At 39.4% G+C, this 144,179-nt stretch overlaps 1 protein-coding gene and 1 long non-coding RNA gene across 6 annotated transcripts; one reads left to right on the forward strand and one right to left on the reverse strand.

Annotated features, from left to right (window-relative positions):
* Positions 1-2,121: 2,121 nt before the first annotated feature.
* RASGRP3 (RAS guanyl releasing protein 3) lies at positions 2,122-106,242 on the reverse strand. Of its 5 annotated transcripts, XR_005022485.1 has the most exons (19): positions 106,005-106,242; positions 45,691-45,823; positions 42,703-42,894; positions 41,588-41,690; positions 39,698-39,760; positions 39,019-39,150; positions 37,440-37,587; positions 35,809-35,982; positions 35,308-35,424; positions 33,061-33,336; positions 25,972-26,049; positions 22,456-22,572; positions 16,262-16,377; positions 13,099-13,246; positions 8,320-8,356; positions 5,947-6,072; positions 5,234-5,598; positions 3,666-3,886; positions 2,122-2,546 (listed from the first exon to the last, which is right to left on the reverse strand). XR_005022485.1 is itself a non-coding variant. In XM_036873973.1 (18 exons), exons 3-18 carry the CDS (start codon positions 42,770-42,772, stop codon positions 3,878-3,880), a joined length of 2,079 nt encoding a protein of 692 aa, XP_036729868.1. In that variant the 5' UTR covers positions 42,773-42,894; positions 45,695-45,823; positions 106,005-106,242; the 3' UTR covers positions 2,122-3,877. The 5 variants fall into 5 exon arrangements, 4 of the variants coding, with proteins under 4 accessions (XP_036729868.1, XP_036729869.1, XP_036729866.1 ...); XM_036873973.1 differs by having other exon boundaries at positions 2,122-3,886; positions 45,695-45,823; XM_036873974.1 differs by having other exon boundaries at positions 2,122-3,886; positions 22,456-22,569.
* On the forward strand, positions 97,414-121,053 carry LOC118906430. Its single transcript, XR_005022486.1, has 4 exons — positions 97,414-97,557; positions 98,771-99,054; positions 119,538-119,898; positions 120,058-121,053. It is a non-coding gene; the product is annotated as an uncharacterized LOC118906430 (long non-coding RNA).
* The last annotated feature ends 23,126 nt before the right edge of the window (positions 121,054-144,179 follow it).

Raw genomic sequence — 144,179 nt, forward strand, 5'->3', positions numbered from 1 at the left:
CCAAAAATGTCTGCTTTATTTATTTTTTGGTTCAGAATCCAATCAAGGTTTACAATGCTGCATTGTGTTGTGTTTTGTTTGATCCATAACTGCTCCTTTCATCCTTTTTCCTTTTTTTTTTTTTTTAAGACATTTTATTTTTGAAGCATTCAGGTCAACTGTCTTATAGAATGCCCCATGTGATGCTTTCCTTATGCTATTATGTATAAACTGCAAGTCACTTAGATTCTGAATAGATGTGAATTCCAAAGTGCTTGCCATTAACATTTTAAAAAGAGAATAAATATTGTTGTTTGAGGTCTGAGTACTCTCTAAACTTCAGCAAGCAAGTTTTGGATGAAGCATGGAGGAAGATATTTCCTGAATGAGCCTTAAATTCCAAGTAGTTTCCTATCATTACCACCTTCAATAGCTATAAAATACATTCTAGTTGTCAAATAAATGGAATCCTTTCTATTTGAAAAGTTAATTTCTATTTTCCTTTTGTCTCCCTGTAGTAAAATAAATTCTTCCAAGAGTCAGCCTCTTAAGCACATTTATACTTTGACCTATTTTTCTCTAAGCTTATTTATATTTTACCCATTTGGTTTCTTAATCTTGTCTACCTATTTTCAAACAGAGTGAGAATAGCTAATGTTAGAAAACAGAGCAGAACTGACCCTATACACACACAGTGCCAGGCGTAAGAAAAACCCCTGTGAATACTTCTTTTTTTAATTGTTCTTTGACACAAAATTTAGTTAAATGTTGGATTTAGAGCCTCCAAAGAACACAGCCATGTAAACATGTAGTCTGAAGACAATTTTAGGGAAGAACCATGTTTAACTGTAAAATAATATTAATTTATAAGGTCTTTACAAAGTACTTCTACATGTACTATTAGACTTGATCCTTACAACAACTCTATAAGGTAGTTGAAGAAGGTGGTAAAATCTCTCCATCTCAAATGTGAAAATTGAGGCTCAAATAGATGTACATGACTTGCCCAGGATCTCATGACTACAACTGGCAGAGATGGGATTTAAATCTGGCTGTGGATTGCATGCCAAAGGTGTGCTGTGGAAATCTCATTTGACTGAATTTACCTCCTCATTTAAAAATCAAGGTGTTTATCTTAGGAATGCTTAAGCTTCTTGCCATCAGTAACAGTTTGGCACTTCCTTCTGTAGGAGTCCGGTCTTCACTGTTAAGCAGCAAACCTCTCTGTCTTTTGGAGAGGCTGTTTTACCATGGAAATCTGGGGACATTATTGCTTCAGGAAATAGCCACTCAACATAAAGTGTTCAAATACTGGTTAGGATCACTCTCTGGTTTAGGCAGATCTCAAAAAGCATCAATACAATTTGCACATCCTTCAATGAAGACTCAGTTGCAGTATCTAACATTTCCTCTCTTAGTATCTAATAATATTAACTTTTTTTTTTTTGGCTGTGCCGTTCAGCTTGCAGGATCTCAGTTCCCCGACCATGGATTGAACCCGGGCCATGGTAGTGAAAGCCCAGAATCCTAACCACTAGAGCACCAGGCAACTCCCAATATTCACTGCTAAGAGTTTGGTTTTGTTTTTGCTTTGACAGTGATCATCAAACCTACAAAAGGAAGGTCTGGAGGAACCAACTATCATAATTCTTTTTGCTCCACCATGGGTTTGCCTAATTTACTTATTTTATTGATTATAGGAAATTGACATATTGGAAACATCAGAGTCACCATTGGTTATGAGTAAATGATCTTATCAAAATTATAAAGCAGCTTTATTATGGACTCAAATTCCTCTTCAGCAAAGTAATAATAGTAGTGTGTGTGTGTGTGTGTGTGTATGTGTGTGTGTTTGTGTGCCTGTGTATACATATAAACACATATATACACACATATACAAAATAGTTCACATACATATATACACATAATATGTTAGTTTTATTATTTTTTTTGGTTTGTTTTTACTCGAGGTTCATTTAGTATCTTTGTAACAGGAAGGCTGATCCTAGAAAACTCTTCTTATATGTGAAAACTCAAAAATAACCCAAACTAAGTGGCAAGTGAAATAACTGCTTTGAGAAGAAAAAGAATAGTCTTAACATTCATTAACAAAAACAACAAAAAACACACACACAAGAAGGGTTTCTTGTACTTAAATTGCCATTTTCTCTTTTTAATTTTGTTAACATGTATTTCATTGCATTTGTGAATAGGAATAGAGAGTATATATACATGGAACCAACACTGGGGATGGCTATTTGCTTTCTGAGGTGCTCGCAAATGGTGAGTTCTTATATTTTCGAGCTTAATCACAACTCCCTCACCTAATAACTTCATTTAACTTGCAATATCTCTGAAGATTGATCTCTGAATCTGTTTGGCATGATTAAGTCAGTTCTAGTGAATTTGAAACTCTATTTTAAGGAGTCATCTTGCCTTAAATGCCCATGGGCTCTCAGCTCCCAAGGGCAGAGACGAAGAGTTGTTCCTCTTTGTGCATCTAACACAGGACCTGCCCAGAGCAGGTACTCAACAAGTGTCTGCTGAACAGAACTGTCTTCATTTACCTAATGGAAAATGAGAAGAAAGGCATTTTTTTATTGAAGAGACTGCCCTAAAAGAAACAAATTCAGTCTTACGTGGATTATACACACTTAAACTCCCAAATGCAGACCAGTGCACCCCTGTGGGTCCAGTTTCTGACTGGGCACTTGGTAGCAGGTCATTCTCCTCACCCATAGGCTCAAACCCATCTCTATTTTTGAACATCTTCAACCAAGTTCTTTCTCCTCTCATCATGTAAGAAACAGACCCACGTCTAGTAATGTTGGGTCAAAGGAAGATATTCAAAATATTGATACTTTAAAAGTTTAAATGAAATGTTAATCAAAGGTGGTTTGTGATGATTTGCTTTCTATGACTCTTCTTAATCATGATGGCAATTTCTTAGGAAGAGCATGAGAGCTCTCTTTCACAACCAAAAAGTTTTCTTTTATAACAAACAAAATTCTTAAAACTATTTTGAGGTTTTAATAATTGCTGGTTGAATTTTAAAAATTGCATTTCAGTAAGGGGTTTGAGGGATGGTTTGTTTTTCTTCTGAATTTTATTCCCAAAAACTTGAATTGATTTTTTAAATTGTTATTCCTACTTGTTAATAGCAGTCTTATGAAAGATGGCTAAACCTAGTGAGATGGGACATGTATTTAGTTAATTTTCCCCCATGGCAATGATAAATATTAGGATAGTTTTCATGGCTGTGTCATAGCTACCTAGTGATGCAGAATTGGCAAGACTTATATGATTACAGAAGTGTGACTTGTTACACATTATAATAGCAACTGTACGGTAAGAACAATGTAAACAGCTTCTCCTTGCAGCAGATCATCGTTAGAAGAACCACTGCCTTCCAAGTCTGGAAGAGCTTCCTTGTCCCTCAAAAAAATAAGTCCTGGTCCCATCCAAAAAGCACACAAAAAGACCCCTAAATCGACTCCTCGTTAAACACCCCCCTCAAAAGTTTATAAAAATACTGAAATAACATTCTCACAGAAAAAGCAAAGTCTGAGTTTAGAGAATGAATATCAAGTACATGCACAAAAGCTTTCATTTCACCCGTATATAAATGGCTCTAGAGAAAGATAGGAGAGAAAACTACCAACTACATAACACAGTCTTTGTGGCACCTCACTAGAAGCAGGGAAGGAGGAAATAAATAGTTCATAGGGTAAATCCTCTGTCCCATAGTTCAATCAGGGAGATCCCACAGTGTCACAAGGCAGTAAATGTCCAGATATCTTTTCAGATAACTTCCTGAGTTTTGGAGTGTTCTTCAGAGTGTCTCATCTTGCTCCTTCCAAATGCCAACACAATTGCCTTCAGTGTCCTCAGCCTGAAGTCAGCCTTCCTGCAATACGAATCAGAACCTGTTGTATGGCTGGATCTCATTTAAAAAAATAAGACTACTCCTAAAAAGCAGTTTATCAGATAATTTCAAGGGAACATCTCAAATGATCAGTGCCTTGTATACTCGAGATTTAGAGGGAATTAAAAGATCATGTAGTCCACCCAGCACATGATGTAAATGTTCTGAAATTAGATTGTAGTGGTGGTTGTGCAACTCAGTGAATATACTAAAAACCATTGAATTATACACTTTAAGTGGGTAAATTTTATAGTACATAAATTATATCTCAATAAAGCTGTTTTAAAAGTTGGTGTTAAAAGAAAGGAAACAATGGCTCAGCAGGAACTTACAATAAACTTCATACTACTGAAGATCATGTGCGGCATCCTTACTAATTGTCTTCGATGAGGAAGGAGCTAGAGGAATTTTGGTTAAAGGTCATTGGCGATTTTCTCATCATAGGAAACTATGGAGATTGTGTGCTTAGATCTCCTGAGGACAGGTGGAATGTGGAGGACCAGTCATAAGAGAAAAGAGCACTGGCTTGATCCAGTAGGATCTCTACCTAACCTAATACTCTGTTTATGAAAATGATTCAGTAGGGAGGCAATGGCTGCCCTCCATGACATTACTTTTAGGTTAGGAATGTGACACCAATTTCCCCAAATCCTTTTTCTTAATACACTATGGACTGTTGACTAATAAATTTATCTAAGTCCATCTTGAATCAATTTATATTTTCAGCTTGTTCTAACAAATTCCATATGTTTCCCAATTTGCTTTGGATGATTTGAACATACTTTTTGTGTGGAGGCAAAGCCTGACGTATAGAACCCTGAGGTCCCCATGTCTCTGATATTCACCACCCTCTCCTCCATGATGCTGTCAAAAGCCTTTTTTTTTTTTTTTTTTTTAAGTAGGGGCAAGAGTTTACAGCTCTCCTTCTCTATCTACATGTCTTTTGCCTCCACTGCCTCCTCTGAGTTTGGACCCTGATTCTAGCTTGGAAAACTAAGCTGATGGGTATAGCATACTGTTATATTGGATACAAGCAACAGTCAAGGGTCCCTGGACATCACGTCAGTATACAGACACGGAAATCTTCACTGAGTTTTAGAACCCATTCGGTTCAGTTTTGTACATCATAAAACTGATGTCCAAGGAGAAGAGACCATTTGTCCAGAGTCACATAACTAGCCAAAGACAAGACTAAAAGTGATATGTCTTGATTCCCAACCATTCTGCCTTCAAAACTACCAGGCTGCCTTGTGGACTCACTGTAACGCTCATCTCAGCCACTTTCAGCCTCCCTCTTCTGATTTTATTTGTGGTTTGACCAGCACTGACCTCACCGTCCTGTCTGGTCTCAACCATGTCAGCTTCATCCTGATCTGGTTCGAACGCAGTGCCTCGGTCAACAACATCCACACCAGCCTGCACCCTGGGCTTCTCATTTTCCCACTTGGCAAAGCCTTTGTCCTTTGCGGCTTTGTCATGGAACTTGGACTTCATTTTGGGGAAGGTGTGGGACCCTGAGTCCCCCCAGCCAGCCTCTGACCACACAGGCTCGGTCTGGGTGGCCTGGCTCGTGGTGGCCCGCTGCAGCCGCACGGAGATCTTGCGCGAGGAGCCTGTGACCAGCGTGATGGCTCTGCTGTCCAGGTCTCGGTGTCCAGCTGCGACGCCAGGGAACTCGAACACTTCATCCTGCACTGGAAGGGGAAAGATGACTGTGATTATTGTGATTCATCATACATCCGACTGCTTCACAGCAAACCGTCAAAGTGGGTGCAAACAACAGGAGTCCGATGGGCAAGGACCTAGAGGAACAGACCAGAGGCGGAATGAAATTGGCCTCAGGTGAACTGCATGTTATTGAGACCCGAAAGCCGAAAGGAGCATGTAGGGTTCAAGGGTCTTTAGCCACTGCTGCTTACCCTGAAAACCTTTATGTATATAATGGCTCTGGCTAGCTTTAGATCCAGAACCCAACCGAAGTGCAGGCATGGAAGGCATGAGCAGAGAGAAATCGCAGTAGGAAAGAAAGTCAAGGACATTACCTGGAGGCAACGAGGGACTTCCAGGCAGTGACCCATGACCGCTGCCCAAGGAGGGCGCCCGGGCAAATCTCCGGCAGGCCAGAACCAGGAGGTCTTTGCACTGTTTATGACAGTTGGCTCCACAGTCTGAAACAACCCAGAGTATCACAGGTGATTAGTGTGAACCGCATGTCAGGTGCTGACCAGGCTTCCAGGTTGGCGTTTGGGCTCTCACGCCTCCCCTCCCCCACCCTTGTTTCTGTGTTTAATCTCAGGTCCACAGGGTGTGTCTAGGGCTAGTAAAAGGGCCAGTGGGACTCTCTTCCCTTCCTGGGGTTCCTAAAGTTCTCTCTTATATTTGTTCAGCTGCTTCTTCTACACAGTTCACTGAAGTGCTGGGGAGCAACAAGCAGGGGCAGCCTGAATGGGGAGTTGCCTTTGCCCAAAACTAAATGCAAATTACATGGGACTGGGGTTCTTCTCCAGACCAAGATGGATTCCCCACAAAGAGGCTCCCTGAGCCAGAATGAGGGTGAGAAGCCTCAGCATCTAGTCTCTCCCAGGACCTACAGTTGCCTCTAAATATTTACAGCAAGGTGTCCCTCTATTCAGTATTTGTCTACATTTTCTATTCTTCTTCATTTCCCAAAACCTTTTCCAGAGCAAGCGATTATATCTTTTGTTTCCTTTCTTGGCATAGAAACAGAAGACAAGGTGAGCATATGCTCAATAAACATGTCTCAGATTTGACTATGGCTTGGAAGTGGCATGCGGCAGATTCTGTGGCCTTCCCATTAGATGCTTTAGTTAAGAAAGTAGATGTTAATTGCTACTTGGGGTACAAAATTTTGGCCACTTTGGAAGATAGCAACACAATTACTTCATACGATGAGGGTCCTACATTTCTCTTAGAATCACTGAACAGATATGATCATTTTATAGGGTATATTTCTCTCACCATCAAAGAGGAATTTTCTCATTATTTCCAATACCCATTTTCCCCTAAATGGTCTTGTTTCAAATAGTTTTGTAATAACATCAGGGAAAGATCAAATTGCAATGACATGTCTGGTCTATTTTAATTAGACTTTTCACTCTGTGTGTCTTTAAGAGAAAATACCATCTGAACAGAGATCCTAGGGTTTAATTGATTTTCATCTTCACTTGTGTGTGTGTGTGTTTGTATGTGTCTGTGTGTGTCTAGGGGATAAGGGGCAGAAGCCAGTATCTCTGCTGCTTGAAAGTAAAAATTCAAGTTAGACTAAGTCAACTGATTCAGAGAACAAAAGGGAAGGTTTTGTTTGTTTGTTTGTTTTTTGAGCACTAAAAGGTGGCTCCCATAGAGGTTCAAGGAAGTTCCCTGTTCATGTAAAATGACAGCTAGAGAAAAAAGGCATCACAAGGGAACATTATTGATCTGAAGGCTTTCTGTGATTAAGATATTTCATTTTGTGGCTTTATTATATTTTTCAAGAGCATTATCAGATTCTTAAAAGAACCAGTATAAACAGTCTGTATAAAATATCCAGCAGTTTTCTGAACACCAATGTGTAATAATCATATATCTACAAGTAGCCAAACATTCCTATTGCATTTATCAAATATATATTTATTCAATTGCTATAAATTTCAATTAAATGGGGGAAGTATATGAACAAATTCATTGAAAGGGGCAAATGTATCTCCTCTTTTCTCATCATCATCTGTGATTTAGTAGAGGAAGGAATAGCTATGTGAGAGTAGAAAGAAATGCATATGTTTAACAGAAATGAGCATGGGTTTTTTTTTTTCCCTTGAAGGACAAAGTTCTTATATACAGTATTTCCATTAGGCTTGCCCTCCTCAGAATTCCCACCTTAAATGTGTGCTGATGATGGGCAAGACATCTTAGAGATGGGGGTTAGATGTGTGTGGTATAATAAGTGTGGTTTCCTTGCTCTTTGTAACAAGCGATAAAATTCCAGCCTGGGATCTCCAAAACTTCAGGGAGTCCTTTACTGGACCATTAACTCTTCAGTTGCCGGTAGCCCCAAAGCCCCAATTTCTCCATGATGCCAAGAGCTTTAAAGTTTCCCTCAGACAAATACGATTCGTGGCCCAAAAGTCACATTTAAAAATTTTAACAATGGGAGATTGGGATCGACATATATACACTACTATGTATAAAATAGATAACTAATGAGAACCTACTGTATAGCACAGGGAACTCTACTCAGTGCTCTGTGGTGACCTAAATGGGAAGGGAATCTAAAAAAGAGGGGATATATGTATACGTATAACTGATTCACATTGCTGCACAGCAGAAACTAACACAACATTGTAAAGCAACTATACTCCAATACAAATTAATTAAACAAATAAAATAAAATAAAATTTTAACAAAGTAACATTTACCTTTGCATTTGTATCCTTGCTTGATTATGCCCCAGAGCTGTAACAAAAGACAAAGGAATGTCAGGGAATCTGGAGAGAAATCTGGAAAGAAAACAAGGCCACAGAGAAGGAAGTCCTGGGAAGCGTGATGCCTGGTAGAGCACAAACAGGATGTAGCTGCTCCTGACACCCTTCCTGTCAGATAGAAGAACCCTCTCCCAGCCCACCCCAGCTGGGGCAATAACAGGAGTTTTGCTTCCTTTTTCTTTCTGGGAGCCAAACGGCAGCTGGGATGGGAAACTGACGTTGGTGCATTTATTGGACTTTGGCATAATGCACTCTCAGCAAAACTCACAGGGAGACTCGGTCACTCTGCCTTTGATAGCCCCTGGCTCCCTCTGCTTTTTTTAAAATCACACTAGCTGCTCTTGGCGCCCCCTACGGGAAATTAAGCGACCCAAGCAATGCATCCCACTAAAGCATGTGGATTTTGCTTGATTCTTTTCTGAGACGCGTTTCTACCTTGAAAGAATACAGAAGAGGAAAAGATTTTGCATTTGTTCATGTATTTATTCTCTGCATTTGCTGCATGTTTGGCCTGTGCTGGGGTTGTGGGAGATGCAGAAAAGGCTCAGATGCTGCCAACCAAGTAAGGAGTAGGATGTAGGAAGTGACGAGAGTCTCAGGAGGGATGTGAGGGCCTACGGTTCAACAAGGGAGTGTTTGCCCAGGCGGTTCAGGGGCATCATCCTGGTGGTGGTGTCTTCACAAACCTCTGCCACACTGTAATCTCCGTGAAGAAGGGGACTTCCCACATTCTTTCCCAGGCCTCCTGCAGCACTCGCATATGGGAACCAGGGGCATCAGGAACATACAGTGCTGATGAATTAAACGGGCTTAGCTCAAGTTGGAGAAGCGCCATTTCTACACTTTGAGTGGTTAGGCTAAGTGGCTGATATCTACCTAATAAAATAATTTTGAAAGAAACAGGGCTGGTGGGCTACTGGCATTGACAGGAGTGTTGTTCACAATGTGTTATAGGGGAACAATGCCCTGAGTGGGGGCATCGTGGCCCTAGGAGAGTAGCTGCTGATGTGAAGGGATTCAAGGCTTTGGGAAAGTTGCTCCTTACTCTCTTTCTGACAAGGAAATTCCACCAGTGGAGAGTGATTCCTTTGAGCCTTAAAAGTTATTTGGTCCTTCAGAAAACACTATTAAGATGCAAATGTCTCTTGGGACAGGGCAACACTTTGCCTTGGAGACAGGAAGGATTATTAAGACAACTAACTGGAAGCGAGGCCTCAGGTGCCTAGGATGACTGGAAAAGGGATGGGGAGGTGTCAGTACAGAAAAGGGAAGTGGGTGGGTAGGCCAATCACATCTGTCAGAGCTATAAGGATCTTAACGATAATCCAGTTTGCTTCCCTTTTATAAAAGATGAGTGTGATGATGCAGGAAGTTAAATAATTTGCAAGGTCCCACATCTGGGAAACTTTGTAGCGATGAGAAATCGTTTCCTCACAGAGCCCTTGGTAATAGTAATAACAAAAATAACAATGATAGCTAACATTTAATGAACTCTTGCTATGTGAAAGGCACAGTTTTAAGCTATGTGTAGCAATTCATTTTTTAAATTAATTAATTAATTTATTTGTTTTTGGCTGCATTGGGTCCTCGTTGCTGCGCGCGGCTTTCTCTAGTTGTGGCGAGCGGGGGCTACTCTTCGTTGCGGTGCGCGGGCTTCTCATTGCGGCAGCTTCTCTTGTTGCAGAGCACAGGCTCTAGGTGCGTGGGCTTCAGTAGTTGTGGCACGTTGGCTCAGTAGTTGTGGCTCGCGTGCTCCAGAGCGCAGGGTCAGTATTTGTGGCGCACGGGCTTAGTTGCTCCGCGGCATGTGGGATCTTCCCAGACCAGGGCTCAAACCCGTGTCCCTTGCATTGGCAGGTGGATTCTTAACCACTGCACCACCAGGGAAGTCCCAAGTAGCAGTTCATTTAATGTTCACAATATCCTTATGAGATAGGTAATAATAATTTTCTCATTTTTACAGATGAGGAGACTAAGCTACAGAGAGGTGAAGTCATTTGGCAAGATCTCATAGCTAGTAAGTAGGAAAAGAAGAATGTGAAGCGTGTGTCACTTCAGGGAAAGAGAGGAAGCCATTGCTCCTGGGAGTTTTGTGAGTGATCAGAACAAAAGCCGCTGATCTAGGACAAGAAAGGATAAGGTTTAAGAAGCATCCGAATCTCTGGCTATGGCACGTTATTAGCATAGCTGCAGAAACTGCTTTAAAAGATAAAGTCAAGCATGAGTCCCATGAGGCGGGCAAGTCAGGGCGTTGCTTGCTAATGCTTACTTAAGAAGCAGGAGACAACACGAGGCACGAAGAGGCTCTGGGTCAGCGTGCCAGCCAAGGACAGGAGAGGGTACTTCCCACAGTCTTTGACTTAGAGACCTCAGGCTGCTGTAAGACTTGGCGTGACTGTGGTGGAAGGAGCACTGGCCTGGGAGTAAGGAGAACTGAATATGAGTCATGGCTCTGCTGCTAGTGACCCATGTGACCTTAGGGAAGTCACTTAACTTCTCCAGAGCTCAAAATAAGGGAATTAGCAAAATTCTTTCAGCTCTGGAATTCTAATTCTAAAATCAATGTATCTCAAGCAGTGTCTATTTGTCTTCCTTACCCTTAAAATGGAATTTATTTCAAAAGCAGGTGGTCCAAGCACTAAAAAATAGTTCCTTCTATTCCCCCACAGTTCCTTTCAATGACCCAGCTAGAGCATGGTATTTATAAATCCCTCTGAAAACCAAAGAGCTTTTTAAAAAAGGTGTGTGAGTAAAGATCAACTCAAATTATAGCAAGGAAATTAAGTATATTTTGAAAAATAAAAAGGGTTATTAAAACTCTGAATGAGTTAATTTCGATAAAACTCCAAAAGCATAAAGGAACACTAAAAAAAGAGAAAGATTTACTCTGAGCTCTGTGGTATGCAACATGTCTGATATCATTTAATCACCACAGCAACATGGCAGGTAAGTCTTAACCCCCTCTTAGAGATAGGAAAACAGAGACTCAAAGATGATCAATAATTTGGTCAAGGACATAGATTAATAAGGGTCAGAATTGAGATTCAAAGTCAGAGTTCCGGACTCCAAGTCCAGAGCTTTCGACCTGATCACAGCTGCATCAGAAACCTAGCACCAGCAAATCCGCTCTGATGAGTTGGGGAGGGAAGTGTGTGGAAGCTCCCAAGAAAGCCTACCTTGCTGCTTCTATAGAACCAGAGCCTCCATGGAAGGGAGAGACATCCAGAAGGACTGGAGAGCAGAGACAAGACCTTGAGATTTGATAAGGACCTACCAACTCTCACACCACACCATGGGTCAGATGTCTCAGCCTGACTTTTGGCTGTGCCAGGCCAGGGCCAAACAGATTCCCTAGGCCCCACTCTGCAGGAGAGAGTTACACATGGCTCCGTACCACTTGAGCATTTTTCAGGTCTAGATACAGGCAAAAATTCCCATCAGAAGAGAGATACATGAAAAAGGAAAAGTATTTGTTTGATGATAAAATGGTCAGGTGATGCCATCCCAGTGGTGTAGCTGGTAGGAGAACCTCTCCTTCCCTGGGGTGGGCTAAGAGAGCTGGTTAGGCTGCCTTGCCCCTTGATCACAGCAGCTTCTATGATCACGGGGGGCCACCTTTGAGGTAACCACTGCCTCTAATTTACCCATTCTCAGAGGGGTGTGTGCTTGAATTCAGACTCCTGCCCTTTGGCTCCCCAAAGCCAGTTATTCAAGACTGAAAGCGAAAAATGTAATTTCATGGGAGCGTATATGATATGAGCTACGAATTCCATACGGGTCCACAGGGGGACATGACTGCTGAAAGAAGCTACCAAAACTGAGCCGGCATCTGGACAAATGCCACTCACCTGGCTGCTGGGCTACCCTTGTGTAGAGTACTACATTTTCCATCTTACAGTACTTGGTTATCACCTAGAAGAGGTTCAGAGCTCGAGGGTCTTTGTTTAACACCAGGGCCAAACCTGACCTTAGTTGCTAAAGAATCATCAGATGTGGGGAAGTGAGGTGTACAGCCTTTGTTTGTTGCAGTGGTGTAGGTGAAGCCGGAACACTTGAGTTTGTGTCCCGGCTCTAGTCATTACTGGCTGTGGAATCCTGGGAAACTTGCGTTATCCTCTCTGGACCTCTCTACCTTCATATGCAAATGGGGAGAGTAAAATCCCCACCTCATGGGCTAGTTATGAGGATTAATTACACTAATGCCTCAGGAAATATTTTATTACTGTCAAATGCCGAGTAAATGTTATTTATTATTATAACCATCTTCTCTTCGAAAAGATTTTTTTTCCTTTCTGAGTTAGGAATTATGGAGCCATATCATGATAGATTTCTAGTGACTGAGACCATATGAAACAAGAACTGAGAGGAACTGGCTACAATAAATACACCACTTAATTGCACTCAGTGATGAATGCCAGGGCTCATTGGGCAGAACTTTTCCCTGGCAGGTATTAACAGACAAACTGCTCTCCTGAGTTAATATGCCTCACCAGCCTTCCCTGTCTTCTCCAGCCCTGCATTCCTAGAAAGAACATAGCTAAATCTGCAGATCTTGCTTTTGTTTTTAATTGAATGTTGAATTTCAGGGCGCCATCATGTTTTACTTTGGATCTAAGGCAGACAATGGACTCTGTTCATGTATCATTTTCCCACATTGTCAGAATACTGCACAAATCACTACAAACAAGAGAAAGCAATGGAAAACAGACTTACAAATCCTGCACAGTGTTCACAGAAGGTTGGCTTGAGATAGGTCATCTCCTGAAAATTATGGACAAATCCCGGTCCCATTTTACAGTGTAGTTGGGACTTAGCTCTCAGGAAGTAAGCCATCATTTCATCTTTACTAATTAGACCATCCCTGTGAAGAAAATCAAAGAAGAGAGGGATCTTTGAATACCATGTTGCTAAGTAGTTGCCACACTTAAATCACTCACCTCCCAAACCTTTCCGGCCAAAAGCAGGGGGGGAATGTTCACTTTCCTGTCACATCTGAAAAGAGAGGACCTCAAAGGACAGCTTTCAGTGTCAAAGGCTTTCTTAGCAAGCAGAAGATATGTGTGCGTGTGTGTGTGTGTGTGTGTGTGTGTGTGTGGGTTGTGCACTGCAGCACAGAAAGTCTTCTTCGTTACCAAATAGTAGCTTCCAGAAAGACACCCCCTTTCTAGCCTTTGGCTCACAATAGAGTTTGCAAGAATCAGGTTGCTGGAGAAAGGCAGAAAACTGTGATAACTGGACCTACCATTCTCAAATTCATTCTGCCTGATGTCATCCGGGCCACTACCATTGGTAATCTTTTCATTCATATCTTACTGGCTCACAGACCATTCACTAGAGTGATTCTCCCAGATCTTCTCCACATAGAACCTCTGGTTGCATCTACCACCACACACCCTGACTTCTTGTTTACCAAAAAAGATCAAATCCATTGGCATAAGGGAGCTGCATATTGCCTTCTCTCCACACCCTTCCGTGCCAGTTCAGAATCCCTTTATATCTCAGCGGTCCTCTCTTGGGGTCATCCTCCCATCCCCCACTCTCCAGCCTCTCCAGGACCATGCTCCTCCTGCCGCATCTTGTCACCCACTCTTTCCTCTGTTTACAAATACACTCAGGACTTCCCCTCCTTAAAAATGTCTTTCCTCAATCCTGCCTCCACTTCCAACATTTGTCTTTTCCCTCTTTCTTCTCTTACTCCTGAAGTTTTCAAGAAGAGTACTCGTTAGACATTTTTTCCATTTCTTTCAATTACTCTTTCCTCCATATAATCAGGTTTCTAACCCACCATTCTACTGAAACTGTCACAGTGACATCCTCAGCGGCCTTTTCTCATTCCTTGAACTTGACCTCCTGGCAGCATGTGACATGGGACAGGTTTCCTCCTTTTTGACACTCCCTCCTCCACGGTCCCCTGTGATTCCATGTAGCCCTGGTTTCTCTCTTGCCTCCTATGCTCCTCCTTTGCCAGCTCTTCTGCAGGATCCACGTCTTCCTTTCAGCTTCTGCACGTGGGGAGAGGAGTCCCTGAAGCTGCATTCCTCAGGCCCCCGTGCTCATGTTCCTCTAAACTTTCCCATCAGAATGTGCTCACACTCCTGGAACTCCAGCTTACGCCGCTGGGCTGAAGACCTAACAATCTACATCTCTTGCCCTAACTGTTCTCCTGAATCTTGGCGCCATATCTTTGACAACTTGTTAGAATCTTCTCCTGGATGGTCCACTCTCCTCTCAAAATCAACATATCTAAGCCTGTCTGACAAAAGAAATCATGTAAACTATGAATACTTTAAACCTTCATTTTTAGGGGAAAAAAGTTTTTTTAGGAAAAAAAATATATCTGCTGGGACAGTCTCTGTTCCAAACAAGAACCGGCAGAGAAACAAAATGAAGACTGGGAAGTGATTTTAAGTTCATGTTCTACGAACATGTCACTGACAGAAACAAACTGAGGGAAGAAGTGGGTAGTTAGTGGGTGACGTAAATTTTATTTTATAAAGGAAGTGTATGTTTCTAATAACTTAAGTTTATTTTAAAAGTATTCTCTGTTATACAATGAAGATGGATTAAGGTTTTAAGACATTTATGATAAAGTACCAAGGCTTTAATTTTCGTTTGATTCTCACACCAACAAAAATATTAGAGAATTTTAATGTGATATAACTTGGACATTTAACCAATATAAAATCCAGCATTTCATTACAGATGATTTTTTAACTAGGAACTAATCTCACATAATTAAAAATGAAGTGATAAAATTATTAATGCCAGGGTTTCTTGGCAAATTTTTTTAAAAATCATTATTTTTTTTTAATGATCCAGGTTTTAGCCTCTGAAGTTATTTAATCTCTCATGAATCATTTGAAGCTAAAGAGAAATATATTTTTCCTTTGTTTCTCAAGACAACCTTTGAACTAGCAAAGGAAAAAACAAAGCATAAACACTTCTTGGCTCTCTGCAGACATCACCTGCTCTCCTGAAGATCGTAAGTAATCTAAAAAAAGATCTTACTTACTTGATGACTTTTAAGATTGCCCCCGGGTGCACTGATGCTGAGGACTCCACCATGTTAGATCTAACTATATTTAGTCTCTATTCTTTTTTTTTTTAAATTAATTAATTAATTTTTGGCTGTGTTGGGTCTTCGTTTCTGTGCGAGGGCTTTCTCTAGTTGTGGCGAGCGGGGGCCACTCTTCATCGCGGTGCGCGGGCCTCTCATTATCGCGGCCTCTCTTTTTTTTTTTTTTTCCTTTATTTTTATTATTTATTTATTTATTTATTTATTTATTTTTGGCTGTGTTGGGTCTTCGTTTCTGTGCGAGGGCTTTCTCTAGTTGCGGCAAGCGGGGGCCACTCTTCATCGCGGTGCACGGGCCTCTCACTATCGCGGCCTCTCTTGTTGCGGAGCACAGGCTCCAGACGCGCAGGCTCAGTAGTTGTGGCTCACGGGCCTAGCCGCTCCGCGGCATGTGGGATCTTCCCAGACCAGGGCCCGAACCCGTGTTCTCCGCATTGGCAGGCAGATTCTCAACCACTGCGCCACCAGGGAAGCCCTCTATTCTTTTTTGATGGAGGTTTTGGGGTTGATGAACTAGCTAAGTTGCAGCAGTAATATCGGAAACGGAGAGCTGGGCTAATTTGCAAGTGAGCACTTGTACTTAATTAACACTGATGATGTGGTCTGCCCTGTGATTCCATCCAGCCAGTCATGTTTGTGGACACCAAGAAAAAAATCAGTGAAAAGACACCTTAGACACCTTTCATCAATACACTAGGATCAACTCTGTCAAGACATAAATTAAAGGTTTCCCTGCTCTCCTTTCATAGTAATTTTCTGCTTCGGGACAGTTGCATTACAATATAACAAAATTAAACTTACTGATCTTTGTCCAGCACACAAAAGGAATCCAAGAAGGGAAAATTGGCAGCTATACTTTCAAAGTCCTCTTGGGAGATGTACCCGTCCTGGTCATGGTCATAGTTTCTAAACACAGACTGCAAAGGAAAGGCAAATATTTATTGAATGACCATTTATGAATCAGCCTCTGAATTGTTATTGGGAAAGCAATGATAACTCGCATATTATTCTTTCTATCAAGGAGCTTGGAATCTAGTGGGAGATAACAAAATAGAGGCGCCTTTATGGTATAATGAGATAAGTGCAACGCGGAGGATAAAGACAGAGTGCTGGGGGAGAGGGGGAAGGGAGATTTTAAAATGTTTCCTGGAGAAAGCAAGGTCTAAACTGAGACCTCAGGGTTGAGTAGGAGTAAGGCTTGGTGAATTCACAAATGCCAATACCATGACAATAGAAAATGAAACTTTAAAATGTTAAATTATCTCAAAAATCAAAGTATACATTTAATGCAATTGCAGTCAAAATCCCAGTGGGAATTTTGTTTGAAATGAACAAATTGATTCTAAAGTTCCTATAGAAGTGAACATGTTGAGAATAGCCTAAAATTGTTTAAGATGAGGAGTAATGATCTCAGGCAAGGGAAACAAATGCAAAAACAAACAACTGGAACTATATCAAACTAAAAAGCTTTTGCACAGGGAAGGAAACTATCAACAAAATGAAAAGGCCACCTACTGAATAGGAGAAGATACTTGCAAATGATATCTCTGATAAGGGGATAATATTCAAAATATACAAAGAACTCATACAACTCAATATCAAAAAAACAAACAACCCAATTAAAAAATAGGTAGAGGACCTGAATAAACATTTTTCCAAAGAAGACTTACAGATGGCCAACAGACACATGAAAAGATGTTCAACATCACTTATCACTCATCTCAGGGAAATGCAAATCAAAACCACACAGAGATACCACCTCACACCTGTCAGAATGGCTATGATCAAAAAGACAACAAATAACAAGTGTTGGTGAGGGTGTGGAGAAAAGGGAACCCTCATGTACTGTTGTTGGGATTACAAATTGGTGCTGCTACTATGGAAAACAGTATAGAAGTTCCTAAAAAAATTAAAAACAGAGCTATCATACAATCCAGCAATTCCACTTCTGGGTATTTTTTCCAAAGAAAACAAAAACACTGATTTGAAAGATATATACATCCCTGTGTTCATTCCAGCATTATTTACAGTAGCCAAGATATGGAAGCAACCTAAGTGTTCATCAATAGATGAATAGAGAAAGAAGATGTGGTATATAAATAAAATGGAATATGACTCAGCCATAAAAAATAATGAAATCTTGCCATTTTTTGACAACATAGATAGACCTTAGGGTATTACACTAAGTGAAATAAGTCAGGTGGAGAAAGACAAATATCATAGCATTTCACTTGTATGTGGGATCTAAAAAACAAATGAACAAACAAAAAAAAAACCAGAAACAGACTCATAGATACAGAGAACAAACAGGTGGTTGCCAGAGGTGAGAGGAGTGGGAGGATGAATGAATAGGTGAGGGAAATTAAGAGGTGCAGACTTCCAGTTATAAAATAAATGAGTCATGGTATGGAAAGTACAGCATGGGGAATATAGTCAGTAATATTTTAATATCATTGTATGGTGACAGATGGTAACTAGACTTATTGTGGTGATCATTTTGTAATGTGTAGAAATATTGAATCACTATGTTGTGCACCTAGAACACCTAGAAGGTCAATTACATTTCAACTAAAACAATGACGGGTAATGAGGGGCAATGTGCCCTATCAGAAATCAAAGCTACATTAGTCAAAACAACATGGTATTGTAACTTACTGCAGAGAGTACAGTCCAGAAACAGATCCATATGTATGTAAGAATTCAGACTATCAATAAGTATCTATTCAAATCCACAGGGAAATTATGGGTTATCTAATAATTGCTGTTGAGTTAAATGGCTGATAATTTTATAAAATAAATTGCCCCCAAACTAAATTCCAGATGCCTTAAATATTTTAATGTAAAAATAAAGTTATAAAAAACCAAAGATAAATAGACAAAAATATTTTTCATGTTTTATTATCTTTGAGTAGGAAAGACCTTTCTTAGGATGACATCCAAGTCAGAGGTCATAAACAAAAGTATTTCATTACAATAAAATGCAAAATATCTGAATCAAAAAAGCTCAATTAACAAATTTAAATATAAATGACAGAGAAAATCATTTGCAACACATAGGAGAGGAAAGACACAAAAGGAAAACAGATGATCACCAAAGTAAAAATACAAATGGACAATACATTCGGGGAAAGACATTCAATTCTGCTAGTAATTATGGAAATACTAATGAAACTTTTTTTTTAACCTCTCAAATTGGAAAGCATTAAAACAATTGATAATTTCCTAGGGTTATGAGAAAATAGGCACTCTCTTATCAAGTTGGTAAAGCAAATAGCCACAATCTTTCTGGAGGACAATCAGTGCTTACTCTGACACAGCAATTCCACTTCTAGGAATTGTTCTAAGGAAATAACTGAACAAGCTTGCTCAAAGATATACATGTATATATGCGTGTGTGTGTATGGGGGGGAGAATAAAATCATACCAGATGATCTACAAATTATCAGTGATTAACCCTAGACAGAAGAAACATCAAATACTGAAAGTAAAACTTACTATTTTCTGTTTTATGAAATGTTTTAATATTCAGCTTTTTAATTTTTAAATTTTTTATTTTTTTTGCTGCACCATGTGGCTTGCAGGATCTTAATTCCTCAACCAGGGATTGAACCTGGGGCCATGTCAGTGAAAGTGCTGAGTCCTAACCAGTGGACCGCCCTGGCTTTCTTTTTTTTTTTTTTTTTTAGAAATTCACGTTCTTTTATTTATTTATTTATTTATTTATTTATTTATTTATGACTGTGTTGAGTCTTCGTTTCTGTGCGAGGGCTTTCTCTAGTTGCGGCAAGTGGGGACCACTCCTCATCGCGGTGCGCGGGCCTCTCACCATCGCGGCCTCTCTTGTTGCAGAGCACAGGCTCCAGACGCGCAGGCTCAGCAATTGTGGCTCACGGGCCCAGCCGCTCCGTGGCATGTGGGATCCTCCCAGACCAGGGCTCGAACCCGTGTCCCCTGCATTGGCAGGCAGACTCTCAACCACTGCGCCACCAGGGAAGCCCCCCTGGCTTTCTTTATAATCAGAGAAAAATAAAAAAATTTTCCATTGCCCTCTGCTAAATTTTTCCATTGCCCTCTGCTAAATTGGATTTTCAAAAAGTTTGTAAGTTCTCCCTGCAAACACATGTATGCAAACATTTGACTTAGAGTCCAGTTATAATGAAGCAATCTCTCTTTCCCCTGTGATTTCTTTTTTTTTAAACATCTTTATTGGAGTATAATTACTTTACAATGGTGTGTTAGCTTCTGCTTTATAACAAAGTGAATCAGCTATACATACACATATATCCCCAAATCTCCTACCTCTTGCGTCTCCCTCCCACCCTCCCTATCCCACCCCTCTTGGTGGGCACAGAGCACCGAGCTGATCTCCCTGTGCTATGCGGCTGCTTCCCACTAGCTATCTATTTTACACTTGGTAGTGTATATATGTCCATGCCACTCTCTCACTTTGTCCCACCTTACCCTTCCCCCTCCCCGTGTCCTCAAGTCCATTCTCTATGTCTGTGTCTTTATTCCTGTCCTGCCCCTAGGTTCTTCAGAACCGTTTTTTTTTGTTTTTGTTTTTTTTTTAGATTCCATATATATGTGTTAGCATATGGTATTTGTTTTTATCTTTCTGACTTACTTCACTCCATATGACAGACGCTAGGTCCATCCACCTCACTACAAATAACTCAATATCGTTTCTTTTTATGGCAGAGTAATATTCCATTGTACACATGTGCCACATCTTCTTTATCCATTCATCTGTCGATGGACACTCAGGTTGCTTCCATGTCCTGGCTTTTGTAAATAGAGCTGCAATGAACATTGTGGTACATGACTCTTTTTGAATTATAGTTTTCTCAGGGTATTTGCCCAGTAGTGGGATTGCTGGGTCGTATGGTAGTTCTATTTTTAGTTTTTTAAGGAAACTTCATACTGTTCTCCATAGTGGCTGTATCAATTTACATTCCCACCAACAGTGCAAGAGGGTTCCCTTTTCTCCACACCCTCTCCAGCATTTATTGTTTGTAGATATTTTGATGATGGCCATTCTGACTGGTGTGAGGTGATACCTCACTGTAGTTTTGATTTGCATTTCTCTAATGATTAGTGATGTTGAGCATTCTTTCATGTGTTTCTTGGCAATTCCCCTGTGGTTTCTATTATATAATCACCTGTATTGCCTTAGGGCACAACTGCTTCAGGAGTATTTTGGGAAGTAGGCAAAGTATAAATGAACAAATTACTTAATTAAAAATATGATTGTTTAGCACCCATTGCAAATTTATCCATAGATAACTGAATTTTTTTGCAAGTCTCACTATCAATGCTTATCCATAATCAAAATTGCTTAAAAATGAACTATTATGGAGTGCTTACAATTTATAGTTTAATACCCATATTTATACTGAGAGTACAAGATTTTTTATGGAATAAAATTCATTATGGAAATTCAAATGAAACCCAGCCATTTATTCAATTAAATCAATAGTACTCAATCTAACCAAACTGGGCCAACCTTCCCGCATGAAACTGGAATTGGAGAAAAGAGATAAGGTACAAAGGGGTGGGGGAGAAAGAGGCTCCTCGTGTGGAGCAAGGAAAGTCTGTCTGCAGAGAATGGAGTGAGCGTTCAGAGTAAAGCAGAGGAGACAGTAGGAGAGAAAATACTTCTTTCATTTCCTGATTCTAGACCTTCCTGAGCTGCAACTCCATGCACCCAGATCCTTTGCCCACCTTCCCTGGCTCCAAGCTGGGTCTGTCACTACCACATCATCACATGGTCTCCACTGGACCTTATGGCTGTCTCATCCCCTTCCCTCACCCTTTCTAATCTCCCCTTCCTGACTCCCATGCCCCATGCAACTTTTCTTTCAGCACCTCATAGTTCCATGGATGATCCAAGATATAGAACATTCTTTTTCTGTAAACATCCTTTCCCAGCAAAGAGCACATAATATCCCAAAGACTTGTTCCTATTGCATCTGAGGATGTACCAATCCATGAAGGGAGATGTTTAATCAATAATCACAGTTTCTAGTGCCTGAGATATTTCCATCCTTCCCACATTGGTGCATCTACTCTTTTTTTTGTTTTTAATATGGAAAACTCTGACACAATCTTGCCCTTCATTAAGTGATGTTTCTGACCTAAATGCTGTTGCGCTGCGGTGTCACAGACCCCCAAATACATACAGCTGGAGAAACACTCAACTTACAGCATTTTTTCCTACCCTCAGGTAACCAATTTATCCAGCATTTTATTATGACCCATGTGGGTTTTTTTTTTTTTTTCTAAACGTATTTATTTATTTACTTATTCTTGGCTCCGTTGTTTCTTCATTGCTGCCTGGGGGCTTTCTCTAGTTGCGGTGAGTGAGGGCTACTCTTTGTTGCGGTGCACGGGCTTCTCATTGGGTGGCTTCTCTTGTTGTGGAGCATGGACTCTAGGTGCGTGGGCCTCAGTAGTTATGGCATGTGGGCTTCAGTAGTTGTGGCACGCAGGCTCAGTAGTTGTGGCTTGTGGGCTCTAGAGCGCAGGCTCAGTAGTTGTGGCGCACGGGCTTAGTTACTCAGCGGCATGTGGGATCTTCCTGGACCAGGGCTCAAACCCGTGTCCCCTGCATTGGCAGGGGGATTCTTAACCACTGCACCACCAGGCAAGCCCCCCATATGGGTTTTAATGAGTAGATTCTAATCCTCAAACAGTCCCTTGGGTTGCAGGGGCAATGACAGAGTGTCAAATGCCTGGGGAAGTGAGGGGTTCTAAGTAGCTGAGAGTATTTGGGCAAGTGAGAACTGACAGACAGGAAGGGGAAAGGGGGCCTTCCTGGGAGGTTCTTCCCTAGAAGCCAGTGTCCGGTAGAGCTAAGTGTCTGCTGAATTGCTCTTACTTGCCAGAGGGCTGTTTTCATGAACTCCATCTGATTCCTGGGCAACCAGAGAATATTCTGGAAAGAGAAAGGGGCCTCCTTTTAACTGCTCACTTTTAACTGTCCCTCAACCACTTACCTCAACTAATTTCCTTATGTGCTTGTTGATGACTGTAGGATCTGGCTTTGGCATCACGCCTGAGGCCCACTCCAGGGGCACCACGGGCTTGGTGGGCGTCGTAGGGGAGGTAGGCTGCTGACAGAAAACACACACATTTTTCAGCTTTATCTGGGGCCTCGAGCAATTTGGACCAGGGACACTGAGAAAGCCATATAAGTTTTGCATATTAATATCAGTAAAAACTTCTGTTTATGTAGTACTTAAATATTTTGAAAACATCAATGAAAATTTTGTTAATGGAATATTTTGTCAGTAGAATCTAATCTGGAACTAAATACATATTTTGTTTAACAGCAGCCTAGATTGTATTATTTTAGGTGGAAAAATATATTGCTCTCTCAGCTCATCCAAAAATCCTATCCAAGTTCCCCAGATACTACTAAAACACCCTTAAACATCTCTATAACAATCCATACAGTTTTTTGCCTTTATAGTACAAAGCATATAAAACACCAGTTATCTAATTCTTTAATAGTCAGTGCTACTGATAAATTAGGTGTGTGCAGTAAGTGGGCAGCAGTGCACAGCCAAGTTTATGTCATCTTACCAGCATCTCTCTTAATATGCTTAATCAGTTCTTGACGGTTTGGCTAATCATTAACTCTCTCGAGCCCCGCTTTGGTGAACTTGTTTTCTCCACAGTTCTTCCACGTTCTTGCAAGACATTTTCACTTAATAATGTGGAGAAGATGGTGGCAATAATGTATAACTTGTTTACACAACACAAGTGTGAAACACAATCCTATCGGGAGCCAAGAGTGCTGTGCACTTCGTATCCTCTCCCTAGGGATCTCATACGATGAAATATTTTTGCTGGTGCATGCATACAAACCTGTATTAGCAGGTTGTTTTTAAATTTGATACCGAGTTGGGGATAACCATTTTTGCAAGAGGAGTTGAGGCGTAAGTATATGGATTTAAGCCTCTACCAATGTTGTGAGGTGGGTGCTGCTGTGAGCTACAAACAGGACAAAAAATTATCTGCCATCTGAATATGGTCACTCCCACACACAGTTTCTCTCTCTCTCTCACACACACACACGCACACATGCACACGTGCTCACACATCTCGGCTCTTTCAGTAAAGCCTTTCATCTTGTTGATATAATAAAGGATTAAACCCTTGGTTCCCAAACTATACAGCAAGGCACACCCCTCCTCTGGAGCACTGCGACGAACTCAGCGGGTTACCAAAAGATATTTCAAACTTCCGAGGGAAATACAGCAAAACTCAATATTTGTCGATAGCACACAAACTACCAGCTTGAAGTAGTTCACAATTCACCCATCAGCTCATGCCACATTTCTATCGATGATATCATGTCTTTGTGAAGCAAAAAAATCAATGTGGGACAAGCAATAAGGGGGACAGTATCCAATCTGATTCCAAGATTTAAGAAATTGTACCGGGCCCAACAGGCACACATATCCATTAGTAATTGTGGTTATTTAAGAATGAAATAAAAATATCATTTTTTTCAATGTGTGTGTATTATTTTTTCAAGCAGGTACTAAGCCATTAGAACATCAATGTTTATACATATTTAGTTGCTTAGACCTAACTATTCTATAAGTGGAACTGTTAGGTATTTCTTTTGACCTAGAGGTAGCATGAAAAAACTGAGACATGAATTAAAACATGAAAAATTATGAGGCACTAAGGGTGCCATGAACAGAATAAGGTTGAGAAGCTCTGGGACTAAGTAGGTGAGGTTGGCCAGTGCTAACTGTAAACACATTAAAGCTACAGGCTCTCAGTAATATAATCCTGACGGGAAATTGTTCTTAGTTACCAGTATGCATCGAACACTAAATACAAAATAAGGTGACATTCCACTTAGAGAAGAGACAGAAAGGGATTGGTAAATGTGTTTTCATAGATTCATGGGATTTTAGCACTTGGAAGGGGCTTTGAAAGCTTCTGCTTTTACAAGAGATAAAAAGACTTTTTTATGCTGGATGGAAATGTCTCCTAAAATTGGTAAAACTTGATCCTGAAAATAAAGTAAAGTAAATCTAAAAGGCGCAAATCAGGCATATGTGCTAAAATGGTTTCTGAACAAGGGGTGGTGGGAAAATAATGGGCAGCATCACGCTGTAGAAAAAGCACAGGTGGTGAAGGCAGACAGTCCTGAGACCAATCCAAACTCTCCTACTGACTGGCTCTGTGGTCTGTGTAAGACACCTATGCTCACCAGACTCTGTTTCCTTAACAGAGTTAATGAGATAACATAGATATTATGACCTGCCAGGCATCCAACAACCAACAGGTGGCAGTTAAGGTGCCTAGTTATAGGTAAAGGAAGGTGCCAGGAGGCGGCAATGCTGTGTGTGCACGTACGGGACAGCTTCATCACACCAAAGCTATGGAATGAGGGAGGAGCTTAGGAGTTCCTTTTTTTTCAGTAACATTACTTTTCTTTCTAGCTCTCTCTTCATCACGCTAACTTTGAAGAGTCTGGTCCTAACCCCTCCCTTTGCCTGTGCTGTATCTTCCCACATGGCTGCCTTCTGCAGTGTCCCCAGGAGATGGGATTCTTGGGGCTGGCAGGGAGGGGAACATGGTGATGGAACCACCACAGACATTATTTTAAGAACAGATGTTACCAGGTCAACTGACTCAGACTCAAGTTCATACTCTCCCACCTGGCCTTCACTGTGAACAGCATTCACAGTCATTCTGCCTCTTTCAGTTCGATGGTTCAGAATGGTAGTAGGTATTAATAGATGGACAGACTTAGGCCCTAGTGTTGCTGGCAACGTGCCACAGAACTCAACTGGTACAGAGGTAACGAATGAGACCTTCATAAGAAAACGGATCTCAGGATATGAGAAGCAGACAGAAATTTCTTTTTCAACATGCAAACCTCATCCTCATTGTAAAGTTCATATTCACCCAGATATTTTTTTTTTACTAGTGCAAAGCATATCTGAGCTACTGTCCACTTGCTAAGAGTAATGAGCAGTGTACATTCAGTAATGCAGTTTCTTCAACTCATTATATAATGTTTCTTTACTAAGAGTCAGCTATCAATTAAGTGAGACTCTATCCAATGTGATACTGAAATTCTGAGCTGGATGAATCATTAGTAGAGAAATTTGTGAATTATGATTAGGGTATTTAAAATTTATTAAATCTAATTTTATGTAGAATCAGTTTTTTAAAAAAAAAGCCTAGAATGGTCATTCAAATTATTGTTTCTTCTTTTTGGGGGGCAGGGCAGGTTCTCAGAAGGAACATGGAAGATCAACAATAAAACAGAGTAACTGGAAATGATGTTCTTCTTTGTTAGCTTCTAATGTGAAGAAATAATTATCTGTCAGGGCTAAGCTGTTCCACTGGTAAAATGGGAAGAATATAGATTTTTTAATTCTTCAATCTTTAGATCACAAAGCACTACTGTAATGGCCAATTATTGTAAATAAAAAATAATGGTGTTTGTCACTGAACCTGAGAGAGAAAACAATACTCACCGATTTAGAATTTCTAGGCTCCAGCACCAGTGATAGTTTGTAAATATCATCTTCTGTGTGATAGAGGTCCAGAGAAAGCTACAACAAATTAGAAGGGATAAATAAGAATGTGAATCATTTATTTACTTATTTACATTACTGAAATTTTTCCAAACTGAATGCTTAAGCTCAATGTCTAGTAACTTGAGTGAATGTAGAACATTAAAAAGATAGCATGCATAGGTGGAAAATGAAATTTTTTTTCAAAGAAGTTTTAATATTTTATTTTTTGGCCACGCAGGATGTGGGATCTTAGTTCCCCAACCAGGGATCAAACCCACACCCCCTGCATTGGAAGTGCGGAGTCTTAACTACCGGACCGCCAGGGAAGTCCCGGAAAATGAAATTTTGAAAAGAAAAAAGTTAAACCTAGTGTGGTCATCAGCATCAACAAGAACCATTGACTCAATTGTTCTCGATAATTATTGAGTAGCTCCTAAGCACCAAGCACTGAGCTGGAGATAAGGGATCCTTGATGTTACAGGCTAGGACCAGGGACAGGTGTATAAAATAAGACTTGGAAATGGAATAAATGGTGTCTTGGAGGTTTGACTAAAGAACTGCAGAAATAAAGGAGCAATTAATAGGTTTCTATTATTTCAGGGCACTGTGCTAAGTTCTGGTGATATAAAATGGTATAAAATCATTCCTGCCCTCAAGGGCTAGACACTTTATTTGACTAAATAGGACCTGAACACAAAAAGATATATTCACATCAACAAAAGGCAACACATGCTAAATGTGAAGGAAGTTGCCCCGCTCTAAGTGCTATAGGAATTTTTCAGGCAGGCAGCGTGTAAAGCATGAGGGAGAGGTTTTGGAGACCGGTGGGTTTGAGTTCAAATTCTGAGCCTGCCACTGGTTAGCTCTGTGGCCTTGAGCCAGTTATTTCCTCTCTGATACTCAGTTTCCACTTCTGTAAAATGGAAATGATCACAAAAGTCCCTATCTAATTGGATTTTTATCAGGATCAAATGAAATAATGCATGTAAAGTACTTCACACAGGACCTAGTACACAGTGAAATCTCAGGAAATGTAGTCTGGTGTTGTTGATGTTATTGTTATTATTATAGCTGTTACAACTACTTTTATTATTATGTGTGGGGGCCACTGAGGACAGAAATGATCAGGATGGATTCACAGAGGAACTTGTGAACTGGGACCTAACTGGGAGGACTTGGAGAAATAAAGACAGAGAGAAAGATCAGGGTAGGCAAGGATAAGGATGTAAACAAAGGTTGAACTGCGTGGACAAAATCTGCAAAACCTTAAAATGCATGGTCCCATTTACCTAAAAACAGAAAGTCATAAGACTTAAAATAAGCCTGGATAATTCCACATGTGCCCTTCAATGTTAAGAACCTGATGAATCATACCATTTTATCAGCAGGGAAGAGAACCAGGTGCCCTGTCCTTTCTCTGACCATTTAAGCATGAAAATTTTCCTTTAACATATTTTGTCTAAAGATAAAGGCTTAATGTGAAAGGCTTTATTCCATTTCCAAGTCTTATTTTATACACCTGTCCCTGGTCCTAGCCTGTAACATCAAGGATCCCTTGTCTCCAGCTCAGTACCTGGTGCTTAGGAGCAAGAAAAAACTCAGAGGCACAGGATGTCTTTCAAGGATTTATCTTTCTGTTCTATCTCATTTTTTTAAAAAAGAAACTGGCATTATAAACTGTCATTTTTGCATCATTCATTCAACAAATATTTATTGGTCACCTAATATGTGGCGGGGACCATTGTAGTCACTATTCTAGCTACTAAATACAGCAGTTAAATTAAGGATTTCATATATCTGGTCATGTATTGCATTATCTAGACTTTGTCATCTAAAGGTTTTCTTAAGCATAATAAAATTGACTTTACTATAAAATTGCCCCAGTATCATTTCAGATCATGAAAATCCTGCTCACAAAGAATGCACACTGTATCCACCTTCCTCTGAACAGCAGTCACTTCTACCTCCAGGGGCCCTGCCTCTTTGCAGGAGAGGAACTGTCCCCATGTCACAAACGAATGCTTTGAGGAACCAGCCCACCATATAAAAGAGTGAAGGGAGATGCATGAAAGGGGTATTGTGAGAGAGACATTGGTATAACAATGTATTTGGTAAAAGAGTTTTGCAGATATGATTAACTTGGGGATCTCTCCTCTTAGCTCAACAACAAGAAAAATTTGTGCTGATAAGTGGAATTTGACACTGGATCTCTGGGTTAGGGAAGCAATAGGGGAAGGTGTGATCACTGATGAATGGGAGATAGCCACTACTCATCTAAGGCAAATTGTTGTCAGTTTGATGACAATTGCCACATCTCGTTTGTCAAGAGAAGTCAGAAATCTAGAGTTTTATATGAAATATCCTCATTTTTAAGCACTGGCAACTAATAACAAAATTTTTTTTTATGATTCCATGTGGGCCAAATAAAACACATCTGCCATGGGCAGTTGCCCACTGTTTTGTAAATTCCACAACAGAAGACTCTACTGGTCTCTAAGCTTCATGAAAGGAGACAGTGCATTTGTAATTCCACCTCTATAATCCCAGTCCTAGTTTGCTACCTTGCATTGTGAATGCTATATAGACAGAAAACTGACTGACTTCTTCCTTTTGACTTCCTTGTTGTCAGGAGTTAATCCGGGCTTTGCTGAGTAGGTTCCTGTCCTCCTGGCTCTTCCTCTGATGACAGCACTGGCATCTGCTGGAAAGGAGATGCCAGCAGTGCAAGAACATCCAACCAGAAACCCAAATAAGCCACACACTAAATAGGGGAGATGCTCTTTCAAAAGACACAGAACATCCCTGAGTATTTTCATATGTCAGATGGACAGATATCTGACTCTATGATGGAAATATTTTTGTCTTCTCCCAGTGTTTGCTCTCCATTTATTAGTGGTCGTATGAACCTAGGCAAGTCATTAACCTTCTTGAGTCTGTCTCTTGATCTGTAAAATGGGAATCATCAATAATAGCTCCCTCCCAGGACTGTTGTGAAGATTAAATGAGCTAATGGTGTCCAATGGGATTTGTTTAGGGGGCCACACAGATGGGAACTGCAGAGTTTGGCTCCCAATCGGTGCAGCAGCCAAATGCTACTGTGCTCATCCATGAGTGCAGAGCTGCCTTCTGGGTTACTCTAGCCATCTCTCTGTTTTCCCAGCCGCGATCCTACTTGCTTTCTCGGATCTCCTCTGGGCCTTACAGCCCTGCACAAAGTGATCTGTTCTACTTCCTATGCACATTTTAAATAATACAGGCAGCTTGTCAATGGGGTTTCACAACTATTTCTTTGTGTCTAACATATTTTAAGGTTGTTTGTTTCTCATAAATGTCTGAGTCACTGCTCAGGTTGTTACTTTTACATCCAAGCCTATCAGCAAAGATGGCTGTGGATTTAGTCTGCACCTTAGGACCGACATTGTCTTGACTGGAGAATTGTAAAATAACACACACTTGGTCATCAAACTATCTCCATTCACCACTTTTGCAATTCTTCCTCTTCCTCCTCCTCCTCTCTCTCCTCCTCCTCTTCTTCTTTCTTCTTTCTTCTTCTTCTTCTTCGATTGTAAAAATACAGGGGCTTTCCAGTAATTTGCATATACTCAGAATGGTAAATGTAACTGATAGATCTAAAAATACTATGAAAAAATTCAGACTATTTCGTATACCATGAAACAAGAAGCATCAGTTTAAAAGCTCCTGGTTACATGAATTGGGATCACAATGGATAATGTCTTCTCCAGATCTTCCCTAAAAAGGGGAACAATCCAAATCTCAACAGTTTGGTGGTGTGGTCCTCTTTCCTTCATGTGCCCAGTACTGTTCAGGGGGCTAAGATTACAATGATAAAAATGGCAAACATAGTCCCTGCTCGCATAGATTTTATTTTGTAATTAACTCTTTCTTTACACACCCATGAAGAGGGAGAGAGATTATTTAATTTTCACAGATGCAAAATAAAGTAAATGTCAGCAATATTCCCACATTACAGAGTAAATGTCCATCAGAGAGAGAGAGAGAGAGAGAGAGAGAGAGAGAGACGCAAACTGGGATTCAGAAGTTGGCTATTTGCAAGCCTTTTGTCCGTTATGAATTGCAGCTTCTTCATTTCTAAAATAGGAAGGGGCAGGGGTGATGTTACACCCTCAGACCTGCCCAGGCTACATCACATGGTGTGTGTGAGAATCTACTGAGGAAATGTATGTGAAAAGTGCTGTGAAAACTGTAATCAACTATTACAGAAAGTTCAAGCATTGCTATACAGCCTACCGCACAGAGCAGGCATTTAGTAATTGTTCATTAACCTAAGAGTTCTCATTTTCTTTCTTCCAGGGCTCTCAATCATATATCAGCTTCCTCACCTGGGACCATGTTTAGAAGCCGTCACTTCAGGCAGAAACTTGACCTAGAGTCTTGGAGCAAAAAGAATCACCCATTCAATGCTGTGCTTAAGAATGACCTCACATGCATTTGGGCAGCTGCAGTCAATGTATGGTTCTAATCCCAACATGTATGTGGTTCATGAAATGCTCACTGGGCTCCAGTGAACACCTCCTGGGAGTCTCCTCCATCCTCATTCTGAGGAGATTAATCTGCCTATGGCCAGGAAGAATGAATGCACTGAACTTTCTCCTTGGTTGTGGGGAGAGAGGAAGGCTTTTGGCTTTAAATAGAAACTGGCTTGACAATCGTGCTCATCTGCGGAACTGTGCTATCCTGATGAACCACTGGGCTGGAACCGCAGAATCAGGTTGACACTTGGTTCCTTAGTCCCAAGGCTCCACCATTCCTTACATCTAGCACCACAGAAGTTTAGAGCTGGATGAGATCTTACAAATGAGCACAAAACCCTTTAGGAAAAATCCAAAGTCAAGACTAGTTAGCAAGGAGACAAAGCTACGTAACTGCAGAGGCAGGGCCAAAAGCTATGTCTCCCGTCTGAGATTCTTGCCACTATATTACACTATACTATACAACACTGCTGTGACTAAATATGGTGCTTGGTGGCTTCTAAATTTTCCTTCAATTCCTGAGAGAGAGAGAGAGAGACAGAGAGAGAGAGATACACAGAGAGACTGAGAGATTGAGTCATTCTTTTTTCTTTCCTTTCCAGCAAAAAGGAATTATTTCTTAGCTTTTACTTCTGGAGTTCAGATTTTCCACCTGCAGCCCCACAATTTCATTCAAAATCCTTTAGTATTTCTCAAATATCTGTCCTAATGTTGCCTGCTGCATTTACAATTCAAATTTCTTTTCCCTACTCCATCATTATCTTTTATCCGGATGAGGAATTGCCCAGCATAGGCAGCTGCTCGTGAAGTTCTCCCCCAGCTCGTGGAGGGAGCCTGAGCACAGACACTTGGAGCCTAGGCTACCCCCCGAGACTGGTCTGCAGACATCACCTGTGGCTGTGGGGTTACAGTCTGATTGGGGCTTACAACTCTGGTCACTTATTCATGGAAACAGATTTACATGGCAAATGGTTAATAAAGGCAGCTGCCTGGATTATTGTGAGGTTCCCCCACCCTAATAGAGAATGTCTGTGTGTTTACTATTTGTTACACAAACTCAACCCCAAGAGATTTGTGTTTCTGTGTGTTGGCCACTTCTGCTTTATACTAAGAACGCAGCTGCCATTATTGCCTACACCTAGGGGTTCTCTTCTTTGGTAAACAATTCTGTGTTCTAGGAACAGTTTGTGAGAAGGTCTAGGAACTGCACTCTTATCCCAATGCAGCAGTCCTAGAGGATTTAGCCCTTCGGAGCCCCAGAGGGGTTCTTGTTTTCATTCCCCATGGCCACTGGAGGAAAGAAGTCAATTTGGTGTTGCAGCCAAGTTTCAGATGCTACAGTGTCATAAACCCAAACAAGGAAGTTGCTCCTCCACTTGTTTAAGCAAGGGTGAGAGAATTTGCTTATGCCTCTTTCCCCCTGACAAAGAAGCAGCCAATGGGAAATGTTCTCTACTGCACACCTGTGTGTCTAAAAGTGCTAGGACCTAGAGACCAGCTAATGGTGTGTGCCGCCAAAGCCAAAAAAGTATGAGCAGTAGGTGAATTTCTTCCAACCCACTCCTAAATACAGCACCCAGTTCATCTGCTGAGCTCCTAAATATGCCAGGTATTGGGTGGGCCAAAAAGTTCTTTCAGGTTTTTCTGTTAAGATGTTATGCAATGCTATGAGATGTGCTGGGGACGTGCGATGTATAAGGCAGGTAAACAGAAAAAAAATCTAATGTCAAGTGATACCTCCTATAGATAAGAAAGTACAAAGTACAAGGGCAACACATGTGACAGATGCCTTACTGCTTTGGAAGGAAACAGAGAATGCTCCAGAAAGATAGAGGCTTTTGAATTTAAGCTAGTCATGGTGGGGCTGGGGGGTGGGTAAGGAAGGAATTTTCCAAGAAAATGCAAAGCCAGAAAGTAGAAGGCAGCAATTTGTGGTGGAAGGTATAAGTCCCACATTCCTCAAAGGCAGGTGTGATGCGGGATCGGGTGATGACAAACGAGGAGAGACTGATAGTCAGAAAACAAGTCGTGAAGGGCTCCAATGGCAGACTGGGACCTGCATCTGGTGGTTTGGGGAGGTTGGTGGGGGTTACGGGGAGGGAGATCTCAGAGGAGGTCCCCGCATTACTCCAGGCTTCAACTACAGCAGTGCAGTGAGGATCAAGAGAAGCCGATGAGTTGAGGGCATATAGAAGGAGGTGATGAATTAGATGAGTGTGATGCATGATCATGAGGCGCTGAGGACGGGGCTGGAGGGCCTCTCTAAGAACTGCAGAAACCAGAGCTGTGGCGGCAGAGACTGGGACCCTCAAAGCAAAGGGAACTTTCTTTGCTCGGAGATTGGTGTCTCAAGTTGCTCGGGTTACAGGTGTGAGTTTCCCTCCCTTCATCCTTCGAGATTTCTTCCCATCTACTGACCCTGAATTCAACCCCTCCCCCACCCCCATTGTGAATTGCTGGCATGGATCTTCCTGCATACCCTGGCAAGTGAGGTGCAGGAGAGTTATTAGCACAAACTCCAGTCCGTTGGACTCACCGTGAGCAAGTTGATCAAATCCAGGTTGGGTTCCAAGTGGTGAGAGGCATTCTGTAGGGAGACCAGTTCACTCAAGGTAACGGAGAGCTGGTGCATTTTCACAATGTTCACTTTGTTCTCCTCCATCCAGTCTGGGAAAATGACATGGACTGCTATCAAGTCTTTCAAGTGGACGCCAAGGATTGGGATTTTGAAGCCATCACAGTCGGCAAAGGCCTTGCGGTAATTACAGTAATTGCCGTTGGAGGAGACCAGCTCCGTCATTTCATTCCAGTTCTGGGAACAGATGGAAAAGTAGTATTTTCAAACAGCCTTCCCTTCTGCCCACCCTCAGGCCCAACAGTGTGTGGCTAGGAAATTCCTTGCCTACTGAAAGAAGTATCAATTGCACCAAAGTTGATGCAGGGAAATATTAACCAGGGAGAGGAAAGTTAGAAAAACGTACTAGGCTTGGCTATGAGTTGGACAGCCTGTTCCATTCTGCGGCAAAAGAGAAATAGCCCACACCTCTGCCTACCTACTAGGGGTGTTGAGATGTTAAATAGCATCATGTATATATAAGTATTTTGTAATTCATGGAAATATTACAATCCACAAATACAAGCATGTATTGTATTGAAGTATGTAGTATATTAAAATTTCCTAGTTGTTCCAAGAAAGTTGCACTCAAGATACAACTTGAAGGGGCCAGTATGGGGTAGGAACAGTCATACTGATGTGTGAGATAGCTGTGGTTTTGGACTCTGCCACTAACTAGGAGGGTGACCTTAAGCAAGTCGCTTCACTTTTAGGGACCTCAGTTTTCTTTTCTGTAAGAAAGAGGAGTTCATTTTTTGAAGACATACTGGTGGTTCCAAGCGTCTATGAGCCTCCACTGAATTCTTATTCTTTACAACATTTAAAATATGTTTTGCTCTTTACTGGAAATTCAGTACTAATCTAAAGGAAAATGAAACACATAATGAGCCCCATTATACTTGGAAAGGGTGCAATGTTTGAGGTCACTCAGCAGTGCTTCTGTGGCTTATATTCTCCTGTTTATATGCACAAGCTATTGTTGGTTGCCTAACGGCAGCCATACCTTCCTAATAGACCCATGTGTCTACTTTTGATCAGTCTACTCTTTCCCATGTGACTCGGATGAAGCTGTTTCCGTGCCCAGATCCAAGGATGGGTTCTGATCTACCATCTTCATAATTCCATTCCTCTGGTTTGCGATTGGTTCAGGAACACAGAGTTAAGCCAATCAGTACACTGTATTCCTCTGGATACTGTTATTGGCCCAGGGGTGGGCATGTGATTTGAGCTGGTCCAATCTGTCTAAAAAAGAAGGTCTTTTATTCCATGCGTGCAGAGCTGAAGAGAGGTTTTCCCTATCTCCAACTTTCATAAACAAGAAAGCATAATTTTCCCGTTGCTGCAGACAGCCCAGTCAGGAGGGCAACCAATCCGATGAAAAACAAAAACTAAAACAAAAACCTCATACTCAGAGGACTACAGAGCAACTGAGCCAGAGCTCTGATCACACCATGCCTGGACTTGGCCCTGCCTCTGGACTTTCAGGTATGTGAGACGATCCATTTCCTTATTGTTTAAGCAATTCCAAGATTTTTTTTTAAACTTACAGCTGAAAGTGTCCTTACTGATATAGCAAAGTACACGCTTACAAGGAAATCTTTTCATAAGGATGAAATGTTCTTTTTTGCTCAATAAGGAAAAATATTATTGTGGTCTGGAAATAAATATGGCAGAAAAAGTTCAGTTTGGGAAACAATCATTGCTTAAAATTTTTTTTTTATCCCTGAAAAACTGAGCTATAAATCTGAGGGCTTTCTATACAAAAGATTTCTTTCTGTCCCCCTTTCCTTTGTGTCTTGCACTGTGTTGAACACAGTGCTATGAAGAGTGCAGGTGTTCAATGACTTCATTTGAGGACGGGATGGTAGGAATGATTTCTGTCATATTTGCCTTGTAACCCCCATGTATTTCACAATGCCTATCACATAGTAAGCACCAAACACATATTTTTTGAATATTTACAACTACAGTATGTTAATGGTGTTCAAAGCATTCCTATTAGGACACTTGCTGCCACCTCTAATCTGTTTTTCCAGGTGGTATGGCTGTAACCTCCTATTGTCTAAGAAGAAAACTTTCCCCTTCTGAGTGACATTTGTTAGGATCATCCTACCCCCAAACAATCTACAAACGAATTTTTTACTTGGGTTATGATCTGATCCACTGTACCTTTGTAACTTCTGAAGAAAGATGAGAATGGGTCTCTTTGAGCCGGGAAATGGAACTATGACTAAGGCCTCCTACCACTGCCATCAGGGTGTTAAAATTTTTGAGCTGAAGGAGCTTCTGCAATAAAAAAGGTTAACTTCAATACTTTGTAACAATTTTTGAATTATTCTGACCTTTTTGAGGTACAGATGAAGTCGTACAATTTAACAACAAGGATGTAGGGCAAATAGTATCAATTCAAAATGAAGAACAAATGAAATCCACTAGAAAAATATATCAATCATTACACAGAAAAATAGCTACATTAAATGCTTCCAAATATGGCCAATTAAAAGCAATCTTCTTGCATGAGAGAAGTATATTTGCTCATTAGACATTTATGGGTAGTTTAATTGGCTTTTATATTGTGAACCCCCAATTTTTTCAATGACTTTTCTCAATAGAGTGAATGAATATCTAGAATCCTTTGAGAATCCCAGTCTAATTAACAGACATACATACCTTGGCAACATTGATAAACTTTGTGATGACTTCTGCCCTTTGCTGAGGGGTTGGTTTGCTAAGAACCATCAACTGGACCCACTTAGAGATTCCATTAAATAAAGCAATAGATCTCTCCAAGGTTGGGTTATTCTCCAGGCAGCCATGGATGACATAACTTTGGTAATCAGTGAACTAGCAAAGGAAGATTCAGAGACTCTGAATTATAATGGAGTCTTTGAAAAAATTATAAATTAGAATGTTGCATGGAAGAGGTGAGATAATGTTTCACAACAGCATAACGATTTCTTTCATTTCACATTTTTAACGGCATCTTACAAGTTTGAATATATCTGTATCTTTAACACGTTATTTTGCTGCGTTTCACTCTTCCACACCCAGATGCACACTTATTACACACCACAGTGTTGATGGGAGGAGGAAGGGACAAGCCTCAAAGTCATATTCCAGTGAGTCCAAAATTTGCTGGGTCATAAGATCCACCTGGGGCATTTGCTAAAATACTGGTTTTGGGGAACATGTCAGACCTAAAGGATCACTGTTCCAGAGGAATAACCTAAGAATCTCCATTTTTCACCCACTACTGGTGATTCCAATGGTCAGGCAAGTTCGAGATACAACGGCATACATTAAAGAAGAGGAAATGAATATAAATATCATAATTTCAAGTCAGAATAAGTTTGCAACGTGTTTTCAAGAAGAAAAGAGAAAAAATAGAAATTGAGTAAGGCTGCTCTTTGGCAAAACTGACGCATTTTCAGGAAGTCAGCATGGGTGTCATCAGATACATATGAGCCTCCTACCATATAAACAGAGCAGGGGATTCCCTCTCATGGCCTGCCTGTGGGGAATCAAAAGGTCCTCTCCAAGTAGGGTTACTTAGTGAAAAGAATCAGTCTTTCAGAAATCCATACTTCTAACCTCATGTTCTTCTTTGCAAGCAATAGCATAATACATTCTTAGCCATCTTGGAAAAGAAGGAGTGACTTCCCCAGAGCTTGGTTAGACAAAGACAAAGGCTGTTTGTAAACCATTGTGGAAATATCATAACAAATGGATAGTGAGTAGGTGGCTAGGAAGAGATCACAGTCAGGAGGAAGAAAAGGGATGCAGAGGAGGAACTCTATCAAGACAGAGTAGGAAAGAAAAATTTAATCCAGGATATCCATCCCTGAGAAAGAAACAACCTGATGTTGAGATTCTCCTCAAAGCTTACAATTCCTATTTTCAACCTATATCCATAATCAGGCGTTTATACATATCCCAACCTAAATAAATATTTCTTCTCCCAAAGTGAAGGGCCCAGCTAAACATGTTCACTTGGGAGAAGTCAACGGAGCTAAATAAACTTTGAATGGTTAAATCTCCACTGAATATTTAGAAAATCATGCTTTAATCCTATGAAAGGAGACATTGAAAATAGCAACAGAAATATAGCTCCTGAGCCATAAAGTAAAGACAGGATAATATTTATCTTTGGTTAAAAGGGATTGTTCCTGTGAGTTAAGGGCACTTTTCCAGTGGAGCACAGTGACAGAGGCTGCCAACCCTTCAGAGTATGAAAATGCAGCTCTTGGTAAAGTTGGCATGGTGGTTGTTATCCTTGGAAGAATAAATGTCCAGTTTCTTACTGAGATCCTTCTAAAAGATTTATGCTCCAGAAAAGTGAGGTGCTCAGCCAATTCAATGGGCTCCAGATGGTCAAAGAGCAGACAGGCTTTTCCCTTCTTGGATACTTTTTTCCTCTGTGTGACTCTTCTCATCCAGTCATAGGAAGGACTATAAAAGAAGAGTGAGTCTGGTCAATGTGCTGAAAGCTCATTTCACTCAATGGAAGTTATTAACCTACTGACTGTGTAACTCTTGGCCTGCTTCCAGGGGCTTGTGCAAAATACACGCCCAGTCCTTCGTATTTGAAGAGAAAACCACTGACCCATTGCCAATAGAATACAAACTTCGAGTTGTTTTTCCATACAGGGTGGGTTTGCACTGATTCATCCAGAATCCCTTACTTGGTCTTTCCTGTGACCAGTAAGGTTTGGATCATGAGGGAGAGGTTAGGGCTAGGTATATAAATTTTGGAGTTATCAATATATAGGTGGTGATGGAAACCATCAAAAGCTGGTTCTCTCACTTCAGCAACATATGGATTATTTGAAAAGCTTGTTATAAAGACAGAGACCTAGACCTCACTACCAGAGATTCTGACTTACTAGGAATGAATAATCTGAATAATCTGTATTTTTTAGTATAAACATTTATCAAACTCTTAGATGTCCCAGGCACCACTATAATCACAAGTATTAACTCATTAAATCTTCACAACAACTCTACCAGGTAATACTACTATTACTCCCATTTTATAGATGAGAAAATATAGGCACAGAGAGATTAAAATTTTACCCAAGATCACACAGCTAGTAAGTAGAGGAGTCAGGATGAATAATCCTTATTTTTAACAACATCCCTAATAACTCCTGGATCACTCACCATTGATCACTCTTGAAGAAGTATTCTAAGAAAAGAGACTAGAGTATGAATGCCTAGGACACAAGAGCACATATTTGTAATATGGATAACCATACTCACAGGCCTAAAATAGTTTTGTCTACAAAGTTAGCTAGTCAATATAAAATGCTAGCCTAATTAGCACCAAGTTCCTAATCACTGAGCTAACACGTTCATGGCACAACTATGGTCAACATTTGTACAGCCTCAGGCTGACCTCAGAGCATCTCAAACTTGAATGAGCATATGAATCAGCTGGGGATCTTATTAAAATGCAGTTTCCAGTTCAGCAGGTTTAGGGTGGGGCATGAGATTCTGCATTTCTGTTGAGCTCCCAGGTGATGCCAATGCTGTTGATCCACAGACCACACTATGAGTGGCAAGGGTATAGGAGACTAGATTCAGTAACCAAGCACCAAGCATCTATTATGTGCCAAATGCTTTCACATATTATCTCAGGTATTCATTGGATGCTCATAATACCTCATGAGAAAGGACAACCCCCATTTTACAAATACAGAAATTGAAGCTTGGAGAGAGAAACTATGTCCGATGGGACTGTGCTCATTGCATCAAAGCTTTCCTTAGAGAAGCACACCTTGATTCTGAAATAGTATGGATGGAGGTCAAGTGGGGTCATCACTACTCCCTCCCTCAAACAGTGGACTCATCATGTTTAAAAGAAGCTTGTGCCACTCTTACATGCTGGATATGTCGATGAGGCTGACGTGTTTCTCATATCCTAGTTGACTAACTACTTCCCGGAATTCCTCAGTCATACGGATCAAACCAAGGTCCAAATTAAACTCTGCGGGAAACTTCAGAATCCAGTACCTGAAAGGCATCAAGTATTTTTGACAACTGGAAGATTTCAAGCTAGACCTCTATGGAAACCATGGTATCATTTTGCAGATTACATTTAACAATGCATCAAGACCACACGCCAAATTAGCAATCTCCCATCCCTCATCCATCACATTGAGTCTCCCTCTTCCCTCCTTTAATCAAGGACTCAAATCCACCACTCCCACCCTGAGCCTTTCTTTCTCTCTCTTCAGAACCACTGCTGAGAAGAAACCCTTATCCCAATTCATGGCAAGTAGGTGGGAATGTGTATGGTGAGGGAGTAGAAAATAATGAATGTACTCTTTCTAAGAGCTGCTTTCATTCCCTAATCACATTGACCACTGCTTGATTTACAGTCCAAAAGAAAGATGAATTCTACTCCCAGGAACAGAGAAGGGCCAGTTTTAATAAAATCAATAAAAGGGGGACTTGAGTCGATTCTATTGTCAGACTAGGTCTGTTGTATGGTGAAAAGGAAACTGTCAACAATTGCAGAACTAGAAACTACAAGACAATTAAATTCGTTAATATTTACCTCATGAAGTAACAGATCTTTAATCGAAATTCATCACAGCTTTCTCCACTGGCATTTCGATACGTACACTAGTTAAAGAAAAATCCTTGCACGTTGTTTCCTTTGCACAGACCTGCAGCTGTTTGATCAATTTAGATGAATTCCTAATAAGAGGGCCATACTAGGAATATTAGGGTTATGTGAACGTTCAAATGGAGAGAAAAGTGTGCTCTGATGACATCGGCGCTAAATAATTGACACAATGTATTATTGCTCTGGGATGTATTTTTTTGGTCTGGAAGAGAAGCCATTTATAAAATTAGTTTTACCTTCCTGAGCACTTACCAAGTGATGACTGTCAACTGTAATTACAAATATACTACCAACTATAGATGATTTAAAATCAATAGTACATAAAAGCACCATTTTAGCCAAAAAGATTTTATATATAGGATTAATGCTTTATATAAGTACTCTAATTTCTTTAGTATTTGAAAATGTCATTTTTGGGTATATTAATACACGTGTTGTGATTTAGTTTCAAGTCTATTTAGTCATACTCTTTTTAACTAACATATATTGAGCTCCTGCTATATGCCAGGCACCATGGATATGCAGTGAGCAAGGAATCCAAAGGGAGGAAAATCTAAAGAAATGTTAATTCATAGGCAGTTTCAACTTTCATACAATCTGTACTTTCAGCTATTAAACTTTACTGTGCCTAAATATCCCTTTCTATTTGTGCTTCATATAGCAGCAGACATACTAATGGTGAGAGTGTTGTTTGTGGGCACATTTTTGGACAGTGTTTGGATCCTGAGGAGGGATGGACCAGACTGAGTCAGTTCCCTCCATCCTTCTCTATGTACTGCCCTTCAATAGTGGGACCTGTGGAATCCTTGGACCACTGGGTACTCGTATCTTGCTCACTTCCAGGGACCTCTGTTCAGGGTGAATGTCCCCTTATCTTCTCTAACATCCCCTTCTGACCCAAGGCTGGGGGCATGTTGGAAGAAAGAAGTAGAAAGTGGAGGAAGCTTGAAGTAAGCAGATGGAAGCCACGCTGGCCCTAATAGTACTCAATGGACCCTCTCCCTCTGAGGCTCCCCTTGTTCTGCAAGGCTTCTCACTCATCTGCAGGACCCCTGGGCTTGCAGCAGGCAAAGACTGTAGGAACCAACATTAGTGGTTATATAATAAACATTAGATCTCAGGGAATAAAACCTCCGTATAAATGTGTGACTGTTTTGTAGCCATTTTCAGCCATTTGGCTTTTAACTACCTTTTAGGACTGTACCGTGTACAAAAGTGGTGGACTGCTAAAAGCCCTTATTATAGAATGGGGTTTCTAACTATGGATGGTTTTTTTTGCTTTTATATCAGAAGAAAATTTAAGATTAATATCAATTAACAAATTGTAATAAACCTGCTAGAATATTCCTTGTGTCTTGCCAGCAAGGGAAGATGTGAAAATTTAGGTGGTGTTTATGCCTGAGCCAGGTCATATTATTTTGGCTGGCATTTCCATATGTCTAAACTGTATCCTCTATGTCCACCATTCTGCGTTCCTAAAAGGAGTAAATTAGCTCTTGAATCAGTGTTAAATATTCTTTCATTACACTAACAGCAGAAATATTTAAGACAAGTTAGAAACATTCAGTCTACAACTCCTGTTTCATTTTATATCTAGTGATTATTTCCAAGCAGAGCCAAAACATCCAGATGGAGAGTTAACTATTTGGTCATTCATCCAGATGTTTTGTCTAGACATCTATATATATTCACAAAAGAGCTGGATAACTGACTGAAGACTGTTTATTCATCTTAATTTACTGGCTGTGGTTAGACACTCTATCTAAATACAGAACTTGATTTATGATTGTAAAAATTACACAGTAGTTGAAAAGATATATGCAGAGAAGTTTTTCTGCCAACTCAGTGGAAGATAAATACCATCGGTGCATAAGTAGAACTATTCTTGGCAAATAACTATTATTCAGCTCTCCATTGTCATCTGTTAAAAAATAAAATAAAATGAGAGGTGAGGAGACAACAGTACATACTACTTTTCTCTATTTCTAATATCAGTAGAGAAACATCAGTGTCAAAATTTTCTTGTAGACCCAATTATCATTTTCCTCCTACTTCTGCTGGTATTTCCTTGCAAATTAAGTGGGTAGGTCTCACCCTTCCTCTGATGTAAGGTTGCCAAATTTCACAAATTTAAATACATGACACAGTTAAATTTGAATTAAGTAAACCACAAATAATTTTTTAGTATACGTATGTCCCATGCACTATTTAGGACATACTTATACTAAAAATGTGGCTCATCTGCAATTCAAATTTAACTGAGCATCCTGTATTTTATCTGGCAACCCTTCTCTGTCTGGTTTAACTCTTCCTATAACAATCAGTTCAACAAACAACTCCTTTGTGACTCTGTTTGTGCAAGGAATAATCCAAAATGCTGAGGTAGATGAACAACATAAAAGGCATATAGCTGTAAAGTCTACAACCTAGTAGGAGATATAAAACATATACACAAAGACAGAATTCAGGAGCTTGGGCAACTCACTCTTGTCTAAGCCAAAAGACCAAAAATTATCACAGCAGCATATACCACGTACCATAAGAAAGTCATAAAGGGCTGTGGGAGAGTGGAGGAAGCAATCAGCATTCCTGACAGGGGAGATTAGGAATGATATTACGAACATCTAGGGTGACATCTGAAATGAGCCCTGAAGTAGAATTTCAATGAAGTAATATGATAAAGGCATGGAGGTAGAAAGATGCAGGGAATGTTCCGGAAACATTAAGTGAACAGTATGGCTGGGGAATCAGCTGTGGGCAGTAAAGGGAAGGAAATGCAGAGGGCAGTGATACTGGGGAGACAGATTGGGGTCAATCAAAAAGGCCTTGAATACCAAGGTATGGAGATTGAATTCTGTTCCATAGCAACACCTACATCTGAACAGGGGGAAGTAAGAGTAACAAGATGTACAGAAGGGAGAAAAGGCTCATACCAAACATCTCAATGCAAGTGCTCAGCAGTTCATCTAACGTTGCCGCTTTCCCAAGTCCACTTGACCCCATGGTTATTTAGCCGTTGTCAAAAAACTAGGGACATTTTCAACATCATGTAGACCATCTCCATAATCATGCAAGCAGGTGATGCTTGTGCCTAGTGGTGGTCTCTGATCTAGATTCTCAAGACTCTAAAGAAACAAGAAGAAAAAAATATCAGACTAGAGTTCTGCTATCTGTTAAAGCATGACTTTCCTACCTGAAAAGATAATGACTTCCACTGACTATATTTCTGCAAGAAAAGCATCAAAGTGACAGAGATTGTGTGAACCACCATGATGGCGAAATGCCTGCTAATCTGTTCCTTAGCATGTATGATGCTCTAAAACCACGGAAACGTTCCCTATTAAATACCATCCCATTTAGCAGTTGAAAAATTTTTTTGATACAACATGTTACACTTCATATTCTTAAGTGATAAAGACATTCAAGAGTACATTGTTATAAACGTTACTTGGTTTAATATTATTACAAGTATATAGGAGGAGATAACTTTAAGAGCAAATATATTGATGAGTGTTACCTCAGGGATCATGTTAAACGTTAAAAACTGGTAAAAAAACTTATTTGCATAACTTCTCTAATAGTAACAGTATTATTAATAGTACTAAAATATTAACAATAATCTATTGAACATCCACATTATGTACCAGGCACTACACCAAATGCTTTGCATATATTATACAACTTGATCTTCGTAACGATACTGTAAGGTAGATTATTATTTCCAGTTTACAGACAAGGTCATGGGATTCACACAGATTTAGCAACTGGTCCAAAACCATACAATTATTATGGCCTTGAATCAGGACTCCATTATAAAATAAAGTTTTTGGTTTCCCTTTTTCCCTTTTATTGCTCTCCCAAGTGGGGATATCATAAGGCTGTCATAATTTTGCCCCCTAATCTAGTGTGAAAAATAGCACTCCACACCATCTCAGAAAAAGGATATAAACCAGATTATCTGTCACAGAGGTAGTAGAAAAATGTGGGCATGACAGCTGTCCCATTTTATAGCACTGTCATGGGGAAAGTGGGATTAGAAACCTCTAAGAGATGCTTATACCGAAAGTATCCCTGTTGGAAACATACCATCATTTTATTTTACAGAGCAAGTCCTTGATGCCAGCTCCATGTAAGGCTTAGAGAAATTGAGAGGTCATCATGATGTAAGACAGTTACCCACTTTGGATAGTTTAGGAGGTAAACGTGGCCATTGGGATTTCACTCTTGAACTGTTTAAAGCCAATGTCGATTTTACTCTCAAAGTTTATTTGTTCAACTGGTAGTCATGGAGCACCTGATAATTGCTAGGCACTAGGCAAGGCATTGAGGCTGCCAAGATGAACACATCATTGTCTCATACCTGCCTCCAATGGGCCCATAGTCAACTTCAGAAGGCAAACACGTGAATGAATAGAAAAATAAACTAAGGTCCATATGTGTGGCTGTATTAGTTTAGTGGTACCACTGAAGAGTGACATCTGAATGAGTCTGTTCACCAGCTGTATAAATCAGGTGGAAACATACTCTTGTGCTAAAGGTACTACTCTTAGAGCATCAAAAGAAGGATTATTTCATGTGTCATAAAAATAACGGAAACATTGGGTCAATGCTGTCCCACTTCTGGAAGGGGAATATTAAAGCTGTCTAGAACCAACTCTTACGTCTCTTAACCAAGTCACCTTATCGGGAAGGCCTTTCCCGACCACCATAATTTAAAACAACACTCTCCCTCCAAGCCCACCTCCCAATTGGCATGCCCTACCTCTCTTACTGGATTTATTTTTCCTCATAACACATATCCCCATCTGACATACTCTATATTTTACTTGTTTATTTACTTTTTAATCTTTCTAGCACTATAAACGTAAACTCCATGAATGCAGGAATTTTTGTGTTAGTTCTCTGGTATGCTGCCCAACTGCTAAGATTTTTGCCTCTCATATAGAAGATACCCAAAAAAGAATGTGCTAAACTCATGAATGAGTGGATGGATGGATAAAGAAAGAATAAAATAAAAATGGTAAAAAGTTTGTCTTTGAATATGTATATATTTGTATGAGTGGATACTATAAAATTTTAAAGGATTGTTTTGTAGTTTGTTTTACTTATTTAAACTAGCTTTTAGTAAACATCACTGGGACAGAAGTTTTCTAGACTTTCTGCTAACCTAGATGTGATAGGATCTGCCTATACTCTATTCATAATAAGAACTTGATACCTCTTCCAGGACATTTTGGGGCAGCATTTCTCTGATTTCCTTAACGTAAATTCTGTCAATCCCAAGAAAAGTCAACAATGGACAATTGACAGGTTTGATTACCTTCCTGTATAACAGGCATTTTTTTTATCTTGTTAATTCTGTTACTGAATAGTAAATGTATGACTTAGAACCAAACAACCTAGATTAACTAAACTAATTCTCAGGTCAAAATTATTCCCAAAATTATCAGCTAATTTGTTGGGGAAGATACTGACTTTCACAAGAGGTTAGAAATAACCTGGCACCAAAGACCTGTCACCATGTTTGGAGTTATATTTGTGATCTGCAAAGAAGCCAGTACCTGAGAGCCAGGTGGGCCTCTCCAGTTACAATCTGTTTCTGCAATCAGTAGATGTGTCTGTGTCTCTGCTTAGCATTTTGTCAGCTGCATATGTACCTGAATCTCATTTCATATGTGTGGATATATATTGTATCTACAACTGCTTTTTCAGAGAGTAAAGCTTCTTTATTGCAAAGGCAAGATACATTCCTCATTTTAAAATACGACAGTAGTGAAAAAGGAAAGAAAAAAAAATCAGCCCACAATCTCATCATCCAAAGGACTCTTGTTAATACCATGACATGTTTCTTTTAGTTTTTCTGGCATAATTATTTTGGTGAGTTTCTTACATAATCTAAAATAGTTTAAAGAAATACTTACTTACTGGTCTCACACAGGTAGATATCCAGGTCTGAAAGAATTTTAAGGGCAGTTATCATCATTGGAAAATGCATTGGGGACTCAGTCTGCTGAACTGGTTTACCCAACTCGAATAATAAGTACTTCGGAGAACCTGATAAAAGAACAGAAAGAAATCCCCAGAGTTAAGTAATAGAAACACTGAATAATCCACATTGTGTTAAAGCATTTCCCAAACCCTTCAATTATAAGTGGTTTTTGTCTAAACGTCACCCACAAAATTAGTTAAAAAGAGAATACATTTGAAGTAGTGATTTGGTGCCATGACATTTTTAAGATCAAATTGTTTTTAAAACATTCAGCTTATTAAAAATGACGTGTGACCAAACTAAAATTTATACACATAGTGTAAATACTATTTTAGTCCAATATACTTCTATGGGTGGATTACTCATTAAGAATTTCCAAACACTGACTTTGGAATGTTAGGAAATCTCTAAAACAATTGTTGTGGTGATCATCAAACTCTGACTCTAAATCACTCCTGACTGTCTCAACAAGAATGTCAATGTTATTTAGTCCAGGCTGTTAGTCCTCTTGATGGCTTAGGAGTTGCTTTTGTGTTGATAGGTACGCTCTGGCTGCACTGAAAATTATTGCTCCTCAGCATAAACATTTTCTCACAAATCTGAAAAGGACACAATAAGCCAAAATTCCCCAGGGCTTGAATTAATTTCTAAGAGAGCAGGTCTCACTTCAAAAGGGCAATAGGGTTCTGTTGGGTGTGATTTCCAAAGGCCATGATGTCTTCATGCAGCAAAAAGACCATTAACGTGACTGGTGAAGACTCAAAAAAATTGTGAGGTTGCCTAGGACAATAAGAACTATGCTTTCAATGTTAGAAATAGTGAAAAGGAGCCAATTCCATGCAACTATACACGAACAGATCTTAATTAGCATCCCAGGCTCTTGACTCAGAACATTTAGAAGTTTTTAAAAATTGGATTTCAACATTAGATAGACAAATGGGGAGAGTTTTACTACTTTGAGTAAAACCGCCGTTAAGCTACTTACTTTTACTAGATTTGTTTAAGAAGTTAGTGAGGTAACATAAATGTACCCCCTGTCAATCCTGCAAAACACTGGGTGCTCGGGAAGGTGTCTCCCTTTGTCCACACTTCCTCTTCCCTTACAGTATTTAAAGGCTTTTAAGTTGAGGACTTAAGGTGAAGTAGAAGATCAACATTTAGAAGTGACAGAAAGAGAGATGTTAGTTTAGAGAAGGGAGAAGGAAATAGGAGAAAAACTACCGTGACACTAGGGCATCTAGTAGTGGGGCAGGTGGCCTCATCAGCAATGGAATCCCATTCCCGAAAGTGCTCAAGTCAAAGTAAGGTAATGACTGTCAGAGATGTTGTAGACTAAATTCCCAGACAGTGTCTAGGAAACACACCAAAATAACAGCGAGGTTTGCTCCTGGCTCTAGGATTGCAAAATTTATAAGGTGAAACATTATATCTATTCAAGAAATAGTTTTGAAATTATATTGGCCATATTAGAACTTCCAAAGATAGTCTTGTCTATAGCACTGTCTCTATTGTAAGAAAAATCAAACAAAAACTCTTGGAGACTCTTCCCTCCTAATGGCAGATATTGTCTTTAGAGATAAATAACCATGTGTATGTTCTTACACTCATATGACCTTCATATAGAGACACAGGGTTTCTCCAGATGCCTAAATCCTTTGTTAAAATGAGTGGTAATTATTACAAACCTTTACGCTTTAAGGATTAACAACTAGGGTGTCATAGCATTTGTTATTCTGGCAACACTCAAGCTTAATCTTCCTTTCTTACCACAGACATGAGATTTTAAAAGTGCTGTCATTATATTCTCTGAGACTCCACAGGAGAATCAAGATTATTGAGTTCAGTAAGAGAAATGACAAAACTATGAAAGACAGTTAATTTATTTGGTAAATACTTACTGAGGATCTATTAGACACCAGATACCAAGCAAGCTACTAGAGTGACTGGTAGAGGAAGTTGCAGACAAGCAAAGAGAAGGATAAATTGGTGAGCAGGACAAACACAATTCTTGCTCTTATACTCCAGCAAAGAATAAAACAAGTAATTACCATAAAGTATCCTATGAAGGTGCAGGGCACTAATACATTCTAGGAGCCAGAGGAGTTTTAGCTAGGCCAAGTGTGGGTGGGAAGATGGTAATTAAGAAAAGTTAAAAGACATTTAGAATGACTGAAGTATTGAATGAGACAAGAGATGAGACCAAAAGGTCGGTAGGAATAGCTCATGAACAGTATTGTAAGCTATATTAAGGAGTATGGACTTTATCTGAAGGGCAATGAGAAACCATTGTTTTAAAGGTGAGTAGGAGAATGGCATGATCATATTTTGATTTTTTAAAGATCTTTCCATCTACAGTATGGAAGAGAGATTAGTAAAGACCTACACTGATATGGGGAAATCAGTTGGTGGTCAATTATAACCATCCATGCAAGAGAAACCAATGTGTGGAAATGGAGATGGAGAGAAGTGGTTGGTCACAGAATATATTTTGAAGATAGGTCCAATGAGATTTGTTGATCTATTGGCTATGGGGAATCAGAAGAAAGGAGGAATCAGGGATAATTTCCAGATTTCCAGCTAGACATTTGGTTGGGTTATGGAGCCATTTCCCTGAGATTGAGAAACTGAGGGATGGGGGTAGGGGTAGTTAAGTTCATGGAGGGGGCAGCAAAGGATGAATTCACTTTTGGATGTGTTTAGTTAGAGATGTCTGAGACCTCTTAAGGGGAATGTTGAGTTAGCTTCTGGATATCTGTTACATGATCATGTTTAAGTGTTAAGAATCAGTGGAAAGGGAAAGTTAAGGGGCAGGAGAAAGAGAATTTATATAACAAGGTCTCTGGGAGGACAGGAGTGATAGACCATGCACAGGTGGAGGGATTTACCTTGGATAAAGCAGAGGGTCACCTCTTTCAATGTAACAGCATGAAAGAGGAAAAAAATGGGTATAGATACAGGTATATTCATCCTTTTGATAGCAGGAAGTCAAGGAAGTTCCTGTCTGGTGACTTCTATTTACTCTAAAAAGAAGGAGACAAGGTCATCCACTGGAAGGTCTGATGGAAACAGATCTGAGATTTATCCAGAGGAGAAAATAAACAAAAGATGTTGTGAAGAGCAGAAGAAAGAAACCAGAAGTATTGGGGTTATTTCCATCCAGAGTAGAAGGCTGATGTTTCTCTTCTTCTGGAGTTTGTTTTGAGAGGAAGTTTAGTGTTTCTTGTTCCTAGGGTGACATCACTCACTTGTGTCATGTTTCTGAAATTATTTAAGGTAACTTTTCTGGAACAAGTCACATGGCAAGTTTCTTCTGTATGGACCAGGCAATTCTGAGTTTCTGTTGTTAGAGTCTAGTCATATAAGTTTCTGTAAGTATGAACCTCAGAGCTGAAGCATGGTTGGCATTTTCTAGGTGATTTCCAAATGAGCGCATGAGTCCCTGCTCCAGTCTCACTTAGCTTTGCTTGATATGGGGAAGAAGAAGATACTATTGGAAGGGAAATTATAATAAAGAAATAATTTACCTCCCATCCTTTGACTTGCTCCAGAATATTTCATTCTGGCAACTTCAACCTCAGCCACTATTCCCATGTTCTCTACCCTCCCAGCCAATATTTCTGTATCTCTGCCTCACCATGCACAGTCTCCAATGCCCTAATTATCTGTTACTTTTTAAAAGGTCATAAATCACAAGATACATTACTGTTGTTCACTCTTCACGCATTCTTTGGGTACTTCTATATTGGTCTTGTTTTAATCTTCTTTCTCATTTCTTTCAGCTTCACCTCTCAGTTCTTTGAATTTATCTTTCTACTTTATTTCCTCCAATCAGTTACTTTTCCTAGCGTGTTCTGTCATAATCTCATTGCCAACACTATCAAGGTTGATTCTATCACAAAGCAACTGGGACAGTATGAACTTAGAAAATGAGCCCAGTGCTTACAGCAAAGTTAAAACATTCTAAATGGGCCATAATGGTGACCCATAGAAGAAAGTATCCCACGTTTATGGATAGTGGAGCAATATCCCTGAAGTTTATTTAAGGCTGACAGGAGGGAATAGCCATGGGTAACACTGAATTTCTCAAATCTTAAAGTAATTTTTTCATTCTTGCCTTAGATGGGTGTAATTAATGTAACAATGAGGTTTTTCTGGGTTTTAAATTGTTAGTTATTGTTGTTTATTTATTTTTTCCTACAAAAAGCTTTTACTAAATTAATGGAGCATTAATAATCAACATTGTCTTGGATTTTAGAAAACAATAATTTCTACAAATATTACTTGTCAGTGGCATATAATGTGACAGACATAATTTTGGGAAAATTACCTATATTATGTTTAAATCTTATAACACCCTGAAAGCTAAGTGCTAGTCTCACCATTTCATACAGGAGGAAATTGAGACCTAGAGAGGTTAAATTATTTGTCCATATCATATTACCAGTTAAGTTGCAAAGCTAGGCCCATCTGACTCCAAAAATTTATATTTTTTTCCACTACTCAGACAAATGTTAGCTGTTGTTAGGGCTGCCTATTAGATCAATTTCTAGGCATTGTCTAGAACAAATGTTTACTATTCCCTTTGCTTAGCTTCTAAGCATTCTATCACTGGCCCTATTGTCTGCAAATGAATAATCATCATTATTACAGCAAGCTTGACAATTCAGGGACTAACTGGTACCAGACACTGAACAGAAGTCAATAACCAGCTCAGAGCTCATCTCATAAGGCCTCATTGCATTTTTTGGTAACAAGGTTAAACTGCATTTTATTTATTTTTTTCTTGGTTAACAGTATTTAGTATTGGCAACCAAACTAACACATTTACAGCCGCCTGACATGAGTTGAATGAGAAATTAAAGTCTTGAAGAAGCTCTAATAATAAATACAATGGAATTCTAAAGTCCAGCCAAGGAGGTGTTTCCCTAGCATTTGGCTGTAGCTGGACATGGAAGAGAACCGACATATACACATATTAGGCATTTGCAATCAGATGGCTTCCAGATGGACACATTCAACCACACGGAAGGGTTATGGCTACTACGGCAACGCCAGTGTTCAAATTGTAAATACTATCCCCCAAATAAGGCCCATAACTAGGAAATGCTTAGCTCAGAAGTTAACATTTTAAACTTTGGGAAAATAGGTTTATTTGTTTTTTTCAGATCAATATTTTCTTCTCCTGAAGATGCCAATATTATATTCATAACAATCCTGTTTGTGGCACTAACACTTTGGAGGACCTGGTTCCAAACGCCTTGAAATAAAGTCACATTCCCTTATCATTTGATTATTCGTTTACTTCAGAGTGAGTTTGACGATGATGACGATGATGATGATGATGATGACGACGATGACGATGATGATGATGATGATGATGATGATGATGATGATGATGATGATGAAGGAGAAGGAGAAGGAGGAAGTCATCTTACTGAGTGCTGCTATCTAGTCACCGTGCTGAGCACTGTACCCAATGAACTTTGGAAGGCTAGGCCCCACCCCAGAAATCCAGTGATAAATAAAATGCAGCTAAACTTTGCTATTTAATTGTTACCAAAAAAAAAAATTCAAGGAGGCCTTGTGAGATGAGCTCTGAGCTAGTTATTGACTTCCATTTAGTACTTAGTATCAGCACTAACATCCTCATGCCTATGTGCCCACCATGAGCAGGAGGGCATTCTCAGTACCTGGCATGGGTTAAGTAAAACTCGGGATCCTCCCGCTGGGACCAGATGACAATCTCAGGGGACAGAATCTACACAAAGGAGGCTCCAAGGGAATGAAGACACTACACAGAAAACCTCTAAGAAGCAAGAGAATGTGAACAGAAGACACAGCCTGGAGGACAAAATCTCTCTCTCACCTACCACCACTTGGAGCTGGGAGTGGAAGCTGCCTGTCTCTGAAGATACCGAGAAAGGATTTTAAAACCTGAGTTCTAAGTTGCTACACAGGAATGCAGCAAGAAGCACTAACATAATGAAAGATTGTTTTCAAAAAGTATCATCTCCATGCTCTCAGAGAAAGGCATTTGTTTGATTGAGCTAAAAGGCCAATGATTATTGAATACCTATTAAATGTTCAGCACTGTGTTATGAGCTGAAGACGTAAAGAGCTATTCACAAGGACCCAAATCCCTGTGTGGGAAACACATTATAAACTGGTTATTATAAAACAATGAGCCTGTTAAGTCCAGTGTCACAGACACATGCCCAAGATGTTGTAGGAGCATAGGAATTGGACCAAATTCAACCAAACAGATCTAGGAAGACTTCCTCAAAGAGGAGACACCTGAGAGGGTTAAGTTTTATGGGTCACAAAACTAAAACAGAAAATACCAGCTAAATTCACTGGTGTCAGACAGCAAAGTGGCTAGAAATATCTGAGCATGATTTTAGAATTGGGCATAGGATAGATATTACGAACCTGCTATCAAAACTTATCATCATGTAAAAAAAGAATAAGAACACACATAAGACAATATTAGAATAAGAGCTGGTGAGAGTAACATGATTGGGATTGGGTAGGTATGAGTTGAGTTCTGAACTGTTTTTGGCTTAAAAAAAAGCATAAGTAAATGAATGCACCACAAAAAGATAGAGACTGTACAATGCTTTATTATCACCATCATTATTATTTATTTTATCCAATTTTACTACTGACACTGATAGGCTTTAAAAACTAGATTTCTTATGCCATTTTGATGCTAATTTCTGTATACATAGATACAGACCTACTTGAAGATGTAATATTAATTTCTCCTTATCCAGTGAAACCGTACAGTGTTATCATCTAAGTGAAAACATTTTGCTCTTGTTCAGAAACTAGTATGTTTATAGCATTCTTTTATGGTACAGTAAATTCTTAGTTTGAAATTACTTCTGAAGGATTTGGAGCTACTCTTTTTTTTTTTTAAATTTATTTATTTTATTTATTTATTTTTGGCTGTGTTGGATCTTCGTTGCTGTGTGTGGGCTTTCTCTAGTTGCGGCGAGCGGGGGCTACTCTTCGTTGTGGTGGGCGGACTTCTCACTGCAGTGACTTCTCTTGCTGCAGAGCACGGGCTCTAGGCACTCGGGCTTCAGTAGTTGTGGCTCGCAGGCTCTAGAATGCAGGCTCAGTAGTTGCGGTGCACGGGCTTAGTTGCTCCGTGGCATGTGGGATCTTCCCAGACCAGGGCTCGAACCGGTGTCCCCTGCATTGGCAGGAGGATTCTTAACCACTGCGCCACCAGGGAAGTCCTGGAGCTACACTTTTTATTGGAACCAATTAAAAGTAAAATATAGTAACCCCCCCAAAATGCTTTTTAAATTATTTCTGTATTCTCAATTAAATTTACACAGCTTGAAGCCCATAATTAGAAGGTGCCACTTAACGACTCTGTCATTCTCTTTTATTTCAGATATTTCTCCTACAGCAAATGTTTCTTCCTTTCTCTAAAAGAAAAACAAATCTCAAGAGATGGTGATATCTCTCTTCCTCCCATCTAGGACATTAACTAATTTCACCTTACTTTCTCTAAGGTTCACTCTCATCATCCCTAACACGAGAGAAATAACATTACTCTGCCTTCCACATAAGAATGGAAAAAAAAACTTCATTTGAAAAGGTTTTAAGGGCATTTAACACAACAAAAAAAAGGAAGCCCTAAAATTACGAAATGTCCCAAACTATAGTTGAAAAGTCATTATTCAGAATTTAGAATGTATTTCCCCATTAGAACAATATTATAAATGGATTACTAGTAGATTTACACACGGAGGACAAGGAGGTCGGTGGGGACCTGTCAAAAATACTAAAAAGAACTTTTGGAATTCCCAAGAAGTTCAGAGGTTGACAGCACTGGTTCCCTATATGCCAAATTACCCTTCAGAAATTGTGTAACTCCTAGAAACATGAAACTAATGGGTATTTTTAGATCTAGAGAGGCAAAGGAGGAGAAAAAAAGATAGAGGGAGAGGAAAGTAGCTTTTCACAAAGTCACTGTTAAAGAGTTAGAGGGGGCAAAGAAATGGGAATAAGGATTTTGTTGGCACAGTTGTCAAACAAGGGAGGAACTGATGAACTGGAACTAAATTGTTAGCAGTTTAAGTAAACAGGAGGTGTCTTTCCTGGCCTCAAGCAAAAACAAAGAACACAAGCTCTCCACTGGCCATCTCTCCTGTCTTCCCATTCTTCACAGCCAAATAGAATTGGCTTATTTCATCCCCTCTCCGGACCACCAAAATCAATTCTCCCTCCACTCCGCACCTGCACACCTCTCCAAAAAGACTCTGGTAGAGGTCACTGCATTTTGTCAGAAGTTAGGTTAAGCCTCAGCAGCCATGTGTTACCTCTTGACCACACCCTCCCTAAAATTCTCCCCTTGGATGGTTTTCCTGGCATCTTCTCTTCCCTGATTTTCCTCCTGTGTCTCAGGTCACACGTCTCCAGTCTGATATGCCGACATTCCTCCTACTGCTGAGGGCTCGCAGGTCTCTACGCCTTTTCCTTTTGCCTCAGACTCTCCATGTAAACTCATCCACAATCACAGATCCAACCACCACCTCTGTGCTGGACTCCAGCTGTGTGGTGTGCTGTAGAGGACAGAGTGGGCTCTGGAGAGAGGCATGTTTGAGCTCTGCTCTTTACTAATGCGTGACTTTGGATGAGTTTTACTTAACTTTTGGGTAAGTTTTCATATCTTACCATCATGCATTGCTAGTGGAAATGTAAAATGAGGCAGCCACTTTGGGAAACAGTTTGGCAGTTCCTCAAATCTTAAACGTAGTGTTACTATATGGTCAAGCAAATTCACTCCTAGGTATATACCCAAGAGAATTGAAAACTTATGTCCACAAAAAACTTGTACGCAAATATTCATAGCATTGATATTCATAATAGCCCAAAAGTAGAAACAACCCAAATGTCCATGAACTGATCAATGGAAAAACAAAATGAAGCGTATCTATACAATGGAATATTATTTAGCCATAGAAAGAAATGAAGTACTGACACATGTTTTAATAAGGATAAACCTTCTAAAAGTTATGCTAAGAAAGTCAGACACAAAAGGCCATACACTGTAAATTCCATTTATATGAAATGTCCAGAGTAGGTAAATCCAATAGGTAGAGACAGAAAGTAAACTAGCAGTTGCCAGGGGCTGGAAAGGAGGAATAGGGAGTGACTGCAAAGAGTTCAGGGTTTCTTTTTGGGGGTGATGAAAATGTTCTGGAATTGGGCTGTGGTAGTTGTACAACCTTGTGAATATACTCAAAATCACTGAACTATACATTTTAAAAATGTAGATTCTAATGGTATGTGAATTATACCAATTAATTTTTAATTAATTAAAAATATTCCCTCTTCATTTTCCTAAACTACTACATCTCCTATATTTCCTTCCTTGATTTATGGCTCAACCTTTCTCCCAATATTCCATGCCAGAAACTTGGGGCTTACCCTAGATTTTCTGGCGCCTTCTTTGATCATCCCTCCATGTCCAAGTCTGATTATCTGTCCCTGGAAAGTTTCTCACATACTTCCACTTCTTTTCCTCTCCACTGCCACTCCTGGGTTTAAGCTGTCATTACCTTTCCCCTGGTCCACTGCAATGCTTAGTTGTCAGGCTTCTAGATTGAGTCTTACCTCCTGTTTATCTCTCCTCTCTATTGGTGCCAAATCAATCTTTCCAAATTATCAGATTGATCACATAACTCCCCTATCCAAAATTCTTCCACCATCCCCTATCGACTCAATCTAAAGTCTTTGCTTGGCATACAAAGCCTTTCATGAATGACCCTCACTCTGTCCACCCATACCCTCACTCTTCTTTCTTCACCCTCGCTTTACCTTTTGCTGTAAAATGAACTTCTTTTTTATAGTGCCCATGTGATAGGGACTGAATGTTTGAGTCCCCCCCAAATTCATATGTTGAAACCCTAATCCCCAATGTGATGTTATTTGGAGATGGGGTCTTTGGGAGGTAATTAACTCATGAAGGTGGTTTGTTATTTAAGCCACCCAGTCTATGATACTGTTCTTATAACAGCCTGAACTAAGACATCATGCTTTGCACATATTATTTCTTTTTTTTAGAATGTCTCTCCTCCCCCCAGTATGTCTGCATGGCAATCATATATTCACTTCTCAAATGCCTACTTGAATTCTCCTCCTCCCTCCCAATTCTTCCAGGCAGACCTTTGCACTCAATGTATTGACTTCCTTTAGGTTTTGTATGATTTATGTTACTGAATGGTTCTGTCTCCCCACTAGTTTCTTAAGAACTAGACCCTGTCTCTTGTCTTTCTATCCCCCAACACCAAAGTATGTCTGTTATCTTTATATGGTTATCTTTCTCTGCCATCTTATTCTTCCAACATGGCCTTCAAACTTCAAATTTGTTTCTTCTCCAATTTTCATCTCTAACCTTATTCTTGTCTCAAACTTTTTCTTTTGATTATTGAATGAATTTACTTCTTTTATATTAACATGCCCATAATGGAATTTCAAGACATGCCTCCAGATTTGTGGTAGCACAGATTTATGTTAGAGAGAATAAAAATACACCAAATACTTCTTCCAGTCATTTTCTGATCTATTTAATAAATACTTATTTCTGTGTCAGACAGTGTGATTAACACCATGGCAGAGGTACAAGTATATATCAGGTACAGATTGTGATCTCAGAGACCTTAGGGTCTAAAGAGGGGACACACATGAACAGAAATTATGACACAGGGCATTATGAAACAATCATGAGAGAAGTAAAAACAAGTTCTGACTCACAGAATTGAGCTGTGCCTTGAAGCATGAGTGAGGTTGCACTGAGCAGAGAAAAGAACACTGAAAAGAAAATGCTGCAAAGAAAATGACACTGAAAAAAGCAGATAGGTGTGGAAAAGCAGGAATGCCAACAGAATGGTGAGGTCTTAAAACTGGACTTAAAGTACCTATGTGTTTATTTACTCACTCAACAAACATGGAGAGAGAGGGAAAGAGACTACCATGTTCTAAAGATCAGAACTAAAAGCCTCTGGTGGGATGAGTTGGGAGATTGGGACTGACATATATACACTACTCTGTATAAAATGGATAACTAATGAGAACCTACTGTATAGCACAGGTAACTCTACTCAATGTTTTGTGGTGACCAAAACGGGAACAAAATCTTAAAAAGAGTGGATATATGTATATGTATGACTGATTCACTGTGCTGTACAGCAAGAAATTAACCAACATTGTAAAGCAACCATACTCCCATAAAAATTAATAAAAAAGGCCTCTGTGATGGTCTATGTGACATAATCCAATGTAGCCTTTTCCTGTGGGGTCTGTGTAGGCGTCACACATTTTACTAATTTAATGATTTCTGAGTATAGCTTAATGGTTAAGAGCCTGGATTCTAGAGCCAGACAATTGGGATCTAATTCGACTCTTGTGCTTTCTAGCTTTGTGCCCTTGGGCAAGTTACTTAACCTTACTCTGTCTCTGTATCTTTCTCTATACAGTAGGATAATAGCAGTATCTCTGTTGGAGGGTTGTTATGAGAATTAAATGGGTTAATACAATTAAAGTGCTTATTCACTGGCACATAGTATATTCTCATAAGTGTTAGCTACTTTTATTATTTTCCTGGCAAGTAACCAAAAAGTGCCTTCAATTTATGGGATAAAATGATTCCTATATATGTCATCTCTCTCAAATTCATAACTCACATATATCTCACCTATATATACACATTTTGCAAGAGAGAGAGCGATAAGGAGAGAGAAAGGAAGGAAATAAAGAAGGGAGGGAAGGAAGGAAGAAAGAAAAAAGAGAAAGAGAGAGAGAGAAAAAAAGGGGGAAAGGCAGCATAGGCCGGAAATTTGAGCAATGAAATGAGAACTAGTTTAAATTCCATTTCTACCAACTGTGCCTTAGTCCCCAAAATTTTTTAAATGAAGATTCTCTAATCAGCTACCTACTCTAATATTCATTATTTTGGAAGGATAGACCTAGTTGTCTCTAGATATACAGCCCAACCTATTATATTTTTATTGTCAGTTACAATCTATTTTTTAAAGAAATATTTATCAAGCACATAAGATATGTACTTAAGGGGATACAAAGACACATACATGCCCCCAAAGAGACCAGGAGAGTTCAGTAAATACATATAGAAATGCCAGCAGTATCTCGTGTGTACCAATGAGTCATGAATGGGATCCCAGTCTTGACACTGCATTCATTCTTCTGCATAATGGAAATAAATGTCAGGTTAATAATATCCTCAAAAACAATTCTTGAGAGTGGGTATTACACAAAAACATTTCCACCAGAAGTTTTGCTGATGGATCTACTTGTCACAAGAAAGATGTTGAAGGTTGAAATAGTAAGTGAAACCGAGCTGGGTGCTAAAATTAGAACAAGAAGCTCATCGGCTTCTGTGGTAATTTGTGGGGATTTCACAAGTCTGCACGTTCACACAGTTTTATACCCTTGCCAATCTTTATCTCACCACAATATCTTATCTTCAGTGACTTCTTTTCAACAATTGCTTCTAATTTCTAGTCCAGGAGACTGGACATGTATTTATTTATTTACCTTAGACCCTCTTTAACTATTAATCACATAAAACTTGAAGGTATTCACCAAGAACTTGGTAAAAAGATACTTCCTCACTACTAAATGCAACACAAATTAGTTATGGCATTTTAAAAACAGAAAAATACAAAAGAAAATGTTTAAATCCATCATTAACTTACCACTCCATAATAATGTAGTAGAACTTGGTTTGGGAGATAAAGGCAAAAGCCTACCATAAAAACATCAATGACTAGCAAAAAGTACTGGAATATCTGAAGCAGTATCTCACTGAAAAAATCAAAGAATGCTCAAAACCAAAATATATTACCTTCATGCATCTAAAGTAATGTGAAGGGAGTCCAGGTTTTGTAAAAGTGTTTCTGTTTTTCAGGAATTATAGGTTCTTTCCTAAAATCTAATTTTGATTTTGGATAAGGAGTTTTTAATTCAATAGTGTGTTGTCTATAAAGTGCCGAACATCTGTTTTATAATGTATCCAAACCTCCATATCTTCATTATAATATGGAACAACCTGAGTCTTTCCAATGAGTTTTTTGTTTTTTTTTTATTGAGAACCATATTCACACCAAGGTGACTGAACATATGTCATGCTTGACATCAGCTATATCCCACATAGATATGCTTGTGGGTCTTAACACAAAATCATGATTTCTGTAATAACCCAAGAACTCTAGCTCTGATGTTACAGCAATTAAATATGAAAGTATAGGGCTTGTAATACACATTATAAACATTGTTCTCAAATGCCCTTCTCTTTGCATTTTTCCCTTTATCTGAGAAAGCCTACTTAAAGACATACAAATAATAAACCACAAGCGTCAGTTTTTCTCCAAAGTGAAGATGGTGTATGTTAACAAGTTCTTTCTCACTCAGCATCTGCAGGTTATAAGATAGTGACCTCCTAAGCAGAGATCTAACTCATAGATGTACTTTTTTGTTAGGCTCACACAGGATTGGCTCTCACAAAAGTTGCAAAAATGTACAAACCCAGACTTCCACTTAAAACAACCCAGTTTTCTAGATTCTTGTGGAAACATCAGATCTACCGGCTTTAGGGCTGCATTCCCACGAGGCAACATGTGTCTGGAACTGAGCAGCAACCGCCTCCCAGTTCCCCAAAGTCTCCACTACCCTCTGTTGTCTCCCCAATCTGAGGCCAAGTGTCACGGCCATTTATCATCCCACTATGTGCCTTTTCTTTTTTGGTACATTTAAGAGGAAAGTGAAATATCACTTGTCCCAAAGAGAATTCTTTTTATCCCTAATCCACATCACTTATTCCGGTATCTTCTTGGGCCCTGCAAACATTCGCCTTTGCAAGCCCCTACCTCAGGCCCACCAGGCTGCCCCCCGACATCACAGATGCCAAGGAGGACTCTTCACAATGTTCCTATTTTTGGATTAGACAAGGAAGAGTCACAAGCCCACTACTATGCCTTCTGGCCTATTTCCATTCAAAAAGTAGGTTCAGGGCTTCCCTGGTGGCGCAGTGGTTGAGAATCTGCCTGCCAATGCAGGGGACACGGGTTCGAGCCCTGGTCTGGGAAGATCCCACATGCCGCGGAGCAACCGGGCCCGTGAGCCACAGCTACTGAGCCTGAGCGTCTGGAGCCTGTGCTCTGCAACAAGAGAGGCCGCGATAGTGAGAGGCCCGCGCACCGCGATGAAGAGTGGCCCCCACTCGCCGCAACTGGAGAAAGCCCTCACACAGAAACGAAGACCCAACACAGCCAAAAATAAAAATAATAAATAAATAATAAATTAAAAAATAAAAAAAAAAAAAAAAAGTAGGTTCAAACTGCAAGACAAATCCTTGCCCAAGCAAGAAAGTAAGTTTGGGGATTTCTATAGCATTTGTCAAGGCTGGTCAGGCTAATAAATTCTTATTTATTTCCAATTATAATATGCTTAAAATGTCTAGATGACCTCCAACTTTTGCAATTTCCGCAGATTTCTATGTTTTTCTTTTACAGAAAAGTTCTTGGGGAATTCCCTGGTGGTCCAGTGGTTAGCACTCCATGCTTCCACTGCAGGGGGCCCTGGTTCCATCCCTGGTCGGGGAACTAAGATCCTGCAAGTTGCACAGCACAGCCAAAAAAAAAAAAAAAAAAAAAAGAAAAGTTCTCATAATCAACAAAACAGATGTTCACTAATGATTCCCAAAGAGCATGGGACTTGGTGCCAATGCCCTCTCAACACTTTACTTTGTAGATTCTGGAAAGATTATGGGAAAATAGAATGTATACTGGGATAGCTATACAAAAAATGTACCTACTCATGCTTAGAGGTAAATACATTTTCAGATTCCTCACCCCACAATAAGTATCTAGTTTCACACTCTCCCACTTCCTCTCTCTGCTGCTTTGGATTTGTTGACTACAATTAGTGACAGCTTATTCCTCCCTGTCAGATTCAAGTAACTCAGAGGTACTATGGACTTCTCAGTATAATATCCTGTGGATAATTCCCAAGATCATTTCCAGCACTTAGACAATGAGTCACTTGCATGACTAGTGACTCTATAAGTTGAGCTGGTATTCTTCCTTTGTTGTTGTTTATGATTCTAAAGAAAGAAACCAGCAATCAGGGGAGGGTTATTTACTAGTCAGTGCAGCTGCAAGGATTAGCCTCTAAACACCTGATTTCATCATTTTGCTCATTCAAGTCTTCTGATGGAGCTTTTTTTGTCTATTCAGAGAAACTCTGTAGTTCTAATAGCAAAACAGCTTGTGGTACAGGAGAGACAGAAGCAAGTTTTTTCCACTTTTCAAGGGGACCTTTTGTTTATCTGGTTAACAACCTCACTTTATAAAGGAGAAGCCCAGGACCAAAAAGATAACATAATTTGCCCAAGTTTAAACAGTGAGTTAATGGGAGAAAGGAAAATATGCCATCACAGTAGAGCTTCCACAGAATCCAGGCTCATACTGGGTGGGGTCCCTGGGACATAAAAAGTGCATGTTTCAGAGGCTGATTTTGAACTAATGCATCTGCTTAAGAAAGTGTGAGTTTTCTGATAGGAAGCAGCTCTTTTGCCATTTAGATATGGAGAAATGAATCAGCATTGATGATGTGGAATTTCTGCTCACCGGTCTGATTTCAAGGGAATTTGACTCTTTGATTTTGCAAAAACTGTTCCAACCTAATCATCTCCCTTTGTCAAAATAATTTTTGTATTCAGGGGTCTAAAATGATAACGGAGGTTTTAAATCCCTGGTTGGTGGATGCTGGGCATCAGAAGCGGTTCTGGGTACCTCTGAGATGAGTAGAGACGTGTAGTGAAGGTGAAATTGAGAAGGTAGAGCCTTGGAACTCAAAATTCATCTTGGCACAGCTGGCTCTCTGGCTCTGATGCTTGGATCCTAAACCCTGTCCAGTCATTTACTCTTATCACGTGGAACCCCACATATTTTCTTGGTTACCTTTGGTCACTCAAACTTTGGCTTCTCTTTTTAAGTCTTCTGGAAAAGAGCTGCACATGCTCCACTCCCCCAGTCTAAACTCGCTGCTTCAACACCGCTACAGGCTTTGAGACTCTGCCCCTGCTCTCCCAGGTTTGGGACCAAATAGTCTACGAATTGCAGCTCTCATTGTCCTTGTCCTCAAATTCCACTCACGTCAGACAGCAGCAGCTTTTTCAAGAGGGATAATGATGGAGCAAATACTTCCCACATTCCCAGCAATTTGTTTTTGGCTCAGGTGGCTCCAATCTTAACTCTGGGGGAAAAGATTTCTCTACTTTACAAAAAGGGATTATTGTATTCAGGAGGATACCTGCCTCTTATTAAATATTTGAAAGAAATTCAAGGAGGCTTCTGGGCTCAGATGGACAAACTGCCCAGTGAAATGAAGGAGAACCTAGAGAAAATGTCCAAGCCCAGCATAAGAGCACATCATCCTTCTGCACGGCCTTCATACTTTGCTCTGTAGTGTGGACTCATGAAGCCCAGGGCAGACAGAGAGCCAGGCCAGCTGATCTCGTCCCTGTGCTTCCAGGCTCCCATACACCCCGCAGGGCAGTTCTCCCACACGCAGAAAGTTTGCTCACTGGGGAGCCCCTCCCCCAGCTCCACTCCTTCATGAATCAGTGACCATAAACATAGCTACTTTGAGGGGAAGAGCAGTTTCTAGGACAGAGACTTGTATTAGTTTGCTCCTACTGCTATGACAAGATATCACAGACTGGGTGGCTTAACAGATATTTCTCATAGTTCTAGAAGCTAGGAAGTTCAAGATCAAGGCCAATTCAGTACCTGGTGAGACTCTCTTCCTGGCTTTCAGCCTTCTTGCTGTGTCCTCACATGGTGGAGAGCAAGAGCTCTGGTGTCTCTTCCTATAAGGGCACAGCCCTATTGGATTAGGCCCTCATGCCTAAGGCCTCATTTAACCTTAATTACCTCCTTAACAGGCCCTATCTCCAAATACAGTTACATTGAGAGTTAAAGCTTTAACATATGAATTTGGGAGCACACAATTCAGTCCACACCAAGGCTTTTAACCAAGAATCAGAGATTTGTAAAACCCCTGACATCATATGCAGAATTTTGTTTTTGTGCCCATGAGCTTCTTTCTGGGGAGAGGGCCTCAAAGGGGCCTGTGATCAATAAAAGTTAAAGAACCACTGCTCAAACACACAGAGAATGACTGCCCTAGAGGATTTCAGAAGACACAGGAAAATCAGTATTCCCTGAGGTTGCACCATCTGATGTCATTTTTTTATATCTTAAAACAGATGAAGTTGCCTAATGCAGAAGGAGAGGAAACACAACATTATTCCCTGATTCTCACCACCAGCTTTTTAGAGTCACAAAAATTTGAGATACAGAAATTTTCACACCCTCCCAAGAGTCCATGAGCCACCTTAGACTTAATATCCAATTAAAAAACATAAGGTTTCCTTTTTGCAGAGGCATCTATGCCCCTGTCAAGGTCTAGAAATACTACCCCTACTCCTCCCTGTGAAGTTGCTTCCTTCATACCACTTCGTTCACCTCCATTACCCTTCAGTACCTTGGTCAGACGCCATCAGCCAGGGAAGTGGGGGGTAGGCACTGTTCTGTGCGGTCCACCAGCTTCATAAGACACTTCCCACAGGGCAGGGCAGCCGAGAGGAGTGCTCTGAGGCTGCATCGACAATGATATAATTCTGGCCACTTCACAAAAACACTGTCAAATGGTGTCCTTTCAAATAGGGCGTATAACGATTTAGACCGATGACATTTTGTTGGCTCACAAACCACAGGAGTTCAGACATTAGTGCAGTGCAGTTCTCAGACTAAAGAAATTGATAGTACGTGTAATCTCTGCAGCATCTTAAATGGGGCTTTGTACGTGTTTAATGTCTTCCTTCAAAGGAGATTAAAGGGCAATAATCTAACTTTGCCCTATAAAATAATTCTGGAAAAGAGAATTAATAGTATTATTTCTATGTTATAACTAAATAAATGGGAATTCAAAGAAATTAAGTAAATATTCAATTGGTTAATCTATCCATCAATCAACAGGCATTTATTAAATATCTTGCTTTTTTCTCTTTTTTTCTCCCTCTGGGTGATGTTTAAATGCTATCTTTTAATCTAATTAAAAATATAATTCTAACAGCAAAGGACCTGATTCTTACCTTCTCAGGAAAAAAAAAAAAAAAAGAGTCTGTTTTATGTTCAGTATCCCAATCCCGAGTCCTTTACTGTCTCAACAAATATCAACTGAGCACATACCTCTACCTTCCAGACATTATGCCAGGGCCAGGGTATCCAGTGGTGAATAAAACAGATCAGGTCCCTGTCCAATGGAGTGTACAATTTACCGAGGGAAACCAACATCAAACAAATAGACAAGTTGGTATATCATTACAAATTGTTATAAAAGCTATGAATGAAAATCCAAACCAGATGGTAAGCTAGAGAATAAGAGGGATTATTCTAGGTGAGTGGTAAGGAAAGATCTCTTTGAAGAGATAATACTTAAGACAAGAGCCGAAACTCAGAGATTAATTTAGAGAAAGATGTGAGGGAAAGAAAGGCTTGAAAAACTGGCTGGATCATAATTACATTTGCCAAGTTGGAGAAGGTTGACTGGATGGAGAGAGTGGGTATACTGGAAGAAATCCAATGCTTAAGATGCCTTAATGTTAACACGCCTGTGAAACTCCTGTGTGCAGTTCTCAAGAAGCTATTATTTATACAAATACGGAGCTCCAAGAAAAGTTCTGAGATGGAATTTAAAATTGGGAGTTAACCCCATGTGAATAGCATTTAAAGCCATAAGAATGGTTCAGATTCCTTAGGAAGAAAGTATAAAGAGAAAGGACAAAAGAGCCCAGGCTTAAGCCTGGGCATTCCAACATCTAAAGGTCAGAGAGAAGAGGCAAAGCAGCAAAGCATCTTAAGGAGTAGTTGTTAGAGGGGTTGAAGGAAAACTTAAATCATTTTGTGCCATGAGGCCAAGAGAAGATCATGCTCATGGAAGTTAAAACAATCAACTATGTTGAATGCTACTGAGAGGTCAAATAGGAGAAGGATGGAAAACTATCTGCTTTAAAATTTTTGCTACAAGGAGATCACTGGTAACCTTGACAAGAGCAGCTTTAGCGGGCTGTTGGCAGAAGCCACGTTGGTGTAAGTTGAAGAGTGAATAGGGGGTAAAGAAACAAAGACAGCATGTGTAGAATGTGAGTTTATTGAGTTTGTCTAGGATTAGAATGAAGAGAAATTGGCAGATGATGTGGGGATCAGGGTTTTTTTATAAGATGAGAGTTGCTGGAACATACCAGGATGCTGATGGGGATGATCTAGTAGAGAGGAAGACGTTAAAGATTCAGAAGGAGGAAGAGATAACTGAAGATGAGGGCATGGGTGCCAGTTGTAACAAAAATGAAGAAAGAAGGAGAAGATGGTTGCAAACACAGGTAGAGTATATATAATTGGTAAGGGTAAGAGGAAGGAGAATAACATCAATCAGAGGCATATAATCATCAGGTTGGCAGCAGGAGTTTATCTAATCTACTTGCTTCCAATACCCTCAGATCTCCTTCCTGAGTTTTTGAAAAGGAGAAAAGGAAGAGAGAAATGAACTTCCCAAGTCCCAGAGGGAGATGTCCCAGGATGAACCGTCCCATGACTTAGGATCTAATGATCCTTTTTCCTGCTCCAGTAAACAATGTGGCCCTAATTCCTTGGAATACTGCTCTGTTAGTTAAATATCTGTATTCTTGCCTGACAACATTTGATGCTCCTGCACACCAAAGAGTGCTGTCAGCTTGTGTTGTGAACCACTCAGCTTGGCTTTTCGTGAACCTTATTCTGAATGACTAGTCATTTTACATCTTATTTTTGCCCTGGTGATGATGCAGTAGCATTTCATTAAGAGTATTAGGTTGTCACTACTTACTGTTTGACAGCAGTTACGGAGAAGAAATGTCATGTGTAAATAATCTAAAGTTTTTTGAAGGCATGTTAGAGTAAGATTTGTAACTGACTCATATGGGTCAGGGTTTCTCAAATTTGGTATGATTGATACTTCAGCTAGATAATTCTTTGCTGCAGGGGTCCAGCCTGTGCATTGTAGGATGTTTAGCAGCATCTTTGGCCTCTACCCACGAGGTGCCAGGAGCATTCCACTCCCACCCCCAATAGGGACAGCCCAAAACATCGCCAGACATTGCCCAATGTCCTGTGGAGGGTAAAACTGCTCCTAGTTAAGAACCATTGATATAGACAGATGGCATAACATCAAAATGGAAACTGAAAAAGTCAATCAAACACTTAAAATTTTTTTCTAGTATCAGAATGTCTGCTTTTTGTGTAGACAAATGCCTGACTGACTGAATTTTTCAGTTTTCAAATGAATCTTAGATATCTTCAGCAACAACAAACATTTGAACAAACACATCTAGACATCATCTCAGCTTGAGTTTCAATTCTTGAACCAACTGGCAAGATTTAACATGTCAGAATTTGATTCAATTTACAACATTTCAAAGCTTTCTAAGTCTAAACTTGTTCCTCACTCTACTAACTGGCATATGTTGATGCTTGTTTTATTATGTTAATTATTTTGAGTTTCATTTTATTTTTGCTGTTTATCACAAGCTGTTTTAATCCCTTTTGGAGGCTATCAGAGGATAAATATTTATGAACAGAGGCATTTTTTTCAATATGTGAATAAAGAATCCTATTTTGTGAGAACAGTTCACTTCCTTTCCCATTGTCCAAATACTGGCTCCCCTTGAATAATCTCAGGATGATTCTATATAGAATGCATCGCCTGTATTACAGTTTTTACTTATAAATCATCCACTCTGTTCCCTTGTTACTCTGCAGAGTTGTTCCAGGCAGGGAGTGATGCTCAGTGTGAAACTATTAGAGGTGATTTATTCTCCTACCAGCTCTATCACTTACTGGCAAATAGCTTATGCTTCTGGGTCTCTCTTTTTTCACATTCAAATCCAATTAACATTTACTGAGAGGCAGGTGGTTTGGCCAAGTCAATACTTGACAGTGCCTCAAAGGCTGTTTTGTGGGAGGGTGTGTCTGCTCCATATGGCAACAACTTTTGAGGATCAAGAGGTTCTCAAACAGCTTTTCATTTTCATAAATGACCCAGTAACAATGAGCCATGAATTTTGTTAATCTTTCTTGAATCACAGTCTTTCCTTTTGGCAAAACAAATGTATAAATTTAATCTCTCTTGTGTAAAATATAAATTCTGCATAAACAAATATTGAACTCCAGTTAATGATATGTATGATGAAATGTTGAGGAATGGAGTGTACTGCTGTCTACAACTAATACTGAAAAAAAATATGGACCAATGGATGGATGGAGGAATGAATAAATGGATAGACATGTGAAAAAGCAAACATAGTAAATTATTAATGGTAAAATTGAATTGGCAGTAGATGGATATTCACTATACAATTCTTTCAACTTCTTCTTGTTTGAACATTTTCATCATAAAGCATGAAAAATTTCTTCCATTATTTTATATCTTATTTTTATGTTTTTTACAGTCAACTAATCTTTTCTAAATTGAAGTATAGTTGGTGTATAATATTATATGTTACAGGTGTACAATGTAGTGATTCACAATTTTTTAAAGGTTATACTCTATTTATAGTTATTGAAAATATTGGCTATATTCCCCATGTTGTACAATATATCCTTGTAGCTCATTTTATACATAATAGTTTATAGCTGTTAATCCCCTACCCTTATATTGCCCCTCCCCGCTTCTCTCTCCCCATTGGTAACCACTAGTTTGTTTTCTATATCTCTGAGTCTGCTTCTTTTTTGTTATATTCACTAGTTTGTTGTATTTTTTAGATTCCATATATAAGTGATATCATATCTTTATCTGTCTGACTTGTTTCACTTATCATAATGCCCTCCAAGTCCTGCTGTGTTGCTGCAAAATGGCAAAATTTCATTCCTCTTTATGGCTGAGTAATATTCCACTATATATATGCATATACATACACACACACATATACCACATCTTCTCTATCCATTCATCTGTTGATGGATACTTAGGTTGCTTGCATATCTTGACAATTGTAAATAATGCTGCTATGCACATTGGGGTGCATGTATCTTTTCTAATTAGTGTTTTTGGGTGTTTTTTTTTTTTTTGATATATACCCAGGAGTAGAATTGCTGGGTCATACGGTAGTTCTATTTTTAATTTTTTGAGAACCCTCCATACTGTTTTCCACAGTGGCTGTAGCAGTTTACATTCCCACCAATAATCTTTTGTGTTTCCATAGAAATTTTTAAATTATTTGTTTTAGTTCTGTAAAAAAATGCCATTGGTATTTTGATAGGGATTGAACTGAATCTGTATATTGCCTTGGATAATAAGGTCATTTTAACAATATTAATTCTTCTAATCCAAGACCTTCCAATAAAGCTCCTTAGGTAGGTTTATTCCTATGTATTTTATTCCTTTTGATGTGATGCTAAATAGAATTGTTTCCTTAATTTTTCTTTCTGATAGCTTGTTGTTATTGTATAGAAATGCAACAGATTTCTGTATATTAATTTTGTATCCTGCAACTTTACCAAATTCATTGATGCGCTCTTGTAGCTTTCTGGTGGCATCGTTAGATTTTCTATGTATGATATCATGTCATCTGCAAACAGTGACAGTTTTACTTTTTCCTTTCCAATTTGGATTCCTTTTATTTCTTTGTCTTGTCTGAATGCTATGGCTAGGATTTCCAATACTATGTTGAATAAAATTGGCTGGAGTGGGCATCCTTGTCTTGTTCCTGATCTTAGAGGAAATGCTTTCAGCTTTTCACTGTGGAATATGATGTTAGCTGAGGTGTGTTATATATGGGTGCTTAGATGACCTTTACTGAGGTATGTTCCTTCTATGCCCACTTTCAGGAGAGTTTTTTAATCATAAATGAATGTTGAAATTTGTCAAAAGCTTTTTCTTCATCTATAGAGATGATCATATGGTTTTCATTCTTCAATTTGTTAATGTGGTATATCACATTGATTGACTTGTAGATATTGAAAAACCTTTGCATCCCTAGGATAAATCCCACTTGATTGTGGTGTATGATCCTTTTAATGTATTGTTGGATTCGGTTTGCTAATATTTTGTTGAGGATTTTTGCATCTGTGTTCATCAGTGATATTGGCCTGTAATTTTCTATGTGTGTGTGTGGTATCTTTGTCTGGTTTTGGTATCACGATGATGCTGGCCTCATAGAATGAGTTTGAAGTATACCTTCCTCTGCAATTTTTTGGAATAGTTTGAGAGGGATAGGTGTTAACTCTTCTTTAAATGTTTGGTAGAATTCACCTGCGAAGCCATCTGGTCCTGGACTTTTATTTGTTGGGTCCTTCCATTATTTTAAATTCACATCTTTCAAACTTTCAGTGTTTGGGGATTTGGTGAATAAGTCATGTTCATTAGCCTTTATGATTTTATAACTATCAGTCATATGTAAACCAAAGAGGTGTCAGTTATCAGGCTGTCCAAATGGCTCCTTTCTCCCCTGGAGAATTTTAGATGCTATTCTCTGGATGTTTTCCAATTTTTGCTAATGACTTTCTTAAGGTGGAGCAATCAAACTTACTCCAAATAGTCCAAGTCTCAAAGTTTTGTTTAAGGGTAATAAGAAAATATTTTTGGATTTGTTTCCAATAGTCTCTGGCTAATGAAGAATCAAGCTAAATTTCTTTTCACGGAATCCCTACACTACATCAGTTATTGGCATATTCATATGCTGACCACACAAGTTTAAAATCTCCAAGTTAACACAAGTTTAACACAAGTTAAAATTTTCTCAACTCCCTCCTCTCCTTCATCTGCATATCCAATTGCTCTCAAGAACTATCAAATTTATTTTTTAAACATTCTGAAAATTCTTCCATCCTCACCATTGGCTTGATTCATACTCATCTCTGGAGTCCTCTGTTGGTCTTTGGCATTTTTTTCTCTCCAACTTGTTTTCCTCATTGCCTCCAGAGTTTTCTTTCCAAAATGCAAATATATTCATATCACTCCTTTACTTGACAAGCTTCAGTAATCATTAAGAACTATTGTTAATTATTTGACATTTATTAATGGTACTATGGATTTTTCAAAAGAGAACTTATCTTTTAGAAATGTATTCTAAAATATTTACAGGTAGAATGATGAAATGTCTGGTATTTGTTTCAAAACTAATATGGGAAGGAGAGAACATGGGTGGGGATATAAATGAAACAAGATTGGCTATTGAAAATTGTTAAGGTCAGGTAATGAACGCATGGGGTCATTATATAATTTTGCCTACTTTTGTGTATGTTGGAAATTTTCTATAATAAAAATATTTTTTAACTTTAAATTGTTCTCAAAAATATCTAAATGCTTCAGAAGGGCAAACAGTACCCTTAACCATCTGGAACTACCTTATCTTTGAGCCTTTTATCCAGTTCCTCCTCCAACATGTACCCTATGATTCAGCTCTACCAAGTTACATGTTACTCCTGGAAAGGAATCTTTCAAAATATAGTTTTTTCTTCTTGAACAATGACTACTTATCCTTTTATACCCAGTTCAAATGTCACCAGCCCTAAGGAACCTTCGTTGACTCACCCTGATATAGTCATCTCCTTTCCCCAGACATCTATAGAACACTGTACAAACCTCTTTTATAGAAAGATATTTGTAAGATGTTTGATGTAATAATTATTTAAAATATCAGTGTGCTTAACTAAGTGGTAATGTCCTGTAAAGTCTGTGCCATTATTTATGTTTGTGCAAATACTTGCCAAATGAATCATAGGAAAATATAGTTTGGATTTTTCTTTTACTTTTGTCACCCAAATGTGAATTCTGACTTCCATGTAAGAGGTCCCATAAACTAGAATGTACTTAGTGAGGTTTTGATAACTTCTGGTTGAGTGAAGTTTCCAAATATGAGGATTACAACCCTAAACCATTTTTCAAATATCTTAGCCTCTTCCACAAACTTGATGTGAGACAGTATTCCAAATAGTTGCAGAATTTTATGCATGACACATTTCTCAGTCATCCTTGTAGCTAAAAAGATAAAGCCTTAATTCTTACACAATAACACCATCAGTGGCTTTAGTCAATCAAAGTTCTTTCATCTTCCAAAGAGAGTTTGAAGGTATTTCTTGTAAAACATGGAGAATTAAAATAAGGTGAAATATGTTCCACTGGTCCTGCTTCAAGTTCTGCTCAGCCCTTCTATCTATTTGTAACTATGGCCCCAAGAAACAATTCATGGAGTGAATGTAATTGCCGTCTTGGTGCCAATAATGAGTCATTTCTTGTAAAAACCAAACATAATGTAAAGCAAACTGTCACTGCTGGTTAATCAGCCAGGTCCTAGAGTCATGATCTTTTTTATACCTGTCATCATCTGAGACAGTATAATGATTTTTGAGTGTTGCCAGAGGCTTAGCTCTGCAGGGGTACCCTGCCCAGTGTACACAGCACCACAGTTGAGGGAACACCTCAACATGGAAACAGGATGAGACTGCAGAATCCAATCTTGAATCCAGATTCCTAGGATGTTTCTTTGTCTTGCAGCATGCTTCTAATGGAAATCGTTATGCATTGGGCATGACAAGAACAGCAGAATCTGGACTCCACAGAATGGCTGCCTTTTCCATAGTGAGCATCAGTTTTTAACATAAACATAGTGATATAGACTGTGTGATAGAATAGAAAAGGCATGCACTTTGCTTCTAGGAAGACCAGGGCCAGAATTCTGGCTTTACTACTCACTGCCTTGTGACCTTGGGCAAGGCCCTCGTCCTCCCTGAAATTTAGTTTTTCTTCTGTAAGTGTCAGCAGTAGTGTCTGCCTCTGGGTGTTGTAAAAATAAACACCAGTTTCTTTCCTCTCCCAGCAGCAGATTCAGTTTAAATGCCTACTACAGAAGGAAAATAGAAAGAGACAGATTCATCTTGGAATCAGAGTGACGTGACCGGGGACAGAAAGAGACCACAGAGAAATCTCGAGCACCACCATTCAGATTGAGCCCTGTCCTAGCCATAAAAAAATAGTGATCTCTAAAATATTCTGTCAACTTATAGAATTTTGAATGGCAGTCATTCTATGCATAAATGAAATTCTATCTACTTCTAAAAAGCAGAACTGTAAGTGGAGCAGAATCCAAAGTTTAGTCAAATTGAACTCATGGTATTAGTTTTCCAGAACCAAATATGGAAATTATACTCAGTTCTTCTATTTTAAGACTGTTTTAAATTCTTGCATAGTTTATGAGCTCCAGAAATCTATATTAACTGGAGATTTGGGAATGTTCATTCTTCATAGTTACAGGGCAAGTGTTAGTGTGGCTGGAAAACAACATTAGTCCTTCCTAGCTCCTTGATCTTAGGCCTAAAGAGTTCTGCAAAACCAGGGTGGTTTTACAGTGTGTCAATTCCTAAAAAGGAATCCCTAGGTGGAACATTCCCAAAGTGAACTTAAGTAAAAGACTCCAAGGAAACTTGGTTCAGCCCATTTTGAGTTGTTGGATGAAAGGAGAAATATTACTTTCTCAAAACAAATCAGAGGAGTGACTAAATAGTCCCTTTTTCTTTTCTGTTTTTAAAAACTATGGAGTCTGATTCCATGGCTGACTGATGGACCCTTTGCCTGAGTTCTTCTCCTTCCATTTAGCCAGCTCATCAATTGCTAAAGTCTCTACCACAAATACCTCAGAGGGGGAAAAGAGAAGCAATTAAAATCACTTAGACACATTCCAATGTAGTTTCTTGTCTGTGACTTTTGCAGCAATTAAGCATCAGCAAAGTGGTGACTAAAATTAAGTTCTGTAATTAACTATGAACTTAATTTTTCCATGTTATTGATATTTTCCCTCCTTACTAGTTCTCGATCAAACATTGTACCTGGAACACATTCAAAGATGAAACTCTGAGTACGCTTATAATACTAAAGTAAACCAATGGCATAATGATCTATGGAAGGGTCTTGGAACATTTTGTGAGGTAGGGACAAGTTCACCTAAACCAACACTAAGTGAAGTGCAAAGATAGGGCAGCAACTGGCAAATAGAGAAGCCTTCAGAAAACAAAATTACCATTTTGATCACAGAGAAACCTAAAAGATGTTGCGATATTTGCAGCTACGTAAATCATTCATATATTGAGTTGAATTTTCCACTTACAATAGGGGCATTAAGTTTATATTACTTCAGGTTCCACAGACTATAACACAGGAAGGTAAGCCTTTAACCCACTATTTCATCTTTTTTCTTTTCTTTTAAAAACATTTCCCCTTTTTTCTTCTTGAAAGGTGCAGAAAGTTCTGATTATTACACTGTAATCACTAAGGAAAAATGCTCTTTGAGTCAGTTTATGAAGTAAATATTATTCAGGAGTTTTTAAATTTGAAGAAGGATATTTTCCACACTCATATTTTTAAAAAGCTACTTTAGAAAGAAAAAACATAATAGCTGTTATTATCATAAAGCTGTTCACTTGTTTCCCCCATCCTCTGCCTCTAAGCCCTAGCCATCATAACGCGCAGCTGCACTGTAAAATCACCAGGCAACACACACTGTCATTGTTAGGACCTTGCCAATATACTGATTATGCTGTTATACAATGGACTGGATTGCTGTAACAGAAAATTGACTAGTAGTGAAGATTCTCAATTAGTCTAGCAAGCTAAGACTCTCTCAGTTGTGGGCAGATAACTTTGCAGAGGGAAATGGTGGCAGGGACTCTCTTCCTGGTGGTCAGAGTACACTATTTTCCCATGGGAATAAGGGTACTATAACCAGGCAGAACTTCCAAGAATGCTGATGGTTTTGTTGGGTAAGGGGAGTGCATAGTGGACATCAGACTATACTTTTTAATCTCAAAAAACAACAAGATCCCTTCTAAAAGCTGAATATTACATCATGCCAAGGTCTATATGACCCCAACTTAACCACATTGGGTCTGCAGGGTAGGAAAATGACCACTAAGTTCCTTTACAAATATTACCAAAGCAAATATTATTGTGTCTGTAACTAAGCTGACCCTGTTTCTGAAGCCAAGTATCCAAAGGCTTTGGAAACATCATCATTGACATGTGTGAGATGGCACATCATGAATCAGTCATCCATTTACCTTTCACCCATGAGAAGATAACAGAAATTATAGCCCTATGATCACAAAGAGCAATTCCATGGATATTATTCAGAGTCTGAAGACTGGGGATTTAGTTGGGCTTGGTCCCATGACCATGGACAAGTCACTCACTTTCTCTCATTCTCAGTTTCTCACTGTAAACAATGGTAACAGTGTCTCCCCTCTTTTATAGGATTGTGGCAATGTACAAAAAAGTGTCTAATACTGGAAGAGTTCCATAAAAATGCAGGAGTTTGTCTTCTCGATACAGTAGATGGGCTCAAAAAAGATGAAAGCACAGCGAACTCAGATACACACCGCAGACTCCAGAGGTACCCTACTGTGATCATTTGAAAGCAAGAAACCCAAACTTTCAAATCCATAAAACAATGGGAATGTGACACACAAACAGCTAAACAGCTCCAGGGGGGACCCATGAGCGACCAATACAAAGAGAAAGTGGGACCCAAGGGAGTTAACTCTTTGGGAAGAGGTTCTTTGGAACACAAGCTGGCAAAAAAAAAAAATAAATAAAACAAGCACTGCATCACAAAATTTGTTTCCTTATAAAAGATCCCACAAAAATAATCACTTTATTTTGCTTCAAACCAGGTCTGGAGTATGACTTGTGGACTCTGCTGCGATTCTAAGTCCATCTCACGAGTCCCCATATAACACCCACCACACCACACCAATTGCTAAGAACTGGAGGTAATTTCCAGTGGCTCTGGGTTAGCAGACTGTATTGCTGGCTACTCTTGAGTTGGGCTTAGGTTTCGAAGCATCAGGCAGGTGAGAAGTAGATGAAAAATTCCCTCTTCTTGTTACAAATAGCTTGGTCTTCAAAATGTGTAATCTTGCTATAACAGCCTTGAAAAAACATTGAAGACTTTCTCAAAGACATGCCTGAATGCTCTGCTTACTAAACTTTCCTCCTGATTAACCAAAAGACCCTTCTGCTACTTATTCAGTGCTCTTTCTCATCGCCAGCCCTCATTTTGACATTTAACCACATGGAGGAACACAGAGAGTTAAATTAAATTTTTAGAAGAGTTTGAGAAGTAGGTTTTTCTCAGGGCTCTGTCTCTGGTTGATGACCCAGGCAAGCCGCAGGTTCATGGCCCACAAGTGAGAAGGTCAGTCTTCAGATTTGGGGCAGGTGCAGGGAGGAGTGTGCACCCAGACAAATGCAGGTGCAGGTAGCCTCCCAGTCAGCAGAGAAAAGCACATCTCTCCTCTCCCCCGCCCCCCAGCCCCAGTCCCCTGGCCAGCGACCCTCTCTCACAGCCGGGAACAAACGGAGCAAAGAGAGGGAAGGATTGCATTGCTTCTAAGTCCTAAACAACAACAACCTCTTTGGACAACCAACCTTCCAGGTTGAGTCACACAATGAACAGGATTGACACCAGTGTTATCACCACTAAGCTGGCTGTTTGGAGTGGGGCATGGGTGGAGTGGCTGTCCTCCAGAGGAAAGGAGTGACAGGAAAAACCCAGGAAAAGGCCAGCAGGGCCAGCGAGAGCAGTGCATTCTTGGGAAATAAAAAAGCTCTCAATTGCTGTTCTGACCAATGTGAGGGCCATCAGTGAACTACTCTCACGGAGAAAAACACGCTGCCGGTCAGTGCCGCTACATAGCCTGGGCTTGGACTGTCCCAAGGGGAAACCTCACCCTTCCTGCCATGGAGAGTTCGAAAGGGCCGTAACACACATTGCGTGTCTAATTGTATTGTGCTGAAATAGTCTCATTTGCATTTCATGAGCTTTTAAGCTTCAATGTGTGAGATTAGCATATGAGCTCCACTTTTATTTGTTTAATGTCTGACCTCGGTGTCACTTCTGCCTGTGTCATGTATAGCTGAGTGGCTACAGTCTCTGAACTTCAGTTTCTCTAGCTATAAAACTGGAATAATTATATAAAGCACACAGACTTGCTGTGAGGATTATATGGACATAAATACACTTGTACAGCACATCATTTGGCAAAGTGCACAATAAGTTATAGCTATTAGTGTTAATATTATGATGGTAGTAGTAGCAGAAGCCTTGAGCTCTTTTCAAGCGCTACCACTCAGTAGCACTGGGACCCAGATAAATGTGCTACAACTTCCTCATCTTTGAAATGAAGGCATTAAGTTGCGTGTTCTATAATTCCTATCCTAGAATTAAAAGCTTTGGTTCTATGGACATACTATCTGCATGTAAAATAATTATCTCTGTTATTCTGCTATTGATATTTTGAAAGTCAAGACATCATTGGGTTTTTCAAAATAATCTGTGGGCTTTCAAAAATTCAACACTCTTTATAATTCAAAGGAAACTCAGATTGCCATTAAGACCCTCTCAGTTTTATGGTGTGTGACTCTATGATTCTGGAGACACCATTTCACCTGAGAGTTCTTTCCACTATCAGCCTTCAGAAAAAGGGAAACTATACCAGAAACAAACTCCCTAAAGAATGGCCCCTTGGGCAGCCGGTGCCCTGCAGACAGGGAACTCACTGGGCCACGTGGCCACATGCTGACCCAAGGACCTCACCCAACTGGCATAAAGAGGAACAAAAGAGTTGGAAATATTATTTTCTCATTGGACATTCTAGGTTTTGTGAATCCTACATTTTAAGGGAAAGAAGGAGAAAAACCTCTCCCTGCCAGACTGGCCAGGCATCTGAATCTGCTTCCATCCCAGATCTTTGGCTGATGTGGCAACTCAAGACCATCCACGCTGAGGGAAACTTGGATAGAACCAGCGTGTCATTTTCAATCCATACTCCATACACGAGGAGAGGTGGCAGGGGTGCAGGGAGAGCAGTGCTCCCTCCATGCAGCAGGCAGAAATTGCAAGCAAATTGTACAGCTTGAGCCTATATGACAATCCGTCAGTCACGTGGGGAAACAAGCACACTGCAGGGTGTCCTGGGTTTCTCACAAGCAAAATAACTGTTTGGTCAGAATTCAGATCAAAACACCACTCTCTGCCCCCCTCCTTAATGTCCAGGCAATCCAGAAAAACGAATTTGTTTGGTTACCTGCCCCCATTGGTCTGATTCAGAGGCCTGTCACTTTCAGAGGTTCACATCATTGATGCAGGGTTCTGCCCTCTCCCTTTCCCCTTTTCCTTTCTTCTTAAACATTCTGTCTGGTGACAACCACGGAAGGACAAAAGCCTGTGAACAACAGCTTTGTTCCAGGGTTGTGCCTGCTTTGCTGCTTTCCCTAGAGAAAGCTCCATTACTGCCGAATGAACCAAAGAAAGAACAAGTCCTCTCAGTTTTGGATGCCAGGACCCCCCCCCCCCCCACCCACCCTAGAGTTGATAATTGGCTTCAGACAACACTTTTATAATCCAGGTCATAAACAAGGAAGAAAGACTCTGCCCATCATAAAAACATGAATTTTCCCGTATCTAAAAGAAGGAAGACCAGGGACAACTAAAAATTTTAGCTGTAAAGTGATGAAAGTGAGAAGAAAAGAATTATAAAGTATATCTTTCAATGAATTAGAAAGCATGCCTAAAATCTAAATATAATTGCTAATCTAAATATTATTTTGTTAGCTTTCTGTATTGCAGATTTTTACACATAGTTAAATGAGACAGTCTTCAAAATTGACTAGGAATGGTCCAGTCAGAAATACAATTGATTCACAAGCTATTTCTCAAACAACGTTTTCAATGGTTAAAAAAGAAAGTTTCAATGATAAAACTGACTAAAATCAAATCTAGTCATCAACTCACTTCAATAGTCTCTACTTCGTAACCTGAATCTTGGCTTTGAACCTAAACACCATGGACCATAAAAATTCCGAATACCAGGAAATAAACTCGCTGTTTCCTAGATAGGAATCAGGCAATATGCCTCACTAATCCTTAAAGTTAGTAAACAACGCTGCGGAAAAGAACAGTTTCTAAAAAAAAAAAATCAGTAAAAAGACAGATGGTTATTAGGAACAGGAACAAATAAAATACCTCCTTTAGTGCCAGAAGGAAATCAAAATCAAAATTTAAAATTGTCAGTGGCTTGCAAAACACGTGTGCACATGCACACACACACACACACACACACACACACACACAGAAGAAAGTTCTCCAGTTACTTACTGGGGCGGTTGGGCGCAGTATTCCTCACATCAGCACCCTGCCTGTTCAGCTGCCAAGTGCCCGAGCACTCCGCGAGCAGCTGTTTCCTTCATGCTGGGGCTCTGTGTCTTAACCAGTCACATGCACCTCCTGATAAATGCCGCTGCATGCCAGGAGGTCAGAAACTGAAGATCATTATTCTCCTAATTCACAAACCTTCTCGTAACCCCTGTGCTGGCTCAGCCATTTCATTAGCATGTAGAGCAGTACATTCCATAATTTGTTTTCTTTTAGTGACAAAACCCAAACAGCTGTTAGGTCACCCTGGAGAGCAGGTCACTGCAAGTGGAAAGTTGATGTGTTTGTATTGGGGAGGGCGTTGGGAGGGATGGGCTGGCAGTCCGTCTGCTCTCTTATCTCCCTCAGGTTTTCGTTGGGACACGTGAACAGCTAGAAGGAACCCCAGGCAGTACAGCAGGTGGCAGCAGCTCTTCTTTCCAGGTGCCCCTAGACTACATCAATCTGCCACTTAGTTTGCTCCATCTTGGTTTCGTTTTCTCAGCATCCCAGCCTCCAGTTTGTTGGAAGAGCCCCAGACTAAGTGGACTCTTCTGAGGAGGGCAGACTAGCCGCCTAAGGATGCTTAGGTTTAGTTTCAAAGGACAGGGTTGCTGTGCCCAGTGATGCGGAGCGGCAGATGTGTGTGGGTTAATGAGGAATATCAGAAACGCAGCTTTATCTAAAGAGCTAATGGAAATGATTTCAGGCAGCCTAAGACCAAACTTCCGCATAGTTATCTGTTGGATTGTGTCAACATTTGGGGGCACTGTTGAGATTACCAGCCAGGGAATGAGAGTGGAAACAGAAATTATAGAAATTTACAAAGCACTTTACAGATGTGCTGCTGCCCCCTTTGGTATGCTAGGAAATGGGACCAGCCTGCTGTTTCCTGTGCTGCACACAGAAGTGGCAAACCATCCTGAATGCTTTGTTGAATTCATGCTTCTCACCTGAGCTGCTTTTCCCAACCCCTCCCCACCCCCACTTCCTATTCGTCCCTCTCTCCAAAGAAAGCCCTTAAACTATCTGACTTTGGGTAGTATCTAACCTTGGATATCTGACCTCTTGGTGTAGTAAGAGTGACACTTCCCCAAATCAGTGCCCAAGCAGGGTAGAGTGGAGATATGACAGAGAGAGTAAGCCCTTTTGGCAAACTGAACATCCAAAAAAGATTTTAAAAGGTTAAAATGTCCCAGGGGATTTCTGAACCATAATGAGCCTGTTAAACTTTCAACTTTGATTTTTAATAAGTGAGATCTTACTCAGTAGAAGAGCCTGTGTGGGCAATTTTTCATATCTGGATTTTGTCTCATAATTATTTACAGTGTTAGTCAAACCAGAAGTTTCCCTCCGTACGGAATATAGAATCTTTTTCCAGAATAACAGCAAAAGACTAAAAACCCCTCAGTCTTACCAGTCTTTCAGGGGATTCACTTGTTAGCAACATGTGAGAGCCCAAAGTACAAATGAAAATTTTTTTACAAGCTTCAAAATGTATCCCTTTTAAGGGTTCAAAATTAGTAATAGAAATAAGACATCAACATACAATGTGCTAAAATACATATCAGCTTCATAAACATTTTTTCCTTGTATGTTGATATGACAATCATTAATCAGAAACAGAAAAGGAGACCTATTGAAGATTTAAAATATTATTTTGATTTATGTTTACTTTGTAACTACAGAAACTTTTGTGACCTTATGGCATCCATCAGTTACTTTATTTGCAATTGACTTGTTAATTGTTCTGAGGACCTATTGCATGCCACATCATTAGCAAAAGAGAGAAACCCTTCAATAACCAATAGAAAAAAACAAACTCAGGAAACATAAACACAGAAATGCCTTTCTCCTTTTGGCAGAGAGGAAGGGATGGATCCTGAATCATACCTATGAAGCAAAATGTCAACGCAGACCAAGACCCGGGAACTTCCCGGGTCCAGGAATGTAATAGAAGGTTCTACAATGACACCTTCCAGCCTCGTGAAGAAATGGGGAGATCCCGCCTCCCTGCCCATACTGTCTACAGGTACCAATCATTTCCTTCAACTCAAAAAAAGTCGCCCTCCTCTGATCAGAGGCCATCCACCCCCTGGGTTTGTGTCTAATTTTGCAACTCCTAAATGTTTAGGATGTTTTTGCCAACAACCGTGCCTTCATTCCCTGTCTGCTCACCCTCGTCATTATACAAATATGCTCACGGTTTTCTATTTCCTAAAAAAAGGATCCTTTGCTTCTTTAATTCCTGCCCAAACCCACTCATTCCCTTCACAACTAAGCTTCTGGGGACATACTCCTTGTCTCCATCATCTCGCATCCCAGTTAAGTCTCAACCTGCTTACAGTCTGGCTTCTCGCATCCATTTCACTGAAACTGCCTTCCCCAGGTCACCAAACACCAAGGCTATTGGCTCTGCTTTTATTTTACTCGACTTCTCAGCTGTATTTGACCCAACTGTTTCAAATGTTCTCCTGAGACTACCGTAAAATTTTACTCCTACCTCCTTCAGCCTCCTATATGGACTTTTCTTCTACTTGCCCCTTAAATGTGAAAATCCCCTCTTTTCTTCGTGTTTTCTTACATCTCTCATATGTCTTATTTTATTACTGAATGACTATAGTGGTTTCCTAATTAGTCGCTTTGCCTCCAAAAGCCTGTCTCTGCCTTCGGTTTATTTATTTATTTTTACACTTTTAGAATGAAAGCCTCTCAGGGGCCATGGTGGTGTCTTTAGTACCTTCATATTCCCAGAACCTATGACTGGGCTTGAATTTTTCTCTTTTATTTTCTGCTGTTGTTGCATTTCTTACTCTGTATTGTAATTAGGTCTTCATGTATCTATGTTGCATCTAAACGTTGACTACCTTAGAGAAAGCGTATGACTTATTCATTTTATAGCCTGCAACACCTAATACAATGCCTGACATATAGGAGACACATGGCTGAAACCATGCTGAATGAATAAATGAATGATTAAAGAGAAGGATTTTCTGCCTACTCCTTTAATAAATGATAATTTTTAAAGTGTGCAAAAACATTTTATATTAGGTCATCAAACCATCCTAAGCAATTTCCCCCCAAAAGAAATTATTTTGTCCACATTCTATGACCATGCTGTAGTAAAACTATAAAACAATTACAAAAGTGTAAGTTAGAAAAGAGCCAAGCTCTTGGAAAATTTTTATAACTCTTCTTTAAAAAAATCATTGACTGGAAAAGAAAAAAAAACATCTATAGAATGCTTAGATTTCAATAATGAGAACACCACATACCAAAAAGTGTGCACAAAGCCAAAACAGTTAATTAGAGGCAAACTGACTCAAAAAGAACTTGAAAAACAATAGATCAATAATCATGGAAAAAAGTAAAAGTTATTGAGAACTTGTTTCCAAGAAAACTTTTTGGTCCAAATTACTTACACAATCAAGTTCTCTTGGGGCTTGAAGCCACAGATAATTCCCAGGCCATATAAAATGTTCAAGTGGACAAAACTAACAGAAAGCTAACATAATACCCTTGACTTAAAACAAACAAACTGATAAAACATAATAAAGGAAAACACAGACTAACCTCCTGTATAAATGTAGTTTACCCTTGAGATGAAAAAAAAATCTCAATATTAAAGAATGCACTAGCATAGTGACATAAATATGTCAATGGAAAAAAGCTTTCAGTTTAGCACAATAGGTAATCTTAACAAGTCTTTTGATAAAATTAAATATCAATTTTTAAAAAATAAAATAGGAGAATTTTTCTTAGCATGGTAAAGATTGTGTATCTCAAACCAAACACAGGCATCATACCTAAAGGTGTAATACTAGAAGTATTAACATTAAAATCAGAAACAAACAAGAAAAGGATGCTCATTGTCACTACCATCATTTAGCATACTATTCTGGACCAGATAAGAAAAAGAAGCTAAAAATAGAATTATGAGAGAGCAGGAGACAAAATTACCTAGCTTGTACATGTTATAATCATTTACTCAACAGAATCAACTTTTTAAATAATTGGAAATATCAGTGGGGTGAACAGTTAAAAAATAAATACATGAAATTAATAGAATTTTCCACATAACAGCCAAAACCTGATAGGAAACATAATGGGGGAAAAAGAACCCTCATTCATAATAGTAACAACAACAACAAAATTTCTAGGAATGACAAAAAAAGTGAATAACATATTAAAAAATTTTATAAAACTCTATTGAGAAAATAGAAAATATTTCGATAAATGGAGAGTTATACAATTTTCTGGGACTGGAAGACTCAACATTGTCAAGATGTCAATTCTCCCCTATTTAATTTATAAACATAATTAATTTTTGGTTAAAATCCCAAAGAGATTTTTTGAACTGCTTAAAAAAGAAATCCTGAAGTTTATCTGAAAGAATAAAAAACTGAGAATGGTAAAGAAATTTTAAGAAAACAACAGGGGGGCGGTCCTAGGTATTAAATAGGCTAAAAAAATCAAGAATTAAAAGTTTGATACTGATGCCAAAAGAGGCAGAGCAATGGAACAGAACAGAAAGCCCAGAAATATAAATACAAGTACTATAATAAAATGTTTATTTGTTAAATACAGTATTTAAACCCAGTGGGGAAAAATTATTCAGTAACTTGTTGAATAGTTAATTATTAGGAAAAATAAAGATCCAGTTATTACCTCACATCATACACAAAGTAAATGCCTAGTGAACCGAAGAGTAAAATGTGAGAATAAAACCACAAGCTTGAAGAAAATGATGTGATTGTTTTTATAACCTTAAAATCATTTTAATCATGATTAAATATTTTTATCATGAAAATTATTCTATGATCATAAAAGCAGAAACCATAAAGAAAAAATTACTATTTAAATGAATAAAATGTAAAATTTGTGTACGTCAGAAATAAGCCCACCATAGCCAAAATTAAATCACAAATGACAAAATGAGATTAAAAAATGAAACCTTTATGTTAAAGGTTTAAGAGCCTTAACATATGAATAGCATTTGTAATTAACAACTAGGCAAATGATATTATAAATAGTTCACAAGGGAAGAAATATAAATGACCAATATACACCTGAAAAATACTCAGTTTCCTAAAAATGAGTACAAATTAGACAATAATAGGATACCATTTATTACCTATAAGCTTGACAAAGATGGAAAATTGATACTTCCCAATGTTGGCAGGAGGTTTGGAAAATGGCACCAACATAGTCTGCTGGCAAGAATATAAATTGTTACAACATATGAGGAAGATAATTTTGTAATATGTAGCAAAACTTTAAAAAATATGTATAATATTTAATTCTTCAGTTCCTCTTCTAGAGATATATCCCAAAAATATAATATGGATTTTCATATATAAGGGTGTTTCTCACAGCATTGTTTATACTAGTGAAAAATTTGAAACAATCTATGTGCCAGAAGTAGTAGAATAAATCATAACACATTCATAAGTGGTAGCACTATGGAATCATTATAAAATAATATTGAAATATATTAACATGGAAAAATATTTGGCATTGATTAAGTGAAAAACACAAGTTACAAAACAATTTATTCAGTATGATTTCATTTTTCTAAGAGAAGATGTGAACATGTAGAAGTCTGAAACTTTAGATATCAAATTTTTAATAGTGGTTATCTTTGGGAGTTGGGGTCACATGCAATTTTTCCCCCTTTTTTATGCTTATCAGCTTTTTTCTACTGTTTCCATGACAAATGTGTATCAGTTGTTCATTTTCAAATGAGATCTTTTTTATATAAGAAAAAAGATGTAGACCTATAATTCTACTTCAGTACTTTAATCATCTACGCAAAGAAGAGAAAGCCATTGACAAGAAATATGATCAAGAAAAAAGGACCAAGAGCAGGAAAGCCTCACCATCCATGAACAAAGCCAGACACTTCCTCTCAACTAAGTCTCTATTCTCTAAACTGCTGGTCCTGGATGCAATAAATATTGCAAGTCACTGAAGTGATGGAACTACCAGGTTCAAAGGATGCAGGAAGAAGAGGGAAACATGGTCTGGCTTGAACACCTTGGATTCAGTTTCTCAGAGACGTCCTGATGGGCCTTTGTGCCTATCAGAGGCATTCCCATAAGTAGAAATTCCCAAATGGTATCCATCCCATGCACATGTGATCAGGTAGCATGAACCAACCCCTGCCAGCTCCCCCCTCCTAAAGCTGCCCATCCATCCATCTACTTTGTGCCAAACTCCAAACAAGCTGCTCCAAGTTGGTGACACACCACCTGCTGGTCAACTTGAGGTACTAATCCCATGCTGCGTCCCCACTCCCACCTTCTTTTCAGGGGACATTGTAGGCAACATTACTCTCTTAATTTTTGAATTCAGTAAATTCTGCCTAATCATTTCTTTCTCAGATACATATACTTTTGGGGTCCTTTCTCTCTTTCTCTTTTTCGTCCAACATTTGTCAAAGAATCATGGGGAATTTTCTCTACCCCTCTTGTTCTTCCCTTTTTCTACCCCTTGAACCATGTGTGAGCCAAAATAAATACCGAATCACCATCAACTATAAGAGCTGTGCTGGCTACATGCCTGTAACAAATAGAAAGAAAAAAATTGTGAAAGAATCAGAGTAGAGCTTTTAATCTCCAAAGCCCTTGAACAAAGCAAATCATTGTCAATAAATGAGAAAATACAGTGTCTTGTGTTTAATGTGCATTGCGTTTAGGGATTCACCAAAGTACGTGACAAAAATCTCTGCTCTCAAGGCTTATAATGTCTCTGGGAGAAAAGTGGAACATGTAGAAAGCCATATATAAGGAATAATGATAATTATGTATCATAACAATCAGTATCTATTAATACTGGGTTGGCCCAAAAGTTCGTTCAGGTTTTTCATTGTACAGAAAAACCCAAACAAACTTTTTGGCCAACCCGATATTATAACATACTATATTAATATATTGTTAATAGTATGTAACAAGCTAACATCTTTGCAAAATGCTCCTTTAATTCTCACAGCAATGCTCTATGGAGATGCTGTTATTATCCCCAGATGACCTTTAATGAGATTAACTAGCCTGCCCACAGCTAGTAAGCAGCAAAGGAGACATTTGGATGTGACTGCCTGTCTAACTCCAAACCCTGCACATTTACCCCACAAAATGATTTAGTAGTCATAGAAGTTTTCATAGACTTGCTTGTCCTTTTCTAGTTAAACCTGCTTATCCTCAAGCACAACAGCCAAGTCAATTGTATTGCACTTTGGGGGCTAACTACTGGCATCACCACAGTAGTTTGCTGCTATTATCCATTGCAAATGTGCGCTATTTCAGCCAGTGATGTTGGTTAAGTGGTCGTGAGGTGGCCTGGTAGACTGAGTGGCATTTATAACATTGCTTCTGCGGATACTGCTTCTATGGGTTAAAAACATCTTGAGTTCCAAATAACTGATTCACAAGTGAACCTTTGGGACCGAAGCCTTTCATAAATTGGAGATGGGATGTAGAAAAATAAAGAGGAGAATGAATAAGGAGGACAGTCTTCACCAGAGGAGGCCTCAGCAGAAGATGCCCTCACACCCCATCCTCTACGCCCCCCTTTTATGCACCATCCCTGAAGAAACTCGCAAATTTCTGGACAAATCAGTCCAGAATAAAAATAGGCTTCCACTTTCAGTCTCTTTCTTTTTCTGCCTATCTCTTCTCTTTTCTTCTTCCTTTTTATAAAATTTCATTTACTTTTAAAAAACACATTACATATTAGTATAGTTGCATTTATTCAATCTAATTCATTTAAATTTATCTTTATGGCAACATTTTCCCCTCCATCTAAGCTTCTTAGACTTCTTAGCATAGCTTCTTAGACTACGCTAGATTTCTAGCTGAAGCTGTATTCAATAACCCAGGAAGGAGAATTAAGCGTTCACGGCACAAAACACCTTACTTAGCATAATTACTTACATAATAACTTTTCCCCCCATAGTTTTACTTCAAAACCCTGACTTGACAGCAAATTTCATCAGTCTTTGAAGATCTCACCCCTAGAAACCACAGACTCGTGGTAAAGTTAAACTAAATCTAAATCTTCTAAAATGCCACTGCTGTTTCCACAATTCTTTTAGTTCTTGAAAAAAAGTGGCTTAGAGTAATAAATAAATAAATAAAAATAAAATCCCTGAGGCCGCCTCTGTGCATTTTTCTGAGAATCATTTAGTGTGTGGAAAATAATAGGAGGGGAGTTTTCAGATTTATGGTTTCCTTTCTATTTAAGGGCCAGCATCATTGCTATTTCAAAGTATAAAATACAAATCTGATTCAGTGATAAATGAGGCAAAGGAAATATTTAAATTTATTTTTTTTCTTGAAATGTGTGATAGCTAAGTGCAAGAGATGGGGCACAGTTTGATCTTCCTAGGAATCATAGGAAAAGCATAGTTAGAAACTCCAAACCCTCTTATTCTCATATGCAAACTATAGGCCCCCTCGGCCTCACTTCTCCCCATCCTCTCGTTGCTGTTTTGCTCTTGTTAGACACTGGCCTCCTTCTGGGTCTGCTAAGCTGTCCTGGGTTCACACCACAGCCCACTGGCCTGAACTGGAGGATGATGCTCAGTGGACACTTTCTGAATGAATGAATGAATGAATGAATTTATGTTTACACCATGGTTATAAATAGTCACAATATTTTGATACCAAATCCAATTGCTCAAAATTGTGCATAATTCTAAACAATGTCAATGTTCTACTTAATCACTTCTGCTCTTCACTTTACCATATTATCCAAACCCAGTCAGCTGACTACAAGTCCTGTTTTCCAGTCTTCTTTTTTTTTTAACATCTTTATTGGAGTATAATTGCTTTACAATGGTGTGTTAGTTTCTGTCTTATAACAAAGTGAATCAGCTATACATACACATATATCCCCATATCTCCTCCCTCTTGCGTCTCCCTCCCACCTTCCCTATCCCACCCCTCTAGGTGGTCACAAAGCACCGAGCTGATCTCCCTGTGCTATGTGGCTGCTTCCCACTAGCTATCTATTTTACATTTGGTAGTGTATATATGTCCATGCCACTCCCTCACTTTGTCCCAGCTTACCCTTCCCCCTCCCCGTGTCCTCAAGTCCATTCTCTACATCTGCGTCTTTATTCCTGTCCTGCCCCTAGGTTCTTCAGGACCTTTTCTTTTTTTTTTTTTTAGATTCCATATATATGTGTTAGCATACGGTATTTGTTTTTATCTTTCTGACTTACTTCACTCTGTATGACAGACTCTAGGTCCATCCACCTCACTACAAATAACTCAATTTTGTTTCTTTTTATGGCTGAGTAATATTCCATTGTATATATGTGCCACATCTTCTTTATCCATTCATCTGTCGATGGACACTTAGGTTGCTTCCATGTCCTGGCTATTGTAAATAGAGCTGCAGTGAACATTGTGGTATATGACTCTTTTTGAATTATGGTTTTCTCAGGGTATATGCCCAGTAGTGGGATTGCTGGGTCATATGGTAGTTCTATTTTTAGTTTTTTAAGGAACCTCCATACTGTTCTCCATAGTGGCTATATCAATTTATATTCCCACCAACAGTGCAAGAGGGTTCCTTTTTCTCCACACTGTTTTCCAGTCTTTAGTGCCAAACTACTTGCTCAAGTTTTAATCCTACCATCACCACCTGTAGGTTATAAATCTGTGGTGAGGCCTGAGCTTCTAACCTCATTTCCATATCCTTTCCTAAGGTATCACTGTCTTTATCATACACTTGGTTAAATATCGCCATGGTTTACTTGCACTTTATTTGCTGAAACTTTTGGCTGCATCTCAGGCTTACTTATACCCTTTGTGTGTAGAAAGCCTTTGGATAAAATATTCCTTTTTATGACTTCCTGGAAAAACACAAAGGCAACCACAAACAGAGTGGGAACCTGCCGAGGAATGAGGATCTAATATTCTTGCTACAGGATGTTCTTATTTGCAGATCACAGGGAATAAACTAAGAAAGCCCTTTTAGAAGCACATTAAAAAAAGTGGTAGGGACATTTCTAGTTTTCCTTCATGTTTTAATTAAACAAGGAGTGTTTGTTCTCAGGGCTTTTCTTGGTGATTGCCATTCTTATCCGTGAAAGGCAGTAGACCCATTTATGTTGTGGTAAAACTCTCAAATTGAGAGGCAAGTGCAGGGGAGGGGTCAGAGCTGAGAGGTGGGTGCTGTTTCCTTAATACAACCATAGGAAGTAAGAAGGTCAGCCAAAGCTTCTTGGCTGGTGGAAATAAACACATGGTAGTGAGAAATCAATGCAGGAGAGCATGGGCTAAAACAGCTGAAAAGCAACCTAAATGGTGAGGCTTCAATAGGTATTTGAATGCCTATAAATTCTTTTTAAACATATATTTTAATGGTCAGAAAAACTACATTATCACTTGGAAGAATGGTCTTGTTTCCCTTTACAAAAATAAGAAAAACAGGATGCTTGTGTGTTTTTTAATTTATAAGATATTTAAACTTAAAAAGCAATAATGCTCATTGTAGCAAGTCAAACAATACAGAGATACACATAAAGAAAATATATTATTATGGAACCCCTCCTTTCTCACTGAGATAGCACACACCTATGAGAAATGTATCTCATACATACATACATACACATGTAGGGTTCTATTTTTCCATTAAAAAATTAATCTGTAATTTGATTTTCCCCCATAACAGTATATCATGGTTATATATATTGGCTCCAAGATCAATAATACAGACTTAATTTATTCTTTTTAATAGTTTCATACTCCTTCACAGTGTAGTTATATTATAGTTAATTCACCTTATTGCTGAACACTAAAGATGCTCCCAGTGTTTTGCCTCTATAAACAGTGTTGCACTAAACATTCTAGCACATATATCTTAGTTTCTGGTGCTTTTATTTCCAGAGTATAGATCTCCAAAACTGGGACTCTTGGGATTGCAAAATTGTTCATTTTACTATGCATTCTCAGTTATTTTCCCAAGACTAAACTAAAAGCAATGCAAGAGTCATGGCCTTTAAAAGACTGATACATGTCAACTTAGAGCATCAAGATTATTCATTATTCATTTTCAGAACCCTATCCTACCAGGCATATTAACTAAATCACTTGTACTGAAGATATTTGCCTGCTTTTCATGTAGAATAATAATATTTTTTTAAAAAAACCAAAGCATCTTAAGCCAAACTGACTAAAATTGGCCAAAGTTAAAAGCTGGAGTCTATTTCTCTCTGGCTAATCCTTATTATCTGCATACACCAAAAATTCCATGAACTCTAAAGGCCATTCCAATTGTAGAATCAACTGCTGATTGATTTTAAAAAATGTATGAGCAAATGTGAACTGATAGAACAAAAATGTTAAGGTTGGACTAGAAATTTTTGACTATACTTTCAAAGCATGCAATGGTACTAGTGTGAAAAAGGGTCTCACGCACCCTCACTTGTTTCTATCTTATTTTCTGGACTGTGGCCGTAGTAACTGAAGAGACAGCTCTTCCACATGCCATCTCAGTGAGGCAGGAATGGTGCCCACAATCCAAACATAAGGATAGGAGCACCCAAGTTCTGCAACTACACTCCTTCTGGCATGGGGTGTTTATCACAAACCACCTCTTCTAATTTATATGCTTTCACCATGTCGTTTGCTTTGGGACTTCGGAGTGAGAGTTTGGACTATATTAGTCTGTATTTTAACAGCATATATATTCCACATTACCATTAACTAATATGGCTATACTGGCCAACACACTCTAAGACACAAGCGACTGAGCATAGGGTTCCCTGCCTTAAGGAAAAAAAAAAGTTATATTCAACATGAATTAAGGGAAAATTGTTCACATTACCAAAGCATTCGTTGTTTTAGAAAGCCACTCATTGCAGGATTACAAGAAATATGTGTACCCCTGGTGCATTAAAAATGGCATTCGACCAACCAAAATTCAACTCATATTATCCAAGAACACATTTATTAAGTAAAATAAACATGAGTCCGATTTTGGACCCAACTTACTGGCCTAGATGGTCTGTGTCCTTTCCTTCGGAACAAAAAATTAGGCAAGCAATTCCTAGCAGCCTGTGGTAGACAGGCTATTTCACAACACCTCCAGGGACGCTTGCAAGTAACCTGCTAAAAATAGCCCCTCAACTCTTATGTTAGTGTCCTCAACTGCAGGGCCAAGTGAAACTATAAATTGCCTGAAATATGTCCCCTGCATTCTAATTCCATAGGACTACTATTAGCTGAAAATCCCCAGTAATCTTCCTGACAATTCCAACATTAATAAACTTTTTCTTTTTTAACCATTTTCCAAAGTAGTAGGAGAGGCTGAGCGGTGAGTGGTGAGGATGTTGGCACATTGGAGAACTGGGAAATCGGATTCTCATACCCTCATCATCCTTTCACTAGCTAAGTCACTTAACCCTTTAAGTACAGACGGTCCCCGATTTACCATGGTTCGACTTACAAATTTTTGACCTTACGGTGCTGTGAAAGCTATATGCATTCAGTAGAAACCGTACTTTGAATTCTGAATTCTGATCTCTTCCCAGGCTAGCAGTATGCACTCTGGTACTCTGTAGTGATGCGGAGCAGCAGCAGGAACCTGCAGCTCCCAGTCAGCCCCGCAATCACAAGGGGAAACAACCCATACACTTAACGACCATGCTGAACCCCTATAATCATTCTGGTTTTCACTTTCAGTACAGTATTCAATCAATTACATGGGATACTCAACACTTGGTCATAAAATAGGCTTTGTGTTAGATGATTTTGCCTGACTATAGGCTAATGTTAAGTGTTCTAAGTACATTTAAGGTAGGCTAAGCTAAGCGATGATGTTCAGTAGGTTCGGTGTATTAAATCCATTTTCCACTTATGATATTCTCAACTTACGATGGACATATTGGGACATAACCCCCTCGTAAGTAGAGGAAGATCTGTGTAAGATTCCTCAACTGCAAAAGGGAACTGATAATACCCAACTCAAAGGGTGGCTATATGGTTTGGAAATAATGCATTGCGTTGCATTTCAGACTTTTAGCCTATAAAAAATATTCAATAAATGCACAAGGATATACGTGAGACAAGTTCAGTGCAACACTTGTAATAACAACAATAAAAAGGAAACAACCTAAAATTAAGGGAGATTGATCAAAATAATCACAATGTATTATCAATGCTGAATAAATCATGCAGCCATGAAAAGGATGGATGGGAAGATGGCTTTGATGTAATAAGTGAAAAAAGCAAGCTGCAAAAAACAGTAAGCATAAACGATTATTGTTTTAAGCCAAAAAACAACCCCACAATGTATCTAGCCCCATTTTTATTACAATCGTTTATGTTGTCAAATGCATAGAAAATATCTGCAGTGACAACAAGCAATAAACATGTATCTAGTCTGAAGAAAAAAAAAAGAGGATTGCAAGTCTTTCCTCTTTTATACTATTCATTTTGATATTGAGTACATTCACTTATAATAAACTCGCAGTGCATTTATAATTAAAAATTAAAGACAATAAATAAAGAAATGAGAAATAAATAATGTAAAGCACTTAGCAGAATGCCTAGTGGGCTTGGATGAATGGTGATTATCATAGTTACTTCTGTCCAGAAGCAACAGAACTCCTTAAGTAAAACAAGTTTACATGCAATCAGGTATGTTCGTGTGTGAACTCAATCAGTATTTTTTTTAAGGGGTTGATTACTATGTTTATTGTGGTGATACATATCATGGATGTATACATATGTCAAGACATCAAATTGTATATTTTTATTATATGCCATTTATTATATGTCAATTATACCTCAACAAAATTGTTTATAAAAAGTGGAGCTAAAATTTGCAACTGTAAGAACATAAAAGATGGGAGCCTGAGATCAGAATTAAAGGTTTCTAAGATCTTTATGTTATTCAGAAGGAGATTTCTTTATGTTATTTGGAAGATGTTAATATGAAGATATTAACATTAGGCTTTGCTAAACCAAATATGTATTTTAAAATTTTAAGTATAACTAATAAAAGAAAAGGAATAGATTACATAACTCCCAAAACACTAGAGGGGAGAAACTGGAATACAGAAAACTTGAAAAATCCAAAAGAAAGCAGGAGAGGAGAGAAAAAGAATGGTAAATAGAAAATTAAAAATACCTCAATAACCACAGTGTTGATTGTCTGAATTCACCATTAAAATGCAAAGACTATCATTAAATAAGAAACAAAAAATATGGATCCATTTTTAATCCATTCAGTTCCACAGATGTAGGATATGCGTGTGTATGAGTGTAAGAGTGTGTGTATATGAGTGTATGTATGTGTGTTTACATACACAGATAAGAGGATCAGATAATGCTCCCTGACTCAACTTCTTTTAACTATTTTTCTGAAGCCTTAAAACTAATTGAAGGATACCCAAAGCAATCTACAGATTCAATGCAATCCTTACCAAATTACCAATGGCATTTTTTACAGAACTAGCACAAAAAATCTTAAAATTTGTATGGAGACACAAAAGACCCTGAATAGCCAAAGCAATCTTGCGGGAAAAAAATGAAGGTGGAGGAATCAGACTCCCTGATTTCAGACTATACTACAAAGTGACAGTGATCAAGACAATATGGTACTGGCACAAAAACAGAACTATAGATCAATGGAACAGGATAGAAAGCCCAGAGATAAACCCATGCACATATGGTCACCTTATCTTTGATAAAGGAGGCAAGAATATACAATGGAGAAAAGACAGCATCTTCAATAAGAGGTGCTGGGAAAACTGGACAGCTCCATGTAAAAGAATGAAATTAGAACACTCCCTAACACCATACACAAAAATTAACTGTGTGTGATTCCAAAAATCATGTATGTTCACCATAAAAAAAATGAAAAGTATAGAAAAGCACAAAGAAAAATAAGATCAGCTCTAATCATACCATTCTTAAAATTTTTATTTCAGTGTATATTTGTGGTCACCTGCCAATGGTCCCCAGTGATCCTCACATGCCCTGTGTTGTCCTTGCTGACTAAAGGTTGACCCAGGGCTGGCCCTGCATGACTACTGGAATACAAGAGCAGCAGTGGTGTGTAACCCCCAAGGCAAGGTCATAAAAAGCATTCCAGCTTTCATCTTAGTCAAGGATCTCTCACTCGGAAGGAAGTCAGATGCTATGTCATGAAGATATTCAAGCAGCCCACAGAGAAATCCAAGAGGAGAGGAACTGGTGGTCCCAGCCAGCAGCCAACACTGACCTGCCAGCCATGGGCATGATGTGCGTCAAAAGTAGGTCTTCAAGTCCCTACTTCAGACCAAGTCTTCAGATGACTGAAACCCCACCTGACACCTGATTGCAACCCACTCTTTAAAGGCACTTAGTTTGGGAATGACTTCTTACACAGAAATAGGTAACTAATAAATATCTTTCCTATCTTTTATAAAATTTAAAATGGGCATATAGATGTTCAGTCTGCCTTTTTAATTTATCATAAATATTCCCAATGTCAATAAATACTCTCAAAGATTCCAATGTCATCAAATACTCCTCTGAAATGGGACTCCATTTGTCCCATGGCTGCACAATGTTCCATCTTACCTACATAGTATATTATATTATGTCTTTTTTTTGAGACAGAAAGAGCACAAAGCTTTATTTAATGGCCAGAGAATGAAGAAGCAGGAATCTAGTTCACAGATCAACTTCTCTTTTAATATATTATGTCATAAAAGCAGATATTTGGAAAACAATGTCTCAGTTCTAAAGAATGAATCCCCAGTGATGGTAAGTTGGTGGCGGAAAAATATATATATATGAGTAGAAATTCTGTATACCTTGTTAATATTTTTATTCATTCTTTCACCAAACATAAAATTAGTATATTGGCGTGTAATACTTTATAGCAGGTACTCCACAAAAGATAAAAATGATTGACAGAATTTAGGATCTCAGATCATACCTGGGCAGCGCTTGACATGTGTCTCAACACCTACCTTAGCACCAAGTACAGAGTAATTATGTTATACCTAGTATATATAACTGAGGAAACATATCTGCTCCTCTATCACATTTAAATTTGTGTCTTAACGAATCTCATTACAAATTATAATGTCGTGATGACTCACAACAAATGATAAAAGTATTACTTACACACTTATTATACATAGTATCTGGTTCCCAGGGGGAATTTAAAAAAAATAGCTTTATTGGGACATAATGCACATACCATACAATTCATTGGTTTGGGTATATTACATTATTATTATTTTAAAATTGTGGTAAGATATATATAACAAAAAATTACTACTTTGACCGTTTTTAAGTTTACAATTCAGAAGGATGTTACATTTCACAATGTTGTGCAACCATTACCATTATTTCCAAAAGTTTTTTACCACCCAGATTAGAAATTCTATAACCATTAAAGAATAATTCTCCACTCATCCCTGCCCCCAGCCTTCAATAACATCTAACTTGCTTTCTGTCTCTATGATTTGCCTATTCAAGTTACTTAACATAAGTGGAATTACACAATTTTTCTCCTTTCGTGTCTGGATTATTTCACTTACAAGACACATCCATGTTGTAGAATATATCAGAACTTCATTCCTTTCTATGGCTAAAGAATATTCCATCATATGTATATACCATTATTTGTTTATCCATTCATCTGTTGATGGACACTTGGGTTGTTTCCACTCTTTGGCTATCATGAATAATGCTTCTATGAACACTGACCTACTCCAGACGGAGTTTTTCAAAGCACAAAACATGGCACATACCTCAAGGAATTCATAATTAGGTCGAATGGAGAAGGAACTCCTGGAAAATTAACTATATAGGCAAATAATGGCTAAATAAATGAAAGAAATACCACCAAACATCATGTGATTAAATATATTAGACAATTAGACAGTGTGTTATAGTATTTCAGAAGAGGTGATGTCACAGAAGACTAGCGATGGTTTTATCAAAGAGAGCACATCTGTGCTGCATCTGGAAGCATATGCAGGCTCTGAATTGAGAGAAAGGAGGGGGGTGGCATAACTCTAGCTGGCCAGATCAGCACAGGAAAGTCTAGAGGGAGAGAAAATACATGGCACTTTCAGGGAAAGTTAGGAGACACATTGGTTAGGGCCTGAGAGAGAGAGGTCAGAAAAAATAAGATGCCCTATTACACCTGAATGCCAGGTGTATAAGAGACAGCTTTGGCGGTCCCAGCTCAAGCCCCTCTTTGCTGAAAACTGCCCCCATCAGCAGGATTAGTATAGTGACCCCCACTCCCAAGGGCATAAATGACTAGACAAGGTATTGACACCTGAGGCAAGTATAGGTCAGCTGGATAATTAGATTCTTTCTCAAGAGAATTTGGAATTTAGAGCTATCAGTGCTTGAACAAAAAGGACAAACAGGAGCTGATGGACATCCTCTTTCTCCCTGTGCATGGTGAAGCAGGGAAAGCTGGAGAGAGACAGAGAGAGACAGAGAGAGACAGAGAGAGAAGCAGAACCTCCCAGGAGGAGTGGAGGTAAGGAACCATCAAGTTCTCCAGTCAGGTCTCAGGCCCCTGATCAGCTGGTTTCTGGAGGGAGGACCCTGCCAGTCTCAGCTTCATTTCTTGTGCTTCTGTGAGATACACTTTTTTTCTTATAACCACTATAGCTACTTTGAATGTATTTCCATTCATTGCAACTTGGCTAAGATCCCAAGCAGTTTGTCTGCCGAGTGTTTAGCTAAGCTACCCCATGGTATTGTTGCCTCGGCATCCATTTTGTTTGGCTAAGTGGCCCTCTGGGTGCCTTAAACTGACACTCGCCCCTCATACAAGGGCATGCCCTAGAAAACAGCCAGGAGAGTCACAGGTAAGTTAACTTCCTGATACGACTTCCCCAATAACCCTTGTGATCAAAGTCTCCCTTACCTCCAAGAGCCCTGTGTCCCTTAGTTAGGAGCCCCGTGGAGCTTACCAAAACCCTGCTTCTTTTGGTTCGAATTGAGCCTTAGCTCAGGAACCCCAAAGCATTCCACCCACGGACTCTACCCTAATATAAGCGTGTGCCCCAGGTCCTGTCCCTGCCTTGACCTCCCCCTCCAGGGCTGCTGAGTACTTCCCCCAGGATAAACCTCTCCATTTCAATTTCTCTTGTGGTCTTTTGTTTTGCTCACCATCCTACACCTGGGGCTCTACTTATCAAATGTTAATTCAACGAAGTCACAATAACCCCCAAGACAGATTACAGTTGGTCAGTTCTTCTGTATCTGTGGGTTCAAAAAAATTTTTTTTCGGAAGATTCCAAAAAGCAAAACTTGAATTTGCCATGCACTAGCAACTATTTCCATAGCACTTCCATAGTATTAGGTATTACACATAATCTGAGATGGTGATTTAAAGTATAGGATGTGTAGTTTAAACGCAAACACTATGCCATCTTATGTAAGGGACTTGAGCATCTGAGGATTTTCATACCAGCAAGGGTCTTGGAACCAGTCCCTACGGATAGAGGATACTAAGGGACGAATCTGCTCTCAGGCGTGTGGAGAGTTGAATGTGTGGGGAGGGGGGACCCTGAGGGAAGGAAATCAGCTGGAGTCAGTCCTTGAATAAGGGGAAAAGGAGCAAACATAGAAGCAATAGTGACGGTAAGGAAGGAATGGGATAATCGCAACTCACCGGCAGGTCCCTGAATTCTCTTGCTGATTTGTGAAATCAATCAGTGGCCCCACTCAACCCAGACTTCTTGACCTTTGCCTAAAGACCAGTTAGTGCCTAACCTTGCCACCTGCTCCTCATTTACTAGTGATAAGGAAAAGCAGCAGCAGTATCTGCAGGATCCAACAGCTAATGGAGCTCACGAAGATACGAAAGACTGACTCGGAAAGCACACTCCACACGCAAAGGTCAGTTGCACACGCCTCCCTCCCCTCCTTTTTCCCCTTCTGGAAGCTGCACAGGAAAATTTAGAGAATGATCCAAGTCCTGGTTCCCCCGAGCTCTGCCTCCCCACCCCCGCCCACGCCCGCAGGAGGACGGAGCAAGTTGGTAGAACTCTCTTTCTCAGGTGTCCCTACCTTCACTTTCACTGCAACCTTTCTCTTACCTTCTTCTCTTCTACCTCTCTGCCAAATGTGACTCAGGAAAATCACGCCCTATTTAGGAACCAAAAGAAAGCTCCTAATAATGGCTACACCCTGAAGAGCAGCGCTAGAGGTACTCGGTCCTAAGGACGGGGAAAAAAAGGAGAATCCAAAGTTTAGAGGTTAAAATTAGACACAAATGAAAAGGCCTTCTCCACCTACGAGTCACGCAGATAATAAGGCCGTCTCCTGAGAAAAGAATTCCATCTATTTCCTCATTCTTCTCCGGTGAAGTTGCTTTCCTACTGACATTAGCAAACAAAATAAATACAATTTATCTTTTATGCTTGTCCCGGCATCTGATAGAACACCTGGCACTTCCTAGATTCTCTATCAGTGCTTTTGCTTTGGGTAGATGGAGATTGTAAGTTGATTCAATATATTATTTTTCTGTTTGGGTTAATTATTCATGCATTATTAACGTATAAATGTAATGTAGTTATTAACATAGTATTAGTGCATGGTATAATGTATTAATGTAGAAACGATACATTAATAGTTATAATTCATTGTAAATGCATTGGAATAGTTTAATAATTAATACACATTTATAATAAATTATAATGATTTAAGCATAAAGATCTAATGTAATACATTGTGAATACATTGTAAATACACTGTAATGATTTCATTGTAAGTATATGAGATATGATATTTTAGGTGCACATACCAGTGACTCTACAACTTTGCTTCTATGGGAGAAATGAAAAGTTTATTCAGAGGGCCAAGAATATTCTTAAAAACAAGCTTTTGGAACACTTCCAATTTGTATATCATGCAATGGATGGTCATTATTTATATTTTAAATGTGTTTAACTTTTATTTTGATTTTAGAATTTTCTGATTGCTTTAAATCTAGCTCCATAACCAAACCTTCATGGAATAAGAAATGAACCCAAAATATGATCATTTCAGTTGGCTGTGACTCCTTGCCAGGACTTCAGAAGCCCTTGTTTCCAAGTCTCTGCCATTGGCGGGGCCTTAAGAACCTACAGTGTCTTTTAGTTTTATCCACTTCCATCGGTTCTATTTTTGTATCTCCATACTTAGCACACAGAACTATCTTTGTCACTCCAGCTGACTGGCATGAGAGTCCCCAGGGCATAGTAGTTATACAAGATTATTGAAGCATACTTCCTACCCTTCAAATAAGACAATGCAGACTGCAGAAAAGACATCAGAAATGGTCACAATGGTAGAAGCGTGTGTGTGTGTGTGTGTGTGTGTGTGTGTGTGTGTGTGTGTGTGTGTGAATTGCTAAAGATTTCTTTCTTTGTACTAAGTTTTATGCATTATTAAGAGCACAACATCTATAATGCTTTCTAGAAGTTCATTTTAGGCTGTGTAATATCTGTTCCCATGTCTAAATTCACTTGGAAACATCATGATAAAATAAAGTTTCTTATAATCATATAACCCAGATTTCAAAAATTGAGAGTTTTTTAAAACCTCTATTACCCTTATTCTCAACTGAAGAATCCATCGTTACTCGCAGCATTCCAATTGATCCAACGAACAGTTGGACTGTTCTAAGAGGCCAAAACTTACAAACTGTCAATCCTTTGCTTGCCTTTCAGTGATTCAGTTTTATTTGATACATGTAAGAGTGGCCTGCTGAGTACATCAGAAAGAAGACTGTGAGTCCTGAACAGACAGCAGAATCTCACAGCCCAAACTCCACATGCCATTCATGTAACCGTGTAGCACTGCAGCTCTGCTGTTGAGGTTTGCACTGCCCACTCCAGTAGCCACTAGGCACCTCAAGCCACTGAGCACATGAAATGAGGCCCGTCTGAACCGAGGTATGTAGCAGGCATAAAATACACCCTTGGATTTCAAAGACTTGGTACCAAAGAAGAAGGTAAGATATCTCATTAACAATCTTTTATATTGATTGCATGTCGAAATGATAATGTTTTGGATATGTTGGGTTCAACAAACGAGATTCTTAAAACTAATTTTTACCTGTCTCTTTACTTCCTTAATGTGGCCACTAGAAAATATAAAATGACATATGTGGCTCACATTTGTGGCTCACTTTGTATTTCTAGTGGACAGTGCTTGGTCTAGAGGCCTCCACAATAAATTGCATGACCAGTAATTAGTCTTCCAGATTGGAAGTCAGAGCCGCTGCAGAATTTTACTCCAAATCAGGCTAATCAGAGGAGAATATGACCAGGAGTAAAGATTAAAGCAGCCCCTACATGTTTAGTTTTTCCAACCAAAGCATTTTAATGATACCCATCAGGACAGTTAAGTCATGTCTAAGGACACAAGCCACTGGTTGAGATACTGATAAATGTCACTGAAGTGCACATAGTACCTGCCTTACTTAGCTCTTTCCCAGTTGATAACACATCCTTCATTTTCATCTCAGTCGTTGTTAACTGTACTCATTTCATAGCACGGAAACAGGAGGGTGAATCATGAATTCACTTGTTTTGACTTTTTGTTGTTGGTTTCCCCCACCATTGCTGTTAAAATGAAGACGAGGGATCTTTTCACAGAAAATAGAAACGTGAATTTGATTTTTAAAAATTTAATGGAAAATAAAACTTCTAAGATTCTGTGTACGGGCAACAGGGGGCTAGTTATTATTATAGCAGCATTATAACTGGACATGTCGTGCACATGGAGAAGTTCACACTGACACTGAATATTAACATACATAAAAATTCAGTCCCAAATCACTGATGTGGGATTACCAGATTACTGAATTAAAAACACATTGGGGGTCACTACTGCCAGCGAAGAGTTGTGTAACTGCTGGTAAAAACAATAGTGATTTCAGGAGTAGATTGAAAACAAAACAAAACAATAATATCTTTGTAATGTTCTGAAATTGTTGCACTAATAGAACTAAGACAGGCTCCAATGCGTTTCCCAGTCTGATTTGCTGACCATCTTGTCTGCCCATAATTGTTTTCTGCCATTCATTTCCTCCAATTGTCAATTATTGCTAAAACAATTATGAAAAAAACAAGTGTCTGTCTTTGTTTCCTGTTGCCCATGAATACAGTGAAGTCATAGACCAGACTAGTGCATCATAATCTTTTCCATTACAATGAATTATGCTGTCACAAACAGGATACAGTGCTTTACTGGGCAAAGAAGCCTAAGTGGGGCTGAATTAGCACAAACCTGATTGTCAGCCATGACAGCAAGAAACTAGAGCACTGGGACTTAGTTTTCCACTTTTTCAAAACATACTGGTTTTTGTACCTGATCATAAAAGTACATGGATAGACCTAGAGACTGTCATACAGAGTGACGTAAGTCAAAAAGAGAAAAACAAATATTGTATAATATTGCTTATATGTGGAATCTAGAAAAATGGTACAGATAAACTTATTGGCAAAGCAGAAATAGAGACACAGTTATAGAGAACAAACTTATGGATACCAAGGGGGTGGGGAGTGGGATGAATTGGGAGACTGGGATTGACATATATGCACTACTATGTATAAAATAGATAACTAATGTGAACCTACTGTATAGCACAGGGAAATCTACTCGATGCTCTGTGATGACCTAAATGGAAAGGAAATCTAAAAAAGAGGGGATATATGTATATGTATAACTGATTCACTTTGCAGTACAACAGAAACTAACACAACATTGTAAAGCAACTATACTCCAATAAAAATTTAAAAAATAAAATAAAATAAAAAATAAAAGTAGTACATGCTATCCCAGAGACAAAGTAGAAAATAAAAATCACCTTTACCTCACTGACCAGAGGTTCTTATTGTTAACATTTTGGTGTAGGAATTTTTAGTTCTTAACTCTTTTTCATATATACATTTATAATTTTTAAGAAAATGGGATCACACCATGTATATAATTTTTTGTCTTCTCTTTTTCACCTAACATTACTACAAAGAGTTTCCAATGCCATTAAATATTTTAATGTAATTTAATGGCTATTTGTAATTCCATATTGTGGAATATTATTTGACAATTTCCTTATTTTGTATATTTGTCCAAAATTTGTCTGTTTCAAATAGATAAACTTTCTTTTACATAAAATTTTGCCTCAATCTATGAATATTTCCTTAGGATATATTCCTAAAAGATAGACTATTTACTTTTTTATGTATATATATATATTTTTTTTAAATTTATTTATTTTATTTATTTACTTTTGGCTGTGTTGGGTCTTCGTTGCTGCGCGTGGGCTTTCTCTAGTTGCGGTGAGCGGGGGCTACTCTTTGTTGCGATGCGCGGGCTTCTCATTGTGGTGGCTTCTCGTTGCAGAGCATGGGCTCTAGGTGCGCAGGCTTCAGTAGTTGCAGCACGCGGGCTCAACAGTTGTGGCAAACGGGCTCTAGAGCCCAGGCTCAGTAGTTGTGGCACACAGGCTTAGTTGCTCCGCGGCATGTGGGATCTTCCTGGACCAGGGATCGAACCCGTGTCCCCTGCATTGGCAGGCGGATTCTCAACCACTGCACCACCAGGGAAGCCCCAGACTATTTACATTTTAGTAGAAAAAATATTGTGTATTTTGAAATAAATATTTAGAATAAAATGTCTAGGAAATTTTCTTAACAATCAAAGCACAGATGTGCATTAAAAATTTAATAACCAAGCTTGATATATGTACCTTCCTAACAGGATAAACAAGTGAAATACTTTCAATGATTACAAAGTTTAAGATGAATCTAAAACGGGTCTATCCGAAATGCCCTTTGGGCCAACCAGCTGTAAAAGTCTAAGTAATTCCACGAAGTCCTTTTCCAGAATCTGTTAGCACAACTAGCCTCCAAACCTTTTAGGAGCCCACAGATGATTCTGCAGTGATTCTGTGACCTCTTAGTTTCCTAAAGAGCTTGCTTCTAGTGGCTGCCTGCGCTGTCCCTGACCTGGGCTGAGCATTGTTACCTGGTTCTGCCACTAGAGGGCAGCCAAGGACAGGGAGAGGTGTTTAACACCCTTCTTGGTCCTGTTTCCTCTTCGGTATGGTATAATCTTTATTTCATAAGATAACCGAGGAGAAATCTAAAAATGAGGCACTGAAGGGAAAAACAATTTAGGTAATAAATATACAAATAAGTAAAATCAATAAGAAAATCTCTGTGTACAAACTATTCCCGTTTCCTCAGAGAGATTAACCAAAAGGTGCAGAATTCTGAGGGCTACCGCAGTGAGGAGCAAAGACCAGGCGTCTGGTTAAAAATTGGGTTACAGCATGAACAATTGTGCCTTTAGATCTTTGCAGATGGAGAAAGTGAGTCCACAGCAGATACATACTCCATGGGAATGAGTGGGTACATGGCTTTGAGCTCATGCACACCTGGCTTCCATTTTCTGTCTCTAGGTAATCAAGGACAAGTCACTTAACCTCTCTGAGCCTTAGTTTTCTCATTTATACAATGTGGCTAGCAATGGAACCTGCCCATAGGTGGTTTTGAGCACTAAATAAGAGAATGTATATTAAAAAGCTTGGCATATAGAAAATTCTCCATCAATGTTGGCCATTGTTATTACTTCCAGCCCTCACCTTTCTCCTAAGCTGTTTCCCATTTCTAGCTGTCCACTTACTATTTCTACTTGATGATCCCATCATCACCTCAAATTTAATATGTCTGAAAATAAAATCCTTGCTTCCCTCACTAACTCCCTGAGCTGCTTCTATCTCTTTGGCTATTTCTTTGAATGGACTCTAAGTAAAACATAATATCCTCTCTAACACTTCTTCTCCTCCTAAAACCATATCCAGTTAGTTTGCAAAACATGTGGGATTTGTCCTCTAATGTGTCTCCAATCTGGTTGGTTTCTTTCTCTCTGTTGTCACCAGCACCCAGACCTTGGTGACCTGCTCTTTGCCCCAGCAGGTCCTGCCTTGAATGGGCAGATCTTATTGATGTCATTTCCCTTCTCAAAATCCTCAGTGACTCCCCAGTGTCTTCAAATTAGATTCTAAATTCCTTAGTCTGGCATATTGTCCCACTGCAGTCTGACTTCAACCTCCTCCAGGTGCTTTCCTCTTGTTCCGTATGGGCATTGCCCCTGCTCCTATCAAGCTGGTTGACACAGAGTTCCCTGGTAGGGTTGCCAGTAGGAAATAAAAAACACAGGACACTCAGTTAAACGTGCATCAGATAAACAACAAATATATTTTGTATAAGTATGTCTCATACAATACGCCTCATACACACCAGTGAAATAGGACATACTCTTATTAGAAAAAGTATATGTTGTTTATCTGCAATTCATATTTCAGTGGGAATCCTGTATTTCATCCAGCAACCCAAGTATCAATACATTCCTATCTCTTCCCACGCACACAGCTCCGTTCTTGTCTTGGATGCTCTTATCTCTTGCCATACCCATCAGATCTCCCTCTGCCCTTCAAGGCTCAGCTCAACCTCATCCCTCCATGAAGCCTGCCTGGATCAGGCCTTCCTTATCTGTTCTTATTATCTACATCATTCATTTGGTTCCATATATAGGATGCCTTGTGTTCTGTATAATTCCCACTCTCCAAGTAAATGTTGAGTTTATCAAAGGTAGAGAATGTATTATAAGTAGGAGAACTTAACAAATATGCTTTGGTGGTGTGGTGCTGTGCTGACCTGTAATATAGGATGTGAGGGGATGAGAGCACAGGAGAAAGAGAACATCCAGAGGCCGCTAATCTGGATTTAAGGTGCTCATAGACCCACGAAAATCAATTTGCAACTCCCCCTCCTTCCATAGCATCAGGCCAGGTGGGTATGGCTGCCTGGCCTTGGCATGCTTCTCCCTACCCCCCCCTTCAATACATCCTACAAGTTGTGGATTACATTTGGTGACTAAATTTCTTAAAACTCCACTCTATCTGAAGAGTAATCTGATTTCACTTATATTTCTATGTGAGAGTCGGGGTGGCTGTACTCTGCAACCTGTAAACACATAGTGATTATAGGAGTTATGCAGGAAATGAAGAAATAAATGACTATTTAATTAATAGAGAAGCTAAAAAAATTGGCAATTTTTTTTTTCAGAATTAGCTAACTCTAATAATGTACCATATTCTCAGGAGCTTGAGAATACATCAAGAAAGCTATGAAACTATTAAGCCATTCCCAAGAAATCTATTTTAAATAACTGTCATTTCATGGATACATTTATAAGCATCTATGGGCAACCAGAAACCAATGACCAGCAACAAGACTTTTAAAAGTGAAAAAATACATATTCTTAGAATTAAATACATAACTCATTATTTTATCTATTATTTAAACCTTCAGTGGTGTTTAAAACATTTTTATTCTCATCATGGAAACATATGAATGTGTCAAGTGAGAATGTTCTTTTGAAATTACAAGAGGAAAGGTTCAACATGAACAGAAATCAGGATCACTGTAAGCAATGTCCCTATCGCTGACCCACGTGGAGTAGCAATTAATTAGGTTACCTCAGACTTTTCTTTGTGGAAGTAATAAAATGGATTCAGCACTGAATTCAGGACTTTGCAGCACTGGAATGTCCTGGAAACAAGGGCTAAGAGTTCGTTCTATTTGTTTCTTCAGACCCATCATATTTGTCCAGATTAATTTTATTTCACTCTATTTTTTACAACTTAATTTTAACTAAGAAATATTGCTCTTTCTACTCAAGAATATTATACTTTGCTGTTTCCATGGAATGAATTATAGTTTTCTAATCAGAAGAAAATAACCCTTAAATTCTTCCATGAAAGAGAACAGCCAATGCGATCCACATTGAGACAGAACTGAGCCTTGGCCTCCTGCACTAGTTGCAATCTGGCTGGCTCAGCTTTTCTGGCTTCCAGCTTTGCTATCTTCTTAAGACAGATTCTAAACATACCAGTCTCAAACTGGGATAAGCCAAAATAACAGCAACACATTTCCTTTGGCTCTTCCTTTTCAATAAACCACCAGAACCTTATTCCTTTGTTTGACATCATGGTAACATTAATCAAGTTTCTCCAGGACACAAATGTGGATATTATCAGCGGTGAATGCAAATATGGTGCATCATCTAAACAAACGTACTTGTTTGATGGCAAAGAATGTTAAAAGAAGTTGGAATGTCCCTAGGAGCTTTCCAAGTTTTTGTGGGCAGCATCAACTGCTCTTGGATTTAATCCATTCCCTTTCGACCTTTCCACTTCCAAACCCAGGGACATTTTTTCAGGTCACTCAGAAAATATATGTTGAATGAATGTTTTGAAATAATAACTTAAATGTAAATAATTATTGTGAACAGTTTCTATCACTGGAGCTGTTAAGTGCTGTTTTTTGTGCTCCTAGAGGGTTTTTCTTGGTCTGAAAATGAACGTTCAGGAGAAGCTCTGTATTAAAAAAAATTTAATCTTCACATAATTTTATACAAAATTTAATTTTTAGTTAAAATAACTTTTCTAAAATAGACCACTTTTGCTTGAGGGCCTCTCTATTAAATGTATTCTAAACCAGTATTGATCCCCCCAAAATGGTATATGGATCACTCGTCAGCACTTTGAAAAGGGCAGAAAAACAGACAAATATCAAGAAATTATTTTTCAAAAATGATCTTCAATGAAATTATGTATACTGTTTAATCCCCTGGTGATAATGAAACCAAAGACAACTTAGTGGCGATAAAGCTATCTTAAGGAAACAACTACTTTAAAAACATTATTGTTAAAAACCGAAGATGTCACAAGTGAGGCTGATTTCCACATTTTTTCAGAGATATAAGCAGAGCTTATGAGCTCTTCATGAGTGTCCGCCCTCAAATTATACACACCGTCTGGGGCTAATATCCACAGCGCATAATATGCACGTAGACACAACAAGAGACGGTCTTGAAAAGGACACTTACCTTAACTCGCAGGTGTGGAATCATTTCAAGCTCATCCCTCTGTTGAATCCTCTCTTTCCTTCTGCTTCACCAACCCCTAACAAGTTTCTCTTCCACGTATCTAAACACCTAGAGATTCCTGTTCTCTCTTCTAAAATGCTGCATTCACCTCCATTGCCCAAATCCAGTTCAAAAATGGGGAGAGTAAAAAATTCGAATTTGCAAGCTGTTTACGCCTGACGACGGCAGTGAAGCTGCTAAGCTTTGAGCTCTCTGAATTAAAGGTTGTTTGGCTAAATGGCAGGCACACTTCCTCCTATTCTTTCTGAACTTAGTTTTCCTGCCTCCAGCGGAGCTTTTTCCTTTCCTGGGCTATAAATAGGCTGGTCGTAAGAGTCCGGAGGAAAGAAGAAGGCAGGAAATACATTTGATTTCAAAAAGCAGTCTTGGGGGTGTGTGTGTGTGTTTGTGTGTGTGTGTATGTGTGTGTGTGTGTGTGTGTGTGTGTGTTTCTTTCAAGTGAACACCAATAAACAAGTTAAGGAAAATTCAGCTTTGGTGTGTGCACCATAGTCAATATTTTCTTTGATTTCCTATAACCTCAGTTTGGCTATAAGCTGTCATTTCTCATAAGCAAAGCTTGGGTTTAGAGATGTATTATTTTCTATAGAACATAAAAAAATCTACATCTAAGCCTTCATTTTTCAAAGGATTGCCAAATAAATCAAATTTTCCGGGGGAACTGAGGAAAGGGGCAGACAAGAGGGGTTACCGTAGTTGTTTCTTTTCATTCAAAAGGAGGTGAAGCAGTACTTTTTTTTTTTTTTAAATAAATTTATCTATTTATTTATTTATTTATTTATGGCTGTGTTGGGTCTTCGTTTCTGTGTGAGGACTTTCTCTAGTTGCGGCGAGCGGGGGCCACTCTTCATCGCTGTGCGCGGGCCTCTCACTGTCGCGGCCTCTCTTGTTGCGGAGCACAGGCTCCAGACGCGCAGGCTCCGTAGTTGTGGCTCACGGGCCTAGTTGCTCCGCGGCACGTGGGATCTTCCCAGACCAGGGCTCGAACCCGTGTCCCCTGCATTGGCAGGCAGATTCTCAACCACTGCGCCACCAGGGAAGCCCGAAGCCGTACTTTTTGACGCAAGATTCAACAAAAGGAAAATATCAGGTGAACAAGAAAAGCAGATACTTTTGCTTGGATGAAAGTATGATGTCGAATTTATAAGCCAGTCAGCTATTTGCACTAAATTAATACATTGTCCACAGTCTTGCTACTCAAAGTTGTTTAACTTCTCTCATAATTATATGCAACATAAAGTAAAATAAAAATTAGACGTCATTTTTCACATGTCAGAATGGCAGATCAAAATTTTGGATATTGTCTGCTATCATTGAAGCGTGGAGAAATAAGCATCCGTATAATAGTAGATGCGAGTGTAAACTGGCATAGACTATTTGACAGAGGCCAATTCTCAACCTCTTCCAAAATGTTAAGTGCACATACTCTAAGATACTTAAACATGCTTGATTCTGCAAAGTGGGAGTGGAGATCTAGAAAGGGGAACACTTTAGTTTCTGATATACATTTTAAAAAAACATTTATTTATTTATGTATTTATTTTTGGCTGTGTTGCGTCTTCGTTTCTGTGCGAGGGCTTTCTCCAGTTGCAGCGAGCAGGGGCCAGTCTTCATCGCGGTGCGCGGGCCTCTCACTATCGCGGCCTCTCTTTTTGCGGCGGAGCACAGGCTCCAGATGCGCAGGCTCAGTAGTTGTGGCTCACGGGCCTAGTTGCTACGCGGCATGTGGGATCTTTCCGGACCAGGGCTTGAACCCGTGTCCCCTGCATTAGCAAGCAGATTCTCAACCACTGCGCCACCAGGGAAGCCCTCTGATATACATATTTTGTGCTCTTTTAACTTTTATACTGTGTATGCCATGCTTTAAAAACTTATTAAAAAATAGAATTTTTAAAACTGTTATTACTTAAGTAATAAATAATAACATAGGGTTCATAGGATTCTCTTATCTATTTATTAGCCATCATCTATCTGTCAATCATTATACACTTACTGTCTCAACAAGCTTTTCTTTTCATTGGTTTACACTGGGTAACACTTTAAGCAGCAGCACTGGAATACCCAGGAATCCCTTGGCGGGGGAGGCTGAGTACTGAGAGCGCTGTCCGCAGATCCACGGCGTCAGTAGCCCTTTGATCAGAGTCTCCAGGGCAGGGCCCAGCAATCTGTATTTAACTCCAGATGGTTCTCATGCTTACGAAAGTATGAGAAGCACCAGCCTAGAGAATTATTTTGTTTGTTTGTTTATTAGTATCCCACCCTCTAAAAAGAATTTGAGAGTACAGCTGGGTGACAAGGGTTAATAATACCATACTGCATATTTGAAAGTTACTAAGAGAGGAAATCTTAAAAGTCCTCATCACGAGAAAGAAAATTTTCTGTAACTATGAATGGTGGAGATGTTAACTAGACTTATGGTGGTGATCATTTCACAATATACACAAATATCAAACCATTAGGTAGTACACCTGAAACTAATATCATGTTATATGTCAATTATACCTCAATTAAAATAAGTTAAAAATGAATGAAAATAAAAGGGCTTGAGACAAGTGATTTAATTTTATGGAAAAATAAGGATAACTTTAAACACCTAATGCCAGTGACTCCTATTTAGAAGGCTAGAAGAGTTCTTACACATAAAGGTTAAAAAGACATACTAATTTCCCAGTTACTTTGGAGGAAGCTATCTAAAGCAAGGCAAAAGCAGTGGAAAGAGCAAGCTGATGGTATTTAAGGGAGAGGCAAAAGCACTCTCTCATCTGGGGTTAATCATAATTAAAATGGATGAATTCAAAGCAGAGTTTACTAATGTGGATGTTTGAAAATCGTTGTTACCTGAAATAAAACAAAACAAAGAAAATATGAAGAAATTAAAAGAAAAGTCTCTAAATGCAGACAAAATATTCCACTCCCTATTTTTGTTTAGTAATTTGATGACGGTTTTCTGAGCCAGCCGTTTTTTGTCTATTCGTAGCCTTAATGCAAAGCCCTATCTTTGAGAAACAATAGGTTGAACAATGAGCGCAGCCCCAGCTGGTGAGGGAAAAGCAACAGTATCTGCATCCCAGGCACAGATGGGGAGGAAAAGATTTCTTTTAAAAAAAAGAGAGAGAGAGAGAGAGAAAGGAATGAATGACCTCGTTGTAATAGCAGAAAGGAAGAAGGAAGTCCACGGTGGTCAGGATATAACAGCTGCAGTGTACTGAAGTGGCTAAAAGGTATATGAGTTGACTTTGGCAGAAAAATGACTGGCAACGGGGTAATAAGTTTCTGGGAGCAAACCATCCTCCCATGTGAGAAGAATGAACTCTTCTAAGAAACTCCGAGTACAATTACCAGGCTTTCATTGTTCTCTGGAAACTTTCCTTCTCTTTTTGTGGGGAAATATTTTACTTCTCAAAAAGAACAACTTCATAGAGCTCCCCATATAGCCCATCTCTAGGAATGAAGCATTAAAACATTTATGGAAACAGAAAGGCTCTGTACTCTTAATCTAAAATTAACGATAGACTCTCTTAAAAGGCGTTAGGGGAAAAAGCCAAAGGCCTCGCAAGGAAACGTAATGTGCAAATTTCTTCAACTGCTTTGGTTTTGCAAGTGGAGGAAAATACATTTTTTATTGCAGTCATCTACAAAGAATTTCAATGTATACAATATAAAGGAAACCCAAGCAAAAGTCCTCAAGGAAAATGTGAAAGAAGTCTGCATATTATTTCTCAAATGACCTGAATGCACTGCATGTATCTGAGCCTGTATGCCTTGCAGGTATTTTTTTAAAAAAGCCTATCTTCGTTCACAAAGTGCAGAAGTTCTAAGTGTTACCAAATTGTGGGGAACTGTGTTCCTTTGACTTGAATTGTTGTATCATACTAATAAAAATAAACCAGAGCTGCTGGAATGAGTAATCAAAAGGACAAGTAAAGGATGGGTCTCTAAATTTTAGCAGGAACATTGAAAAGCTGGTTGAAAGTCAGGAAGGAGTTCTACGTTATAAAAATAAAATATAAAAGTTAACAACACTTTGAAGGAATTAGAAGACTTAGTGGGATAAAGATGAACCTTTTCCATTAATTTCCATAAATTGTGTTCATCAGTAGTTTATTTTTTACTTAGCCTAATAATGTTAAAGTTACCTTGCAAAATTATAGTAATCCTGGCACAAATGAAACAGTTCACAGGATCTCTCAGCAGAAACCCAGCCTTGGTTAAAATTCAGTGGAGAAATCTAAATTAGACTGCCCTCACTGGGTTTGGCTTTGGACTGGATTGGTATTCTGTCAGTTTGCCATGCACCTAAAATAAAACAGCACTAGTTTCCATGTAATGATGATTTTAAAAAAATGATCTTGAAACTCTCCAGTTATGAATGTCTAGAGCTTATCAGTTTTGTCAAGACTAAAATCTGATGTCATAATAACTAAAGGAAATTCTAATTGGTGTTGTAGTAAAAGTTTTTCTATTAATTTTAAAACATGGACACTTTCATTTTATTGTTTCTGTCAGTTGTGTGTTCTTTTGGTGAAAAACCTTTGGACTCAACCATAAGGTGGTTTGTGGAGCTAATCACTGATGGAGGCAAGAAGAAGCAAAACCATCACTGGGAGGAAAATATGCAGAAAAGAAAACAGATCATTGTAGGGACAGTGCATGGCACACTTCTGAAGACAGAGGGAGATTGCCATGGGCTTCAAGAGCATTGGTGCCCAAATATTACATTTTTGTGCAACATTTGGAAAGAAGAAGGGAAGGAATTAGGGGGGAGAACATGGCAGTGAAATTGATTTACCTATCTAAGGTAAAATTTATTGCTTTGGCAGACACTCTAGTCTAGTGAAGGCCAAGTGGTAGGTTGGTTGCTGATGTAATAGTTCATACAGGCTCCTTGCTTATACAATAGATTAGTTTGAATTCATAATAGAGTCAATATACTCCATAATCCCCTGAAACATATGACTATACAATTAATGAAAAAAGTATAAACTGAGTTTATATTGATGTTGTCAAGGTGAACGCAATCACAAGCTCTAGAATCCTAACATAAATTACGGGGTGCAAATTCACACCAATTAGATGCAGCAAGTTAAAATAACTGAGTCTGGATTAAAGACCTAAATGTAAGGCCAGACACTATAAAACTGTTAGAGGAAAACATAGGCAGAACACTCTATGACATAAATCACAGCAAGATCCTTTTTGACCCACCTCCTAGAGAAATGGAAATAAAAACAAAAATAAACAAATGAGACCTAATGAAACTTAAAAGCTTTTGCACAGCAAAGGAAACCATAAACAAGACGAAAAGACAATGGGAGAAAATATTTTCAAACACATCAATGGACAAAGGATTAATCTCCAAAATTTACAAGCAGCTCATGCAGCTCAATATCAAAAAAACAAACAACCTAATCCAAAAATGGGCAGAAGACCTAAATAGACATTTCTCCAAAGAAGATATACAGATTGCCAATGAACACATGAAAGGATGCTCAACATCACTAATCATTAGAGAAATGCAAATCAAAACTATAATGAGGTATCACCTCACACCAGTCAGAATGGCCATCATCAAAAAATCTACAGACAATAAATGCTGGAGAGGGTGTGAAGAAAAGGGAACCCTCTTGCACTGTTGGTGAGAATGTAAATTGATACAGCTACTATGGAGAACAGTATGGAGGCTCCTTAAAAAACTAAAAATAGAACTACCATACGACCCAGCAATCCCACTACTGGGCATATACCCTGAGAAAACCGTAATTCAAAAAGAGTCATGTACCACAATGTTCATTGCAGCTCTATTCACAATAGCCAGGACATGGAAGCAACCTAAGTGTCCATCGACAGATGAATGGATAAAGAAGATGTGGCACATATATACAATGGAATATCACTCAGCCATAAAAAGAAACAAAATTGAGTTATTTGTAGTGAGGTGGATGGACCTAGAGTCTGTCATACAGAGTGAAGTAAGTCAGAAAGAGAAAAACAAATACCATATGCTAACACATATATATGGAATCTAAAAAAAAAAAAAGGTCCTGAAGAACCCAGGAGCAGGACAGGAATAAAGAAGCAGACATAGGGAATGGACTTGAGGGCACAGGGAGGTGGAAGGGTAAGGTGGGACAAAGTGAGAGAGTGACATGGACTTATATATACTACCAAATATAAAATAGATAGCTAGTGGGAGGCAGTCGCATAGCACAGGAAGATCAGCTCGGTGCTTTGTGACCACCTAGAGAGGTGGGAGGGAAACGTATGAGGGAGGAGATATGGGGATATATGTATATGTATAGCCGATTCACTTTGTTAATAAAGCAGAAACTAACACACCATTGTAAAGCAATTATACTCCAATAAAGATGTTAAAAAAAATAAAAATAAAAAAGATAAAATAAAATAACTGAGTCTTCTGGTTGTAGCCAATGTGACCCAAAGACTGTCCCTTGCTGGCTTTGAAGAAGCGAGCTGTCATGTTGTGAGCTGCCTCTGCAGAGCACCACGTGGCAAGGCACTGAAGCAGCCTCCCTCCAACAGTCAGCAAGAAACCGAGGGTTTCAATCCAGCAGCATGCAAGGCCTGGACGCTGCCAACCACCACATGAGCTGGAAGCAGCTCCTTCCCGAGTCAAGCCTCAGATGAGACCAAAGCCCCAGCTGATAACTTGATTGCATCCTTGTAAGACTCTGAATCAGTGGACCCAGCTACGTCATGTCTGGCCAGGCAGGCTATAGGAGAGTCTCCTATCAAGTTGGTTTATAGTCATGTGTAGGGTCATCATATACACAAAACCATGTATATTGCATCACCTTTGCTGCATTCTATTAGTGAGCAGGAAGTCATAGGTCCTGCCTATACTCGGGGGGAAGGGGATAAAAGTGTGTGAATCCCAGGAGGCAGGGGATCATGGTGGCCACCCTAGAGTTTGTCTACCACAGTGGGTAACCAACCTAGAAAGAAGAAACAAGTAGACATAATACCAAGTGGATTTCTAAAGAATAGTGAGGACAGTGTTATCCACAGGCAGAACAGACAAAACAACTTCTTAATTTTTCCTCCTTCAAAGCAGTGGGAAGTGCACTGCCTCAACAGAGAAGCAGGTCATCTCTCCACCATTATACACTCCTGAGCAACTCAGTAACCTAAATGTTCTTCTGCTCCAACTCTGAGGTCCTTTCAGTTCTAAGCTTCTGTGACTTTGGACCTGCCCCTTCAAGCCTCTCAAGACATTTTGGAATGTCACAAATCCTGGTTGTATTCATACAATACATTTGGTGACCATTGTGTTACTGTTGAAACCTTAAAACGGGGGTGGGGGTGGGGAAGAGCATATATAAAAGCTTAATCCCTTAGAAAAGTTAAAAGACAAATCAGTTGGGGTGTTACTATCTGATCCAATGTTTGATTTTCCACATGAATGTTTATATTTCTAAAGTATGACATCATTCTAAAAATACATGAAGATAAAACTATTAGGCAATTCACTTTGAACAGGCAAATTTTGGGCTAAAACTATGTTCTCTGTGGGGAACAAATTACATTTCATGTTACATCCAAGTAATATTGAGTGTATCAAAAATTACTTTGGCAGTATAAATTCACAGATTCTCAGGGTTAGATAGAGCCTTCACAGACATTTATCTAAACATCCATCTAATGGGCAAAAATCCTCCAGAACATGAAGAACAAATTGTCTTATTAATTTCTAAGTAAAAAGACTGTCATTGCACATCCTCGTGATATCATAAATGTAAATGACTATTAAAATAAAATTATGAATTTAATCTGGATGAGGCAACTCCAAATTGCTTTGCTCACTAGATAAATGACACTTTTTTTTCTTCAGACAAAAAATTAAATTCTAAAGTATATGGTATTTAAAAGTATATTCACAGTTATTCTTGTGTGGACAGACTACACGATGAAATGAACGTTATCAATGTTCTCCAATACTTCCTTGAGAACACGTTGAAAGTTGCAAGTCAGGTTGAAACTAGGAATGCTTCATTTCCATCTAGAGGCTGAAGAGGGATTAAAAAGTTGAAAAAGGAAATGACATTTTTAGAGCTACATGAGATCAGAGGCTCTCAGAGTCTGGATTTCAAAACACTAAACACTAAAGCCACATTTTTGGAGATAGCATCACATTATAGCTCCTTATTATATGGCTTGCTCAAATACATATTAATGCACAATTAATTCTAAAATAAACCACATGCTACAGATTGTATTTTATTTGGACAAGTCCAGCAAAATGCTTTTTTTTTTTTTACTGTATTTTTTCAACCACATGGAAGTCCTTACTAAGTACAAATCTCTGAGATTGAGCCCATAGAAGAAAAAATAAAATTAAATATTTGGTCCTTGCCTTAGAAGCAGCATACCTTCTAAAGCAGAATTTCTCAAACTGTGGTTCAATGACAGCCTGTTTCAACATAACATAGTGTTTATTTAACATGCAGATTTTGGGGCCTCAGACTCAAGAGGATTTCTAAGTCTGTAGGCATAGGGTAAGCCTTGGAATATGCATATATAATAAGCCTGTGATTGTTATTATATAGTGAAGTTTGAGAACCCATGATCCAGGGGTCAAAACAAATATTTTTAACTAATACAAGAGAGTGATCCAAAGGATCAGGTTATGTAATTACTGCATGACTTCTGACTATAGCCATAGCCAACATCAAGGTTCCATATTGGAATACATGTTATAGCATAAACTTCCCTTAAAACAAGTTCAAATTTGTTGCAAATTTAATTTGTGTCTCTCAGAAAAAATCAGGATGGAGGGACCATTTGTTTTTTTCTGGGTGCTAAAAAAATTTTTTCTGCATTTTTTTTATTGTGGTAAAAACACCTAACATAAAATTTACAATCTTAACAAATTTTAAGTGTACAGTTCAGAAGTGTTAAATATATTCACATTGTTGTGAAACAGATCTCCAGAACTTTTTTATCTTGCAAAACTGAAACTCTATACCCTTATAACATCAACTCCTCCTTTCCACCCTCCTCTAAGCCCTTGGTAACCACCATGTTACTTTCTGTTTCTAAGATGAAAGAGCCATTTTTAAAACACTATCCAATGACAGTGTCAGGTCTGAGAAAAAGAGAGCAAGGAGAGTTGAGTCTAAACACCAAAACTGGGGGTTGGATTTAAGAAATGAGATCATAAAGCAGAAGGAAGGAGCAAAGCAAAGACAGATGGATGTAGAAGCAGAGGCATTTTCCAGAATTGAGTTGATATAATTTGGCCTTCTGGATGTGGGTGTTGGAGGCCAGGGAGGTGTGTTCTCTGAAGCCAGATTAGAGCTGTAAGCCACTGTCATATCAGATAACCTTCCTACATCTTTGGTGAACAAATGACTATGATGAAAGTAGATGAGAAGGAGGTCAGAGGATGAAGATTGGGGATTATAAAGGATATTTACCACCTCCAAAATTTGCTGCAGACTTGGGAGATGGGGAGATCTGTGATAAAACCCACTGTGATAGTTTACTAGGACTGGAGTGGTTGAGGCAGGCCGTGGGGCATTGTGGGTCTCTGCTTTCTGGGCACAGATGTCATTAGAATTAAGTGTCAAAAGGCACCATTCGTAATACAGAGCCATCAGAAGTTCTGAAGGGCCATGGTTAATGCTTTGAATAGGCCAGGATCATCCAACAGGGTTGGGGAGATGGCCTGAAGGAAGTCAAGAACTTATGTGAAGGTGTCCTCCAAGGCATTAAACTAATCAATCTGGAGAACTAGACACCTCTTCTGCTGTGTATTGTGGGGTGGCTCTGAAGCTCATCCAAGCCATGCTCTAGGAAAGAAAGCATGGAAAAAGTAGAAAGGGCCTACACTTTGAAGCCAGACACACCCAACTTCAAATTCTACTGCCGCTTACCATCTGGATGACCTTTAAACCAGTGGTTCCCACCCTTTCTGGCACCAGGGACCGGTTTTGTGTAAGACAGTTTTTCCACAGCCGGGCGGGGGGAAGGGAGGGGATGGTTCAGGCAGTGATGCGAGCGATGGGGAGTGATGGAGAGCAGCAGATGAAGCTTCACTTGCCCGCCCGCCACTCACCTCCTGATGTGCGGCCCGGTCCCTAACAGGCTGCGGATGGGAGGTTGAGGACCCCTGCTTTAAACCATCTAAATATCAATTTCCCTATCTACACCTCAACTTCTGACAATAACTACCTACTGGGCAAGGACCTGGGTCAAGTGCTGTGTAACGGGGAGATGCTCTCCTGGTGCAGAGGCACAGTTTCTCCTCTCAGTGATGAAAGCAGCCTGCTAAGAATTGGATGCGGTAAGGATTCTAAGGTCGAGAAGGAACAAGGAAGTCTGGGAGGTATATGGAAGTCTGAGAGTTCTTTGGCTGATAGGTTATTGGGATCCCTAAGTTATGGCGTGGTTTTCATAGCAGAATTGGTGGTCCAAGTCATAGCACCAAAAGGTGTCTTAAGAGGGCCATTAGCTCCCATGACATCCATTAGCCTCCACCCCCAAAGTCATCCCAAATAAGCATACAAACTAAGTAAAAATAGGATGTTTGTTATGCAAAAGCAGCTTAATGACAGACTCCTTAGCTCCCCCTCCCAGCTGAATTGCTACACCCAAGTCATGTATGGAAACTTTGATGCTGTTAGGAGCCTCTGCTTCTACTATGGCTTGAACCTGGAGGTGGGCACTGATTGTTCTGACCTCTGTGGGTGGGGCCTGGCCAGCTTCATTTTCCCAGTAGCAGATGTGTGCTGCTCAGACCAGTCCCCATATATGTGACGTGCCCCAGCACAATACACGGATGGCTATGTGCCCACCTGGAGGTGGCAGCAGAGAGTGGTGACCATAACCAGCTATTGTGGCTTGCAGTTCACCCCTGGAGTTGTGTAGGCTGAGGACGGAAACTAACTCTTCAGGTAGCCATCTCCATTTGTCTAGATTTGGGGTCGATGAATTCCAAAGGCAGCTTGCAAAATGATTCCTAATGTGTGTTGCCTATGGTCATAGAGTAAGACACACCTGGAAAAGAGGGATTTTTTTTGCCTTGTGGCTCTTTCTGGCCCACCATGTTTACTGCAAGGACCAGAATTGCTTTGAGACTGAAGTTATGAGAGCACTTACTCAATGTGTCCTCAGAATTACTACCTGAACATTGCAGAGTACTAATCCCAGTGGTCTTTTCAGCTCTAGACTGGTCCATCTCGTGGCATCTCAACATCTCCACTTGGATGTTCCTGGGCATCTCAAACTCATCATGTTCAAGATTGGATTCCATTTCTTTTTCATTCAATTTTCCCCATGGGAAGTAGGTGAGAAGCAATAGCTTTCTTCAATGCAGCCACTGAAACCAGAAATCTGGTGTCATCCTAGAATCTTCCCTTTTTCCTCTCTTTCACTGGCTTCAAACTGCTCGGATAATCTATGTGACATATCAGTGAATAAAATGAAATTTTGTTGCCTAATTGGGAAAAAAATCAGTAAAAGGGAAATCTGGGAAAGACTTTTATTCAAATGTCTCTCTTACAAGGGAATCATGAGCACATGGGGGGCAGGGCTGGTGATTAGAAACATGGGGAGAGAATTCTGAAGATCTCTAGCTCTGATCTGCGGGAGGAGTTTGAGAACAAAAATTCAAAGAGTTGTTTGACTCCTGTTGCCTGATTCTGAAATGCAGAAGTGCCCGGGCAGGGGACCCTGTGGAGAGGACAGACGACACCATCCTGCCATCGTCCACCCCACAAGGGGCTAAGCAACTGGAGCAGAAGGAAGTTGTGTTTTTTTGTATTGTTTTATTTTTGTCTTAAAGAGATATCCTTCTTAATATGTGTATTAAAGTCGTGAATAAAGACGTAGAGGGTATGCAAACTTGAAAGAGATAGCAACCATACTGAATGACAGAATCAGAATCTCAAAAGATCTTGACGGCCTAAAGTAAAGGGACAAATGACAGAGAGTGAAATTAATAGGACCAAAGGTAAAATTCTGCATTGAGGTTAAAAAAACCAGTTGCACAAATTCAGAATGGGGAGACATGGCTTAACAGGATCCCATACTTTTCAAACTTGTCATTGATGTTACATTAGTCAGCGTATGCTAATTGCTATAATTTCCAAGCCTCAGTGGTTTTAAGATATCCAAGGGAGGAAAAAGTGCCAAAGAGATGACAGTCTTGGCTCAGTCAATTGACTGCTTCTAGCAAGTCTTCAGACATTCCATTAATGTGTGCCCAGTAAGGAGATTTTCAGATAATATCTCATTTTAACTAGGTTAACACTCATATTGGGAAAATGGTTTTAAAAGCTTTCTGCAAAAAAGTAACTGGTGAAAGAAAGATAACAGCAAAATGAACTTAAAGAAAATGGCAGAGCAAACCTTTCTACTCTGAGTACAAGTCAGCTGCATTATGGTAAAAAAAAAAAAAAAGAATGATAATGTGATTAGAACAGCAAGAAGGAGTCCCTCCAAATCTAAAATTATCAAGAAGACCATTTAAAATATGGATTTACATTGACTTACATTAATGGACGTATACATTAATGATAAAATTCTCCCTAGTTGGCTAGCATATTATGTCTTGAGATCTTATCTATTAATAATATGAATTCCAGTGATTAACCAGACATTTAAAAGCTAAGCATTCAGAACAGGAAGACAAACTTCAGCAGTTTTTTGGAGATTTTTAAAGTTATGTGGAACAAACCCAGTTCTTGACAAATCTCATGAAACCTACTGATAATTGCTTAGAAGCCTCTTTTGAGGTTTTTCACTTTACAATTAAGGAACAAAAGCCACGAACCATCAGTGTCACTGGTTCTTCCTGCTACAGTAAAAGATGGTTGAAGTAATTATAAAACAAAAGACCAACAAACTCCAAAGCATTGCTTTGTCAGCACACTTTTGGTGAAGTCACATAGAAAACATTGCTGAAGATATGAAGAAACAAATATTAGAACAGATTGGCCATGTATTTGGGTGAAAGTACAAATGTTTGTAACATGTCTCCATCTATGGTACTTGTTAGATTCTATTTCAATAGTTACATTCCCAAAGAACTGCTTTTTTTGTGAGGCATTTAAAAAATCTTACTGAAAAATCCTACCAAAGAATATCCCAGTGATAAATGATTTCATAAATAAAAACAATATTTTTATGGGAAACCTATTGAAGTGTAACCACTGAATTCAGAGAATAAAAGGTATTCCTGCAGAGGAATAAAAGGATTTTGGAAACCCTGACAGGGATGTTCATCTCTGTGGTGTTCATCCAATGTTTCATTCTTTGGGGAGCTAATTCAGTGAAGAAATTGAGGCTAGAAGTGCCAGTGATACTACTTGATGCCACTGATGTGATTGGTTTTAATGAAAACCTTTAAACAGTAGAACTTTACAAGGTTGTAAGGAGATGGTGAGTCTGCTGAGATTGAAAATCCATTTTCTTCTTCTACCTAATATCACTTCCTTCTCATCCCTTCTACAGGCATGTTCCCCAAAACACTCCCTAATGCAGCTCCTGTGTGATGAGTCTGCTTCCCAGGAAACTCAACTTGCAACAGTGGTAGGAGTGGCCCAAGGAAACAGATGCTCACGTGGGATTCTGAAGCTGCCACCTGACTAGCCAGCTAGCAGTGAAGACCCTGATCATCAGAAGGAGGAGGGCTGCTCTATATAATGGGACAGAGAAGAATGTGACGGCATCCTCCTGGTCCACTGGAGTGCCTCTTGACATTTCCTTGCTCATCTTGATGATAAATGGATAAACACAGCAGTAATACTTAAGAAAGTCATGGAGATCAGGAGCTCAGAGGCCTCAGAAATGAAGATCTGGGTCTTGCCAACAGGTAAAGCATCTACTCGGCAAAGACAGTTTCTGAGAATGAGACAATCTAGAATGGGTAGTAGATGATGAGTATCCGTTGTGGTCCCAAGTGCTTGGGCTCCAACTGCTTACAGCCAGGGGTATAATTTATCCTATTAACCTTCTTATCCATTTCCCCCAGGAAAAGAGATCCAACAGCATCTTGGAGGAACTCTTCCCAGAATTTATATGAAGTGGATCTGAGTAGTGCAAATGGTGGACCATAGTGGAAGCTGTGATGTGCCACTCTGTCTCCTTGAAGACTGAAGGACTTATTCCTCCAGCTATTCAGGGCACCATTGGCTGACAGTCATCAGAAATTACTATAGGCTGGAGAGTTCTGCCTTGCACAAAGTTCCCATGCTTCCTTCCCCAGGGCAGCTCAGATCTAATAACTGGTCAATGTGTAATATAAAGGCCCAAATCCCTCAGCTTATCTCAGGACATTAAAGGACATCAGAGCTTCAGGATCCCCAGAGGGTTAGCCTAGCCTTTGCTGAGACCCCATCACAGTGCAATTTCTTCTACTGCTTCCTTCTCTCCCTTTCCACAGTGTTGATCCTGGGAGTGCGCCCTATAAAAGTTTCTGCACACTGATCTCCATCCCAGAGTTTGCTTCCTGGGAACCCCACCCTACGACAAAAACATTGGGACACCTGATGAAATTTGAATATGGACTCTTTTTTAAATAATGGGGTCGTACCAATGTTAAATTTCCTGATTTTTGATCATATATTGTGTTTATATAAGAGAATGTTTTTGTTCTTAGGAAACACACTGACAAAAACAGAAATAAAGGCACACAGTATCTGCAACTTAATTTCAAATGATTTAGAAAAAATTTGTACATGGAGAGGTGGAAGATCAGACAAAAAGAAGAAAATAGGGCTAAATGGCAACAATTGGCGAATCTGGGTAAAAACTATGGAGGTTATTTATACACTTCTTGCAACTTTTCTGTAAGTTTGAATTTACATCAATATTACAAATTACCAAAGTAAAATGACCAGACCTCATACCATTCTCAGAGATTCTGATTCCCTTGGGTGCTATTATATTTCCAGCACTCAGCTCCAGTCTGTAGGTATTCAATAAATATTTACTGAGTAAATGAATGAGTTAATGAGTAACCTTGGAAGTTAAGATAATGAGTTCAGTTTTGGATATGGAGACCTTTGAGTGCCTGTGAGTCCTCTTTTGAAAGTCCACTCTAGGGACTGAATAACCTTTTGCTCAATTCTGAAGGTAACAAGTGAAGATATAACTCCTGTGTCCTTTTTTGAGACCATTATTCTCCCTAGCGTTTAGAAGTCTGAAGTCCCTATGAGACCTTGTGTAAACAATATCTCATCACTTTGGACCTAATTTGATTTTTAAATGACATAGTGACTGAGTATTGACCTTAAATGATGGAGAAATGGCCTGACTTCTGTGGGCATCCAAATTTCTGTATCCTGTTTTGACCACAGTACACATAATTATCTTTCCTTTTTTAATTTTTTTAGTTTTGAACTTTAGCCTAGCAAGTCGGAAGCATATCACATTAAGGTGTTCTGGTAGAAGTTAACTCCAAAAGCATGGCATTTGTAAGTGGGCAAGATGGACTAACTAATGAGTAGAAGGGGAAAAAAAAGCGGGGGGTGGGGGGGGAACTCCAAGGATTGTTACTGCCCTCCAGTGGTGGTGCTCTCAGATACAGATGGTTCAAAGCCCATCATTCATCTCTGTTTCCCACTGCCAAGTCCCAAATGCCATTCATTCAAGCTTAGGGACTAAACTGCAATGCTAACTTGCCATGAAATTTGTATTATGGTTTTCTGATTTTAAAGTAATAACTTCAGTTACAGTCCTCTTGTGGTCCTGAAGAAGAGCATAAGCTTCCAGAGCAACCACTTTACTCTGAGAGTGTATTCAATGTGGGGAGAATCTGGCCCATCAGAGCCTTTGTCTTGATGACACCCCAAACCCCTGCCCTGTTCTCCCTAGCTCTGCCCATTTACACACCCTTATAGAGAGAGAGAACATCACTGATTCACCGTTCAGTCCCTACTGGACATTTCCAAGTCATTTGTTTAATCTGTGAGCTCCTACATTTTAACTGTGAGCTCCTATATTGACTATTTCAGGCCCAGGGTTATAAAAAAGGGAATTGGCCAAAGCCCAATTCATTGATTTTAACCCAGCAAGAGCCTTTGCCTACTGGAGAAAAAAAAAAAAAATTATCACCAAATTTAGAATAAAAGAAAAAAATTGGCCCAAGCATATCATTTATGTTTTATATAAAGCACACTTTTTGGCCTTGACAAACACCATCCAGTTTACACAAAGCTCATAAAAGTGTTAATGTTTCCTACTTTTAAAACTCACATATAGTGTTCTCTGTGCACTAACGATGTGTCCTGTTAACCAAAGTTTGACCTTTCTGTGCTGTAAATCCAAGCCCACACACCAGCTCGTCCAATGCCATAATCTCTGGCAGTGATGTCATTCCTTGACACTAAAAACAAACACCACCCAGATCTGTTTCCTTTCTCCTGCAGGTTTGTAGTCCATTGTAGATATGCCAATGGGTAGGGGCTCAGGAGACCACAGGGCTTTGCTTGTATCTAGTGGCTTGAGCAGCTGGCTTCCAGGGACTGGCCCAGACCAAAAACCAAAAAGAAAACAACAACAACAACAAAAACCCCAAACCACATCCAGAGAATGCTGTGCAAGCTCTGCTTATATAATTCATAAGGATGTAAAGACCAAAGCGAACAGTTGGCATCCAATAAAAGGTCAATATATATTGTATTTACTGGCAGATAACTTATGCCAGTTTTACAAGGAAATTTGGTAGATGGGAATGTGGAGGAAAAAATTGAAATAGTTTTCATCTTACCTGTTTTAAAGAGATTTTTAAAGGGGTTCTGTAGATATAGTATTCAATATACAGATGTCCAGTTGAAAATCATTGGTTTTGATTATGCAAGAATATTCTATTAATCCTGAAAAAAAATAAATTCACATGGTTAAAGAGAAATATATCAGTGGCATTTGGTACTGAGTAGGCTATAAAACAAAACAAATTTACTGGTAAGTGAAATCCCATATCCCACATGGAATTCTGTATAACTAGATATCAATACACTCTTCCAACAAATAATGGAAACCAAAAGTTAATAACAACATGAGATAAATTTGAATAAACTTTTACAAAAGCTAAGACAAATCAACTAGCAAAACAGACTACATAAGAACAGTTTCTTCTACAGTTGCAAAAGGAGTCAGTAAAAACTTGATACAAAACACACAGCAAGAAAATAAATGTGAAAGAATGGCCCTTTCACACTCATACATATAGTAAAAATAAATATTTCACTGGATATTAGTACAGTCATCCCTCCGTATCCGTGAGGGATTGGTTCCAGGACACCCACAGATACTCAGACGCCTCATACATTGATAAAATGGCATAGGACCATTGGCCCTCCATATCTGCAGGTTCCATATCCCAGAGGATTCAACTTTTGAATCTTAGGATGCAGAACCTGTGATATAGAGGGCCGACTGTATACAGTAAACAGCAGAAAAAAATTAATGGATTCTAGTGCAAACCCTTGACACTAACATCATAGCAATGCCTCCATTGGCTCTTAGATGGACAATATCCACTTTGCTCTGATGTTGGTGTCTCCTTTTCACTAGGAGATCTCATTATTGCTATTGTCTTCCTGCTTTTTACTCCACCCTTCCTTACTTCCTCTCTACACTGTTGACTCTTTCATCTTTAATATGGGTACATTGGGGGATGGGGTGGGGAGGATGTATGCCGCCAGAGCAAATAAAGTAAATGTGCTTCTTAGATGCTAGGGCACTGCGTTTGACTGTTCTATGCCTCTGAACTGAAGGCTTCCTAGACAAGCCCCTCTGGAAATACAATACACTCATGGTTTTAATTTTGCACCAATGTATGTACTTAGAGTTGTACACTGTTTGAGAAGTCAAGTTATAATTTCCAGTAATTGACTAACTTAGTTGCCTGCTTAAAGGGAGAATAATAAAAGATTTTATTATCTCAATCGATCAATGAACATTTTTATAATCCTATGTGACCTGGGTTTCTTGGATGACCCACTGGGTATTCCTTCCAAACAGAGGCCAGTTCAGGCATGTCAGACTTAAAGGTTTATTCTTGAGTTGCATGAGGTTTCTGTAGGCAGCAAAACCAAAAAGAATATTTTCTTTAGCTGCAAAATAATTCAATAAAATTCAACATTTATATTCATATTAAGCCCTCTAGCAAATTAGGAATAGGAAGGAACATTCACCAGATAAAAGGCATACATGAAAACAATTAAGCACACATCATATAAAAGAGGGCGACAGTAAAAGGATTTTCTTTCAAATCAGGGTGGCTCTACAATTCAATATTGTACTGGAGGTCTTAACTAGCTCAGTAGACAAGAACCCTCTGTCCTTTCTCTTGATTTTTCAATAAACATAAAGCTGCCCCAAAACAAAGTCTATTAATTAAAAAAAAAAGCAAAGGTGAATATACTCCTAAAAAAAAAAGGGGGTGGAGGAACTGACCTTACCAAAAATGAAAGCTTTAAGAAAAAGCTATAATAATAAAAAACTATGGTATAGACTCAGAGATAAACCAAAAGTAATGGAGTTGAACAGAGAGCTCAGAAATAGAGCCATGCATAGTGGGAACTTGATCTATGTCAGAGCTGTCACTGCAGATCAGTGGGGTAAAGGATGACCATTAAATAAAATGATTGCTTCCACCCACAGGAATATACCCTGAAATAATGCTTCCTAGTGTTTCTCAAATGATGGGAAAAAGCCTATTTCACAGATATTTATTTGGCACACTGGGGTAAGAGGGAGGAAATTTGAGGCCACTAAATGGAGCCTGAAGGAAATAAATTCATTAAAATGTCTTCACATTATACGTATACTCATTTTTAAGAAAGGTAAAATATGAAAGCAGCAGGTATAATATTAAGTATGGGACAATTTTCCTAACCCTTCCTAATAAAATGTTTTTTAAAGTTTTATTGAGAAACTCGAGCTTGTAGCTGCAAACTTTAATGTTTTATCTTTTAAATGACCACCTGCAGTTCTTATCAAGACTTTTGCTTTGTTCTCTCAGACTTTAACCGTCACCTTTAGTGAAAATTTCGCACAAATAGATGGCTAAAAATTTTTAAATCTTCTAAAAATAATTCAGAAACTTAAGACATTTAAAAGAATATTTAAAGAAGTTCTTCCCTTTTCACATTGGCAAATGTAAAGTTGAAATTTCTTGTCATAATGCCAGTGGGTTTAGAGTCTAATCAATGTTTTTCATGTCAAGTCTTTCAAATGTTGAAGCTCTAATCTGCAGAATGCCTGTGTATTGTTAGAACACTCGCCAGCTGTTCTTATGCATCTATGGAACACAGAAACACCCAGCTTTCCAAAGATTTTTCCTGAGATTGGTTAAGCCATTCGAAAGTAAGGAATCATGTATGTGCTCACACTTAACAGGATTAAGAAATCAGGCTGGGAAAGAGAAGACATTTGGATAAAAGGAAATCGAAGAATTAGACAATTTTTGACATGGTAGGGACCTCGGAGCTCACGTTACTGATGAAAAAACAAAGTTACAAGAGATACAGGGTCTTGTTCAAGGTCTCATAGCTGGCTGTGGAAGAGCCAGAAATTAGGACGAGGTAGGTAGTCTAAGATACCAAGTTCGGTGCTCTAAGGAAGGACAGGTGAAGTGGCTGTGACATTGCTTTCGTTTTCCTAGTGAAATTTAAGTCCAACGCAATTTCAATCATCTCATCTTCTCCCTAGGGCTTCCACCCCACCCCCACCCCACCCCCGCAGCCAGGCAGAATCAACTGGGTCCTCCCTGTTTCCATAACACTGAGCTCTAGCTTCCACTGAATTACTTACCTCGTTGTAGTACAGCTAGTTGGGCTCACATCTGTTTTCTGAGCTAGCTGTGGGGTCAGACACTACAAGTTATTCATCTCCATGTTCCCAGGGTCAAGCACAATACCTGGTAAAATAAGCATTTAACACATGTTTATTGGATAGATGAGATAATGACAATTCTCTTTGGCCTTTAAAATCTCAGCAGAGGCTAATTAGTGCCCATCCAATTCTATGTGGGAAAAATCTATACAAATCATTTCCCCCTTTTCAACCACTTTCCCTCTGCTCCCTGCCCACCTGTGGAGAAGGTGTACATAACACCCCAAGGATCCCACCTGGTAGGAACTTCTGGGTCTAAAAGGAAAGGAGCTGAAATGGACCCTGCTGGGCGTGTTTCCTAGTGCCCACCCCTTGCAATTGCTCTTTGGGCTTCCAAATGATGAGAGGAAAGGGCTGTTTTCTCTTCCAAGAGCTGGCCACCTAGGGCTCAGGAGCAACGTGACATCCTGTTCTGTGTGCCGTAGGATGCCCTGAGAACTTTATAGCCCAGAATAATCTGTAGGGGACTGTAAAAGCCACAAGGGAAGGAACAAGCGGGGATCACCCCTATGGCGAGGAAGCGGAGTTTGTTTACAAACGGCAGAAAAATGATTCACCATTTAAGGACATTTGAGTCTGGGAATGGAATGAAAAGTTGAGATGCCTAAGGTTGAAGGGGAACGTTTAAAAAAAATCTTAAGAAGTAGGAAAACTTTCTTACCCGGGCCCATAATCCTCACAGGAGAAGGGTTCCCTCTGCCTCTCTGAAGCCATCACTCACTGCTCTACCCGGTGGTCCTTCCACTGCACCCACACTGGCCTTGCTGGCCTGAAAGTTCCCCAGACACCCCCACCTGAGCTTCTCTGTACTTCCTCTAAGACAGAAGAGTTCCTTCCCCAAGATATTCGCAGGCCTTTCATGCCCTTACTTCACCAAGGCCTTTGTTGAAATATAATCCCAGGAGATGCCTTCCTTGATATTACAGGAAATAGCTGTCTCCATCGCCCTCCATCTAACTCTAGAGAGTTTTTACTAGCATGATGTTATACTTATTACTGTCCCCTCACTAGAATGGAAGTTCCATGAAGACAGGAATGTTGTTTATAGGATTGCTGCTGGATCCTAGCACCTTGTATGCCAGCCAGTACATAGCAGTACTCAGTAAATCTTTATTGAGGGAATGAATGAAGGAATGAATGAATGGGAGGCGATATATGCACTTGAGCCTGACATTGTGCTTCAGCCTCTGTGACCTGGGGCTCATTAATGCTAAGTAACCAGGAGTCTGATAAAAGACTTGCCCTAAGAGACTCTGCAGGAGAATATCCTCTACACCCATTTTAATTTCCTGATGTAAACTGAGGAGTGTATGTTTTCTTCCTAAGCAAGAGTATGCAAGACTGTGGGCAATTGAGACATGATGGATGGGAGTATGGGCTGGGAACTCAGCTGATGCTCTGGGTAATATTCCTTGTGGAACCCTGGGCCTTTCTATAACCTCTCCAAGCCACAGAACAAGGGATCAATAAGTAGCAGGTTTAATGTTTGGAAAAGGAGACCAGAAAGAGATGGCACAGAAAGGGATGGTTAATGCAGGTGTGGCAGAAAGTGCTTTGCTGGGAGTGCGGCCCATAAGATCAATATGTAAAACACAACTGTATTTCTCTACAGTAGCAATAAGTAAACTGAAATTGAAGTTAAGAAAACAATTCCATTTATATTAGCACCAAAAAGAATAAAATACTTAGGAATAAATTTAATCAAGCAATGTACAGTTTACATTCTGAAAACTGCATAAACTTGTTGAAAGAAATTAAAGAAGATTTAGGTAAATGGAAAGACATCTGATACTCATGGTTTGGAAGACTTAATATTGTTAAGATGACATTGTTCTCCGAATTGACCTACACATTCAGCGCAATCCCTATCAAAATCCCTGTCTCTGTCTCAAGATCCTGTTCAGGATGGGAGAAAAAATCCACAGTTAAACTTGAGATTTCTGCAGGTCAGTGTGGCCAATTTTTCCGAGAGGAGCCAAGAAAACCTTAAACATAAAAGACCTTCTTAAAGGGGAATGATCTGAAAAATAGTTAAGGCTGTCCTCAAAGGTGTGGCTTTATTGTTATCTAATTAATACATTTCCCCTTCCACCCCACCTAATTCTATCAGTTTGAGCTGATACAGCCCTTTCTGCCCTACACAAGGGCAGAGGCTGGTGCCTTCTGAATGCCCCCCCAGTTGACTGAAACAAACTCAGGTATCACCAGGAGAGCCTTGTAACAAAAACAGGCTGATTTGGGAGTTACAAGACCTGGGTTAAAATTCCTATATATGCAATCTTGGCCAACTCAACTTCATTGATCCTGTTTCCCTCATTTATAAGAAAGGATCATTCAGTGGTGCACTGGTAAATGTTTAATAATCTGCTCTCCACCTGCCAATTTCTTTGGTGTAAATACTCTCACCATGGCCAGTCTCCAGCCACCCGTGAGCTGGGAATAGACATGCACGATTAGCTCTCATGATCTGGTAACGGCCACCTCCAGCAACACCTCTTAATACTTAGGTTACAGGGTTGTTATGATGATTAAATGTGAAACGTATGAAAAATCATTAGTGGAGTGCTCTAGTAGACCATCAATAAATAAAATACGATCCAATACTATTGGATAAGGTGAGAAAAAAGGCATTTACTTTGGGCCCACTTGGAGGGGTGAAGTTCAGGCTGGTTAATTGAGGAAAAGCTGGTGGGTTGGGGGGCAGAAATAGGAAAAAGAGAATGAAACTGAGCTTTTATCTCAAGATCTGTGCCTGGGAGCTCATTGGGCGTAGGATCTTCTTGAAAGAAGTCCCATGATTTCTGGAGCCTAGTGGGCACCTCTTGCCCACCAAACAGACGGTTATTTATGGCAGCGATTCTCAAACTTTATCATGCATCAGAATTCTCTGGAGGGCTTGTTAAAACATTTCTGGGCTGCAACCCCAGAGTTTCTGGTCCAGTAGGTCTGGGGTAGAGCTGAGAATTTGCATTTCTAATGAGTTCCCAGGTGATGCCGATGTTGCTGTTTGGGGCCCACACTTGGAGAACACCTGAGTTATGGCAATGACGGCCAGAGGAGCTAGAGATGGAGTTTTCTCTGTCTTGGCAGGTATCTCTGGCTTGCTTTCTCCAGGGTTCAGGGCTCCGTAATCCTCCTCTTGCCCCTGTTTGCTGCTACGCCAAAAATGATTGATTATATTTGGCAGAAGTGAAACGTGTGTGGTGATCTCTGAAGGTAAGACAAGATGATTTATGTGAGTTCATTGGTTGTTTTTCTTAAACATTGATTGTAAATTTGCTTTGGAGGGCTGTGGTAGCCACAAAGACATTGTTTCCTTTGCCATAAACAGCTTTCTGCCTAGTACTTCACTGGGGAACCACAGGTTGGGGGAGGGAATTGGGAGAGAATGGATCTTCGTAAAGCGTGAGGGCCAGTGTACGGTCAGACCATAGGGCTGTGCTGTCCACACTAGCCACAGGTGGCTATTTAAATTTAGATAAAATTATCTAAAAGTAGATAAAATCTAAAACTCAGCTCCTCAGTGGCACTAATTTGCAAGTCCTCAATAGCCACATGTGGCTAGTGGCTATCATACAGGATAGCTCAGATATATAACCTTCCCATCATGGCAGGAAGTTCTATGGGACAGCACTGGTCCAGAGAACTAATGAAGAGAATGCGAAGAAGTATTTGAAAAGGAGAGAAGGAGTGATATCCCTCGGGAAGTGAGTTGCTGCCCCATCAACCAGGCTGGGAAGATTTTGGAGGACATTTAACTGCTCTTCAGACAATTTGCAGAAACTGCAGTGTTTTCAATTCAGTGAACAAAGGTGAAAGTAGTCCAAAGGTGTCCCGGCCCTTGTCCGGCTAAGTAATTTTGCAAATAGAGCCTGAAAATCATGAATGGCAATTGCACTGAATGATTTGAGTGCTTTTCTGGTCAACACATTGTTTCTTGGTCACACAGCTTCTTGGTCCTCAAGCTCAATGTCATGGCCTTGCTGGGAAGAAAGGTGTCCCAGGAAAACAGGTTGGGTGTTCTCAGACTGAGCCTACCATGCTATCCAGGAATTGCTTGCCTCTCACTCTACACGGTGGTGGAAGGTTTCTGGCCTATTCTCACTGAATCACAAGGACTCAGCTACACTGATGGCAGAGCCTCCCTCCTAGGGCCCTGGCTATGTCTCACGATCCCGTTCAGGGTGGGAGAATAAAGCCTCAGGTACACTTCAGATTATGTGGGTCAGTGTGGCCATTTTTCTCCGATGAAGAGAGGATCCAAGAAAACCTTGAAAACTGAATACTTTTAAACTGTGTCTCAAATGACGCTTAACCAGCTTGCGCAGCTAAAGCCATTTTGTTCTCCGATTAATTCCCTTTTCTCCCACACCTTCTAACACTGATTCTGCCTCCAAAATCCCATGCTTTTTTTTTTTTTTTTATTAACAATGTTGTGCTAGTTTCAGTAGTTTCAGGTGTACTGCAAAGTGATTCACTTATACATATACCTGTATCTATTCTTTTTCAAATTCTTTTCCCATTTAGGTTATTACAGAATATTGAGCAGAGTTCTCTGTGCTATACGATGCCTTTTTTTCAGAAGGTTTAGATGACTCCTAAATTTTACATATAACTTTTCTAGTTTGACCCTCCAAGATCTTTTGTTTCTGATCCTCCGTTGCAGCCATTTCCTCCAGAAAATTATTTCAGTATCTGGGCAAGGAATTAGGGTCTCTAGATCCTGGAGACGTGGAGAGTTTAAATGAAAGTGTATCAAAAGAAAGCCTCGGGTTTGGAGGAAAGCAGCTGGGAAGGGAAGAGAGAAGAAGGAACCCAGACTAATTCTTTGCTCTAGTAAAAGGATCATGTAGAAGAGTCAAGGTTTTAAAGTGTTTAGTGACATGGGGCAACGAATAATCATTCCTTATCTGCGCACAGTGAATCCTGGTTTGTAAAGCTTTTTCTATATGATCTTATTTTGATCCCTTCTACACTCCTGTGAAGTAGTAAGGGCCGGTAGCATTGTCCCTATTTTATAGATAAGGAACATCGTTCAAAGAGTAACAGTTCTAAGAATTCCACTGCACCCCAGGCCAATTAAATCAGAACTTCTGGAAACAGGGCCATCAGTTTTTCAAGCTCCCCAAGTGATTCCAATACACAGCCAAACAAAACCCACTTCTTTAAAACAGTGCTTCTGAAAATTTAATATGCAGAGGAATCATCTGGGGAATCTTGTTTGTAGGCCAGAGAGTCTGCATTTCTGAAGCTCTCTCAGGAAATACAGCTGGTCTGAGGACCACACTTTGAGTGTGCCTGGCTTCAGGGGTACTTGGCGGGTTTGGGGGGGGGGCGGAATTCTCATGCAGGCTTCAGTGAATTCTTATGTAAATACATCTATGGGCATGGGGAGCACGTGGGGAGGCAGCATCAGGATAATCAGAGTCCTATTCAATGTTCTGTGTTTGTTCACGAGAAAGCATTGCATGTTCTAGTTATGCTTAGAGTCATCTATGAAAAAGAAAAACCCTCTTCATAAATGCCTTGGAAGATAACTGTTACTCCTACAACAATGGCTGTCCTACACTCTCAAAGACAGGTGAAAGCTGGTGATGAAACGGAGGGTAATCGTTAGTTAAATCCAATTCACCTGTAGCCTGCCTTGACCTTTCAAGGCCGTTTTAATTGTTGTCACAGAAGACTTAACATGTCCTCCAAGGGGCAAGTAGCTTAAACAGCAAGATGTTTGGCCCAGGTGTCTTCCAGACACTTGGAGTCTGCTGTGTCTATTTCAGTTGAGCTGGTTAAGATGGGACCACTGACCCTTCAAGTGGGCAGGCGCAAGTGTCCACCTGGTGACCTGAAAGTGCACAGACCTGTAGCTTAGCTGCGCCTGTGCAGAATGATGATTACCATGATTCCCGCACCTTTTTCCAATCACGGCTCCAGGCCTCTCCACGCTCCCCGCGCTGCCCACGCTCCCCACGCTCCCCACCAGGTTCCTCACGCTGCCTGCCTCTTTATTCCTTATCTCAAACACTCTGAGCCCATGCCCTCGGGGAGGCGGATTTGAGATTTGTTCTCCAGTTTCCTCACTTGGCTGCCTTGCGAACAAGGTTTCTCTTTGCTGCAAACCTCTGCGTCTCCGTGTCTTGGCTTGCTGTGCGTCAGGCAAAACAAACCTGAGCTGGTAACAGATTTGTTGAGGGCAAGTCCAGGAGGGAAGTCCGGATGGAACTTTTGCCCATGGCTCTTCAGCCCCGTGCAGGTACTGAGAACCTGTGGTCAAGTCCCAGCAGCCGCCTCGTCCATTAGCTCTGGGACCGTCCCTGGCTTTCCGCGGTGAGGTACCGCCGACCTTCAGTGCTTAGTTTTGCAGCGGAGAAACCAAACGGTTTTGGAGGTTCGGTTTGGAAGACATCTTTTGGGTGAGTAACTTCATTAAAGAGCCACACCCGTTTCTAGATTGTGTTTGCAATTCTGACCAGATAGTGGGTTGGTGGCCCAACTGGGCAAAAACAGTTTGGTTTTGTCTGGATTTTGTCAGACAGTATAAAAGGTTACAGCTGCTGAGGTACTCACTACCTGGGTTAAAGGCCTGGGGCTCTGGTTTTTGTTTTCATCTTGTTCGTCCATGTCCATTTACGTCTGATTGTCTTAATTGTTAAGAACTGGCTATTGGGGATTAAACTTCTTGGCTAGGAGCCTCAGAAAGATTTCATTGCTGTGACCCTTGGAAGCAATGCCCCTTCAAGGTGGGAAATGTTCATTCAGTTCCCTCTTGCAGCCCTCTCTGCTGCATTCTCCAAAACTGGTACATTCAATTATGAATCTGGGAAAAAAAAAAGATGGTATTTTCTGGTAATACTGCATGGCCACAATAGCTTTTAGACTCCAGAGCAAAATGTTCTGAAAATGGGCCCTTAAATTACAACATAATTGGAGCTTCCCTGGTGGCGCAGTGCTGCCTGCTAATGCAGGGGACACGGGTTCGAGCCCTGGTCTGGGAAGATCCCACATGCCGCGGACCAACTAGGCCCGTGAGCCACAACTATTGAGCCTGCGCGTCTGGAGCCTGTGCTCCGCAACAAGAGAGGCCGCGATAGTGAGAGGCCCGCGCACCGCGATGAAGAGTGGCCCCCGCTTGCCACAACTGGAGAAAGCCCTCGCACAGAAACGAAGACCCAACACAGCCAAAAATAAACATAAAAATAAATAAATAAGACCCGGCACAACCAAATAAATAAATAAATATTAAAAAAAAAAAAAAAGACTACCTGAGATCAGATTAAATGAGTGCAGGCCCTTCACATACCCTAATCCTTACCGCCAACCCCGCCCTTGAACCATTGCTATAAAACTCCTCACCAAATCCCTCCAGAAAGAAAAAAAGAAAAAAAAAATTACAATATAAGTTTGCAAATAGACGTATTTCGTAAGTGGGGAGAAAAATGGGATGAAATACCTATGTACCGTCTTGTATGTTGTATCAAAATAAATGTGTGCAAAGAAAATAAGATTATGATCCAACAGGAAGGATTTTTTGATCTTTTTTGTTCTTCTTGATTCTAATGAAAAGGAGGACAACTTGCGGTTAGTTTGGTTGAACGCTCAGAAGGCCCCTCCTCCCGCCTTATGTTGATGCTGCAGCTGCTCCTTTGCTGCCAAGGCCTGAGCCTCAGGCTCAGCATCCCCGACTCCCACCCTCGTCTCTGAAGAGGGAGAAATAGGAATGGTCTTGCCCGCTCATACCTGCCAGGGAGCTACCCAAACTCAGGTGGGGGCAATATCCATTAAGTCAAGTCCCCGCTGGGGGTGTGAATGCTGAGACTGGGCAGCTGATGGGATGGATCTGGGTCCACTCCCCTTTTTCAACTTTGGATTTATTTAGTTGGAAGAACAATATGCCAACTTAGAGATGACCCAAAGGGAATGGAAAATCTTTTTTCATCAGTTTTTTTTTTTTTTTCCTGCAACCCACAACCCAACCTAGGCAGCTGTTCAAAACGTGTTAAATAACCTCCTCACTTGAGAAGAATGTAGAATGGTGCTGGATAAAGGTAGGTGAGAGGCAGGTGGGCTTCATAAAGAAACCCCCGGCAACCCAGTACTGGCTGCTGCAAGAGTAGCTGTGCCAACAGCGGATCCTAATGAAGTACGGGAGGTAAAACAGAAGCTGCATTAGGATCCTTCAGAATTTCTAGAAGAGGTCTTTAAATCCTAGAAGCAATATACAGATCTACATCCTGAGGCCCAGAGAATTTATTTTTGTCTTTTCCATTATGGTTTATTACAGGATATTGAATATAGTTACCCGTGCTATACAGTTGGACCTTGTTGTTTACCCATTTCTGTACAATTGTTTGCATCTGCTAGTGCCAAACTCCCAATCCAACCCTCCCCTGCCCAACTCCCCTTGGCAACCAGAGAATTTAAATATGGTTAATGGCTTTTATTGGTCAGAGAGCCCCCGATACACAGAAGAAATTGCAGAAGGTGGAAGAGGCTTTAGGACTGCGTATGTCTCTGTTACCAACCAGGGTTCTTGGCCTCCTTAATCAATAGAAATTGATAAGAGGCTGGACCAGGAATTCAGGCAAGGCTTTATTGAGGCTCCTGCTGCAGCACAAGGGAGCAAAAACTAGTAACAGGTTCCCTTGGTTACTCCTCGAGGAGGGGCAAGCTGGTTCCTTATATGGGGTGAGTGTAGGGGTGTGTCCAGGGGTCGGGCCGGAGGGGTGGCTTAGGTGGTCTGCCCAGCCCTTAGGTGGTGCTGTGTACAGGGGGCATGCACAGTACCCTGCTTTTGCTCCCAGCTCTTCAGAAGTGGCAGTTGGGTTCTTTTGGTCTTTTTGTATCTTGTTGCCTATAATTTGTCCCAACTGCACGCAGTTATTTTTAGTTCCTTATAATTTCTTTGCATTCTGTTGCTCGAGGATACATTTGTCCAGGTGAAGCACAGCAGCAAAGGGTCCCAGGTTCCAGCCTGTCTCATCTCAACTTGTTGAAATTGCCTTCGAAGTTTTTAACGACAGCGACCAGGTTCAGGAAAAAGGAACAAAAAAGAATGAAATAGGCTATTCTGCTTGAAGCTGTCTTAATACAGGGAAGAGCCAGACCCAATGAAGCACCCCAGCAAGGGACTCAGCAAAAAGTAGGAGGCCCCAAGCCCCTACCTTCCACTCGAATGAGGCACCTGATAGTAGGGGCCCGCCAATGTGCATATTGCAAACAGGAGGGACATTGGAAAAGAGACTGTCCCATCCTGAATAAGATTCTTGAAGGTAAATAACAGGCGGCACATCAGATGCCTATGTAAATGAGAATGACAGTGACCAGGAATGACAACGGGGCCCAGGGGTTCCTTTAAATCCCACTGAGTACATCAATATTGGAATCCCAGGTGACTATGATGGTGGGAAATCAACTTTTGGACTTTCTGATCTATTTGGGGGCCACTTACTTGGTTTTAAATACCCGGCTTTCTAAACTTTCTTCTGAGACTTAGTAACTGGGGTATCCAGAGAAATCTTGGAAAAGCCTTTTTTCCAGCTGATAAACTGTCAAAAGGGGAGACCCATCTGAAGCATAGCTTCCTTTTTTTATTTTTTATTTTTTTTGAAGCATAGCTTTCTATACATGCCTGAATGCCCCATTCCCCTTCTGGGATGAAATTTACTAACTAAATTAAATGCCAAGATTACATTTGCACCTGGACGAATGGACATTGAAGTACCACCAGAGCAGGCTTATGCATTGCAGACTCTATTGCTCGAAACCCAAAGAGAATGGTCAGCAACCATTCTGGAAGAGATACTACAGAAGGTGAGCCCAGAGGTATGGGTAGGTGGGACCACCAGCAAGAGCAAGGAGGCTATGTCTATAAAGGTTAGTCTTCGCCCTGGGGCAAAAATTCCAAACATAAAGGAGCAGGCGAAGTGTGGAGTTCAACCCCTGCTAACAGACTTCCTTGAATATGTTTTAATATGCCCCTGCTGGTCACCTTGCAATACTCCAATTTTATCAGTCCAGAAACCAGACACAGACGAATATCAGTTTATGCAGGACTTAAGAGCAAATAATCAAATTCTAGAAGAAATTCATCCAGTAGTCCCTAACCCATACACTCTGCTCACTACTCTGTCCAGAGATTTTTGTTGATTTACCATATTGGATTTGAAGGATGCCACCCCCCGCCTTTTATTTTGGTATACCCTTCAGTTTTGAATCTTAGGAGTTGTTTGCTTTCGAATGTGAAAATCTAGATACAAAAGTTAAACAACAGTACTGATAGACAGTACTGCAAGGATTTAAAAATTCCTCCACAATATTTGGAGAAATCCTGGCAAAAGATTTGAGGGACCCTTAACTAAATGAGGGAACCCTGCTCCAGTATGTGGATAATACTCTGATTGCTAGTAAGACAAAGGACACCTCAGACCAAAATACAGTTATGACTTTGAACTTTTTGGTTGAATGAGGGTATAAGGTGTCAAAGAAAAAGGCACGGATTTCTCAGCCTTCTAAAATCTTTGGGTTTTGAACTGACGGAAGACATTTTGACATATTGAGGTATGGGAAAATCATTCCGGCTTACACGTGATTTAACTTGAATTTTATACTAAGTAAAACAGCCTGTTTGTGTCCTATCAAACATATGTTGTACATCTGCTTTTTAAAACTATTTTTTAAAGTTAGTTTTACAATATTATATAAGTTATAGGTGTACAATATAGTGATTCACAATTTTTAAAGGTTATACTCTATTTATAGTGATTATAAAATATTGGCTATATTCCCTGTGTTGAACAATATATCCTTGTAACTTATTTTATACACAATAGTTTGTACCTCTCAATCCTGTCCACTGGTAACCACTAGTTTGTTCTCTGTATCTGTGAGTCTGCTACTTTGTTGTTATATTCACTAGTTTGTTGTATTTTTAGATTCCACATATAAGTGACATCATACAGTATTTCTTTCTCTGCCTGGCATTTCACTTAGCATAATACCTCCAAGTTCATCCATGTTGTTGCAAATGGCAAAATTTTCTTCTATTTTATGGCTAAGTCATATTCCGTTGTATATACACCACATCTTTATCCATTCATCTGTTGATGGACACTTAAGTTGCTTCCATATCTTGGACGTTGTAAATAATGCTGCTATGAACATTGGGTGCATGAATCTTTCTGAATTAGTGGGTTTTTTTTGTTTTTTGTGTGTTTTTTTAAAAATATATATCCAGGAGTGGAATTGCTGAGTCATATGGTGATTTATTTTTAGTTTTGAGAAACCTTCATACTGTTTTCCACAGTGGCTGCACCAATTTACATTCCCACCAACAGAGTATGAGGGGTCCCTTTTCTCCAGATCCTTGCCAACATTTATTATTTGTAGACTTTTTGATGACAGCCATTCTGACGGATATGAGGTGATATCTCATCGTGGTTTTGATTTGCATTTCCCTGATGATCAGTGATGTTGAGCATCTTTTCATGTGCCTATTGGCCATCTGCATTTCCTCTTTGGAAAAATGTCTATTCAGGTCCTCTGCCCATTTTTTTTTTGAAGTATGGTTGATTTACAGTACTATTTCAGGTGTACAGCAAAGTGATTCAGTTACATGTATATATGTATTTTTTCAGATTCTTTTCCATTATAGGTCATTACAAGATACTGAATATAGTTCCTTGTGCTATACAGGAAATCCTTGTTGTTCATCTATTTTATATAATAGTGTATATCTGTTAATCCCATAATCCTAATTTATTCCTCCCCCCTTCCCCTTTGGTAACCAAAACTTTGTTTTCTATGAGTCTGTTTCTGTTTTGTAAGTAAGTTTATTTGTATTTTTTAGATTCCACATACAAATGATATTATATAATATTTATCTTTGTCTGTCTGACTTAGTATGATAACCTCTAGGTCCATTCATGCTGCTTCAAATGGCAATATTTCATTTTTATGGCCAAGTAATAGTCCATTTTGTTTGTGTGTGTGTGTATGTATAATATATATATCTCATCTTCTTTATCCGTTCATCTGTTGATGGACACTTAGTTTGCTTCCATGTCTTGGTTATTTTAAATAGTGCTGCAATGAACATAGGGGTGCATGTATCTTTGAGTTTTCATTTTTTCTGGATATGTCCAGGAGTGGGATTGCTGGATCATATGGTAACTCTGGGTTTTTTTTGTTGTTGTTCACTGTTTTTTTAAATACATGAGTTAAAAGCATTATAACTCTTTTGGCCAACAAATTATTCTCCAATTGTATGGGGGGATGACAAAGCTGTACAAAAAACAATCAACAGTACTCTCATCAGTGTACCAACCAGTGAGAGACCCAAGTGGTTCACAAGGGTTGTGAGGTTAAAATGGAGTTCCCAGGGAATTCCCTGGCAGTCTAATGGTTAGGGCTTCGTGCTTCCACTGCAGGGGCCCCAGGTTCGATCTTTGGTTGGGGAACTAAGATCCCGCAAACCGTGTGGTGTGGCCAAAAATATAAAATGGAGTTCCCAGCATCTGAAGATTAATTTGTTTTCTCAGTTCTAAATCTAAATAGTTTACTCCTCTATGGAGTAATTGCCTCTTGGCCTTGTCAACCACTGGTATAGAGGGCATGGCAATTTGGAATCCAATAGCAGTATCCCTTTTGTGCAGAGTTCATCACTTAAGAATGTCTCTTATTAATTCAAGAAATATTACTAAGGGCCTACCATTCATTAAACACTGTGTATAAAGATAAATTTTTAAAACGTGGAGTTTGCCATCTTATAAGAAAAACGACTATAAAGCAGTGTTTTATGATGACATGGGAGGGGGCGACTAAGGGAGCAGAAACAAAGGAACATGTAACTTTGACTGAAAAGGGCTGGAAAAATCCTTATGGATACAGTATCACTGGAGATGAGTCCTAAAGAATAAGTAGGTATTCACCTGGCCACAAAGAAGGGCAAAGCATTCCAGGCAGAAGTAACAAGGTCTGCAAAGGGTATTGGGGGCGGGAAACACAAAGCACATTGAGGAAGGAACTGGAATACTTGCGACTGATCATGATGGTCCAAAAGGAGTGGGGTGAGCATGGGCAGTCTGTGATTTAAATCTTTATACTTTAGAAAGCACAAGGTATTTTCATAGTAAAACTTGTTAAAAAACTAAGTTAAATAAAAATCTTAGCTGTGTCAGGATAAACAAGCAAAGGGAGAAATTGAGCCTCTTGGGACAAGGAGAAATCTCTCCCCATCAGAATGTTTATCAAAAAGGAGCCTGAGGGACAGAAAACTCTTGGACATAAATCACAGCAATATCTTTTTGGATCCTAGATTAATGGAAATAAAAACAAAAATAAACCAATGGACCTAATTAAACTTAAAAGCTTTTGCACAGCAAATCATAAACAAAACGAAAAGACAACCTACAGAATAAGAGAAAATATTTGCAAATGATGTAACCAACAAGGGATTAATCTACAAAATATACAAACAGCTCCTGCAGCTCAATATCAAAAAAAAAAAAACCCACTCAAAAAATGGGCAGAAGACCTAAATAGACATTTCTCCAAAGAAGACATATGGCCAAAAGGCACATAAAAAGATACTCAACGTCACTAATTATTAGAGAAATGCAAATCAAAACTATAGTGAGGGGGCTTCCCTGGTGGTGCAGTGGTTAAGAATCTGCCTGCCAGTGCAGGCGACACAGGTTCAAGCCCTGGTCTGGGAAGATCCCACAGGTCACGGAGCAACTAAACCCATGTGCCGCAACTACTGAGCCTGTGCTCTAGAGCCCGTGAGCCACAACTACTGAGCCTGCCTGCCACAACTACTGAAGCCTGTGCACCTAGAGCCCGTGCTCCGCAGCAAGAGAAGCCACCTCAATGAGAAGCCCGCGCACTGCAATGAAGAGTAGTGCCCCACTTGCCGCAACTAGAGAAAGCCCACGCGCAGCAGCAAAGACCCAATGCAGCCAAAGATAAAATAAATAAATTTATTAAAAAAAAAAAACAAAACAACTATAGTGAGGTATCACCTCACACCAGTCAGAATAGCCATCATCCGAAAGTCTACAGATAAATGCTGGAAAGGGTGTGGAGAAAAGGGAACCCTCCTACACTGTTGGTGGGAACATAAATTGGTACAGCCACTGTGGAGAATAGTACAGAGTTTCCTTAAACTAAAAATAGAGCTACCATATGATCCTGCAATTGCACTCCTAGGCATATGTCTGGAGAAAACCATACTTCAAAAAGATACATGCATCCCACTGTTCACAATAGCCAAGACATGGAAGCAACCTAAATGTCCATTGACAGATGAATGGATAAAGGAGTGTGTGTATGTGTGTATGTATGTATACAGACACACAATGGAATATTATGCAGCCATAAAAAAGAATGAAATAATGCAATTTGCGGCAACATGGATGGACCTAGAGATTATCGTACTAAGTGAAATAAGCCAGACAAAGACAAATATCATATGATATTGCTTATATGTGGAATCTAAAAAAATTGATGCAAATGAACTTATATACAAAACAGAAACAGACCCACAGACATAGAAAACAAACTTGTGGTTACCAAAGGGGAAAGGTGGAGGAGAGATAAATTAGGGGTTTGGGATTAACATATACATGTTACTATATATAAAATAACCAACAAGGACCTACTGTATAGCACAGGGAACTATACTCAATATTTTGTAATAACCTATAAGAGAAAAGAATCTGAAAAAGAATAGATATATATGTATAACTGAATCACTCTGCTGTATACCTGAAACTAACACAACATTGTAAATCAACTATACTTCAATTAAAAAGAAAGGAGCCTGCAGAACACTGGACAAGAAAATGATCACACAGGATGAACTAGAGATGAGGCTGGCAAGGTAGGCAGAAGAAACTAGGTTACGGCATTCTGTGTTGCCCTGCTTTATGGAAGATTGAAAAAAGAGAAACCATGCACTGGAAAAAATTTTAGATGAAAGATGAAGATTAGTTGTTTGAACATACTGAGTTTAAAATTACTATGGAATGTATAAGTGAAGATATTAAATAGGCAGTTAGAAAGAAGGTTTAGAGAGCAGGAGAGAAGCTGGGATTCATGTTGCAGGTTTGGGAATCAGCCTAACATTATAGGTGGTAGAAGCCATGGTTATGAATAACATCACATAAGAGTATAGTTGACTATTGAACAATGAAGGAGTTAGGGGTGCAACCCTCCTGGCAGTCAAAAATCTAAGTTATAATTTATAGTTGGCCCTCCATATCCGTGATTCCTCCATATCTGTGGATACAACCAACCATTGATTGTGTAGTACTGTGGTACTTACCACTGAAAATACCCTATATAGTCAGACCCATGTGGTAACTCGAGTTTTTTAAGCAACCACCATACTGTTCTCCATAGTGGCTGCACCAATTTACATTCCTACCAACAGTGTAGGAGTGTTCCCTTTTCTCCATACCCTCTCTAGCATTTATTATTTTTGATGATTGGCATTCTGACCATTGTGAGATGATACATCATTGTAGTTTTGATTTGCATTTCTCTAGTAAATAGTGGTGTCGAGCATATTTTCATGTGCCTTTTGGCCATTTGTATGTTTCTTTGCAGAAATGTCTGTTTAGGACTTCTGCACATTTTTTGATTGGGTTGTTTGGTCTTTTTGATACTAAGTTGTATGAACTGTTTTTATATTTGGAGATGAATCCCTTTTAGGTTGTATCATTTGCAAATATTTTCTCCAGTCTTTGCAAAAGCTTATAAGTTTGATTAGGTCCCATTTGTTTATTTTTGCTTTTATTTCTTTTACCTTGGGAGACTGATCTAAGAAAATACTGCTACAATTTATGTCAGAGGATGTTTTATCTATGTTCTTTTCTAGGAGTTTTATGGTGTCATGTCTTTCAGCCTTTAAGCCATTTTGAGTTTATTTTTGTTTATGGTGTGAGGGAGTGTTCTAACTTCATTGATTTACATGTGGCTATCCAGCTTTCCCAACACCACTTGCTGAAGAAACTGCCTTTCCTCCATTGTGTATTCTTGCCTCCTTTGTCAAAGATTGACCATAGGGGTATCGGTTTATTTGGGGGCTCTCTATTCTGTTCCATTTATCTATATGTTTTCGTGCCAGTACCATGCTGTTTTGCTTACTGTAGCTTTGTAGTATTGTCTGAAGTCTGGAAGCGTTATACCTCCAGTTTTGTTCTTTTCCTTAAGATTGCTTTGGAAATTCTCAGGCTTTTGTGGTTCCATAGAAATTTTAGGATTATTCTAGTTCTGTGAAGAACATCACCTGTAGTTTAATAGGGATTGTATTAAATCTGGAGATTGCTTTGGGTAGTATGGCCATTTGAACAATATTAATTCTTCCAATTGAAGAGCATGGGATATCTTTCCATTTCTTTGTATCATTTTCAATTTTCTTTATCAGTGTTTTATAGTTCTCGGCATATAAGTCTTTCACCTCGTTGGTTTGGTTTATTCCTAGGTATCTTTTTTTTTTTTTTTTTTGCCACGCTGCACAGCATGTGGGATCTTAGTTCCCCGACCAGGGATTGAACCTGTGCCCCCTGCATTGGAAGCACGGAGTCTTAACCACTGGACCACCAGTGTAAAGAAATGCAACAAATTTCTGTATGTTAATCTCGCGTCCTGCTACCTTACTGAATTCATTTATCAATTCCAATAGTTTTCCTGTGGAGTCTTTAGGGTTTTCTATATAGAGTATGATGTCACCTACATATAATGACAATTTTCCCTCTTCCCTTCTGATTTGGATATCTTTTATTTCTTTTTCTTGTCTGATTGCTGTGGCTAGGACTCCCAATACTATATTGAATACAAGTGGTGAGAGTGGGCATCCTTGTCTTGTTTCAGATTTTAGCAGGAAGGCTTTCAGCTTTTCACCATTGAGTATTACGTTGACTATGGGTTTGTCATAAATAGCTTTTACTATGTTGAGATATTTTCTCGATACTCACTTTGGTAAGAGTTTTTATCATGAATGGATGTTGAAATTTATTAAATGCTTTTTCTGCATCTGTTGATGATCGTGTGGTTTTTGTCTTTTTTATGTGGTATATCACATTGATTTTGCATATGTTGAGCCATCCTTGTGATCTTGGATGAATCCAACTTGATCATGGTGTATAATCCTTTTTATGTGTTCTTGGATTCGGTTTGCTAATATTTTGTTGAGGATTTTTGCATCTGTATTTATCAAAGATATTGGCATGGAATTTTCTTTTTTTTGGTAGTGTTTTGTCTGGTTTTGGTATTGGGGTGATGGTGGCATCATAGAATGACTTTGGGAGTGTTCCCTCCTCTTCAATCTTTTGAAAGAGTTTGAGAAGGATAGGTATAAGTTCTTTGTATGTTTTGTAGAATTCCCAGTAAAGCCATCTGGTCCTTGACTTTTGTTTGCAGTAGTTTTTTTTTTTTTTTTAATTACCAGTTCTATTTCAGTCTAGTGATCAGTCTGTTCAAATCACCTGTTTCTTCTTGATTCAGTTATGGCAGGCTATATGTTTCTAGAAACTTATCTGTTTCTTCTAGGTTGTCCATTTTGTTGGCATATAACTGTTCATAGTATTTTTTTTGTATTTCTGCCATATCAGTTGTTATTTCTCCCCTTTCATTTCTTATATCAATATTTGGGTCCTCTCACTTTTCTTCATGATGAGCCTGGCCAGAGGTTTGTTGATTTTTGTTTATCCTTTCAAAAAACCAGCTCTTGGTTTTATTAACTTTATCTATTTTTTAATCTCTTTTATTTATTTCCTCTCTGATCTTTATTTCTTTCCTTCTGCTGGGAAAGAAGAAGGAAAGAAATAAAGGTTTTATTTGTTCTTTTTCTTTTAGGTGACACATTAGGTTATTTGAGATTTTTCTTTTTTGAGGAAGGCCTGTATCACTATGAACTTCCCTCTAAGAAGTGCTTTTGCTACATCCCATAAACTTTGTATGGCTGTATTTTCATTGTCATTTGTCTCAGTATTTTTTAATTTCCTCTTTGTTTTCCTCATTGAGCCTTTTTTTTTTTTTTTAGTAGGATGTTTAGTCTCCATGTTATTGTTTTTTTTTCTTGTTTCTCTTTCTGTGGTTGATTTCTAGTTTCATGCTGTTGTAGTCAGAAAAGATGCTCGAAATGATTTCTATCCTCTTAAATTGTTGAGGTTCGTTTTGTGTCCTAGTATGTGGTCTATCCTAGAGAATGTTCCATGTGCACTTAAAAAGAATGTGTATTCTGGTTTTTTTTGG

Source organism: Balaenoptera musculus, chromosome 13 (genome assembly GCF_009873245.2).
Source record: "Balaenoptera musculus isolate JJ_BM4_2016_0621 chromosome 13, mBalMus1.pri.v3, whole genome shotgun sequence".
NCBI lineage: Eukaryota > Metazoa > Chordata > Mammalia > Artiodactyla > Balaenopteridae > Balaenoptera > Balaenoptera musculus.

Bases quoted from the DNA above. Each gene is read 5' to 3' on its own strand.
- RASGRP3 (XM_036873973.1), bottom strand. From the start codon at position 42,772: ATGGGGTCAAGTGGACTTGGGAAAGCGGCAACGTTAGATGAACTGCTG. The intron at 16,378-22,455 runs GTAAGTGGTTGA...TTTCCTTTGCAG, and splicing joins ACATAAGGAAATTAGTTGAG to TCTGTGTTTAGAAACTATGA. The intron at 5,599-5,946 runs GTAATGTCCTTG...TTCCCCTTCCAG, and splicing joins AAGTCCCTCGTTGCCTCCAG to TGCAGGATGAAGTGTTCGAG.